General features: G+C 43.0%; 9 protein-coding genes, 1 long non-coding RNA gene and 3 other non-coding genes across 14 annotated transcripts; 5 read left to right on the top strand and 8 right to left on the bottom strand.

Annotated features, from left to right (window-relative positions):
- Positions 1–15,183: 15,183 nt before the first annotated feature.
- On the bottom strand, positions 15,184–22,520 carry p2rx7 (purinergic receptor P2X, ligand-gated ion channel, 7). The gene is made up of 13 exons (XM_070904574.1): positions 22,399–22,520; positions 21,608–21,755; positions 21,449–21,520; positions 21,210–21,282; positions 20,871–20,967; positions 19,941–20,021; positions 19,361–19,496; positions 18,637–18,773; positions 18,044–18,134; positions 17,370–17,435; positions 16,193–16,297; positions 15,928–16,035; positions 15,184–15,690 (listed from the first exon to the last, which is right to left on the bottom strand). Exons 1-13 carry the CDS (start codon positions 22,518–22,520, stop codon positions 15,184–15,186), a joined length of 1,743 nt encoding a protein of 580 aa, XP_070760675.1.
- A 1,803-nt stretch (positions 22,521–24,323) lies between these two features.
- gstt1a (glutathione S-transferase theta 1a) lies at positions 24,324–27,360 on the bottom strand. Its single transcript, XM_070903969.1, has 5 exons — positions 27,252–27,360; positions 26,430–26,517; positions 25,991–26,141; positions 25,470–25,646; positions 24,324–24,577 (listed from the first exon to the last, which is right to left on the bottom strand). The coding sequence occupies exons 1-5, from the start codon at positions 27,358–27,360 to the stop codon at positions 24,377–24,379; spliced, it is 726 nt and encodes a 241-aa protein (XP_070760070.1). The 3' UTR covers positions 24,324–24,376.
- A 901-nt stretch (positions 27,361–28,261) lies between these two features.
- Positions 28,262–33,515, bottom strand: cfap157 (cilia and flagella associated protein 157). The gene is given in 9 exon segments (XM_070903763.1): positions 28,262–28,346; positions 29,063–29,151; positions 29,153–29,245; positions 29,826–29,976; positions 30,241–30,341; positions 31,202–31,442; positions 31,580–31,715; positions 32,252–32,520; positions 33,433–33,515. Coding segments are annotated over 9 exon segments (1,248 nt in total).
- trnac-gca (transfer RNA cysteine (anticodon GCA)) lies at positions 29,994–30,065 on the top strand. The gene has a single exon. It is a non-coding gene; the product is annotated as a tRNA-Cys (tRNA).
- trnas-gcu (transfer RNA serine (anticodon GCU)) lies at positions 30,807–30,888 on the top strand. Its single transcript has one exon. It is a non-coding gene; the product is annotated as a tRNA-Ser (tRNA).
- On the top strand, positions 31,070–31,141 carry trnac-gca (transfer RNA cysteine (anticodon GCA)). Its single transcript has one exon. It is a non-coding gene; the product is annotated as a tRNA-Cys (tRNA).
- Positions 33,516–34,500: 985 nt separating the features above from the next.
- LOC139284784 (C-type lectin galactose-binding isoform-like) lies at positions 34,501–36,104 on the bottom strand. Its single transcript, XM_070905173.1, has 5 exons — positions 36,008–36,104; positions 35,776–35,921; positions 35,401–35,547; positions 35,074–35,197; positions 34,501–34,624 (listed from the first exon to the last, which is right to left on the bottom strand). The coding sequence occupies exons 1-5, from the start codon at positions 36,075–36,077 to the stop codon at positions 34,554–34,556; spliced, it is 558 nt and encodes a 185-aa protein (XP_070761274.1). The 5' UTR covers positions 36,078–36,104; the 3' UTR covers positions 34,501–34,553.
- Positions 36,105–38,681: 2,577 nt separating this feature from the next.
- LOC139283737 (taste receptor type 2 member 103-like) lies at positions 38,682–39,626 on the bottom strand. Its single transcript, XM_070903765.1, has one exon. The coding sequence runs from the start codon at positions 39,624–39,626 to the stop codon at positions 38,682–38,684; it is 945 nt and encodes a 314-aa protein (XP_070759866.1).
- Positions 39,627–41,427: 1,801 nt separating this feature from the next.
- On the top strand, positions 41,428–44,447 carry LOC139283740 (C-type isolectin Sp-CL4-like). The gene is made up of 5 exons (XM_070903769.1): positions 41,428–41,506; positions 42,628–42,773; positions 43,340–43,492; positions 43,862–43,985; positions 44,345–44,447. Exons 1-5 carry the CDS (start codon positions 41,428–41,430, stop codon positions 44,413–44,415), a joined length of 573 nt encoding a protein of 190 aa, XP_070759870.1. The 3' UTR covers positions 44,416–44,447.
- A 9,473-nt stretch (positions 44,448–53,920) lies between these two features.
- On the top strand, positions 53,921–82,988 carry LOC139284731 (stromelysin-3-like). Its single transcript, XM_070905090.1, is given in 17 exon segments — positions 53,921–54,033; positions 63,839–64,065; positions 67,013–67,156; positions 69,841–69,978; positions 70,951–71,212; positions 72,472–72,676; positions 73,868–74,128; positions 74,759–74,877; positions 74,941–74,997; positions 74,999–75,060; positions 78,691–78,799; positions 79,929–79,994; positions 80,083–80,156; positions 80,243–80,336; positions 82,133–82,328; positions 82,551–82,641; positions 82,889–82,988. Coding segments are annotated over 17 exon segments (2,310 nt in total). The 5' UTR covers positions 53,921–53,928.
- On the bottom strand, positions 65,225–68,944 carry LOC139283902 (uncharacterized). Its single transcript, XR_011597328.1, has 3 exons — positions 68,766–68,944; positions 66,994–67,165; positions 65,225–65,391 (listed from the first exon to the last, which is right to left on the bottom strand). It is a non-coding gene; the product is annotated as an uncharacterized lncRNA (long non-coding RNA).
- A 1,593-nt stretch (positions 82,989–84,581) lies between the features above and the next one.
- smarcb1a (SWI/SNF related BAF chromatin remodeling complex subunit B1a) lies at positions 84,582–90,756 on the bottom strand. Of its 2 annotated transcripts, XM_070903981.1 has the most exons (10): positions 90,659–90,756; positions 89,337–89,448; positions 88,659–88,788; positions 88,308–88,445; positions 87,830–87,957; positions 87,543–87,709; positions 87,238–87,428; positions 85,836–85,967; positions 84,961–85,042; positions 84,582–84,788 (listed from the first exon to the last, which is right to left on the bottom strand). In XM_070903981.1, the coding sequence occupies exons 1-9, from the start codon at positions 90,740–90,742 to the stop codon at positions 85,003–85,005; spliced, it is 1,122 nt and encodes a 373-aa protein (XP_070760082.1). In that variant the 5' UTR covers positions 90,743–90,756; the 3' UTR covers positions 84,582–84,788; positions 84,961–85,002. The 2 variants fall into 2 exon arrangements, with proteins under 2 accessions (XP_070760082.1, XP_070760081.1); XM_070903980.1 differs by having other exon boundaries at positions 84,582–85,042.
- Positions 90,757–97,449: 6,693 nt separating this feature from the next.
- On the bottom strand, positions 97,450–121,494 carry LOC139283996 (ral guanine nucleotide dissociation stimulator-like). Its single transcript, XM_070904132.1, has 18 exons — positions 121,306–121,494; positions 108,376–108,680; positions 107,131–107,205; positions 105,870–106,063; positions 105,376–105,500; positions 104,351–104,566; positions 104,086–104,189; positions 103,899–103,983; positions 100,426–100,503; positions 99,970–100,056; positions 99,834–99,866; positions 99,561–99,682; positions 99,252–99,347; positions 98,876–99,080; positions 98,575–98,649; positions 98,035–98,301; positions 97,783–97,897; positions 97,450–97,646 (listed from the first exon to the last, which is right to left on the bottom strand). The coding sequence occupies exons 1-18, from the start codon at positions 121,492–121,494 to the stop codon at positions 97,471–97,473; spliced, it is 2,547 nt and encodes an 848-aa protein (XP_070760233.1). The 3' UTR covers positions 97,450–97,470.
- Positions 121,495–121,896: the final 402 nt, after the last annotated feature.

Genomic DNA, 121,896 nt, shown 5'->3' on the forward strand with positions numbered 1-121,896 from the left:
ATGCTCTCCCGTCCAGTTCCACCCCGCTGCCTGCAGGTGACCTGACCCACCAGTAGGAGTCACTAATGCAGCAACAACAGTGTGATCCCTCACTGGCTTCCCACCCATGGATCTTTCTTTGTGGCAGTGTGAATTCAACCTGCTACGTGTGACTGATCATAAATTATTTCGTTCTAGTCTTTTAAAAATCATCATTCATGAAGAACTGGGTCATGTTATGTTATATTTAAACTGTTTTGTTTTTTTACAGCTTGTTTGTGTCTTTTTTATGTCTCTGTGGATGTTAATGTGAATGTCATTGACAGTTTTTCTTTGTGTATCTAATTATAGGACTGTGTTTAAAAAAAAAAGGAGGTTAACGTATGGGAGGGAATGAAGGGATTACCACATTTTGATGCTCATGTTTCAGTTGAAGGTATGTGAGGAAAGACGACATTTTCTTTCCTAATTCAGGACGTTTTATCAGTTTTACCAGAGTTCATACCTCAACCAGTAGATCGAGGACATTTGGTTATTTCATTCCTCACAGTTCTGCTTCTGTTCTCTCTGCTGTATTTCCTCTAATCCTTTTCTTCCTCACTGTTTCTGTAACTGTACGCCCCCCCCCCCATGTCTCTGCACCCCCCCCCCATCCTGTCGTCTCCGTAGACCCTCTCACCACTTCCCTCGAAGGAAGCCCCTCCCCCTCCATATGTGTTACCCAATGAGCAGCAAGCAGGTTTCCATCTCCACAGAGACTGCTCACACCCACCCACGTGCACACACACACACACACACACACACACACACACACACACACACACACACACACACACCCCCTCCCCAGCAGGCTTCCCTCACGTATGAAGTGAACCCGTGCAAATTCAATGACACAGCAACACACACACGTGTTCAGAGACACAGCAGGGATTGTTCATACCTATGTACACACACACACACACACACACACACACACACACACACACACACACACACACACACACACGATCATCACAGGAGAAATAAATGAGGTGAATCTTTTGATTAGGAGAGAAGGATTCCTGCAGCGTCCAATGAAAGGAGAGATGAAAAGATGATAAAGGTTGAAGAGAGAGGAAAAGCCGGTAAAGGTGTGACGGGGAGGACGAGACTGGAAAAAGACACTGATGTGCATTACACACACACACACACACACACACACACACACACACACAGGCAGCTCACCTGCTGCTTGTTAAAATGCAGCAGGATCAGCCAGATGCCATCTGCAGTGTGTCTGTCAAGGTGCAACAAAACCAGCACAACAAGGTCAGTGCTGCAGAGGTAAATACAAAAGAAGGGTCAGTTCACACAGACATATGTTTCTACTGGGTCCTGGCGGCAGTGTGCACTGGAAGTAGGTCCTACTGGTGAGGGTCTGTGCCCAGTCACACCCAAAAACTAACTGTATTCACACGTGCTTGTGAAACAGGTGGTGCTGGAGGCTCCGTGATGTAGTGAGCGCTTGTCCTTGAGGCGTCTTTTGTTTTTTAAATCAAATATTCGAACTGGAATGACCTGTTCAAATTCAAAATGTACAGTCGATCACTTGCCCTTCTAGCACTGGAACAAATAGGCCCTGACATACACACAGTATGTAGGTACATGTATCTTTAATGTATATAAAATACACAGTGTATTATAGAATGATCACACGATTAAATATCTTTATACAGTTTCTGGTTATGGATGGTTTGTCATATTTATTATAACCCGTACCCGAAACCCTGAAACTTGGTCAATAGACCATAAAAATACCAAAACAACAAATAAAGCACGGCGTTGTGTGAAATTATGCGTCATCACCCAACTGTGTTGTCTGCTGATTCACCACATCAAACCAAAGCATCTCCTGTGACATTTGGTTCAGAGGGAACCGGAGGGGTCACTGCGAGAACGTCTTTCCCTTCCAGGCCAGCTGTTGGTGGGAAACAGAGACGCCATTCAGACACTGTTTGTTTTTTTGTTACCATATGGTGAGCGCTGAGGTGGGTAGGAAGGCCATTAGCCGCCATGTTTACGTCTCTGTTTTTGCTTTTATTTTCCAGGTCAAGGGTCAGAGGTGCCACATCTGCCAGAGTTATGAGGCCCAACGTTGAGCCGGCTGAACAAGCAGTCAGTTGTCTGACATCTTGTAAGACGCGTTAACATGAACGCAGCCATCAGCACCTCCATCGTGTTACCAAGTCAACACAGCGCTCTGAGTAAACAGCAGACAGGCAGGCCGGTGGGGAGAGCCACCTTGTGACCCAATGTTTGGAAAGGAGAGCTTGTGATGTCGTGGTTTGAGTCCACAACAGTTACGGCGAGGCCCTGAAGCAAAGGCTGTTACAGAGCAGTCACACTGTCTGCAGCTAAAGAGCTAAAAGGGCTCCTATTGTGGGAATTCCCATTATTCTTCTGTAGCAGGAAGTTAAGTTTGAGAAAGTTAAGAGACATCAATGGCTTAAATCATCTACAGTCACAGCTGAGAATGATTCATAGGTTGAGAATCGGCTGTTTTAAGCTCATTTGTACCCAGAGTTTAGCCTCCAAGGCTTTTTGACCAACAGCAGTAAGAGAGCCTCCTGACCTTCCAGGAAATATGTATTAAATTTCTGTTATATTACCCAATAAATATAGAGAGAAAAGTCCAGAACATCTGATACAAACAGCAGAGCCACTTTCATCTGATTTCCAATAATGTTTTATGAGAACAGTGAATTAGTTCCAAAGTTACTCACGCTTCATATATTAATAAGTATATTAGCTTTCATGGACCATCCCATGTTGGGCCGACACACACAGAGACAGACAGACATCTACAAGGGGGGCCAGTCCAGCTGCAGGTCTTCGGTCTGTGGGAGGAACCCACGCAGGTAAAGGAAAACTTTATTTGCTCTCTAGTTGTTGTTTAAGTTGCTGATGATGATAACGATGCGCCGCACACTGCGAACATTTCATGTGTGTGTGTGTGTGTGTTTGACGCACATGAGAAGGTTATATAGCTGCTGTCATGACGCAGCTGTAAAGAAACTGGAACCAGGTTATTGCAGTTATTACGCAGTCCTGTGGCCCGCATGTTGAGTCGGGCGTACTTTAATATTGTTGACACTTTGAGCACACTAGCGCTGCACTAGATTCTTTGTGTTATATATATGGGCCTTTGTGTGTTGGTGCTGGTATGGTACGCTGCAAATAGAGGGACATAACTGCTAACTGAGCTAAATATGAGTATCAGATTGGACTCGGCAGATATTCAATATTAAAAGTCTTGGATTGGGGCCAAACAAGAAACACTTGATCAGGACCTCCCTGCAGTGTAAATGTGTTAAACCGTCCCGTTCTCCAATCAATATGAAGACACGGGAACATATCAATACATCTCGTCTAGTTCAAAGTCCAACGAGAGAAAGGGTTGTTATTTTACATCCCAAATTCTTTCATAATGAAAGTCATTAGTTCCACAGTCACATCCTGTACGCTGATTTACTGTAGCGCGGAGGCTAAACCAGTGACCACAACTATGTTTGAGGCGTTTTCAGAGATGATTACATTTTGAGTGCGTACTGTAAAAACCTTTAATAGTAGCATAAATCATTAGTTAATAACAGTGGTATTGTTTTCTTGAGTCTGTATAAAAGACCTCTGGAGACAGCAGCCTCTCTTTTGTTTACGTTAAGATCAGCTGTGTGTCTGAAATCATGAGGGACGGCTGTGTGAACGTCGGGAGCAGTGACGGCAAAACATACTGACTATCGGTGGATTCTGTTCTACACTGTTCACGACCCAACAGGTTCATATATAATTCATGTGCTCATACATCATTCATGTGTTCATAAATCCACTCTCGGGTATCTTTGCCCCATTTTCTGCCAGCTTTTTTCCAGAGCGACGCTGTGACCCGCGAGAGCTCCTGTCCAAATTGAATTAACCTCAGCCACATGGTTCATTAGGGGGAGGGCTGCCTGGTGCCAGGGGCAATTAGCTTTTACAGCGCGAGTCTGCACGGCCAATATCGTGTCCTCGCTGTCCACAGACGCACAAACACAGGCCGCGGACGCACAGCGCGCCATTACAGGAAGATGCAGCCTATTAGTGTCAGAGCACGTCACGCTGACAGATGACGCTGCAGCAGCAGGAGTCGGGGGGGGGGGGGGGGGGGGGCACAAGATCAGCCGCTTCACATTCATCTGTTTTACTGCATCTTTGTGTTGTCCTGGCTGAGCTTCATTTGTACGGTATTCATCAGCAAAGAAGGAACACTAAAGCTACAATAAGCAGCTGTCAAAACTACGACGTGGATCTTTTCTGAACTTTTAATCCTTTAACCTCTTCTGACCTGCTGTCCCACCAGTGACTGAGTCAGTGCGAACTCACGCTGTGGTGCCAAACTGTTTTTTATTCCAGTGGAGATCACAAAGTTTTCAACGATGCCACATATGTCAGGCTGAATTTGGGGGAAATGTGTACAAAATGATGCAACAGACATCTAGAATACGTCCACGTGATGGAACGATGCAGCACAGACGAAACATGTGGTTTTGGTTTTGAATATTTCATTCAGTGTAAAGATCACAGAGCTTTAAATGAAGAGCTGGAACAAGATGATACTGCATGTCATGACTAATGTGCCGCTGGAATCGTTTAAATAATCCTCTTGTGTTAGTCTGATAATGAGAGTATTAGCCTTTTTAACTGAACCAGTAGTGACAGACGTGTCTCTCCCGTCGACGTCGACAGTTCGATTGTTTCTCCAACCGCGCAAAACAGTCGTCAATAAACAACATCAGACTTTTATTGAATCACGGAACAAATCTGAGATGCGGCCAGAGGTCTGAAACCAGGCCGCTCTCTTCACTCTTCTTCTCTAATCCCTGCTATTGTGTCAGTATCGATTCATGTGCTTGTGTCTGTTATTTACCTGTTTGTGCAGTTGAACTGAACAAGCAGGCAAAGTCAGGCCGGTCGCTGCACAGCTCCGCACTGACCTCCGACACCGAACACATCATGAGGCAGCAGCAAACAAATCTGCTCCAGTGTTCCAGTGGAAGTCACAAGACCTTTGCTGTTAAAAATAGGAAATCAGACTAATTTCATCCTTTAAAAAGTTTTAAATTATAGTAACTAGTAATAGTATAGTAATTATAGTAACCAATCAAATGTTCACCAACCTAATTTGTTGGCCAATTAGAGCAAGAGCCAAAAACTGATGCATGCACGTACAAAGCAGCTTCACAGTGCGTCAGGACTGAGATGGAAGCAGGGAGTTCAGTTTCACACGGACTGGATTCCTTTGTAATTGAATTAATCGCTCCAGACAGCATTTCAACCATCGTGAAATTTAAGGAAGTGGTCTGTAATAGACGTGGACATTCAGCAGAACAAAGCCACGAGAGAAAGCCGGGGGGGGGGGGTGCACAGAGGGAGAGACACGAGGCAGAGATGCTGCAGGAGGTGGATGTGAAGAATCTCCTCCTCCTCTCAGTCATGACTCAGTCAAACCTTAACATACAGACATGAAGCTACTGAGTTCATTCAGTGTGACTTACACTTCTCTCTGATGTCCGTCAAACTCTCCAGAAATTGGCTTAGAAATCCGTCCGTACATCCATGTGTACGTTTTTATTTATTAGTTTGGAGTCGACAGGTCAAACAGCTGATCCCTCTGCTGAACGCAAACACCTTCAAACGGTCTGTTGGGCTTATAGAGTCAACATCTTGAATTGTTCATCACAGTCCCAACTCAATTTCTAATAAAAAGTGACCCTTGTACACTGCAAACAGGAACTGCTAAAAGCTCGTTCGGGAATACTTTTAATGGTGCCGATTTTCCAAAGTGTAAACACATACAGGCCAGAATAGCAGTACCTGCAGCTGCCATCACGACAGGCCTCGCTCTCCAGACGCCTGTCATTTATTCTGTCCTCACATTGGCCTACATGTTGGTGTTAGCATGTTTGCATCAGATTAACAAAGACATTTTTCACTTGACATTTTCACACACTAAAGTCAAATTTCACACCGAGCTGATAAAAAATTTTAAAAAAAGTAGGGCAGACAGACAACTCTTTAAAAAACTGCAGACGAGATTTAAATTACAGGAGTTTGCAGAGAAACAGGAAGTAATTGCAGCTGTAAAATTACCCACGTACGCACTCCGGACGGGATTAAAATCCAGAGAGAAATAAATCCAGTCCCAATGGGAGTTTGGAACGAAAAGCGGAACTATCCCACAGAGCGGTTTCTTTTTTCCCCCATAGTAAAAATCTGTCGTAACGTACGTCACGCGGCCCTGAAGCTACAAACGTTTTACAGCTACAGCTAGTGTTGGATACTCAGAACATGGCTTTCATCTTCAGCAACCACATCGTTCAGAGTCTGTTTTTTTTTTCCCGCTGCTGCAGTTTACATTCACAGTGGACGTATCAACACCTAGAGGTCAGAGGTCAGTGATGTGATGTGGACCAGAAGACAGAGCTGCCCTCTTCCAGCGCATCAGCTGCTGTTTCATGGGAAACAGACGGTCAAAAGCTGCTTAATGTAGCATGAAGTCCTTCAGCACACTCATCTGAAAACAGGCACACAAGACGTTATTACAAATCTAAAAAGTGCACAGCCAAGAACGTAAAGTAACAGCAGCTAATATTCCCATCATGTTTCCTACAGTTTTTTCCTGGAGCTCTTTAAAGTACATCATCTTCTTGATATAACGGCACCTGACGGGAGCATTAGCACCACCTGCTGTTTATCTCCATAAACTCCTAACGAATTACATGAAATTGCATTTTCATTTGCAGATTTTCTGAAGATTCGTGTTAAAGGTTGAGCTACATTTGGACGGACACCTGGCTTATGATGCTCACACTGTGCATTTACTTCCCCCTGATGATGTTTACAGATATATCTTGTTCGAGGAGTCAGGACAGATCCTTTCATTGCCTCCAAACTCAATCGAAAGCATTTTGCAAGGAAACTTTCACATGACACAACATGTATCCAGTTTATATGAATATAAACCTGGAAATTTGAATAAAACTGAACTATTGCTTTTAGAACATTCAGTTAGACCTGAAATGATTAATCAATATATCGTTTCAGTTATTAAAATGCCAACTTTTCTCTGTTTTTATTTAAACATTTAATATCAACTACAAGATATTAACATTTACAACATAATAATGCTTACCCTCTTGTATAATATCATATCTGAGCGTGAATCAACAAGTGTCTGGTCTCTATGACGGTTAATAATTGTCTTGTTATCCTTAATTTAAACCCTTAAAATAACGATGGGACTCTTGTATTTGAGGCCTGGTCGAACTAGAAAGTGGCAGAAAAATTCATCTTTGTGTCGTCGCAAAATATTTGGTTGTAGAAACTTGTGGCGACGTGGTGAGACTCAGAGGACTCATGGTGAACTACTAGAGCTAGTGAGCTAACTGCTAACACTGTAGCCAGCTGGACTAATGCTAGTCAGTCACACTAGCTTTCCAGGCTTCTCTTCATTTTCTGAAGAGTTATTGAAGAGGGGAAAGAAAGCTCTCATATATTTGAACCATGGACTTCTGTCTCATAAGTGTTCTTCTTTTGCGGAGCAGGAGGGTGTTGGATGGTGCAACACGGCTAAAAAGCTACGAAAGCTTCCTCCACTTTGGGCTCTCTGCTCCCTCAAAGGTCAGCTCTGTCAAGACAGACAGTAGTATGACTCTGAGGGTCAAAGTTCAGTAAAGTGGAACTTTTTCTGGCGTGACTGACCTCCTTAGCCTGTCTCTGAGATTCAGCACAGACATTTTTCTTTCGGTCTGGTATGACTGATCCATCTTTTAAGATCCTTCTCCAACACTTCCAACGCAAAGAGGACAATCCACCATTTCTTTAGTGTGTAACGGCCTCCTCTCTCATCCCAGCTGAAAACCTTCAAGCGCCCACTGGAGCTCCCACTGGAGCTCCCAGCAGAACAGCGATGATCAGACACAATCCGGTGGTCTTCACCAAACCAAACCCCCCCCCCTCCTCCTCGGCTGCTCTCAGACATGAATCATTCACTGAAGTGGAGGCAACGCACGACCTGGACAGCCCTCGTCTTCACCAACTGATCCAACTCACCAGCTCCTCTCTTCCCCCGAGACATATGGCCTGTACGGGCCAATCAGAGAACAGCATGTCATAAGAATAAAAAAACATCCGCTTCTGTTGACACAATCACATATTTCTGTCAAAACGCACACACATCTCTCTGAACCGCAGTGACCTCCATCTGAGATAAACGCTGCCTCAGAGAAATGTTTGCATAAACTCCAGAACAAGGTCAAAGGTCACAGGTTTGACTCAGTTATATGTCAGTCAACAGCCAATATATTAAAATATTCTGATGAGGTGACCTTGAACATCAAACACTGAAGAACCTTTACTTCTGTTTCTCTGCGGTCACTTAGACCCTGACATTAATATTGCCGACCCAGCAAGTGTTTGATTTCATGTGCACAATGTGAAGAAGTTCCACCAAACCCAAACAACTGAGATTAAATCACCTGCGGGAACTTTTTAAAACATTTTCATATTGTAGCAGCGGCCTGTACAAATATTCATGATTAGTCCCGGGGCTGTCTGACACTGTGGTCCCCCTTCAACAAACTCAAGACAACTGTGGCCCGCTGGGGAGGCACCTCTTGTTTAATCGATTAGCAGAAAATTAATCAACAACTTTGATAACTGATGATGTTTTTAAGCATTCTTTTAAACTAATCAAAAAGAAATAACTACTGAAATATTATTGCGGCCCTAGTTCTGTTCACTGGCACAGCGTCACAAAGCAAGGCACTGATGCTTCAGAGGTTGGGGGTTTGATTCCCTGTGAGTCATTCTGTAGGAAAGAATCTAAATTTAATCATAAATACACTGAGTTTCAACACAGGAGGCCCAGTGTGGCTGTAAGCTGCTCACCCAACCATCATAATAACTTAATAATCATAATTACATTCCATTGTTTAAACGGAGGGCTGTAGATTAGCTGCCTCCCTGTAGGTTAAACACACTTTTCCAAACAGGCATTTCGGCTAATGGCTCCCTGGAAAGATTCCCGCGTTAAAATCAGATGAACTCCACTTACAGCACGAAACACACCAAAACACACACACACACACACACAGCTGGCAGACGAGCGCTAATTTTAGCTTTTAATTAAATTCACCGCCTCTTGGATTCATCTCAGGGTTGTGATTAAGGACAATGCTGCACGTTGCTAATGGGAGCGGGAAAAAACGGTCGCTGGATTTTATTGTTCGGCTGCGCTTCACGGCTTAGCGAGCTGACGGATAGCAGATCAGAAACACCTCAGCCAGCTCTCCACACATGAGTGATTTTCTCAATTAGCACGGCTGAAGTGTGCAGCGAGGGGAGGGGGAGGCGTGTGTGTGTGTGTGTGAACGATGGCAGGCCAGTGTGCATATTGAGTGGGTCTTTTTGTGTGATTTAGCGAGCGTGCAGTAATCACGTGTGGCGGCATGTGTTCATACAGTATGCATGTATGTAAAGTGTGTTTGCATGCGAGACTCTACATGTGTTTCTAAATCTCTGCACACTGTTGGTGCTTTTTGTCAAGTGGCCAAAATTATTAGTCAAAAGCAGCCAATTTGATTCAATTTCAAAGCTTTTTCATTTCAGAGTCAACAGGATTAACCAGAGAACAATTTCATAGTTTCCACAACCTCTAATTAACACATACAGTTGATTGATTGAGGCTCAGGCTCATAAATATTCTCAGTTAGATGAGTGAAAAGATTGAGAAGCGATTATTGTTAGTGATGTGTGACTGCAGGAGAAAACAAGCAGAGAGAAGAGACGGAAACAGAAGGGGACTGTGATGATGGAAAGAAGGATACGGCCTCTTTAAACGGTGTTAATTAGCAACTAGCATCCATTCATCACTGCTGCAGCGAAAAGGGAGTCCAACAGGACAGAGGGAAGAGACGAGAGGCCGACATCCAGAAAGGAAATATACAATTAACTACTAAAGTCATTGTTAAATGAGAACGGTGTGGGAGATTAAATAGAGTTTTGAAACCTACAGACCAGACTCCTTTCACATAATGACCTTTTTTAACCAACAACCATTTTAGTCAAGTCTTGACATCAAGACAGATCATCCTCCATGGGCTCGACATCAGCATACCTTATCTTATGTAAACATCACATCAGCTGGTGTCAAATCCCAACAGATCGTGAATTCTTGAATGACTGCATCAAACCGAAGGGACACATTCATGAAAATAGATTTTGCCTTCCTAACTTGTGCTGAAAAGGCAAAACAAAAAGGCATTCTCATGGTTACGATTACATCTTCTTTAAAGTCCAAGTGGATGTATAAAAAGACTAAAAAAGAACAACTTTAATTATGTTTCATAATTAGAAATCATATCAGAGAGCATCATCAGGAGCACAAGTAGAAATACATTCAAAAATAAAGACAACAAGAAAACACACTTCCCTGCCTCAAATACTCTGTTTGATTTGAACTTGAACAACACAGGTGAGTCCACAGCAGCAACAGGTGTAACAACCACCGGCCAACAACAAGCAGCAGACACACTGTGCGTCCCAGCAACAACACCCGTCCACGTTAAAGCCCCCCCCCGCTTGTTGAAACGTACCTGTACAGGTGACGTAACGTTCCCGCGTGCCTCTTCAGCTCGTCCTTTTTTTAAAATCCTTTCAGTTTTGGAGTTTCCTCGAGTTTATTTCACGTTTTCTTTAACAGCACCGTCTCCAGCCCGCCATGATCTGACGTCACGCGTTGACCCGCCTCTGCCCTCTGGATGACCTTTGACCCTCAGCTAACTGGCTAAATTCAAACCAATCAACAAAAACAATCAGTCAATGTATTTTTAATGGTTTTTATTTGCTATATTCATTAATTTTAACCAAATACTTTAAAAACGAATTACATTCCCGCCAGCCTCAGCTGTAGCTAATGTTAGCATGCTAGCAAGAGACAAAAAGACACAAATTAGCATAAACACAATTAAAAATGTCTCAGTGGGTTCTTCAAAAGGATGTTAATAAATGTATGAGTAGATATATCTATATATATATAGACAGTATGTATATATATATATATTAACACCAAAGTTACAACGGGAAGCTAATTTTTATTTTATTGTTTTTTTACACTGATGGTCAAATAAGGGTAAAAATAATATCTAAATTAAAAAAGTGTGGATTTAGGACGCTCCACTAGACTTGTTAAAGTTTCAGTATTATCCTGAAAGGTTTGCTGGAAAATCAGTTCATTTGAAATAACAATCAGTTGTCAGTCTGCAGGGCTGTAGTGGACTACGTGCTCCGCTGGCCTCAGACTGAACTCATGTTCCAGAAACACTTCAGGGAACAAACTGCCTACTTGCCTGTTTTTACTCAATCCATTAAATCTCTGAGTAAACAAAGCTACAGAGAAGTGATGTGAGACTCCGCACTGACTTTACATCATAGTCTTCATCATGTTTTATGTCTCCATCTTTTAACTGAAATATATTTAGTCCTGATGATGTATATTGTTTCCATTCCACATTATTTGCAGCGTATGGATTTGTGAAAGGCTCCTCCAACCTCCCGTTTCACCTCGAATCAACTCTTCAGGAACAGAATAAATTGAGTGAAAATAAATTGTGGTTTTAAAGAAATCGTCTCCACTCATATTTTCTCTGAACCACTAATGCTGATTCTGATATAATGCTGTTTGTGTTCATGTGTGTCTGTCTCCAGCGTGTTGACTTTGACTGTGAGGGGGAAAATGATCATTTCTTTTCTTGGAGGACAAAGGGGGAAAATGGCCGGCATGTTGCCGTTAATCTTATCAGTAACGTCACATTTCATCAGTTATGAAACTGGGGGGGGGGATTGTGAGGACATTGTCAAAGAGTTTTAGAGTGATTTACTGAACCTACTGTAGTTTGTTCTGGTAGCTTTTAGCTGTCGGCCCAGAAACATATTCAAAGTCATGAAGAACGTCAGGCAACTGAAAAACTACCGTTCAGCTTCAAGGAATAGTTGAATAATGTCACTGATTAACAGATAAATACAGATGAATCTGAGTGAGGGGTCGACCCCTGATGATTAATAACAAAAGAAGATGTACACAAATATGCATTTATATCTTGGACTATTCTATAATCTTTGCTTTGGATCATTTGACCTCTTTGGGCCCCAAACTGCTTTTTTAAAAGAAACCATGTGAGACGTTCAGATGGGAAATGTCACTCTGCTAACAACTCATGGACATCTGAAGCGTGACGAGGAGACACAGCTACACACTGTTTTTATGGGTCAGAAGTCAAAAGGGCGGGTTGTTTTTTTTATGGGCATTTGTTTGCCTTTATTGGACAGAGTGAGACTGAAGAGGCAGACAGGAAATGGGGGGAGAGAGTAGTAGTAAATGTAGTGGAGTAAAGAGAGTACGAGTTAAAGTAAAGTACACGTCCTAAAGATCATGAGTTCCATCTGAAGCCCCACGTTAGCCTGTAAAACTGTAATCTGTGGTCGCTCATCTCCACCCACTGAAGTTTCAACTCAATCAATGAGCTTTTTTCTGCCTGAGAGAAACGCTCCTGTGACTAAAACCTCCGACCACACAGCAGCACAGACAACGTAACTGCTGTTTCACTCCTGAGGCTCACGTGTGTTTTCGTGGTAAACAAGTTCAACAACATACACTTTTACTGTCGTGTAGGTGCGCTGACGGATGTATCCATCCGTCCGTTTAATCTGTCGACTGTACCGTGTCCATCCTCCATCCATCTGCAGATCCATCCATCCATTAACCCATCGTGTATCAGATCATCCATCCACCTCCACCTCCATTAGATAATCCATCCGCAATGGCCTTCACCCCCACTTACGCTTCTCCTGCATCCGTCCACAATCCGCAGGTTAACACCGTCAGCATATAGAATTAGAAAACAAGCTCACTCTCTGATGTACGTGTAAAGAAAACATTCATTTCTTTCTTAGTATCATTTCCTGGAAACCAACCTCCGCACAGTGAAAGGTCATCACAGGCCACTTTGAAAAGACACGAAAATCAAAAAGACACATGCTCACAGATTAGCTACCGGTGGGTCCTGTTCAACCTCCAGAGACCAAAAGCAGCCGTGAGGGGGTCAGGGGATGAGTAATGGGAGGAAACAGGGATCCCTGCCGCTAAAACAAGTCGTTGGGAGCTATTTCAGGCCTGGAGTTGTTTAACAAAGAGCCCTTATTTCGTTCAAATGGACCATTCATAAAAACAATGGTCGAAGTCTGGAGCCAGAGTCGGGAAAGTGACGGGTTGAAAGTGCTCGTAAATGTCAAATAGGCCACCTGAAGAATGGCCCGGGGTGCAAACAGCTAATATTACTCCAGCTATTATTGTACTGGATCTGACAGCGGAAGTGTTGGACTGTGTAAAGGCTGACGGCGAGAGCGATTTGTTCAAGCTGATCTAGATTATTATGTGAAATATATTTATTTTATTGGCATAAATCCAAAGTGGAGCTGCAGCAAAGGCCACCAACCAGCTGCAGATTTTATCGCAGAGGTTATTGAAGTACTTTTGTACTGTACTTCATATTTCTACTTCACTACATTTCAGAAGGAAATATTCTACTTTTTACTCCACCACATTTATCAGGCTGCCACTTTGACTAAACATTTAGCTTATAAAATGTGATGCATTGATAGATTACTTCACCGTCTTAGTTGCGTGTTAGCATGCTAACATTTGCCACTTAGCACTAAACACAAAGTGCAGCTGAGGCTGATGGGAATATTATTAGTTTTGATATTTTGGTCATAAATCAAAACCGATGGACGCATTCGAATGTTGACCTGATGATGGCGCTAGACGAAACGCCAGAGGATCGTCAAGTTATTATGATTCATTCATATTCATTTCACATATTTCACATGTAGCAGAGATTAAGGTTCATGTGAGACGTCCTCCTCCTGCCTGATATGATAAATGAAGCTTCTTATCTTTGTCTGTACTGTACGTTCTTATTTTGGACCGTTAGAGGTGTTTTTTCTTTCCTCAGCCAGAGCAGCTGCTCAGTCTCTGTGAAGCTGAACTGAAGCTGAACTGAAGCTCCAACACACCACACAGTGAGGAAAGCTTTCAGAGATAGTTCGACACGTTTAGAAACAGGTTTATTCTCTTTTCTTGCCAACAGTGAAATCAGAAGATCGATCTCGTGCCTGAGCATCAAAGGAGAAGTTCAACACTTATCAATGCCACACTTATGTCTGTACAGTAAGTACGAAGCTACAGCCAGCAGGTGGTTAGCTTAGCATAAAGACTGGAAGCAGGGGGAAACAGCTAGCCTGGCTGCACCCAGCAGCGCCTCGAAAGCTCACCGATTAACACCTTGTACCTCGGTACATTTGTGGTTTCAGGGGAAGCTGCTGACATGATTTCTTTACAAACAGGTCATCCACCCGTCCAGCACGTCTGTGCAGTGTCTCTGGCTGTAGTGCAGGTTGCCAGATACGGTCAGTAAGGACAGAGTTTAGTGTTGGTCTCTGAATAGGCACAATGGTACCAAACCTGGCAACTTCGCTGTGACGGCTGTGATCCTGTCTTTGCACCAGACTTCTATTCAACAAGACATTGTTCCGGCCTCCTAAACCAGATCCAGCATGTAGCTGCAGTCAGTGAGCTTTAGAGGAGCTGTTCGAGCACCATCAGGTGTTAAAATCAGGTCTGTTTGGGGTTTGAAACAGAGTTTTTTTTCTTCAAATGTCGTCTTTCTATCCCCTGTAGGAACAAAACTCTTCATCTTTCCATGTGATACAACGGAGACGAACACATTCCTGGCAGGAGAAATCCTTTGTCCTCTGAGGATGTTAGTGATGTTCAAAATGATATTTCTGCCCTATAAAAAAGGCAAAACGCTGCATAGAGGGAGTGAAACTGAGAAAGTGCTTCATAGATATACTTTTACTGTGTGGCCAGGTGACCTGACAGATCATCTTAGAGGTTTTTCCCCTTCTGACCGAAGGCTGGCTGACAAACACGGACTTGTTTGAATTTTCAGCACGGTTGAGTAGAGTAATTGCATTGTTTTGCTTTGTAAGGCAGATTTAACATAAGATCACTTTTAGTAGGTTAGTCAGCGGCGGGGGGGGGGCTGCTCTGTACTGTGGAAACACTCCTCACAGCTCTCCGTTAGCACAAGCCTGCATGGACGCCATCCTGGCAGGTCGGAAGCCGCTGTACTGTCCATCCGGGCTCGGGTACTCCTCCCTGACTCTCCACACGCAGCAGCTGGGGACGGCGGGGTGGGTGTCGTCAGGTGGGACCCCAAACCTCCAGCTGATGTACTGTCTGTAGGCGCAGTGACGCAGGGCGGCAGTCTGGCCTCCATCAGCGGGCGGAGTCAGGGGGTCCCAGTACAGAAGGACGGCCTCCAGCAGGGGGCGACGCAACACAAGCTGCTCAAACAGAGGAGACGAGGTGATGCAGGCGCCGCCGCTCTGCCGGCAGCACAGCTCCTCCTGGGGGAGAGAGGAGGGAGTGCAGCGGTCACACTTACACCAGGCCGGACGACGGGGTTTGGGGTTCGGGTCGGGTTTATGGTCGAGGAGAGGCTGAGCTTCAGCATCCACGCCGACACCCGGCTGCAGCAGACTGAGGACGGCTCTCAGGTGTCCTGCGTCCTCCTGTAGGACAAGAATATGTCAATGACAATATGGAGGCCGTAATTTAAACGGTTTACACAAGTTCTGAAAGAGTCGATTCTCCTAAATACAAAACAACAATCATGCTTCATATCTTGTTTGGGATTAATCTCAATGATCCTGTTGATGCTTCAAACCCACAAGTTTACATTTATTTGAATGTCTCGGAACAACAGGGACGTTATTTCTCTGGATCCGTCCTCTCGGCAGCAGGTTTACCTTACGTGGCTGAACAGACGTCGGTTTGATGTCTTGTAAACTTTTCTTCTGCGATTTCTTCACCAGTCGAATGTTGTTCTCATCGACGTAGGACACACAGAGGATGCACTGTAACACAGCCACGTCAAGATAATCCAGCCGATCACAGCCCTCACAAAACGTTATTAGATTGTATTAAACAGTTTATTTTAAAAAGTTTGACAACTGGTTTACAGCTACAGAACGTACAATATGACATCGTCGGTCACATCAAACCATTCATCACCTTCTGTTTGTCTTGGACCGACTCCACTTTCCTCTCAGAGTAGTTTTGTCCGACCTCTGCGGAGTAACAGCTGGTTCCAATCAGCCAGTCGATCAACAAGGTCGTCTGGAGGAAAAGACAGAGAGTTTCACATGAGACGGTCCTCCGGGTCTTAAACCTGCGTTCCTTCTAATGACCAGCAGGGGGCGACTCCACTGGTTGTCTCACTTCTCCTCCTGAGTTTATGGTCTCAATCACTAGTTTCAAGTCTTCTTCAATACAACGTGATGTTCATCTTAAATCACGGTCCCATTCAGAGTGAAACGACAAATGATGAAGCAAGGCCTGCTTTAGGGCGGGGCTACCTTGTGATTGACAAGTCGCTACCACGGTGACCTGTCAATCAGGAAAGAGGCGTTCAGTTGCACTAAAAGACGCTGTAGAGTCGGCTGTTGTGTTCGATTTTTCTGGTAAGTACATTTACAAGCTAACTTTGTTAGCAGCTACTTTGCACAGCGTAGCCGGGTGCAGTCAGGTTGCAGGTACAGGTGGGCGGGCATAGGGTCCTCTGGTTCTCAGATCCCCAGCCCCACCCTCTCGTCCAAATATGGTCACTTCTGGTTCAAAAAAAATCCAAGATGGCGACAGCCAAAATGCCAAACTGGAGGCTTCAAAACGGTCGTCCACAAACCGATGGGGGACGTGACGGTGGCCCCGTCCACTTCTATTATACAGTATATGTGAAAAGGTCTCTGTCGGCTGTTGCTGAGACACATTTCAAAAAGGAAACCAAAGTTATAAGAGAGGAAAAAGGTCCAACTTCTTCGAGCCTGACTTCCTCCAGCCTGCTGCTCTGGAGACAGTTTGCTGTATTTTACTGATTGAAGCTGCACTTCCTCTAACAGCCACTAGATGCTGCCTCCAAGAAACCCCCATCTTTTCTGTCTAAAGAAAAGTAGTTTTGTGTCTTAACTGACAAACGGCTGCTACACGTCTTCATTTTAATATTTACACCAAACCTTTTGCCCCCTGAAGCTTCACCTCACAGACTCGACTCATTCAGCTCTTTCTAGTCATCTGTAGTGAAATTCATTCAGCCGCCATCTAAAGTCCCACTCTGGACCCTCACACTGACTGCCACTGTGTTCAGCACTAATGGAGGATGAATGCATGAATGGACACTTGTGTGGTCTCTCACCAGAGCGTAGTACGACAGCGTTGATCCGATGTAGATGATGAGCTGGATGAAGCTGAACTTTCCCGCCTGGAAAACAGATCAAACCGTCACTTGTTTGTTTTTATTTCCCATGTTCTCCTCCAGAGTCAGACACAGAATTATAGACGTATTGAGGTCATAGACAAACAGACATTTTACATCAGTAATCAGTTATTTTATTCATCAGATATGGCTAATAATAATCTCTCAACCACAGCAGAAAATAGAAGCTTAGACAGCAAAATATACTAATATATTATGTAATCTCACAAAGGCCTAATACAAATTTAAAAGCCCTGAATTTTAAGTTTAAAGATATTAAGTCTAAACAATGTTTTTTTTAGAAAACATAAAAATTGCACATTTAAAGATTTACTGCACCCAGTCGAATAATTCTGCTGTATACTGCCCACTAGTGGTGGCAACAGCAGTGATGTAGTTTTGCACTATAGTACAGCGTTACATCACAGCTGAGTGGGGTCACAAGGACAAACATCACACCTGACCCCACCCAGCTGTGATGCTGTTTCCCCTTCTTCCAAAAATCTAGTTGTTGCACTTGTGATGTAGCAGGAAAAAAAATGATTTTTTAATAAACTAAATGAATGAAAACTGAGCAGGAAACACGGAGAATCCCCAACCTGAAGAAAACCCACCTGTCCGAACACCATGACATCAAACCTGATCCCGAATGCTTTGTACAGCGTCCGCTCCTCCACTCCGTCCACCGTGTTGTACTTTGCATATCTGATCAGAAGACAGCAGATATGATAAAGAAGAAAAGCCTTTGACATGAAGCAGGTTTATTTCCCCCAGTTAGCCAGTTTTTCCTCATCCAGCCTGTTTCACTAGATGTGATCATCAGAGGCTGGTCACAGGGTTTTTACTGGTTCTAAATAATGTCAGACTGATATTCTGACCTTTTATTACACGTCACAAAGCAGCCAGTCATTGTCCTCCTCAACCACAGCGTCTACAGAACAGACTAGATCATTTTCAGGAGCTGCGAGCCAGATTTCCACTTCCTCTTGATGCTCCAAATGTTGTTTCCATGCCAACAGAAATACAATTAGATGACGTCTTAATTGTTTTCATGTGAATTCATGAACATAAAAATAATTATGAAGTTATGGCCCTCCACACTGTCAGCACAAACTGCTTTAGGAAACTCCCAAAGCTCCTATAAAAAGGTCCTGACTGACTGATCAGCACCCGAACAGGCTCAACTTGACCTTTGACCCTCGCTCACCTGAAGTTGAGGCCGGGGTAGAGCGTCCTGTTGCTCTCTTTCTCGTCCAGCCGTCTGAAGGAGTATTTGGGCAGGCAGCGCTGCATGAGCCGGTCCAGGTTGCAGTCCCACTTGATCAGGATGCCAATGACGCCCCCCTGTGGTCAACAGAGGAAACGGATCATGAAGGAGTCAGTTAGCTGAGGAAAACCCAGATAGTTGCACTAAAATCACTTAAACAAAATACTTTAATATTATATAAATAGTATTAAAACTATTCATAAATAGTTTTCACTTGTTTTAAGGAAACAATACTTAAAAAAGGACAGAAATGATTTGATGAGAAAGATTTTTACAGTAAAGAAACATCAGCTGATTAATTAAAAATGAGGAATTCTTCTTTAGGAAAGACATTTATTTCTAATATCTACTATCATACTGATAATGCTGACTTTCCACTTTCATCCACGCAAACTGAAGAAAGTTTGCAGTGGCAACACTTCCTTGTTTTGGTTGTCATGTCGGTTTCATTTCAACTTTACTTGAACTCTCGCTGAGGACAACAAATGGCTCACAAAGAGAAACCCAGAGAAAGAGAAACTGGTCTGGTCTCTCAATGTTGATTTCAGACGTTAGTAAAACGTTATCTTAACTGATTGGAGGCCAGAACTACATTAAATAAGACAAAGGTTGTGAGAAAAGTTAATTCTGCTTCGACACCAGAAACATCAGAGCGTGACTCCACCTCGACCGCCATGTCGGAGAACTTCTCTCCGGCCTCCTGCACGATGTCTCCCAGTCTGAAGATGGGACACAGCGAGTCGTTTCCCCTGTGGCAGCTGCGCAGGTAGGCGTCGTTCATCTGGGGGAGGATGTTCCTCCTGGGAAACCAGACAGACTCGAATGTTCACAGAAGGGAAGCTTTGGTGTCCCATGATGCTCTCAATGTCTCTTATTTGGTAAGAATAAAATAATCCCATCATGATGAAGTGCAAGTGTGATATGACCAAACATAATGAAACAGTAATTAAAACTTTGTTGAGATAGAACAATATGAATGAAACATCAGACGCTGCAGTATGACGAGGATGAAAAAATAAAGCAGCGGTTTGCAAATAAACAGAAATTAAAGAGGCAAAATATCTTGATGCCGGAGTGTCCTCAAACAGACGCAGCTGCATCCCTACATTAATATGGATAATAAAGTAGGTTTGGTGAATTCCCAGCGATGTGAAACTTGTTGCTGTACACACACACACACAGCTGCATGTTAGGGACGTGTTCCAAACACAATCCGTAGAGAACAAACCATCGAGCGGTCTCACCGGATGAAGTTGAACGCAGGGAACCTGATGTTGTTCTTGACGAGGACGGTGAAGTTCTCAGCTGCTGCCAGCAGAGCAGGTCTGCATCACGGGAACATCAAACTATTACACACTGAAGTCAACACAGAATAAACTCTACAGTGCCGCCAACTGAACAGCTGTGTCCCAAAACAACAGAGTTCTAGTTATGAGCATGTTTTGAATATGTACAGTGTTTACAGCGGAAAGTGACAAAACAAAGTACACTTTAAACAGCCTGTTTGCACACTGAAATAAAAAAAACTGTCCCATGATGCAATGTGCAAAAGAAATGGAGGCGCTGCTCACGGGAAAAGAAACTTAAATGAATTGTGGACGGCAGAGAAACGTCTGCAGGAACGCCTCAAAAAACAAAGAGAGTTACTGATTTTCTCAGAAACATTTAGCTGACTTTGGGTCTTTGTGAAGTTTAATTGGCAGAAACATGAAGTCAGTTTCACTGACTCCCCCCCCCGACTCAATCTATTCAGATAAGGCTCGACTCCCATTTGGATAAGCTGTTTTCATGCTAAAATGCTAACATTAACATGTGACTTTAGGGATGCAAGTATGGTAACATGCATACATTTAGCATGTTAGCATGTTAGCATGCTAACACTCACATGTAGGGATGATGTGTGACCATTAAAGATTCCCTGTGCAGTTTCTGACCTGTTGTTCAATGATTATTATCTTGTTCACACGGGGGACATAATGCACAGTCCTACCAATGGTTTCACACTGTTCAACTATTCAACAGGTGAAGGTGAAGAAGACTGCGAGCTCATAAACATGGACGTAAAGGATGCAGGATTTAAAACACTCGACCTCAAAGATACACGCAATGTGTTTTAGTGAGCAACACTAAACGTAAAGATAAACTTTTGTTTGTTTACGGCGCTGAGAGTTTACCTCGGAGGGTTCTTCTTGGTTTCGACTGGACACCACGCAGAAACCTCACAGGTTTTCTTCAACGCATCGAACTTCACACACGATCCCGTCTGAATCCCTGCAGGAGGAAAACAAACTAAACAAATAAACTCAGCCGATGAGGCGCTAACAGTTTAGCAGAGAGCTGCTGGACTGCAGGCTGAAGCTACGACTGCAACACCTGAACGATAAATTCCTCTTCTTCTCGTGGAAACAGGATTATTTCAGCCTGTCAGTCACATGTGAAGAACAGGACCCATGTTACTTCAGCACCTGGCTTCTTGTGAGCATGTTAATGTACCGAAGGAGGAGTTACTGTACCATGACTCAGCTGATCCCAGTCTCCTTTCTTACAGTCCTTATCAGTGCGACACAGTCTGCCTTTGAGGGGAACCTGGAATATAAACACTGCTGCAAAATAAGAAAGTTCTGCTAACGTCTCATCTGAATCTTTGTACCAGTAACTCAGTAACATCACTTCAACTACTTAAAATGTGATCAATAACAATAATAATAATAATAACAATATGATGATGATGATGGTGATGATGAAGCAGCACCTCTGAGCACTTTCCCTGCTTCTGATTCTTCGTCACGATGACGTTGGTCACCACAAAGAAGGAGTTTTTGTCCTAAAACAAAGAAAACAAAACATATTTGAATTCTGCTCTTTGCCAAAGACCCAGAGGACCGAGGACACTGAGGACCCAGGTCCCTACCTGTGAGGGCCCGCTGTAGTCCACCACATCCCAGACCACATCCCCGACCCCGGGCAGGTGGGTCTGAGCCACGCCCTTCACCTTGGTGGTGACTGAACTCACTACCAGGTCAAACTCCTGGTACTTCCTGTTCCACAGCAGCATGATGCTACAAAATAAAAGACATAAACTGTTTAAAGCAAAGTCCACAGATCTTACACCAAGTTGCATTATGGGAAATTTAGGATCTATTTTGTTGTTGTTTTTGTTTTGTTTTGTTTTTTTTTACAGTGGCTTGACCCATATAAGGAATGAAAAGTAACGATTGTTTTCACGATCCATTAATCTGCAGATCATTTTCTCAATTAATCAATTAATCATTTGGTCGATAAAGTGCCAGAAAATAGTGATGAGTCCATGTCGACGCCTTCAGATGAAAAACAGCAAATCCTCACTTTGGAGAAGCAGCAGAGAGAAGTTTTGGCATTTTTACCTAAAAAAAATTTGATTAATTGACTCATCGATTAATTTATTAAATTTAACAACTTAAACAACAACAAAAAAATGGATCCTACATTTCACTCTGCACATTAATAAACTGCCTAATAAAAGACTACTTAATGTATTCATGGCTGCTCTCTCTTTACACGGCAGCCGGTAGTTAAACGGTGTCAGCGGTAACGGGATTTAACGGGATTTACTGTAACTCTAACCGGACTAACGGGACTTAACGGGACTAACAGCACCGCGCGCAGCCGCTCCCCGAGCTTGCGGGGCTTGCGGGGGCTGAAACATTTGACATGTTCACTCACCAGATAAACAGCAGGATGAATCCGTTCAGACTCCACTTCAGGGAGCCGAGCCGGACGCTCTGGATCCGGACCAGCTTGTTGGTATCATACTGACACAGACCGAGGACCCCGCAGCCCGGCATGCTGGTGCTGGTCGGGGGGTTTTGGGGGTTTTAGTCTGGTTCTGTTTGCGGAGGAATCTCTGACTCATTTCTTGCCTCTTCTTCCTGTGTGGAGGGTCACATGTCCAGACTCCTGCAGCTGCTCTCACTTCCAACATCACACACACACACACACACACACACACACACGCACACACACGCGGGAAATCAACCGGTTTAATCAGTTAATCGATTTGATCTTTATTTATTCTTCATTTGGATCGATTGGTCTTCCTGAGCTCCACACAAAAACAACAACAGTGAAAAGAAACAAACAATTTAAAATCACACAGAATCAACAAATCAGAGCAGCCGACACTGTAAACAAAAACAAAAGTGTCAAATAAAAGAAAATAAAACTGAACGAATGAATAACATCTATGTGAGATTAATGATGTCTGGTTGCTATAGAGACATGAAACCACCAGTGCTGAATGTGACCTGCCCTGAAACTGACTGAAAGTCTAGATTACCTCTGAACATAACCGGATGTGTGTGTGTGTGTGTGTGTGTGTGTTAGGAGAGATGATAATGAATGCTGGAATAAAACAGTCAACAAGTACAACTGTCCTGTGAATGAAACGGACAGAAGAAGACAGAAGAAGACAGATCTCTGCATCTGTCTCTCCACATGTGGTTTCTATGTTCACGCTGCTCAAAGACACAGAAACCACCAATAAAGTTTTATTCAAAATGGCCACATCCTCAAAAATGTTGGAATATATACAGTAAAAAACAAAATCAGCTTCCCAAAACAGGACAGGACGGACAGACGTGGATACCGTGTGGACAGAAAAGACCAACTATGAAGAACAGGGATCCTGGAGGTCACCAAAGAGACCTGAGAGTCACAAGACCTCCTCTGCACCATGGAGACCTGGAAGAGAACTCAAACACACAGAGAGGAGAGAGAAGCAGACCGGAGGAGGGACTGAATCTCCTGGAGGACCGAGATCCAGATCCAAAACATCTGGAAAGACAGCCAGGAGAGAGAGAGGGAGGTCCCGGGACCAGCTTCTCCAGTGTGAGGTCACAGCTGAGGACGTCCACTAGAGGGCGACGTTGTCTGATGTCAAATTAACATACTGATGAATAAATAAATAGAAAGTTCTGGTTATCTTTCCATACTATAGGAGTTTGAGATCACATCCGGTTTGGAAACACGAGCAAAGACTCTGGTATTTTCTGACTTCCTTGGAGATAAAGACGTTCTTGTTCCCGGCAGGACAAAGTGGATCGCTGTGAGGAAAACTGTCCCGGGACAAGCTGTCCCGGGAGAACACAATGAGTCAGTCTCTGCAGCAGTCATGTGTGCAGCTGGAATGTGTCTGAGAACATTTACTCAAGTGCTTTACTTCAGTACTTTGGTGAACTCGTACTTAAATATTTCATTTAGCACATCTCAGAGGGAAATATTGCACTATTGTTCACACGCTGCTGCACTGGTGTGGCAGGCTTTAGTTGCGGATGACGCAGCACCGACTGGACCAGCGACATTAACTTTCTGCTTACAGCTATATAATAATTATGTGATTAATGAACACTTTGGGTATCTTTTTGAATGCAGGGGTGTGAATACTTCACCACCGTCCTGCTGAAGTGTCTCCTCGTCGTACGACATGAAGAGGAGTGTGATAATAAATCCATTTTTATTTCCACCAAAACAAAATTATCCATTTAAGTTGACAAATGTTTCACAATGGACGCAGTCAAACATCATTTTGATCATTTTAATATCTGTAGGGATCAGAAATGTGTATTCAGGAAGAAAAAAAAATACACAATTTGTTGTTGTAAAGAACATTTATCCACAACCGAAGATCATTGTTGAAACTTCTTCAGCTGAAAATCTTCTGAAACTTTGGTTTGAGCATCTCCAGCTCGCTGCTGTTCTGCATCTTCTGCATCAGGCTGCTCACCTTCATGAGCGACTCGTGAGCTTCGTCAAACAGCTTTTCCCCGAGCGCCTTCTTCACTCGCTCTCTCCAGCCCATCAGCTTCGGCCGGCCTTCAAACACATCCAGGCCCGTTCCGACAGGCTGCAGAACACACAGCGAACACCCTGAATACACTCGGATACACTTAAATGCAAATAAAATAGGTCTTAAATGTACCATCGTAGTCCGTCCTGAGCTCCCTCAGAGGTTTTCATTCTGGGTTTCATCATAAACGAACTGCCCTTTCTTAAACAACAATACTTTGAATTTCTAGCTTTCTTGTCCATATCTTAACTGTGAACACTGACGCTGCATCAGCTGTGTTAAAGTTATTTTGGTTAAAGGGATTCTCCGGCGTTCTGCAGACGTCAGGGGACCCACAAGAGTCAACAACAATAATACATTTTATGTATCTAGACCTTTTTCCAACAACACAAACAAGCAGAAGGTAGAACAAGAAAAAATTATCTTTAAATCAATAAAAAAGCTCATTCCACAGTCTCTGAAAGCAAAGACCCGATGTGTCTTTGTGTCCAAGTCTGGATGTTGGAGCAACGAGAAGACAGACGCGGCACTAAAAGGTTAGACGGGTAGCTAGAAGGTTAGACGGGTAGCTCGGGGTTAAAACTAATCAGAAATATTTTGTCATCAATAAGCGGCAGGTGTCCAGTGCAGGGATACCAGGATCAGTGTAATATGGTCTTGTCTCTCAGTCCCAGCTCAGAGAGAGACAGTCCAACCTTTGAAATGTGTCTCAGATGCAGGAAACAGGAGTGAACCAGAGACGGCGTGTGTTTATCTGAGCTGTCTGTCCACTGTGGACTGACAGAATGGGACGGCGATATCTGCACCGTCAGCACCTCTTATCACTTCTTCTCTGGTGTGGATCAAACTCCAAAATACGCCGGATCCTACGTTGCAACTCGAACCTCCTCCTGACCACTGAACTGAATTTCGTGTGTAAAACTGGAGGTTAGTCTACTCGTATCAATACCTGCATGATCTCAACGATGGCCACCAGATCAGCCAGAGAGATTTTGTCTCCGATGATGAACTGTTTGTTCTGCAGGAACTTCTCCTCCAGCAGGTTGAGCGACTGATTCAGATCCTCGACAGCGGCGTCCATCTTGTCCTTCGGGACCTCAGAGCCCATGATGACAGGAAACAGAGTCTGCTCAGGGAGACACACGAAGAACCGTCACACTGTGGCAGCGACGGCATGTTGTTCCCGTACGACGACACCTGATCATTCACCTCAGGATAAATTGTAATGATTGATTTTGATCAACACTCAACAAAAATATATTTACACATCTTAAGTACAGATTTAGTTTATAAACTACACATGAATGTAACAGCGATAGTGGTAGCAGGAGGAGGACGCTGTCATTTATTATATAACTGAACATTTCAGTTCTACTAAAAGGAAGAAAACAAACAAACTCATGTTTGAACTGTTGTGTACTGAAGCAGGTCTGGTGAGGATCCAGCACCGGGTCGATCTGGGACTCGTACCCTGAGCAGGAAGACCTTTGACCCGTGGGCTCTGAGGTTCATGTGCTGCCAGGACAGGTATTCATTAACGCGAGCTCGCGGCTGCAGGTCAGCGGGATACCAGTGATCTGCCGCTGAGTGTTTCTGCAGCAGGTACTTCAGGATCGCAGTGCTGCAACACAGACAGCATGAAGACGACAAGAGGAAACATAAACACACGTTTAGTGATCAGATGGACGGCTGCTGCCTGATCAGATTAACTGATTGATCAGCTCCACTGTACTGGGATGGAGGCGTGAATCTAGTCCCACTGAGGGGGCAAGTGGAAGAATATGTTTCTGTAATTTGGTTGAACCGACACTTAAAGTGATGAAGGCAGCCTTTGAAAGAGCTCGACAAAGTCTTCCTCTCAGGTTTGCTGCTGTCTAAAATATGAACGCATGATAAGCCCTCGTTGTACCTTTCTGTCAGAGTGAAGCTTCCGTCCTTCATGACAGGAACCTTCTTCACGACGCTGATTTTTCCAAACTCTTCGCTGAACTGATGCCCTGAGACGGGAACACACACACGATTATCACACGTTTAAAAGAAAATTAATCAAATATCTGATTGTGGAAACAACAAACAAAGAAAAACCCAGCCCCCCCTTTTCCATCTTATCTGCTTTGAAACGCCTCTCTTTCCTTTATTTTCTTTCCGCGGCACCTCTCTGTTATACTCGATCAGTTCAGGGACGCAGGAATGTTTTGTCTGGATGCTTTGACCTCCGACCCGCCATTTCCCACCCGCCGTTTGCTTGTAAAGTCGGTTATCTAGGAGTTAACGTAACTCTACACTTGGCCCGGCCGGATGAGGCCGTCAGCTTTCTGGGTGAAATGTGAAAATGTAAACTGATCGCCTGGAGGAGTGTAGGAATGTTAGCGCTTAGAGAGAAAGTTCACGCAGCCTGCTGGACGTTCAACTCCCAACTCCTGCAAAATGTTACAAACATGAAGAGAAACAAACGGCTAACTATGCAGATTCCTGGGGCCGGAGGTTATTCAACACGTTTAGAGTTTGCAGGACATTCAACAAACTCCACAAACATCTGGTGACTTTCTGCACAAAAACCCAAAATAAACTATCATTTTAAGGCAGAACGTGAACTAAAAGCTTTACTAAAACATGCAGAAATCAGCTTTGCATGAATTCAAAAAGTCCCATCCTTGCCCTGTGTGTGTCTGTCTGTCTGTCTGTCTGTCTGTCCATCTGTCCGCCTGTCTCTCTGGAGGCGTGCGGTTACCTGCAGCGAGGTCGACAAGCTTAAACTCAAAGGGAATCCCGACCGCTCTGGCAAACAGGAAGACGGAGCGGCAGGGCTGGGAGTGCAGGTCGAGATAGAGCTCCATCATGTCCGAGTCTGAAGGCTGCAGATGCTTCGTCTCCGCCACGTCCCCTCAGTGTTTTCAGTCCTCTCCTGCCGCGCCTGTTACCCTCGGCCTGCCAAGGACTCCGCCTCTCCTCGCTGTGAGGCTCATTGATTTATAAACGGTGGCGACACTTCAAAGTGAGCAGGCCGTCGTGGTCGAGCAGCCTGACCTTTGGCCTCAGCTTGGCCCAACATTTTGTAAACACTGCAGAGATTATCACACTTTTATCTGCTTTATCTGTGATTCAGCGTCCTCTTTGTAACGAGTTCACAGCAGCAACATGAGAGAACAGAGGGTAAAGTTTGACAAACACTCACTGATCACATGGAATAAGATTTTTAAATGCATTGAATCAACTTTCACTCCACTAATTACACAAACTATGGTTTTATATCAACTAGCAGGTGTCTACAAAACTACATTATTCATCATATTTGTCAATTTGTCTTATCAATATTAAGTACTAAACTAGTAGTTTAGAATAAAATGAAATAATTCAAAAACAATTGTGTCAACCAATCAATAGTATGTCACTCATTAAGCAAAAATACAGAATATTCTTTGTTTCCAGGGTCTCACATGTGAGACTGTTCTTCCTTTTTGGACTGTTTGCTCAGACAAGAGGACATTTGAAGACATCAGTTTGGACTCTGGAGACTTGTGATGGCCATTTTTCACTCATTTTCTAGAGTAAACTATTAATCAATCAACTGAAAACAATTAGTCAACAGAGTAATCCTAATAGTTTTAACATTACTGTAAATGTTGAGAACAGCAGTCAGAACAAGGAGCCGGACTAAAGTGACTAAAACCTTTATTTTGAAATGTGGCGGGGACGGGAAACATTCATCTGTCTTACTGTTGACTGGATCTGGTTCAGCAGTCAGTGAATCAGTGGAGGAGCTGGATCAGAGGGGTCAGACTGAGGAGCTGGATCAGAGGGGTCAGCAGAGCTGGATGTCTTCAGACTGTTTCCTGAGGGACGGACAGAGTAACAGCATGTATACAAAGAACAGATACACATATAAAACCTGGTGTCCAGTCTTCTTGTTGCCTTTTTTTCTGTATAAAGTCTAAATGATGGAAACACAACATCAGCATGCCTTGTTCATGAGGCCCACGATGAATCCTATGGGAGGAGATCAGGCAGAGGAGGAATGTTGTTTGTGGAGGATTTGAATGCAGAGAGATAATAAAAACTGATGTGAGCAGCACTGCCCCCTACTAACTAAAACCATCAACTCCAGCTCTATTCTTAAATAGGTTTTTACACTATATCCTCTCTATTTTGCCTCCGCTACATTTAACAGTTCACACATAAAGATTTTACATTTAACTTGAGATAAACTCATAAAATATCACTTTTCTTTACTTCTATCCTCCTGTTCTTTATTCTCTCTTCTCTAATCACAGAAAAGGAAAGACAAAGATGTCGAGATATATATGCTCTAAATATGTACTGTGTGTTTAAAACATTTAACTTGTTTAGAGAGGAATGTACTGTTTGAATAGTTTGATGAGACCACTGAAGAGCTGATCTGGTTCTGGTGGGACTCCTGATCCAGAGTGTGCTGCTGTGAGGAAACAGCTGCAGTGTGTTCTGAGTTGTTCAGCAGCCAGCAGTGTTCACGCCACTCGTAACAAGTCATAAATCTAACAATCCAGCAGAGAGCGATTCCAGTACCTGGCTGGTTTGGGGTCAGTGGTCTGCGGTTTCTGTCCTCGACTGCTCTTTTCAGTGGAGTCCTTGTGGGCAGAGCCTGTTCCCGGGGGGGGGGGGGGGGGGGGGGGGGGGGGGGGCAGTGCTCTCCAGGATCTCCAGCAGCCTCTGCATCTTCCACAGAGTGTCGGACCCCTTCTCTGAGTCCTGCAGATGACAGAGACCACATGGTTGAGACAGACCTCAGTGGGCGGAGCCACAGAACCAGAATTTCTCTCATGTTATTGTGATGTAACGTGCAGCAAAACTAAACAGCTAATAATGTTCATTTCAATGCAATAAATCTGTAGTCAGCGATATGTCAAATGTTGTAAGATCAATAAAGTCAGTTTACATAAACATTCACAAACAGTCAAACTGTGGTAGATGACAAACAGCTCGCAAAAAGACACATTATTTAGGTTTCTACTTTTAGATTTTCTCCCGGCAAGTCGTATTGGAGCACTACCCGTTCACCTAAGAACTCATTTTTCAGCCAATAATGCTTGAGTTTATTCCAGCAAGTGAATCATACGATGTGACCGCAGAGGTCTCTGGTTCATTCACAAAGACTTCTTCTCTGTTCATTAGTCAGAAACCGTGACACTTTACCTTCCTCAGACTTTGTGGTTATGGTCAGAATATGTTTCGGGTGAGTAAATACAGAAGATGTAGAGGGTTCATTTCCAGCCATCAGACGCTGCAGCGGGAACAAGCAGCTGTCCAGATGCTGCTGGTCAGGACTCACCTCCCGGATGTTTCTGAGAATGATGGCTGCCTCCCGCATGACGCCCTCCAGCTGCCTCCCCCTGCTCCTCTTCTTCTGCACCTCGGCCCTCAGCTGATCTGCCCTATGTGTTTTTTGTCGGCAGTCCTCTGACACGGAGGCCAGACGCCGTCTGAAAGCACAGGCAGAGGGGGTATAGCTCAGCGGTAGAGCATTTGACTGCAGATCAAGAGGTCTCCGGTTCAAGTCCGGATGCCCCCTGAGGTTTGTTTATACTGATTCACAGCCGATATCAGTGTTTCATCCCTTCAGTACTGTATGTTTGAGTTGTCTGTTTACTTGTATGAATGGAGGCAGCTGTTCTTGAAATGCACCACATGTAACGATGTGTATCTGAGCGTTAGGTGTCACCCGTAGAAACAGATGAAACGTCTACCTGAGAGCCTCCTCCTCGGCCAGCATGTGTTGGTGGGTGATGCTACAGTCCTTCATCTCCACCTGCAGCTGCTGACAAATCTTCCTCAGCTGCTCTTCTTCCTGAAGAGGAAGATGTTGAATGATTTTAGTGATTTTTTTTGGCTGCATACTACTGTCCACTATTACTATTGTAATCTTGTGTTTTGGTTAGCCGACAGATGACAGATGTTTTCTCCTCCAAATATCAGCTGATGCAATTTTGATGATGTTTTAGATTTGCCATCAGAGGATTGTCAGTTTTTCAGCCATAAGTACACATGGAAAATGATAAATAAAATGTTGTCCTTCTTCTTAGAAAATGAATAATTCCACCCATTAAACTGCGGTGGAAAACAAGAGCAAACTAATTAAAGTGATAAAAACAAAAACGATGAGTTGTGATGAAGTGTGCAGCTTCGTGTTATAAATGTCTGTACCTGCAGGTGTGTCTCTCGTCTTTTTGTGCAATTTTTTAGTCTCAACAGCTTAAAGGAAAAATGACCATGAAATTGTAACGTTATGTAATCTGAGTATCCATGTTAACAGGACGAGGTGGCCGAGTGGTTAAGGCGATGGACTGCTAATCCATTGTGCTCTGCACGCGTGGGTTCGAATCCCATCCTCGTCGGATGGATGTTTTCATTGACTTCCCTGATATTCACACAATTCTACGGATTTTTATCTTACTGCTATGACTTTTGGTGTGGCCACAAGTACCAATAACTGAATAGTTATAGTACATATTTTCTACCCAACACAGTTCCTGTCTGAAAACACAACACAGACACTGACCCCTATATCAGAGGCAGGGGGGTATAGCTCAGTGGTAGAGCATTTGACTGCAGATCAAGAGGTCTCCAGTTCAAATCTGGATGCCCCCTGAGTCTCACTTATATCGCTCCTGTCCGTCCTGTCGACAGTGTTAATAGTTATCCTCTTACCTTCTCAAAGCTCTCCTGGATGATCTTCTCGAGATCTTTCTTCAGCTCGTCCGTCTCAACGGAAAGATCCCTCTCTCTGCCTCGCAGGGCGTCTTTCTCCTCCTGCAGGACCACGGCCTCGTTCAGCAGGAAGCGGAGCTGCTCCGACCGCTCGCCGTGCTGAGCCCTCTCCGTCTGAAGAATCCTCGAGGCCTCCATCTTAACGTAACCGTCCACTGTGTTGTGCCTCTTCTCCGTTATCCTGTTGTTGGAGGACAGGGGGAGGGAAACATTTACTGTATGGTGAAGAACATTTTGAAACAGTCAAACCAAAAAAAGGAGATCAGCATGAAAGATTCCCCTGCAGATGTGATGCTAACTGTAACACTTAGACTTTACTTGTTCATCTCCAGCTCTGCCTCCTTCTTCAGGCTGTGGACGGCAGCTTCCTGCTCTTCCTTCTGACTGGCCAGCTGCTTCTTCAGAGACTCCATGTGAGACAGCAGCTGCTCCTGCTGCTCCTCCAACTTTGCCGCTGAGGTGAGGAGAGTAAACAAGGAGAGGAGAGGATGCTTCTCACAGTGTGTGGAACAGTGTTCCCACCACATCTCTCCAACGTCAGGCCTGTTTATGTAACAATTTCAAGCACACTGAACCCTTGACACCAATAACCTGAGTCCTTTAAACACTGTGAGACCAATGAGAACCACATAATCTGCAACACCAAACCTATTTGTTTATTTTATGGTGAATACACTTAAGTCTCACAATCAATTCATTGATCATTTATTGTGTTAAAGATCCAATGAGATGAAAGTTCCCCTTTCCATCTTGATATCTCGTGTCTCTGGGTTGTCTCTCGTCAAATGTGAAAACGCGCATTTTTAAAAGATATTCTTATAGCAAAATCAAAAACAGCGAAACATTTTATAATCGCTTACTTGTTGTTGTTTCTATTTCCTGAAGTGCCGTCGCTGCAATCCCACATCACACAAACTGAATCTGTTCTGATGAAACAACTAAACGCTGTGAAACAAACCTGTGTCTACTGACACACTGTGACTGTCTCACCCTGCATCTTGCCGGAGCTCAGTCTGTCCATCCGGTCCTGTAGCTCCTGTATCTGCCGGCTGTGCTGCAGGTTCAGGGCCTCTCGGTCCTGTTTGGCAGCCTGCTCCTGACTCTCCAGCCGCTCGGCCAGCTCGTCCGCCTTCTTCTCCTTTGCGACCACGGAGCGCTTCAGGTACTCAGTGATGTCTTTCTTGTCCTTCTCCAGTGCGCTGCACTGAGAGACGAGGTCCTTGTTCTGTTTCTCCAGCTCGTCACATTTAAACTGACATCTGCAGGAGGAAGAGGGACACGAGGGCTCAAGGGTTCGACTGAGAATCTACTGTGAGTCATGATGAAATTGTGAGTGAAGATTGTCCTCAGTTACAGTCAGTAGTGAAATATCGTGATCTAGGAACAATAGCTGGAGAAGAATTTCATGCAATGTTTTATTTTATAAAACAAAACTTAAATGAAGTATGATTAAATGTAAAGGCTTTGAAGCTGATCTACCACATACCATACAGTCTATGTAGGCTATATTGGAACTGAAACTGAGGTCAGTTAAATGTTAAATTTTGACCAAATGAAACACTGAAATAGTGTTTGAGGGCTGAAAGTAGAGCTGAAACAGTTATTATATAATCAACAGATTCTCAAATGAGAAAATATACTGCTTTTTTTTTATCATATATGATCATAAACTGAATATCTCTGGATTTTGCACTGATGGTTTAACAAAACTTAAATACATCTGGGAAGTTTTAATCAACATTATGATACTAGTATATTATTGCATTTACTTTAGGTTAACACTTCAGTGTTGTTTGAATGTAACATTAAAGCTAGCTAAATGCAAACTTGCATTTCAATAGTGTGGAGGTTGAGTTAGTTCCTATCAGCTTTGTATTTGCTTAATATTAGCTTACTAAATACTTTTAATTCTAACACATTTAACATGGCATCGCAGTAGCAAAGGTGTCACATTTTGTCAGTCACAGAACCAAAACTAGGCTAAGGCTAACATCACAATGTTAAAAAGGCAAATAAAATAGCATTTTTTTATTACTTATGTTATGTTGTATTTTCTAAATGGAATATATCTACATTGAACACAGTACATCATTCTGTGCTTTAAAGAGAAAAAAGAGAAAGCAGGTCTGGTTAAAGTTAGTTAACGTTAGCACGGTCACAAGTTAGCTTACCTCTCCAACTGCTCATCCAGATATTGGAGTTGTATCAAATATAAAGACGTCTCTTTGTCGCCAAAACCGATTATATCCGCCATGGTCCTCTACTTGTCTTTTCCTGTGTATTGTTTTGGCTTTATGTTGTTTATCTCCGCTTTTTAAATAATTCTTTCAGGGCATTTTTCAAAGAAAGTTGACAGAAAAATCTATGCTGAGCAGCTAGCTAACATTAGACTACGTCGTAGCTACGGAATGCTGCCTTCAGGGACTGCTCGGGAAACTGACCATCATCAAAACTACTCCAAAGAAAATATAATATATAATATAATACAAAATGATATTATATTATATATTATATATCAGAAACGAGAGAAGCAGGTCGGCAGTGTACGTTAGCACAGTCTTGCCTCTCCAACTGCTCATCCAGATATCGAATTTGTATGAAATATAATGACTTCTCTTTGTCCTCAGAACCGAGTATTTGTCTTTTTCCTGTATGACTGGCTCTATGTTGTCCTAAAGGCATGCTTGAAGTTCAGCCACCTGATTCATCTGGAGCCCCACAGCAGCTACTGTTGTTTTCCTGCACAGCAACTTTTCAAAGTTTCAAAGTGCCTCAGTTTAGAGCTGCACACGAACAAGCTGTCAGCATCTGTAACAATATGGCCCAACAAATGATGTCAAAAGAGATTTTGTTGTGTTTACAATGTGGCGGCACTTTGCGTGAACTCGCACAATAATTTGCCTCCGACACCCGAGTTGATGATGGTTGAACTTTTTGTTTAACTTTCTGCTGTGTGACCATGGCAACCACATCGAGGAGAGTGATGCAAGAGCCTGTATGTATATTATTATTCCTGCTTTATTTTGACCTCTTTGACCTGTTTGATCAGCGTGTCGTGTTTCCTCTGGTTTCTCACATGAGGAAGCTTCGTGTTTTGTATTGACGTCACGGCATCAGGACAGATGGATCTACGATGGCTACAGCGATCACACTGCTGAATACTAACAGAAATGAAACACGAACCATCTACATGTTTGCTGATGATGAACATTTATTGCAGTAAATGTAAATGTGTGCAGCAGTTACAGTGAAGCCGACTGGTCCAGCTGCAGCTCTTCATGGTCACTGTGAACTAATAGATGTTCATTGCACACATGTAGGGCCTCTTCGCATCACAGGACTCGTCGTTCCAGAGGGCCCACTCTGGAAAACAGAAACAGCCTGTGATTCAGTGTCAGTGGGGTTTAAAGGGTTAATGTGCCCCTCTGATACCGCGAGGAGGAAGTACTCACATCTTTTACTCAAGTAAAAGTACCAATAAACCAGTAAAAGTCCTGCATTGAAAATATTTCTTAAGTAAAAGTATGTATGATATAAACAGCAAAATGTACTCAAAGTAAAAGTCCTCATGATGCAGAAACATGAGCCCTGTGAGATTTATATTATTTCATATTATCTCTCATACTGCAGCTTTGGTCGATACTGGGGGGTGGTCTGCCTCGAGCGCAGCATCACTGGGTCATATTAAACATAACAGACAGAACCACTTCAGTCATGAGTAGAAATGTTAATGAGTTCACACCCCTCTGGCCTGTTTTGTGTCATCATCCTCCAGCTTATCACCTCTCCTCCTGAGCCTTGTGTTTGCTTACCCGAGTAGTTCATCTCAACGCAATCCTCTGAGAACATAAAGTAGTCTGGCTGATCAGGAGCCCATCTGGAGAAAGAAAATTTACTTCCATCGGTCCATCTGTAACCCATGCCATGAATTACATCCTAAAAAGAAAAAGAAAAACAAACTTTGTTAATTGTGCAGCCGATGGAATGATTTTTCATCCACACGGTTTGAAGAGAGATAGAAAGTGTTGTTAAACAACCCTCTGGGAAGCACATGCTTACCTCTGTGGCTCAATCGTAAATCCATTAGAAGCACAAACTGGGAATATATTTATGATTGAACAGAAACATTCACTGCTTACCATTACCACTCTGAGTCCGATCCAGTAATGAGGCTGTCCAGTGTGTTCTCTGTACATTATACACACCGCTTGATTCAGCTCCACAATGTCACGGATTGACACCAGATAACCCCTAAAATTTCCATGCCTGGCCTCTTGACAGGCTTTCTGAAATCAACAGAAATAAGAAGAATTACTTTTTCTTTTCACCACTTAATTCTGATTATCCTGAGCACTAAAATGAGACTCATTTATTTGCCATTTTCCCTTTTCATTTTAAATCTGGGTAAAACGACCCTCCATGTCGGTGCCTCGTCGCCTCAGATTATTCTTGAGAAAAGGACGTCTCATTTCATTTACTGTCTGTAATATGAAGGGTGTGTTTGTTTTTAGCACCTCTGCATCATTAAAGGACAACGGCGGCACATTGTGGTACGCCTTAGCACAGCGGTTGGGACCCATCTGCCACCACTCTTCATTATTGATCTTTATTTTACACGGTACGGGCGGATATTTCGCTTCACACGAGGCCTTAGGATTCCCTGTAAGACAGAAAGAGTGATGAAGTGTCAGTTGTGTGTTCCTGTCGTCTGTGTTGAACATCATTCTGTCACTGTTTGGTTCTTACAGGCCGCAGAGACCGAAATGACCATCAGTGCCACCAGAAGGAGGGTGGCAGTTACCACAACAGGACGCATGGCTCAGGACTCTGACTCTCACAGCACCACTGGAAAAGATACCTGATGACACAGAAGCCATTGATGATGTTTTTTAGATGTATTTTACATGTTTATATGAAAATAAACATGTAAAATTGTATTATATTATTAACTTCTTACACATAACACACCTGGCAAAGAAAAAACTTAGTTTCCTAAAACACAACTCAAGGTTTTCCTCATCATCCAACCAGAAGCCATTCTGCTTCACACCATTTTACTAAAAAGATGAAAGGTGCTTTACAAATAACTGATTGGCTCTGTCACACAGTTCGTGTCTGTCAGTGACGTGTTTCATGTTGCTGCTCTCCTGAAACACGGTCAAACAGGACTCACCTCAAGCGTGTCGGTCTCGATCCTCGTTCCTCGATCCTCAACTGGATGTCAGTCTGGTCTTTGTCACAGTTTAATAGTAAAGCTGATGCCCTGAATACATGTGATTTTACTGATCAAACACGGAGCGGCGAGAGAAAGTGCCACAAAGAGCAAATAGACACGTTGTCCTAAAGTCAACCCGGATTTACATTTTAATATAATATATATGTTTAATAAAACAAGGTACTTTGAGGATTATCACTTAGACTAACAGTGACTTTTCATCATTTAAATTACAAAGAGGTGCCGTTCAGAACAGACCAGAATCATTTCCGGCGTGTTGTTTTTCTCTTAAACGGGGGGGTGAAGCTGTTGGTCGGTCCTCAGCCCCTCTGACTGACTCTGCTGTGTCCATATCAGTGCTGTACACATGACAGCAGACTGTTCACAAAGGATTCTGGAGGCCGCAGTAAAAGTCTGAGCTCTTATCAGCAGCTGTCCGCTGGAGTTGAACCACGTGTTTCACCCTGGAAAAGAACAACTCCAGCCTTAAGACCTGGTCCCAGCAGAAACTGCCACATGATTAAAATAGGTGGTTCTAGCAGACTACTAGTGAGTAGACTACTCACAGGACTGGTTCAAGAGGCAGAACCCCCGCAAAGCAGCCGGACCGGACTCTGATCGGCTGTCTCCGGTGTTCACAGACATCTTTAACACCTAACTGGAGACATGCCTGCTTCAAAACCTCCACCTCCACCAACGGGACTTAATGATTATAGACCCGCCGCCCTGTCCTCTGTGGTAATGGAGTCACTTGAGCGCCTTGTGCTGGCCCACTTCAACGCCATCCCTGACCCACTCCTGGACCCCCTGCAGTTCGCTGCAGGACAAGCTCTCCCAGCTGAGCGTGTCTGACACCACCCGACAGGAGGCACAAGTATTTGCAGGACAGAAGTGTAATGTGGCCGCACCTTAACATGTCCACCTACAATCATCAGTAAGTGGCTGTAGGCAGGGGGGGGGGGGACCAGTGAGTTCTGATCCAATTCAGGTACTGGGAGGAGAATGTCATTCAGAATATATCACTTCCTCTCAGTCACGGCTCAAGGTTGCACTGAAAGGGGAGACCACACACGAGCTGTAGGTTTGTTTTAATCAGCTCAAAAAGAAAAAGGACATAAAGGTGAGAGTCATCAGAGAGACAGTGACTGTTGAACAGGTATTATTATGAACTCATTCTTCAAAGAATGATTCAGAGCAGCTGCTCAGCATTTACATCGCCTGTGTTTGCTGTGAAAGCACTTCAGGGTGAGGATGATACCTGTGCCAACAGAAAACTTCCTCCGAATGTCAACACATGTGATGTCAGCAAAATAACAAAAGAAAATGGCAGCTCACCCCTACAGCTCCAGTGCTATTTACAAAATGTAGAATATTGTGTTTACACGCAGCGAGAGACATTTCCGCTCTTCTGACAGTCTGTTTGCTATTTAAGAGTTGTTATTTCTGTTAACTTGTAGTCTTGCTTGTTTTAGCACTGTGCCGTGCTGGAGAAACGTTCTGGCTGAGCCCCCATTATCATTCTGGAATAGGGGGAAAAGGTTGTTTGTATTTCTTTAAACCAATCACAAGCATCTTGGGCAGCGCTGAGCCCAGGATGCAGCGACTGTGCTCCTGTAAATCCTTAACACGCAGACAGCGGAACGGGAGGAGAAGCCCGACTGAATTAGTCGGCCAATGGCAGCCTACTTCCTGTGATACATCACACCCACGCTCATGGCCGTTTCCGTGGTCACTTTTCTGTTGGTATTTGTCTGGCTGTGGCACATTCGTTACGCGGCCTACAAACCTCTGGAGACGTTGGATTCGACCCTCATCATGTTGTTATCTACCTCAGCTTGAAAGGTCCATTTTCACAGACAACTAATAGAAACAACATCTTATATGTCCTGTGTTACTGTGATTATCCATTTCTGACTTGTAATTAGTGTTTACGTCAACAACTAAGTTGTAATTATGACTAGGAGATGTATCTAACCCTTAATAAGCAGCCACAGCTAACATGACCCTCAGCAGTAATTATAATTTTGATAGCTGCTGAATTAAAACTACTTTTGGGACGTGGGTAAAGAAAGAGCGCAGGGTCTGCTTCTTCTGGGTAACTTGGTAACACTTTAATGCCTTTTAACAGCATGAAATTTCACATAATTTAAGAATAAGAACCTCACATAGTGCAATGTGAGGATGATTATATGAGAAGATACATGTTCAGTCAAACTGTGGCTGTTCTCCTGTTGTCTTCTTCCCTCTGCAGAGCAGCACTCCGAGCTTCTCCCTCAGGTTTTTGTTGGAGCCAGTGAGGAGGATCGCAGAAGACACGCAGTAAAACGACAAGCCAAGGAAGAGCATATCTGCACTCAGCCCAGAAGCAAAGATGGCATGGAAGTAGTAGAGGGAGATGGTGAGCAGCGTGGTGAGGTAAACCCAGACCAGAGCTACCGTTACCCTGCAGACCAGCAGGTACGACTCCGCAGCGTGAGAGCCGCTCTGCTTCTTCTGCATGGACAAGGTGTGTTTGCAGAGGTGGACGACCAGCCTCAGTGAAGTCGGAAGCATGATCGTGGAGGGCATCAGGGTGAGGTAGCAGATGAAGACGACCACATACACGTTGACGTTAACTGAGGCTGGAAACAGAGGCTTCCTGATGACACAAGCAGCCTTTTCTGTCGTGTTTGGAACAAGAGTTTTGCTTTGGAAATGGAGGCAGAAGAAAGGGGTGAACATGACGCAGGAGGTCAGTAAGGTCACCATCAGGGTGACGTTCAGGACGGTTGAGATGTTCTGCTTGAGTGCTCTGAATAGAATTGAGGAGAAGCTCAAAACCCTCATGCAGTACAGGACGCTTAGCCAGGCGACAGACCAGAAGCTGACGGAGCTGCTGCTGAGCCACACGAACAGGACGACGCAGAAGAAGAAAGGTAAGTCCGGCCGGCAGAGCACCCCAGCCCGGACCGAGGCCACGAGGACGAAGGTGGAGATCTGCAGCAGGACGTTGCCCAGCGAGATGAAGCAGATGATGACGGCCACGGTTTTCACACCTCCGGACCTCCACTGCTGCACCAGCATGACCCCAAGGTTGAAGACGTTGGCGAGCACTCCCAGGACCAGCAGGAGGGCAACGCCGCACAGCTTCAGATCAGCAGATCCAAACATGGTTGCAGAGGCCCAGCGGAGACGGATCCTGTTGCATTCCTCCCGGCTTTGGAGCAGAATGACACGGTCAGCGTCCTTACAGAGGAAATGAAAATACCCAGCATGCAAATCTGTTCCCCTGGAGTCACCGGTGAATGTTGCTGCATATGAAAATAGACATTAGACATCTCTCAGATCAGTCACCTCGCTGCTTTGCTCAGTTACAGAGCAGACCTTGACTATAAACTGAGCAATTACAGGTTTTCAGGCTGACCTGACTGAGTCTGAGCGTTTTGTTTTTGTTTATGTCTGCATCTTTATGTGTACATGTGTCTGTTATTGTTGTCATAGCGATGCTGCTGTTATATCATCCACACAGCAATGTTTGGGTTTTATTCCTATGTTCTGAGGTCAGGTCTTAACCAGCATTTGCATCTCATTGAGTTGAATTTACATTTTCTTTATATTGCTGATGTAATCCAGACCTGATCTGGAAACGTATTCATGATCTTTTCTCTTTTTTTTTAACTTAGTTTTTGGTGGTTTATGAATTTTGGCCCATTTAGCAGCACATTCACATATGTGCAGATAATCCCGGTCATGATTTCCCTTTTCTGATTCCATTCAACAACTTTACAGCTTACTTTTATCTTGCCATCTCCCATCAGTCCAGTCACACATCTCATAGGTGAAAGGCAACACAAAGTAATCTCCTACTTGGCTGCTGGAATAATTGAACCATTTTAAATTTGTTTCTATCTTTCCTTCCCTATTTCTTGGACGCTTAAGACCCTGCAAACCTGTTGGTCTTTTGGCCCATTTGAATTGTGACTGACCTTTCGAACTGTTGAGAACATCATGAGATTGTCTCAGTTGCGGTTCTGCAGCAGCAGCTGATTCACAGTTCAGATGTTTTGTCCACTCGCAGTTTGTCCTCTTTGATCCACTTCGGTTTCTAGAAATGCAGTTCAAATAGGAATAGTTTAACATTTTGGGAATTATGTTTATTTGCTTTGTCAATGAGAGATAGATGCTGATACCACTCTCACGTCCGTATGATAAATATGAAGCTACAGCTAGCAGTTAGCTTAGCTTAGCATAAATATTGGAAATGGGGGGAAACAGCTAGCCTGGCTCTGTCCAAAGGTAAAAACATCCACCCACCAGTTTCTCTAAAGCTCACTGATTATACCTCGTTTGTTTAATCTGTACAAAACCAAAATGTATAAATGACAAGTTGGTTGGTTATGTGCCATTTTTCACATCATTGTTGAGAAGTAATGAAGCCTTATGAAAAACAGAAGTACTTCCACTCAGCAACACCTTGGCACAGGTATCATCCTCACAAAGCAAACACAGGCGATGTAAATGCTTTTTCTTTTTGAGCTGATTAAAACAAACCTACAGCTCGTGTGTGGTCTCCCCTTTCAGTGCAACCTTGAGCCGTGACTGAGAGGAAGTGATATATTCTGAATGACATTCTCCTCCCAGTACCTGAATTGGATCAGAACTCACTGGTCCAGAGTGTCAGTAGTTTTTATTTAACCCCCCATGTTAAGGTGCGGCCACATTACACTTGTGTCCTGCAAATACTTGTGCCTCCTGTCGGGTGGTGTCAGACACGCTCAGCTGGGAGAGCTTGTCCTGCAGCGAACTGCAGGGGGTCCAGGAGTGGGTCAGGGATGGCGTTGAAGTGGGCCAGCACAAGGCGCTCAAGTGACTCCATTACCACAGAGGACAGGGCGGCGGGTCTATAATCATTAAGTCCCGTTGGTGGAGGTGGAGGTTTTGAAGCAGGCATGTCTCCAGTTAGGTGTTAAAGATGTCTGTGAACACCGGAGACAGCCGATCAGAGTCCGGTCCGGCTGCTTTGCGGGGGTTCTGCCTCTTGAACCAGTCCTGTGAGTAGTCTACTCACTAGTAGTCTGCTAGAACCACCTATTTTAATCATGTGGCAGTTTCTGCTGGGACCAGGTCTTAAGGCTGGAGTTGTTCTTTTCCAGGGTGAAACACGTGGTTCAACTCCAGCGGACAGCTGCTGATAAGAGCTCAGACTTTTACTGCGGCCTCCAGAATCCTTTGTGAACAGTCTGCTGTCATGTGTACAGCACTGATATGGACACAGCAGAGTCAGTCAGAGGGGCTGAGGACCGACCAACAGCTTCACCCCCCCGTTTAAGAGAAAAACAACACGCCGGAAATGATTCTGGTCTGTTCTGAACGGCACCTCTTTGTAATTTAAATGATGAAAAGTCACTGTTAGTCTAAGTGATAATCATCAAAGTACCTTGTTTTATTAAACATATATATTATATTAAAATGTAAATCCGGGTTGACTTTAGGACAACGTGTCTATTTGCTCTTTGTGGCACTTTCTCTCGCCGCTCCGTGTTTGATCAGTAAAATCACATGTATTCAGGGCATCAGCTTTACTATTAAACTGTGACAAAGACCAGACTGACATCCAGTTGAGGATCGAGGAACGAGGATCGAGACCGACACGCTTGAGGTGAGTCCTGTTTGACCGTGTTTCAGGAGAGCAGCAACATGAAACACGTCACTGACAGACACGAACTGTGTGACAGAGCCAATCAGTTATTTGTAAAGCACCTTTCATCTTTTTAGTAAAATGGTGTGAAGCAGAATGGCTTCTGGTTGGATGATGAGGAAAACCTTGAGTTGTGTTTTAGGAAACTAAGTTTTTTCTTTGCCAGGTGTGTTATGTGTAAGAAGTTAATAATATAATACAATTTTACATGTTTATTTTCATATAAATATGTAAAATACATCTAAAAAACATCATCAATGGCTTCTGTGTCATCAGGTATCTTTTCCAGTGGTGCTGTGAGAGTCAGAGTCCTGAGCCATGCGTCCTGTTGTGGTAACTGCCACCCTCCTTCTGGTGGCACTGATGGTCATTTCGGTCTCTGCGGCCTGTAAGAACCAAACAGTGACAGAATGATGTTCAACACAGACGACAGGAACACACAACTGACACTTCATCACTCTTTCTGTCTTACAGGGAATCCTAAACCCATGTGTGAATCAAAGTATCCGCCCGTACCGTGTAAAGTAAAGGTCAATGATGAAGAGTGGTGGCAGATGGGTCCCCACCGCTGTGCTAAGGCGTACTTCAAAGTGCCACACTTGTCCTTTGATGAGGCACAGGTGCTAAAAACAAACACACCCTTCAGATTACAGACTATTATTATTATTGGGTGCATCCCAATTCCTTTTATCACATCTACACTTCTTGCAGGTGGGAAAGTGGATTTGATGAAACTCCTTTTTAGTGAAATGAGACGTCCTTTTCTCAAGATTAATCTGAGGCGACGAGGCACCGCTATGGAGGGTCGTTTTACCCAGATTTAAAATGAAAAGGGAAAATGGCAAATAAATGATTCTCATTTTAGTGCTCAGGATAATCAGAATTAAGTGGTGAAAAGAAAAAGGAAACTAACAGAGAAGGAAAATGGATATTGAGATGGCAATTTGAAAATGACAAGTGGAATTGAAAATCCTGAAACGGAAAATATAAATGAAACATATTCAAGACAATTTGAAAGAGGAAATTGATCTTGAAGATATTTAGTTTAGAGATACAGAGATTTGAACGGCCTCCATGATCGTAGACCGGATCAATTTCTGGGTCGAGCGAGGAAATAAGGGAATTGGGATGCACCCATGGTGAAGTGTCAGTGAAGACTAATTCTTCTTGTTTCTGTTGATTTCAGAGAACCTGTGAAAGGGCCTCACATGGAAAAGGAAATTTAAGGGGTTATCTGGTTACAATCCGTAACAGTGAGGAGCTGAATCAAGCGGTGTGTATCATGTACAGAGAACACACTGGAAAACCTCATTACTGGATCGGACTCAGAGCGATACTGGTAAGCAGTGAATGTTTCTGTTCAATCGTAAATATATTCCCAGTTTGTGCTTCTGATGGATTTACGATTGAGCCACAGAGGTAAGCATGTGCTTCCCAGAGGGTTGTTTAACAACACTTTCTATCTCTCTTCAAACCGTGTGGATGGAAAAATCATTCCATCTGCTGCACAATTAAAATGATTTTAAACCAGTTTCCCAGAAATTAAATATGTCTTCTCTTAATGTGGCCAACACAACACATACAAAATATCTGTATATGAAACGTATATGAAATGTGGCAATCATAACCCAGCTGAAAAAACACACTTCATGAATGACAGCAAAGTAATCACCCTCAGGTAATCGTTTGTTTTTCTTTGTCTTTTTAGGATCTAGTTGGAGATTCGAAATATGGATGGGTCGATGGAAGTACATTTTCTTTCTCCAGATGGGCTCCTGACCAGCCAGACGACCTTATGTACGGAGAGGATTGCATTGAGATGAACTACTGGGGTAAGTAAACAAAAGGTTACCATTTAAAGGTCCCATATTATGCTCATTTCACCTCTACGTTTTTATCCTGGGATTTCACCAGAGTAGCTTTACATGATTCACAGTTCAAAAAAGTCTTTATTTATCTTCTACTGGCCTTTATGCAGCCCCTCAGTTCACCCTCTGACTGAAACAAGCCGTTTTAGACAAACTGAACAACCTCCAACAGCTTATATTTTAGAATTCTTACAGTGTGGTACTGGTATTTTTACCTGAGTAAAAGATGTGAGTACTTCCTCCTCGCGGTATCAGAGGGGCACATTACCATTAACCCTTAAAACCCCACTGACACTGAATCACAGGCTGTTTCTGTTTTCCAGAGTGGGCCCTCTGGAACGACGAGTCCTGTGACGTGAAGAGGCCCTACATGTGTGCAGTGAACCTCTATTAGATCACAGTGACCATGAAGAGCTGCAGCTGGACCAGTCGGCTTCACTGTAACTGCTGCACACATTTACATTTACTGCAATAAATGTTCATCATCAGCAAACATGTAGATGGTTCGTGTTTCATTTCTGTTAGTATTCAGCAGTGTGATCGCTGTAGCCATCGTAGAGCCATCTGTCCTGATGCCGTGACGTCAATACAAAACACGAAGCTTCCTCATGAGAAACCAGAGGAAACACGACACGCTGATCAAACAGTGTGGCACAAAAACATTAAATGGTTCTGTGACTGACTAAATGTGACTCCATTGCCACTGCCACCACGTGAAGAGTTCAATTTAAATCGACAAATTTCCCTGTTAGGTTTGGTGAGGTAACTGCCTCGAGCAACCGATGCCACGTACGGCTTCTGAAATGTCTCTGCTGATTGGTTAGAGCCAATCATGCAACATGAACATGATGTCAGACTGAATAGTACTAGAACAAAAATGAAATATGGCAGTTGAGTCTGAATCTTAGGTTACTGTCAGGTTATTAGTTACACCTGTGTTTGGTAGAAAAATCCACATTTTATAAATAGCACTGGAGCTGTGGGGGCGAGCTGCCATTTTCTTTGGTTTGTTATTTTGGAATCAAACAATACAATTTCACATTTTTGTGGAAAATAATTATTTGACTTTACTTGCAATTCATTGTTGAGATCTTGGTTTGGACCTTTAACTTTTTCGGTTGCACCAGTGCCTCCAGAGACTGGGACGTAACATCAGGACACTTACAACATAATTCTGGTTGACAGTTTAACCACGGTTATTAATTATGTGCCATATTAAACTGCAAGTAACCATGTGAAGTGATATGACACAGTAATGGAGTCCTGAGAGTCTCCGTCTTCACCTTCCATATTATTATTTTCCTCCTCATCCATTATCACTTACATAATATGCTAATATTGTTATTAAAAATCTGAATCGTTGGTCATTTAAGTTTTATTTCATTATTGTTATTATTAGCAATACTACTGCTACTATTATTATTATTATTATTATTATTATTATTGTTGTTGTTATTATTATTATTATCATATAAGTCTGATATTGAAAAAGCCTGATTGTAAATTTTCTTTGATTTTCCAAGTTCCTAAAAGGTTCTTTTTAGTTATTTTAAAGATGTGACATTTTTATTGGATGGTGATGATACACACTTTATGTTACTTTATTATTGTACATTTATTCACTGTATCTTTTATTGTGATATGTACCATGTGCACTAATAATGAACTTAATGATCGGTTGATTGACTGACTGACATCATCTCTTAGTGTGTGTGTGTGTGTGTGTGTGTGTGTGTGAGTGGGCAGTGGGCAGTGGTTGTCCATGTTGTTGCAGTTCATCCTGATCACCAACAGAGGTCATTGAAGGCCGTGGGTTCCTCATCACCTCATGTTTGAATGCGTGCGGTGGAGGTCGTACCTGCTGCTGAGCTGCAGTTTGTTTACTGTGGAGACGACTGTCAGAAACTCTCTCACCTCCACCTGGAATGCAAAAGAGGACGAGGTCATCCGGTCATTTTATCACACTGACTGACAAGCTGTGTTTTTCCACCATGTCCTGAACCCTATAATACCATGATGTTAGAAACTACAGGGGGGGGGTTGAGGTCATTTTAGAATACGTATGTTTTAGTATTCTCGTATGTAAAGTACTACCATTTATTTATGGAGGTTTAGAAGGCCACACAGGCATGCTTTGAAATCACAAGTATACACAGTACATTAAAGTATTACAGCAGGTTTTCCACCAGAATGTGTTTCTGAATGAATCTGAGGTAAAAACTGACCGTGCACACACATGGCAATGCTGATGTTTATAGCTTTAACACCTAAAACAAGTGCTAGCAAGGTTTGTGATTTTGGAAAGGTTGTGTGTTACATCATCACCTCAGTGTATCTGGCTGGACTGAATGAGTTCTCCATGTAAGCATGAAAGTTCATTCTTGATCTGTGTAATAGTAGACTGACTATACAATCCCAACTCAAGGTCCACTTACTGAGTTTCTACACATGATACACAGATACGTCCTAAAAGTGCTGTGGCTGAAATCATAAAAGCTACTGAGATGCGTGTCAACAGATCCATATCCATCTGAGCAAGACCGCATGATGTGGTTGAAAAGCTACTAAGTGGACCTTGAGTTGGGATTGTTTTGTCAAATCCTTTTTCCCTCACGTATATCTCATAGTGAAATCCAAACGTGTGGAGGGAAACCTGTTAAATGTTAAAATATTCTGCTTATACTGTAATTACGTAATTAAGTTATAACAAAGATAGAATTGCCAAAAAGTATAACAAGGCCACCACAACGCTGCAGATCCATGTACAAAAGTAACACTTAATTAAATTGTGAAAGATTTGTGGAGCAGCTGCAGGTATTTTATCTTAACGCCACAGTTAAGGCTCGCTTATCGTTCCTGAAGTAAAGATGCTTTGAAATGCAAAAGACTTCAGCCGTGCTGACAATCAGAACTCCTGCACACCCACAACATCAAACGTCTTTTAACCACAGAAACTGCAGAAAATGTATGTTTGCTGACGTAAACTCAGAACAGGGAAACTCATTATTTGACCGCAGAGGATGCTGACGCATGACACCCTTAAAGGAAAAGATTAGCAGCAGCAACACACTTCTTTGTTTTGATCTCCCTTCTTTCCACCTTCGCCGCTTTGGCCCTTTTGTTTTGGCGAGGCCTGCCAGGGGTCAGCCGGGGTCACGCCAACAAGGGTTACTGCCTTCCAACCCGCTAATAACCCCCACTGTGTCCCCCTAACCCCGTCCAGGGCCATTTTTCATAGCTCCCTGCACGGCCAGACCGAGGAGGCAGGCAGCTGGAGGCCGGTCGCTTCCATCCGCGCGTCTGGTTTGTATTAAATGGACACATGTGGTCTTTGTTTTGAGAAGTGCGGCTGACACGAACCCATAACCAGCCGTATGAAAAATGGATTTCTCAGGCAGTGGATTTAGGCTAAACTTCGTTCAGGCCCAGCGTTTCACTTTAAACAGGAGGTATCGTAATGACAGGAAGCGTATGATTTGACTTTGTTAAGGATGATGGGCAGAGTATCGCTGCGATGCGGATCGGTCGGCCTGAGAGGGACTTTGTACGCGAGTCAGTTGCCAGATATGAATCTACTGCAAAGATAACGTATGTTAGATGTTTCTGCTCAAACTTACATATCACATGTCAGAGTTTTACAGCTGGATAAGCTACTTTTATGTCAACGAACGAGGTTTACACTGCAGGCTCTCACACAATGGCTCAGTGTTTAGCTCTGGGACACATGGCGGTTGATGGACACTTTAGCTGTGGCAGCGAACAAACCTGTGACCCTTTTTTATGACCGGACAATCTGTTTAACCAGCAGACCACCCTGCAACAACAAACAGCCACCACATACTTTAAGTTGTTTCTTAAAGGATAAGGCTGGTGCTATATTTGTATAATTATTATTATTATTATTATTATTGTCAAAAAATCCCATGAAAAACACAGTGAATGTATCTACTAGTATCATCTGTGCCGTAGAGCTCCACTGTTGTCCAAAAACTATTAAAACGCATCAATTGTTCTAAAGAATGAAACTATTCATCTGTATAGTTGCAGGTATAACAGCTCATTTCCTTCCTTCAGGTTGAATTAATGTGCTGCTATTAATTCTTCTATAATACAGGACAACACTTTCCAAAAAGCAAGATAACACCTTCCAGTAACCATGAGGGGAAACGTTTTATGAAGTTTTCATATCAGTGGTGCATTGTGTTACGCTCCTTTACACTTCCTTTAAATCACCTGAAACCAACAGGAAGATGTTTCTCACCTCGCCGAGCTTCACGATGCATGATTTGCAGGAACACACACAGTTTCTTATGTTCGAAAGGTGAGACAAAGTCATTGTTTTGCAAGTCGCAAGTGAGTCTCTGGACAGGCTGCTGTCGGATGGATTTAAAGTATATCTGTTGTCAGGAAAATGAAAGAGTTGATTTAAGGCCCACTTTTGTCTTTTGGAATATTGAGTCAAGTCCAAGCGAAGTCACGAATCATTGGTGTTAAACTCAAAGTCAAGTTTCAAGTTTTGATCGTTTTGAGCTTGTCAAGTTGTCGCGCAACTTAAAAGAAAAGTTTGGCATTTTGGGAAACAGCTTTATTCCCCGTCTTGCCAAGCATTAGATGAAGAGATCGATATCACGCTCATGGCTGAATGTTAAATATGCAGCTATAAGGCCGGCTGCATCGTTAGCTTTAGAGGTAATGGTAGGAACATTTTGTTAGGCCAGCTGGTTTCCCCTGTTTCCAGTCTTTATCCTAAGCTAAGCTAACTGGCAGCTACATAGTTAGCATACGGATATGAAAGTTGGGGATGTCCCGATTACGTTTTTTTGGCCCTGATCCCAATCAGAGTCCTTTAATATTGGGTTCCTGCCAATACCGAGTCCGTTCCGATACTTAGACTTGTCTAAATGCTGATTAAATATGTACCTGGCACACTGAAATAACAGTGTAGCCTGCTAAATATGACCCACCTTATTTTTAATGAGCTACTTGATCAAAATAGCAATTCAAAACTATGATGTTGATCTAAGTTTCACTGGAATATAGAGTGAAATGCAGCACTGTAGAGCCCGGCTGAGGTGGACGGCACACAGTAAAGTTCAGTAAAGGAAGGATTGGACTTTGATCCGCTTTATTTTAGCCACTACAGAACCAATTAAAATATGCTCTGATCTGCCCCTGATGCCGGTCCTTACAATCGGCTCAGGACATCCCTAATGAATATCACTATCGAGGTTCTCACCTAACTCTCAGCCAATAAGTGTATTTCCCAAATTGTCAAACGTCTCCTCACCTTCACACCTTCTCTGCACAGTGCGAGCTGTTGGCAGCTGCAGCAGTTGGGGATTATGTACATTATTCAAGGGCACGTCCTCTGTGGTAATGCAGGAATCAGACCAGCAAACTTTAGGGCACAAGCTTACTTCTCAAATCTCTACGTCTTCAAATGACCTCGTGGGGATGTGTGTGCGAAGGTGTGCACGTGAACAGATGTAGCGAGGGTTAACCACACCAAGCCCTTGGAATGAACAGCCCCCATCACACACACATGCAAACACCAACTCAGCATTAGCTCAGAGGAATGCCACGCTGCGCACTTTTGTTGTTCCTTTTTTTATGGTTTTTGCATTTTTACCAAAAGCAAAACACCAAGCTCCATTATGATAATCTGCGCATGTGATAAGCAGACGGAAGATCCCATCCATATCAGACCAGCAGCTGCTGCGTCAGGACCAGATGGAAAACACAGAATCTTTTAATCTGAAAAGATCTTCGGCTTGACTTCACCTGGACAAAGAGACGGTAAAAACAAGGGTTGGATGTAGGCCTGGAACTAACATGCAGGTGTCAGGCTGGGATCGTTATAATGCAGATGTGGATATTTATATTATGTTGTAAATAATAAAAACATGTACATGGATATTGAGGTTCAGTATGACCAGTATGCTATCGTATGCGTGTGCAAAAGCAGAAGTTGAAATAAAACCTCACAGACACTGTTATACTGCTGTAATCCACTTAAAACCACTTTGACTTGAACCAAACTTCTACTTGAGCAGTAAAAGTCCTCTTCCTCTGTTTTCTGGTGCTGTGAGTGCAGGAATTAGCCTAAAATATCGGCCTCTTCTCGAAATATTTTGAGCATCTGTGATAAATATTTGCTTCTGTTGCGTCTTAATCACTTAGTGTAGGAATAACAAAGTCCAGCAATAAAGGACAAAGAACTTTATTTGAGCTGTGCTTTAAGCTGAATGTTGTGCATGAAAACGTTAGCATGCTAACGTTAGAATTCAGCTAACGTTACCATGTCAACATACAGTTAAAGTCAGTTAAACATGCAGATGTTCTGCAACAATAAGTTAGCATGCTAATATGCTCACACTAAGCAATATGCTCACAGTTAGCAAATGTGCTAATGTTTAGCATGTCATTTTGATACGTTAACACTCTGAAGTTTAGTGGGTAGCATTTAGCATGTTAGCATGGTACCATACAGTTAAAAAACATACCTCTATAGAGTGTAAGTGTAAGTAAAAAGTTAAAGCATTTGAAGTTTGGACGCTGGTACGTCCACTGGAATGATGTCCGGTTTGCTGTGTGAGTGCAGCATTAATCATCAAGAAACTGCAGTTAGTTTTCGGTATTTCCCTTCACCACTGTCACTCAGATTCCTATATATTTATTGGACTTGGCAGTGACTTGGACCCTGATTTAGAAGCGTATTTCTCTTCTAATTGAGAGCTGCTGTCATGTGTTGGAGCGCTGCCACCTCTCGTAAAAAGTGCTGAGGAGGAAAATGTATTGGGAACATCTGTGGGGAACATGAGATAGCTTGTTTATATAATTCATGTGATGACAATGGCCGGCGCAGCGCAGGTTACTTTACAGTTACAAGAGCGGTTTAAAGTCTGCTAACTAAAGACAACAAAGAGTTCAAATGACAGAGCTGCTGCAGATCAAGAACATTCTCCTCTCAAACACAATAAAGATAAATGGAGCGTGATCGAAACGCAGTAGATCTTTAAGTTACAAACGTTTCTCAGACGGCTGCCTGAGGCACACATTACCTCGTTGGATGAGTGAAATCTTAATGGGTGGAGACCAAGCTACATTTTTTGGAGTGTAAGTGAACCGGCAAACAGCTAGCAGCAGCTAGCAGCAGCTAGCGCCTTATACCTACAGTCACAACTATTTGAAAATGAAAGTTTGCCCTGCCAGTGTTGTATAGCGGTATAACCGGGCCCTTTAAGGAATAGTTTAGTTTGGGGAAATACATTTTTATCTTTTTGTGTGTTAAATACATAAGAATCTCTTGGTGGTTAGCCTAGCTTAGCATAACAATAAACAAGGGGAAACTGCTAGCCTGGCTAGGTCCAATGTGTCACTTACAAACACACTTTATCTGGATGGTTTAATCTGAAGACCAACAGAAGCATAAAAACAGCAGTTTGTGGCTTTAGTAGGAGTTAGGAACTACTCCTTGGCGAACAATCGGTGCAGTGATTGCGCGCAGCTTCCTGAAGTCTTATCATCACAGTGTTGAGTGAAGTTTGGTACCTTCGTCCGACCAAAACCTAAACTGTTGTTCATCAAACAGCATCACCCAACTGACTTTCCTGCACAATGGGCTGAAGGTGGGTAACTCACAAACTGACATTTTTACATTTCTGTTTGTCTATGTTTTTAACAAATGAGACACAACATGTTGTTCGTTGCTGGCTAGTAATTTGTTTTTGGACCAATGTCACAAAGATATGAGGCTGTATACTATAAAACTACTGAAAACAGCTCAAATAAGAGGCTGAAGGACAAAATCCACTGACATCCGACCAATCCAGTGTCAGCTTTAACTATAATTGGCCTCTGTACGTAATGCGTATATATAGTCTCCTGTCCAGAAATTAGTAGTGTCACTTTCTTATAAAGCCTTTCCCTTTTCTCTTTCATTACACTTGTAAGATAACAGGCCTGGTGTGGTGCAGAGCTTGCAATTCCTTGTGAGGCAATCGTTTCATTAGAGCCCTTTTTTCGTGTCCAAATAGCCTTCAGAAACCTGACAGCCATTAAACAGGAAAGCACTGCTAAATTCTTCACTGCTATTAGTGGTTGTAATTATAGAAATGATCTCAAACTGACTCACAGAGAGTTTTTCCGACACAAAGAGACGGACGAGGATCAGAAACCTCCGAGTGGGTCAGACTGTGGATGTTGTACATTTTATCTCACGGCTGTAAAAAATAAATCAACAATATTCATGTTCATCCATATTTAACGGACTAGTTTGACCTTTTCTGTGTCTTAGAGTTAGATGAGAAGATCGAAGGTTAGCCTATCTTAGCATGGCCCTGACCTCTACAGCTCACTCATCAACACGTCATATCTTGTTTGTTTAATCCGTACAAAGACAGAAATGTAATAAAGGCTATTTGTGGTTTTAGGGGGAGTTACGAAGAAGAACCTGACCAGCAACTATTTAACCATCTGCCCACTTCTGTGCAGCGTCTCAGCTGGTTGGCTAGCAACCTCACGGTAACCCCCCCCCCCAAACCACAAATAGTCTTCATCACATTTCTTTGTAAGGATTCAACAAACAAGATACAACATGTTAATTAATGAGCTCCAGGACTGTTGGTAGGTCTATTTCTGTTTGTGTATCTTCGGACAGGGCCAGGCTAGCCGTTTCCCCCTGAGCTAAGCTAATCCTCCGACTCCAGCTCTAAACTTAAACGGGGACCAACTTTGCACATCAAAGTTTGAAAATGAAAACAATCTGTTGGTGTGGAGTCAGACAGACCAGCTGACCAGACCTCTGTAGCCGGCTGGAGGCTCCAGGCTACATTATCCGTTACTAGCATAACACACCTGAAAGCTCTGTTGGTGGTTGAGTTGCATTGTGGGTAATGTAGGCGCCAGGTTTTGATAAGGAAGAGAAATGTGTGGAATAAAAAAGACAATATCTCTGTTTCTGCTGCATCGATTTTGATCTTTTTGACTGTCATAGAGGTTCAATGCTAAACTGGTGAACTTTGAACAGATGTTTGATTGATTTCAACTGTTAGCATTAAGCTTTTTTCTACAGACATCATGTGCTCTGTATTTTTATGGGACTTTGGGAGCTTCAGTTGTCTTGGGGAGGGGGTTCACTATCATCATTATCATTATTATTATTATTTATTTCCCCACTGTCTCTCCAAATACAGTGATTTCTAATTTTTCAAATACATTTAAAGAGTAAGTATATGGATTGAGAAAATTCTACTTCTTAGGCTTAAATTTAAAAGTTTTGGATATACATGGTCTTCTTTTACTTACGAGAACCAAAAAATGTAATGAAATTAAGGGGGGGGGCGAAAAGAATCACCTTCCTTTAATTCACAGGTGTGCATTGGGTGTGTTGTGCTTGACACAAACTAAATTAGTTTCTCCTCGCTAGAAGGATTTAAACTGAGTTGTATTGTGTTTTGTGGCTGGCTGGTTGTAATACTCTTATAATAATCCTATAATATTCCCATATAGCGGCTGCCTGTACATGCTGTGTCACGGTGGTTATGGTGTCATAATATTTAATGTTTTCCTCCTGAAAGTTAATATTGGGCTTCTTGGTCTTTATAAAGTCAGGTGGGAGAAACGCGCACAGCCTTCATCATCTGTTTTGAGTTGGCGGGCACGTGGCAGAGAAAGGGTTAAGAGTCACATGGTCGCGGTCGGTATTATCAGCCCCGGGCTGTGAAAAAAGAGAAAGAGTGTATGTGGAGGAAAAAAAAAACCTTTGGAGAACAAAGAAATCAGAGTCTATTTAAAGAGAAGTCGCCCCGGATTCTGCAGCCGTGTGACTCCCGGCACTGCGCACCGCACACAGCTGCGCCAAACCCAGCCTGCCTGTGCACCACCACGGCTCCCGACGGCGGCGAGGATGCGGACTTCTCTGGTCGTGTGCTGCTGCGTCTTTGCGCTGCAATGCCTCCCGAGCACGCTTTGTCTTCCAGTGCGGGGATCCAGCAGGTACAAAGTGGCGCCGGTGAGTTGGAGGACGCTTGTGTTTTTTTCCCTCTTTAACAAAGTCGAAACAAAAGTAAAAAAGAAAAGTTTCTTCTGCAGAAATGTGGACTCTTTGTGATGTTTTGGCGCAGAATGAGTCGCTTCGGTTGAACCTGTTGCATGCATGGGGATGATTTAGTCTTTTGCATTTTAAAGGAATCTGCTGTGTTGACTTTGGTTCTCCCCCACCCCCTAAACACACACACACACACACACACACACACACACACACTCATGCACAGTATTTTGCAGTTGATTATTACTTTTAGGTTCAATAAACACTTTTCTGCTTCTACAAGTGCCCCCTACCCCCTTTCACACACGCGCACGTGCACGCCCTGTCCTCGGCATCATCAGGACCGACGACACTTAATGTTGTAATTAAGAAAATGGCCATGTTACGCGCGCACAGGGGCTCACCTGTCACTGTAATCAGCCCGGAAGCTGCTCTTACTTTGAAGAAATGACTATCATCACTATTTATTTTTTGTCTGCTCAGCAGCACCGCGAGCACTCATGACTCTGCAGCCAGACCTGGCGCGTGCTCCTCTCCGTGCGTGCAGGATGACAGCAGAGTGTTTTGGTTGTGAGAGCAGCCAGGTCTGATCTCTGGGGAGGAGGGGGGGGGGGGGGAATAAAGGTTGCTGAGTTGCCCTGTCTGCAGGGCAGGAAGCAGTAATAACAGCTCTTAAAGGCATTTTGTCAACAACACCATAAAAGAGAGGGGTCCCTCCATATGGACCCGTCATGACGGCGTCCAGTCACGTGTTTAGGTGGTTTTTCTCACTTATGTTCATGTTTAGAGTCGTTTATTAGTGTCATCTTGGTCTGCTGCTGTTTGCAACATCTGACCACACGCTGCCACTCTACTTCTTCTTAATATGCTCTCGTGTTGTCATTATATTTACAGCAGCCTCCTCATGGCGCTTCCTTTGTTTATGTCCCCTCTTCTGCTGTTTTCTACGTCCTGGAGAAAACACGTAACCTTTGTTTGCACAGAGGAGGCTGCTTCAGCACGCGTGCCTTTCATAGGAATGTCCTGTTTACAGGTACTCAGAGAAATAAGTCATTTATCAAAACAAACAAGCAGCTCAGATAAGCAGTTGCAGGGAAGACGGTGGCGGTTTCAGAGAAGGGTTTAAGTGTTTAGATTGTTTCAGACTGACGGTAAATAATTGTTGTTACGTTTCTGAAGCAGCTTTACAGGAATAGAGACCACGAGCTCGGCACATCTGTCAGTCAGGGACGAACAGCCCACCTTATCAAGAGAAACGCAGCGCTGTTCTCATCTTCAGTACAGAACCTTGAAGGTGAACAATAACCTGAAAGTCTCAAAGGTCTGGTCACAGCAGGCGGTGCCACAGCAGCGTTCATGTACCTGACCTCGCATCACGGGTGGTGCCAGACGCCAGACAGCTAGCTCTGTAGCTAACAGAACGAGGCCTCGTCACTTATTCAAGAGGTCTTTTTTGTGTGTCAGTGGAGGAAGCTCATATAGAAGCAGATAACAGGCGATGATCCATTCATCGTCGACTCCACAGAGGTCAGAATGTTTGCAGGTGGTCGTTGCTGTTGTTCAAACTTTTAAGGTCAAACGTGACGAGAAACACGTGGATTTCCTTTGTACCCGCGAGCGACGCAGATGATGATTTGTACATAAATGTTGGCCTTTTTAAAAAGGGATCCGACTGCACAGTATCAGCACCGTGACGGGAACACACGACAGGTGTGTAGCGTGTCAGAGTGATGCTTCTCGACAGGTGTATCTGAATATCTGACGTTATAGACGTTAAAGATTAACGTGTAAACTTTTAATGTAAGCATTTTATTTTTTAAGATGCTGGACTTCGACCTGTTACAAAGATACAACTGTAAACATGGAAAAGAGACAGAGGAATGATGTTGGTGCTGTCAGGTGGCACCTCCCCTCTGATTACCTTTGTACACAAGTCCTGTAAAATGCCGAGCTGTGATTGGTCAGGATCCATTCTTTCGGCAGAGCAATGATTTACGACTCTGGACCCCCACACGGGCTCGCAAGATTCATTTGAGCTGTCGAGAAAAAGAAAACAGAATTCTGCAGATTTCTGCTGCACAAAGTTATGCTTATTTTTTCACTTGTAAATTACTGGATCATTTTACTCTCTGAAAATGTTTATGATGAAACCAGGAAAAAGCTCTCTTTGGACTGGTCCCAACTGGTAGACATATGCAAGTGGTGAGGAGGGGTAGATTCATTGTAAAGAGCCAAAACAGTTGTGACTAAACCGACACAGTGGCTAGAAAAACATCATCAAGACTGATCTGATATCCATCAGTTAACGTGCTTTGAGATCTCGTGCTTCCTTTGTGCTGATTCTTTAGTATCCACATGTGTTTTTGCATACCTGAAATACTTTTCCCCAGTTTAATTCTCAGTAATCAGAAGTCAGTTCTGACATGTCTTTGTCGACAGTGTGATTTACTGTTGAGTTGAAAACCAGGTCCCTACACATGAAAAATGACTCTTTTCTAGCAACACTTTATCAGAAGTATGTTGCACCTGCGATGACAGCTTGTTATGTCTGCTGGTCATTTCACTGGAAAGTCTAATCTAGTTTTGTCAATTTGCTCCCCTGTTGTTGATAAAGGAGTGAGTGATTGCACAGGCCTGGACAGGCCTCAGAGTCTGTGGCATTCAGGGCAGCGGGATCCACAAAGTGCCTGTTTTCTCTCCGGAGTGCAGAGGCGGGGCTAACAGCTAACTGTTTGGATGTTGCTTTTGTCAATAAAACCTGAGTCCCTTGGTTTTCCTTTTTGTTTTGCCCCATCACGTCGATGTCTTCGGGCGAAGCGATTGGTCAGGGAACCGTGAGAGCAAAGGTGACATCAGAGCCGGCCCGGGTTCCCATCGAGTAGATCTAGGTCACAGCTGCGAGTGGCCGATGAGACACAACAGGGGGGGATGCAGTTAAAAGGCACATGCACCCCTCCTTCATAAAGTTAATCAGATGCTTTTGTTGGTTAGCGGGAGGAGCTCTCAGCCTCGCTGAATCCTTCACTAACAAGGTAAGAGGGGCGGCATCAAACCTCGGCGTCGTGTTCGAGTATTTACGGTTCAGCTGAGTGAATGAACTCTGTCAGGACTGGCTGAGTTTGTCAGGATGGTGTTGGGACTTGAATTTATTAAAGTGCACATGACTGAGTGTCTGCATGGCAGAGAGCTCCAGTTTGCACCTTCATTCATTTCACAATGCTAATTAGTTTCTGTCAACTGGTTTGGAGCGAATAAACGAGGCTCGCTGCAAGAGTTTCATCAGAAGTTACAGGCGACACTTTACACATGGCTGTAATCCGCCCGTAAACAGAGTGGAAGAAGCAGACGCGTTTCCATATCCCATTCAGCGCTTTTTCTACAAAGGCAAATAGCACCTCAAGCGAGCGTGAAATTGTTTTTGAGCAACTGAAGAGGTTTTATTGAATTTTGTCGTTTCCATCCAGAGTTTCTAATGCGATACTTCAAAATGTGCATAAAAATAAGTTTATGGAAACTCAACTACTGATAGACTTTTTAAACACCGATGGGACTTAAACTTACTGCTTATTCATTTATTCTGTGGTTTTAAAACTCACTTGTCTCTGAAGCGGCCACCTGAGTCCAACTCCACCAAATCAAATAACGTCAAAAAACAGCAAAGATGCCAACAAAAAAGTCTTAAATAAAAGATAAAGACAGCATGATTTGCCTGGTAACTATTACTCTCCTGGGGGTGATGATGATTATTAATGAGACCACATTAATAATCATCATCATCATCATCAGTAAGTCCTCCTGCAGCCAGACGGACAGAAGATCTGCAAGTCTGAGGTCTCAGCGGAAGAGTTTGTTCTGCCAGCGAAGATAAGAGATTTAAGCAGATGCCCAGATGGTTTATATCACCTTCCACTGCCGGGTGTTTCTGACTCTCAGATGATGTATTGGATTAGGAGAGTAAGAAGGAAGATAACGAGGTATTTGTTGATGAAAAACCCCTCCTATCTGGCATTATAAATCCTCTCTCACTGTAAGCAACCCTTTGTCTCTGTTTTTTCAATGAGAGCACACCCTTCAAATTGAAACCTTATCTGTGTCTTCGTGTAAATACTCACTTATGACTTACTTCCTATCATCCGGATTCACAGGTTCAGACAGTTTCTTTTGGACAGTTAGATATCATGTTGACGAAAGCTTCTTGTTTTTATGCTACGAGGCAGAATCTCGTAAGAAGCGAAAGCAGCATCACCTGCAGCTTCTTTGAAACAGTCCATGAAAATACTTGCATTTTGCTTGAAACATAAACACCCTCAGATTCTTCTTTCTCAGCTCTCACCAGTCTCTGACGTTCAGTGAATTTCAGGAGGAATTTTTCAATCAACTTTTGTAATTTCCTTTTTGGCCCACTTTCCCTCGAAACCTTTCTTTTCTACCTCTGCTGCAGTTATAGCTTTCCTATTGCCCTCATTCGAAACACATGTTGTGTGGATGCAATTCATTCTGGTCTGTTGATGCTGACGTTAGTGTACAAATTGGTCTCTGTGCCTTTTTTTTTTTTTAATGGAATCGCCACAGAATGATTGTTGGACTTGGAATTGAAATGGAATTGTTAAAACTCTGTACTCTCCATAATAAACATGTATATTGTGCTGCAGTTAACAAGACGTTTAAAGGATAAGGCTGGCGCTACTCTGTATTTTTCTTATAGTCAACAAATCCCATGAAAAGACCAAAAATCTATACTTTCTGACTTTCCTACTCTGTGTCACTCGGCCCCAAGTCCACTGGTTCCTACTGAAGACGTAATTCTTTTCAGAAAGGCTCAGAAAATAGTACATTTGGTGGGGACTATTTTCAGTGGCGGATGAATCCACATGTGGCGCTCTAGTGAGTATCTGGGACAGCAGGACGGTGTGTGTGTGTGTGTGTGAGTCAAAATGAACTACAGTGTGTGTGTTTATGGTGATGAAGGAACATGTCAGCCATTGATGTGTTTTTAATAGTAGTTTTTAGAATAAGTAGCAGTAGCACAGTGCGAAAGTAAAGACTACAACAAGTTGGTAACAAGTCGGTCTGTTAGCAGTAAAATGTTGTAGTGTTGAAGTACAGTAGAGTGGATGCACCTAATTGCTGGTATTTAATTGAGGGTCTCTCTCCTCACATGAAGACGTAGTTTGGTTGAAAGTGGACTTGAAGTTGGACTCAAAGGTCAAACGTTTCTTGGACAAACCAACAGTGAAAATGTCCTGACTGCCCGCTGGCTCCCTGCAGGTTCTTGGTCGTGTTGGGGGTGACGGTAGTGGGCTTGTTGTTGGACTGGAGACACTCTTCAGACCCTCCGTGTACAGACATGTTTCCCTGTGCTCTCTGAATACCACTGTCAGATCCCCTTCACCGCTGCTCGCAGATCCAGTCATCACTGTAACCAGAAGCTAGATATGTCCATACTTGTAATGGACGCCCCCCTCCCACTCCACCGCCGCCACCACCATCACACATGTTCACCAGCACGAAGAAGCATCTACGACGCCTTCAGGCTCTTTGGGACGTTTACGTCTCACCACCGACTTCTTGCATTCTCGGCAGAAAGTGACAGACTAATTGTCCCGAGGGTGTTTTTTTTTTTTTTCTGAAACGTCGTCACACCGTCTCCTGACAGGACTTCCATTGTCTGCTCTGAGATTACACATGAACACGCCAGCATGGACACAAAACGTCTGTCTCAGCAGCTGAGTCACTGGTGTGGGATCACCCGCTCCAAGTTGCAAAGCAAACCTTTAGCTTTACAATTTAAAACCCTTGGAGACGCAGTGAGAAGTTATTGCCATTAATCGAGCATTTCCTCAAACATGTCCTCAAACATGGCCAGATGGGTTTCAACTGTACATACTTTACTTTGAAATGAGAATAGAGGGCTGAAATGTTCAACCCACGTCCAGGTTAGATTCTGTTCCACTTAGCTTTCGACTGTGACTTTCTATATTCTCAGATAAATGAGAATCTACTACTGTTCAGAGAGAGAAAAACCTGCAATATTTCTAATGGCCAGCAGGGGGCGACTCCACTAGTTGCAAAAGGAAGTCAGATTGTATAGAAGTCTATGAGAAAATGACCCTTTTCACACTTGATTTATGACCTCAGTAAACATTTTCCTTGTGAGTTCATGGTCTCAGTCACTAGTTTCAAGTCTTCTTCAATACAGCATAATGTTCTTTTTGTAAATTAAAATCGGCTGTTAATTTTTTCATTAAGTATATTTACAAGCTAACTTTCTTAGCAGCTGCTTTGCACGGCGTAGCCAGGAGCCAGGTGCAGTCAGGTTGCAGGTGCAGGTGGGCGGGCATAGTGTCCTCTGGTTGTCGGATCCTCAGCTCCACCCTCTCGTCCAAATATGGTCACTTCTGGCTCCAAAAGAACAAGATGTCAACGGCCAAAATGCCAAACTTGAGGCTTCAAAACAGTAGTCCACAAACCAGTGGGGGACGCCATGTTGGCTATGTCCACTTCTATTATTCAGTCTATGGTTGGGAACCAAAGATGTCAGTTTATTGATCAAAACTGATAAAAAAAAAACATACCAGATATTCGAGATGGAGCTAATGTTGCTCTTGTTTGGGTTTGACCTTGAACTTTGATGTGAAACCTGTTGGGAATCAGGCACATTTAGGGTTTTACTTGGCTGTGGGGTCAGACGGGTCAAACAATCCATTTGACACACAGGCGGGTGGGGGGGGGGGGGGGTGTTCAGTCCTTCAACTGCACATTTTGGGTTTTTTCATCTCCCTCTTTGAAATGACAGGCAGCTCCGTCTCCACCCTCCACTTAGAATTAGCTAAAGTTTTACGACCCTGAAAGCCGACACTCCCTTTACCTCACCTCACTGATTGGGATCAGGCAGCGGGCAGCTAAAGTCTAAACTGTCTCGTTTGGGGACAGAGGTCGGCTTGTGACCAGGAGATTTACAGATCAAATCCTGGTCCTCAACAAAGACCACAGAGGCCGTTGAACACAGGGCTTAGCTGTGGGCAGGACGCTGTCCTCACCAGCAAAACGACAGCATCTGTCTTTTGTTCAAACACATGAAATGAGTTTATATGGTCCTGACAACAACCAAGGCTGGAACGCCAACTGGGCAAACTGGGTAACTGCTTCAGGAACCCAGATCCTGAGGGGCCCCCAAAGCCCCAGGTCCACTGCATGTACACTGGTTATGATAACTTGATAAATTGCACATTTTAAACAAAAGTCACAGGATACACTGGATACGCTGCATGCTGGTTACACTGGGCTTAATGGGAACTTGGGGGCCAGTAGGGGTCATTGCCCAGGGGGCCACCTAACAGGTTAAACCAGCCGAGACAAGGACCTCTTGTGGCCATGTGAACAATAACTTTTGTCTGTCAGGAGCAGGTGGAGGAGCTCGGGCGGATCCATTGTTCACGTCCTGTCTCCTACCAGCAGTCAGTGTTGGTTCCTTTAAACTGGGACCACAAACTCTAAAAGGCACCTTGTGGATCCTGCAGGTCTAACAAACATGTTGCATTTCCTTCCTAATAAAACATTTGCAAATATTTTGAAACCACCATTGTTTACATCCACGTTTGATAGCTAGCACTCTTCTTCTCTCTCGACTTTGCTTATGTCTCTGCACAGTTATGTAGTTATGTTTCCCAACAGTTTCATGTGAACAGCCTTTAGATTGATATGTTTCAGACCTGCTTTACACTTTGATAAGGCTTTTGTTGTCTATCTGATGTTTTTGTTGTCGGGAGGGCAGATAACAGAGACCTCAGATCAGACAAAAGAAACAGTTTCTCTGGGGTGGGGGGGTGGGGGGGCTTTAAAAGCCACAGTTTCTTTAATTCATTCAAAACAACACTAACAAGCCATTTAAAGAAAACTGTACGACATGAGCAGAAACTTCCCCCCTAATGTGAGTAAGTGCTTTGTGCAACAAAATAAGCAGAAAAATCTCCTTTAAACAAAGTGAAGCACAGGAGGTGGAGGGTTGTGTGTGTGTGGAGTGGGGGGGGGGGGGGGGGGGGGGCTCAGGGAGGTGTGTACTGTTTGTTCTGTGATCCAGACCCATCAGTCACTGTGTTTCTGCAGTCTGGAGCACATTCCATGAATCCTGCTGGGTTTTGTTCCCCTTAACTTACAACAACGACACGGTCGGAGTCCCGCGGGGGCCGAGCGAGGCCGGCTCGTTTAAACACCGACATGAACGCGACTTCATTCAGACCAGCTTTTATTTGTTTTATTCTATGTTTTATGGATGAGTGTAGATCAGGGTTGGGCTTTTGATGGAGGATTTGTTAGATTGATTTCAGTTTAATAAGACTTACAGGTGATGTTTGGGCTCCGGCTGAAAAGCCTCTGTAACATTTAATCCATCAGACTCATTATAAACGAGTTGATGGATAGTTGTGTCCTCCCTCTTTGTGTTGGAATATTATCATATTCGTTCAATAATTTAGCCTTTTGTACAATCTACGATCAACAAATCCTGAAACATGCCATCATTTTTTTAATCCTCCGATTTTAATAAAGTGGTGCCTCAGCTGCACACGGCATGTTGTCATGCTAACAACCCAACATGTCACGTGTTAACATGCTACCTGCATTAACAAGTTCATATTTCCATGCTGTTAGGCAGAAAAACAGTGTGTCGTGAATTTAAAAGTAATATCGTTTATGTAGTATTTTTATTTTTAACACCGTGGTCAAGCAAAATGAATGAACATTGAATCTGCTGTTTTTTAGGCAGCAGAGATTACAGTTTTCTCTTTTTGTGGTTTTAACGTCGAAGCCTGGACGTCTTTTTACCTTTAAGCCGTGAATGAGTGAGTTAGTGGGAACCCGCTCCGTCCCGACTCATGGATGTTGTAATATTTGAGAAAATGACAGAAAGTCAAAGGTCAGAGTCCTGGTGGCCCTGCAATCCTTCTCTCTTATGTAAGAAAGAAGTTGTGGGAAGATTCATAGGATCTGATGAGAGAGCTAATTAGTGTCATCTCTGCACACACAATATATCGATAGCGTCTTTTCCCACAGGTTTTTCTGAGCAGCAGCGGAAAAGGAAATGCACGTAATTGCGTGATAGGAGGAGAACTCCCAAACGCTGCCTGTAAGTGAAGCACTGCGGATGATGTGGTTTGGTTTCTGAGGCGGAGGAGCGAGTCAGATGAGGAGGTGCAGATGGGACGGCTCTCCTCTGTAATTTGCTTCTGTGGAAATGAGCAGAGCCATTTCCTCTGGATCTGGTAGGGGGGCGGGGGGGGTATAAACAATAATGGGACACCCTGGGACCGACGGTCTCCTAAACTGGGGCAAACTACGTCGCTCGGTGACCTGATTATGAGTGTGTGCTGTCATTAACAAATGAATTCAGAGTGATGCTGATTCGTGTCCAGCTCTGAGATCACGTCTCTCTCGGCTCTTTCTCTTGGTTTCTTTCTTCTTCGTCCACTTCTTCTTTTTCTTCTTCTCCCTTTTCCTTTTCTAATTTCCTTCCTTCTGACTCTTCATCATTTTTTTGGTACTTGTTCCTCTTTCCTTTTCTGATTTTTATCTTTTATTTTGCTCTAAATCTTTTTAGATTTTTTCACAAACCTTGTGGTTTTAAAAAATGTCGCCTGAAACATGAATGATTTTCTTATATGTTTCATACTCGACGATTAGACGACACAGAATACCATATTTTTTAATTATTGTAATGACTCTTCCACTGAAACCAGCCTGCACTCACTCATGAACGCCGTTGTTGTTCCAGGTCTCTGAAAAGTTCCCCGACCTGAAGAAGAGGGGGAAGGTTCCTCACGGTCAGGACTTAGTGAAGGAGACGAGTTTGCTGACCAACACCTCTAACACGTGGAACCGGCCCCGCTGTGGCGTACCGGACTACCCCGCCCAGAAGGAGATGCATTATCGTGGGCGACACCGCCAGAGACGGTTCGTCCTGTACGGAGGACGTCTGGAGAAGACCGACCTCACCTACAGGTACAGATCCACGTAGCTCCAGACCCACATACTCACTTCTGAAGTCAGAATCAGAATCAGAATCAGAAATAAGGTCTCTGTTATCAGAACCGGAACAATCGAGTAGGTGACCTTTAGCGGAGACTTTTATTTATTTTATCATTTCAAGAGTGAAATGTCAAGCTCAACTTTAAAAACATGGATGAAAAATCCTAAAAGTGCTCAGAATAACTGTAAACTTCTATAATAAAACTGTTTGATTTGGTCGAAAGCTCCAGAACATGAGAGAAAGCTCTGTTTTAAGAGACAAAGCTGTAAAAAGCCGCCGTACGTTAGCTGCTGAACATAGTGGAGCATCTAGCAGCTAAAGAGACAGATATTCCACTCAGGAGGTGGAGGAGACCAAAAACAGAGACAATACTGGACTGACAGTCATCAGGTGACACAAACACGACTCCACATTGATTATAATGTTGCTCTGGAACTGCTGGATGTGGAAATTAGCAACTGTTTGCAAACAAGCAGCCAAAAAAAAAACCCCAGTTATTTCAGGTTTGAAGAATGTCTTTGTCTTTTACGAGATAGCACCTTGCTAAAGTTCATGGAGGACAAAGTGACGACTGTATTGCAGGCAGGATCAGACCGTAGACACATTGAATGATGAACTCAAGGAAAAAGCCTGTAAAATGTGTGGGCCTAGTATAGCACTTAGAAAGTGAAGTCTTGAAGTAATGATTGCTTTTCTTTCATCTGAGGCCTCGGCACCAGCGAGCGTCTGGCAGTCCTCTGCTGGCTGCTGCCTCTCTGTCTGTGTCTCCTGGGGTCCCTTTCATTGTACTCATTCTTTAACACAACTCTATATTAAGACAGAGAGAAAGACGGGGAGCCGGCGTTGTTTCAATAGCAGCACCGGCCACAGACTAATAAGATTCTGCTGGATCAGACCAATAAACCTGACGGAGTGATGTGGTTAACCAGGACCACGACAAGTCAAACTATACTTCTGTATGACCTAACAGGGCCACCGTCCTTCGAAATGACTATGAATATAGGCGTTGGAAGAGTGAAGCCACCCTAATGAGTCCTGTGTTTGCCTTTTATTTAGAATCAGCCGGCGAACAAAAACTCCACCACCGACCCGATCGACCACAGAGAACACCTTTAAAACAACCATTGGATTTATTAACATTAAGACGTAGCAAGACGCTAAATCAGCCAACACAAAAATCCCAAAAGACCAGCCGTCCCCGCACCAGAAGCCTGTCCCTTCTGGTTCTGGCACACAGGGTCCTTCTCAGGCCAGGTGCACCTCATTGAAGAGTCATGATGTAGCACACCTGGGCAGAGCTGGAGAGAAACAGGGAACCACATACAGCCGTTAACATACTCACGTAAACGCAAATGCACGATTTCATTTTTTAAAAATGAAACTATATATTTGTGAGGTGTTTTTAAAGATTAACGTCTTCAGAAGGAACCAATGGGCTGAGAGCTGAGAGCCTCAGGCAGGAAGTCAGACAGTATTCAGAGATGAATCTAGATTAATGCCTGTATTATCCTTTAATAAAACCTGGGTGTAGTAACCTATTTGAAGCTCAGCAATGTGGGTCATAAATATTTCCTCTTTAATCTACTTTAATCTCTCTTCTTCCTCATTTGGACAGAGGGTGTCGTATGCTGTAAGGCCCCTTGAGGCAGATTTGTGATAGTGGGTCGTATGAATACAATTGACTTGACCTACAGGGTATTTGCAAAAAGTGATAAGCTCAAGGATTTCAACCTGAGTGAACTTTGAACTCTGCACTGAGGAAAGTCCCTTTGTGTTAACTTAAGACACTCTGCACTCATATTTGCACCGCTGCAGTCTGTTTGCACAAGTACACTTTAAATTTATGATCAAACAGAAATGATTGATCTGTCCGTTTTTACAGAACAGAGAGTGGATACTCACTTCTCTACTCACCTGAGTTTAAATGAGCTCCACCTGCAGTTTATACTTTATGTAAACAAAAGAGACAGTGGTATTTTTATTGCAAGTGTTTCTCCAAATTAAGACCACATTTCCCCTCAAACCCTGCTGCTTCGAGTCCTTCTTGACCCTCCTTTACATGAGAAAAGACCAGAGCTGATGACGGCCAGTATAACTTCTTGACGGCCTGTTTCTTCCTGTTTTGTGCCATAAAATGACGCAGCAGATTTGATCTAAGCCAGTAGACACACCAGAGACAGCTTTCTGTAAATTATATATCTCAACTCCACTTAATTGATGCAGAAAAGAACTACTTTAACTTTATACCTTCACACTAATAAAGCCTGTAAGTGCAGGAGGACCAGCTGGTCGTTATTCAGGTAATCAGGATACTTTAATAAACAATAAACAATAAATAAACGGCTTATATCCAAAACAGCTTGAGGTTAAAGGAAGTTTAGCATTTTGGTAAATTCACCAATTTGTTTGCTTTCATTGAAAATCAACATCAGTCTGAGCGTTAAGCACAGAGTCAGGTGTTTAGCCTAGCTTAGCATAAATGGTACATGACCGTACAGACATGAGTTGTATCTTCTCACCTGACTCTCTGCCAGAAAGCCAATATATGTATTTCCAAAGCTGCTGCTTTAATATCAGGATTACCTTTGTTACCTTTCTGCAAGTTCTGACTCTCATGATCCAAAGTCTATTTAACAAGCGATTATGTTGTTACCTCACATCTATAGTATCTGTATAATTCATATAATTTATGAGGCGTTTGTGTCCCGTTGGTAAGATGAGGAGCTTTCTCTTGTTATCACACTGGGTGGTGTTTTTTTTAGAGAGCCTGAGGGCGTCAGTAACAGCACACCTCCCCGCTGACGAGACGACTGCACATATCAGATTAAAGGGAGGCCTGCCAGGCCGGTGGTCCCTCTCTGCTGCTATACATCCTGTGTGCATCATTATGTGTTTGACACCTGCGTCGGTGTCCCGCAGGATCGTCCGCTTTCCCTGGCAGATGGGCGAGGAGAAAGTTCGACGCGTCTTTCGGGAAGCGCTGAAAATCTGGAGTGACGTCACCCCGCTCACCTTCACCGAGGTCCACAGCGGGAAGGCCGACATCCGCATCGACTTCACAAGGTGGGAGGACTGAGACAAAAAGCACCTGTAGTTCAAAAGGTGCTTCATATGCAGATTAACAAAGACAGATGTTGTTGAAAGAAGAGAATACTAATATTTTTATCCGTGCTGGCAGCCTCTTGATCCAGACTGAAATATCTCAACATCTATTGAAAGGATTGTCATGAAATGTGGCTCAGACGTTCATGTTCCTCTGAGGATGAACTGTAAGAACTTTGGTGATCCTCTGACTTTGTCCAACACATTTCCATTGGCCTCATGCTCTCTGTTTAGTGCTAATGTTAACACGCTAACACGCGAAGCTATGATGGTGAACATTACACCTGAATCACCGTGAGCATGTTAGCATAATGCTGTTAGCACTCTCACAACAAATATAAAACAAGACTAAGTGGAAACACACAACCACGTCCCGACTACTGTACCCTGTCCACAATGACAAAAATGTCAACATGCTGGTGGTACTAGATACAGACAGACAGAGAGACAGACGGACAGAGAGACAGAGAGACAGACAGAGAGACTGACTGACAGACAGAGAGACATACAGAGGGACAGACAGAGGGACAGACAGAGAGACAGACAGACAGAGGGACAGACAGACAGACAGAGAGACAGACAGACAGAGGGACAGACAGAGAGACAGACAGACAGAGAGACTGACAGACAGACAGACAGAGAGACTGACAGACAGACAGACAGACTGACAGACAGACAGAGAGACTGACAGACAGAGAGACAGACAGAGGGACAGGCAGAGAGACAGACAGACAGAGGGACAGACTGACAGACAGACAGACAGAGAGACAGAGACAGACAGACAGACTGACAGAGAGACTGACAGACAGAGAGACTGACAGACAGACAGACAGACAGACAGACTGACAGAGAGACAGAGAGACAGACTGACAGAGAGACAGACAGACAGAGGGACAGACAGAGAGACAGACAGAGAGACTGACAGACAGACAGACAGACAGACTGACAGAGAGACAGAGAGACACATACAGAGACAGACAGAGAGACAGACAGACAGAAGGACAGACTGACAGACAGACAGAGAGACTGACTGACAGACAGAGAGACTGACAGACAGAGAGACTGACAGACAGACAGAGAGACTGACAGACAGACAGAGGGACAGACAGAGAGACTGACAGACAGACAGACTGACAGAGAGACAGACAGACAGACAGACAGAGGGACAGACAGACTGACAGACAGACAGACAGACTGACAGAGAGACTGACAGACAGACAGACGGACGTGTCCATCTTTAGAGCCACACAGCTACGTGGTCTAACACTGTGTAGATATTGTTGGCTAAAAGAAATTAAAACGTAAACGAGGCTGGCGCTGCCACTAACGATCACTGTCATTGTCAACAGCTGATTGTTTTCTGGATCAATAGATTCGTCATTTTGTCTATAAAATGTCAGAAAAAGTCCCGTCACAATGGAACGAATTAAAGTCATTTTTGCTTATTCAGTTATTAAAATAGTTGCAGATTAATTTTCTGTTGAGCAACTAATCAATGGATGTAAATGAACTAAATGGAACATTTGATAAAAACTTTCGGATCGTAAGTACGATGTTGTTGATTTCTCACCGCTCACTTTTCACCAGCCTCCATCCAACATGCACATCACAGCGTCCAATCAACAGCGTGTGTGTTGACAGCAGTTATGTTGTTTTGACTGTAGCAGCTCTTTATGGTTTCACGCCTTAATGAACTCCTTTGTTTTTGTGGATTTGGTGGAAGTCCCGTCTCTTCACCACGAGCGAGGACGAGCACGCCACTCAACAGACGGCACGGAGCGAAACATTTAAGATCTATTCACGAGTTCAGACCAGAAAAACATGTTTGTTACAAAGAGCTGCAGAGAGCCAGAAAGATAGAAACACGAGATAGTAGAGCAAGAAAAGACAAGCAGATTACAAACTGCAGAGTTTCATGAGGGATCTGTGTCATCCCTGAAGTGACTTCATTCTCTTTCCTGGAGGTTGGTTTGTTTATTCCTGCAGAGATTTCATGTTTTTCCCCTTTTGAATCATAGTTTTGATTCCAGCTTTGTTGTTCGTCGTGTCACAACAATGTTTGTTTACCCTGCAGCACGAATTTACCTCGGAAATGGTCTAATTATGACAAAAATAAGGATTCGTACATCGTATTACTGCGTGTTGTATTGTGATTAAGAATAAGGAAAACTGGAAATATGGTGAAAAGAGGGAAATCTTAGAAGCTGAAAAATAAAATGAGCTAGTCACAGATTAATATCAGAGTCAATTAAGTTGTAATTTATTTTATCAACTGATTAGGTTTAAAAATTATAATGTTTTCTTGATTTCTACCGACTGATGGGAGGTCAAAGTAAAAGTATTATTATATTATAATCAGTCAGATTAGGCAAATGATTACATTTTTTAAGCAAAATTGACAAAAAATCTCTGATTCCAGTTTCTAAAATATGAATATTTGCTTGTTTTCTTTACATTTCTATGATAATAAACTGAATAACTTTGGGTGGTTGGACAAAATAAACATTTCAACTCTGGTAAATTATGACGGGAAACTCTCAACTATTTGAGACTTGCTGTTGACATTGTTTTGATTTATGAAGTTGTTTTAAGCCTTCGGAGTCTTTTTTTATGTTCATCAGAGTGTTTGATTTACGGTCCTGTAGGTACTGGCACGGAGACAACCTCCCCTTCGACGGCCCGGGTGGGATTCTCGCTCACGCCTTCTTCCCCAAAACACACCGACAGGGAGACATCCACTTCGACTACGACGAGTCGTGGACGCTCGGAAACCACATGGGTGAGTGTTCGTCTGAGAGGGTGCAGACTGGCTTTATATTGCTTTTATTAGAACATGAAGACTAAAAAATAAATATAATAAAACAGACCAGGCCATCAGAGGCAATACATACCATCACACATAATAAGGATGATTTACTTTCTCTGTATATATATATGTCTGTTTTCGCCTCGACGTAAAAGTATAATCCCAAAAGGATAATATTAAATTATCTTATTTCTCATTTATCTGGTTTTACTTTTACTGTATAATTGTAGTACTGTCTCTTGTGTCCTTCGTTAAAGCACTATACCAGTAAAGTTATTATTATTAATATTAGTATTATTACTCACACACATGCAAAACAACAACTCCAGAAGTGAGTCATCTTCTTCCTCTTGGACACACCTGTTGAAATTCAAGTCCTGAGAACTAATAGAAATAAAATCTAATAAAAAGAGGTGAAGGTGTTAAATTAATGCCACTTCAAGTCCATTACAGTTTCTTAAAGTGCTCAACAGGAATTCAAATTGACAAATGTCCGTAATGCTCACAGTCACTCCTTCCTTTACTCAGAAAATGCAGGAAAGAAGGAGGAAATAAATCAAATAATAACAGGATAAAATTGAATAACTGTTAGAGTCTCAAAGACTTTAAATTTAAGAAGACATTTGTCCTGAGCTTTCAGTTCGGTCGCTATATTCATTAAATATATTAGATTATCGTCAACCTGTAAAACAAGTATTGACTTTATTCAACTGGATGTGAAAGTAATCTCACCGGTGGAGCTAGCGGTCAGCTCAGGGACGAGACACATCAGGTTTTATCAGGACATGGAAACATGTCGGCTAACTGAGAGCAGACGTGAGTCAGCGGGGAGAGGAAGCTGTGAGGAACTTCTTCATGACTCTTTTAGCTGCTGCAAGCACGTCAAAACAAACACCTACAACTATGTTCAGACACCATTTGAGCCAGGTGTGGTTTTGCATCCTCTGAGGCTCGTCTGCCTCCCCCCTGCAGGCACAGACCTTCTCCAGGTCGCTGCCCATGAGTTCGGGCACGTCCTGGGCCTGCAGCACTCCCGCGAGCCGGGAGCCATCATGTCCGCATACTACTCCTTCTCCTACCCGCTGAGGCTGAGCGAGGACGACAAGCAAGGCATCCAGTACCTGTACGGAGCTCATCCGCAAGTCCTGCCCTCGCCGCCTCCCCCACCTCCACCTCCGTCAAACCCAGAGACCAACGAGATCGTCACTAATGTGAGTGGAGCTGATGGAGCATTGAAAGAGTTAATCACAGGGTGGCTGTAGAGGCTGTGGCATAAAAATGACCAAAGTTTGTACAGACATTCATGGTGTCCAGAGGATGAAGCCTACTGATACTGATGATGACGATGATAACTTTTCATCATGGGGTTGTCAAGTACAACTGGTCAGATTTCCATGAAATGTGTCACAAACATTCAGGATGAACTGTAATGACTTTTCATCTAACACCACCATCAGGTCAACATGTCAGTGTGTCCAATGCTTTATTTTATGACCAAATACCTGAAAGACTAACTACATTACCCATCAGCCTCAGCTGCACATGATGTTTAGTGCTAATTAGCAAATGTTAGCATGCTAACATGCTAAAGTAAGATGGTAAACCTAACAAACATCAGCATCTTAGCATTGTCTTTGTGAGCACGTTAACGTTAGCATTTAGCTCAAACACCGCTGTGCATGTTATATATATATATATATATATATATCTCAACATGTTTTGACTTCCTGTCTGTGGTTCTCAGGCTCAGTAACTTACTGAAGCAGCTGGTCGTTGTAGTTTTGATCAAACGTCACTCCAACAGGAGGAAACAGTGCGTTTGTTGGGGACCATTTCTGCTGCAGATGAACCCACATTTGGTGCTCTAGTGAGAATTCGAGGCAGCAGTCAAGATAAACAACAGTGTGTGTGTTCATGGTAATGAAGGAACACATTGATGTGTTCTTAATAGTTCTTGGACAACAATGGAGCTCTATGGCACAGAGGAAGAAGATATCCACAGGGAATACTTGTTTGCAGGATCAATTCATTTTTATGAGAGTTGTTGACAAGAAGAAAAATATTGAATACCACCAGCCGTGTCCTCGTAGAGGCAGCGGGTTCTGTGGTGGTAACACACACTGAATAGAGTGAATATCTTTGAAACCGCACCACATCATACAAGAGTGTATATTTGAACCAGAGATGATAAACGGTCAAAGACAAAATCCTTTAGTCCCATAGGAGTTTCTCACAGTCGAGCGCTGGGAAAAGGTTCCACTTGGATTATTGTTTCTTGTAAAACTTGTAACTGAGAGGTTTTTTCTCGGGGCTTTAAGAAATCCCTCTCTGCTCTTTTTTTTTTTTGGGATCCTTTCAGACAATAATTGGCTCCTTAACACTTAACACATCCCACTGCAATAAAAATCCCTCTTGTTAGAAAGTCGACGTTTGCGTGTGGAACTGAAGAAGTGATCTGTCTTATTTCCAGCCCGACGCCTGCCAGACGGACTTTGATGCTGTGTCTATGATCCGAGGGGAGCTGTTCTTCTTTAAGTCGGGCTACGTTTGGCGGATCAGGGACGGGCATCTGGAGAGCGGTTACCCAGCGCTGGCGTCCCGTCACTGGAGGGGGATTCCCGACAACATCGACGCCGCCTTTGAAGACAAGTCAGGGAATATTTGGTTCTTTCAAGGTGGGCAGCGAGGACGTTTGAGCTGCAGTTATGTGGTTTATGGTTTCATGCCAGTGCAAGATCATCAAGTATCATGCACCTTTAGGCAAGTTTAAACAGGTTTAAAATGTTAATTAACACAGAGCAGTGAAATTATTGCAATGACGTCTTTCTGTGAATATTTCCACTAGATGTGGTTCAGGTAGTGTGCATTAGTGCTTGTTTCAGCTCAATTTGAGTTACATGTTCTCACTGTGAAGGCCTGAAACACTGGAAACACTGGAAACACAGGAAACACAGATGTGGTGGGCTTCTGGTTGAGTGTTGTCTCCACTGATCACTCTGAAATAAGACGAGAGAGACAAAGAAATGGGAGGAAAGTTTTGAGGTAACATCATGAAATTGTTCATTTGACGCCGCAGCAAAGAGGACGAATCATTTCTGCGCTGTTTTGACAGCGAACACATTATTTTATCACATCAGATCTGACTGAGTTTGTATTTAAAGTTATTAGAAATCCAAATAACCCAAATTGTTTTCAAACAATCTGCTGGCAGAGTGAGCTGCCTGATTGTGTGCGCTAGCTGATCTGGTCTGCTAATTACTGCTGATAATGTTTGAATAGCACACTAGCTAACAGAGCTGGTAGCAGCTAACGTTAGCATGTCAACATAAACGTCACTGGTTCAGCTTCTTAGTTGCCACAGAAGCTGCCGCGGTGGCGGTCGCTGGTGACAGAAGAAATATGTAATTTTAAAAGTTTGAACAACTTGAACCACAGCGCTGAGCTCCTCCACTTACTGCACACATTAGCAATGCAGGAAGATGATGTCCCCATTCTGGTTCCCATGTACAAAGCTTGGATTGGACAATTTTTTTTCCAAATGGGCAAACAGCTGTCTAGTAGCCCTGAACGGCTGCCCACATCTACCAAAGTCTAACCAGGCTACAGGCCAGCTACCTTGGCCTGACAATTTCCTGTTGGAAAAAAGAGCGAGAGACAGAGGAGAACAATGACAACACAAAAATCATTTTCATCTAACTCACTTGTGTCTTATTTAGAATTATTATAGCTATGAAATAAATGATCTATGTAAGCAGAGAGAGTCTGAACTGTAAATGAAAATGATGCAGTTATTATAAAGTCAAAGCTGTAGCAGGAAGTCCAGTCAGAGCCGAATGGCGTCCATTGTTCACCGTCTCTCTTGGCAGGTGAGAACTACTGGGTGTTCGATGCCGAGAGGCAGATCAGAGGGCCGGAGTCCATCAGGAGTTTGGGTCTGTCGGTGTCCGGGATCCAGGCGTCACTGCGCTGGGGCCACGACTCCAACTACAACACCTACTTCTTCAAGTCCGGCAGCTACTGGAGGTTCAGCCCCCGCGAGAACCGAGTGGAGTCCGTCTACCCGCGCAGCATGCAGGACTGGAGCGGCATCCCCAACGACGTGGACGCCGCTTTCAGGGACATCTACGGTACGGTCCAAACACCACAACCGAACACGGGAACAAAGAGTTCCTGTTAAGGGTTTAAACAGTTTTTTTCCCCTCCAACTGTATAATTGATATGTGTTTGAATCCACATGTTTGACTGCACAAATACATTCAGTGAGTCAGTCAGGAATTCACAATCTTTCAAATTAAATCTTTATTTGAACAGTAAGTAATAACTATATCTGTCAAATAAATGCAGAGGAATAAAAAGTACAATAGATAGTACTGAAGTATAAAGTAGCTAAAAATGGACATACTCAGGTAAAGTACAAGCTTCTTAAAATGAATACTTGAGTAAATGTACTTAGTTACTTTACAGACTTAAATCAAGGAAGAAGTAAAACATATTCACTGTCCTGGTCACACATCTGTACAGGCTTCAACTGAACAAACAAGTGCATTCCTGACATTATGACATTCCTGGACTCATTTTTATTGGAACAAGAGTATGAATATCAACAAGTTCCTTAAAGGGATGCAGTTTTTTACAGACGACTTACACTTTTATCACACAAACTGCACATTAAGTCACTTTGGGCCACAATGAACACACACTCCTGAGACCGACCCGTTACACACAGATTTCACATGAATGTGTTTCCTGTCTTTCAGGCTACGCTCACTTCATCCGAGGACGACAGTACTGGAAGTTCGATCCTGTTGGCATGAACTCTTTGGAGGGCTACCCTCGCTACATCGGCATGGATTTCTTCGGCTGTAGAAACGCGTGAGTCTTTTAACCGCAGAGAATCAGATTAACAGATTAACAATGAAGAGGAGTTTTTGGAACAGAGACATTTGTATGTTCATCCTGCGGATTCAAGGGGATGAGAGCATCTCCTCTGAATCTGTTTATGCTTTACTCCATTTATTGATGCTCAGATCAATTACACCTTCTTCTCAGGAAAACCAAGGTATGTTTCCTCAGACTTGGTACCTCCTGTGCAGCTATACTCATATTTATTTTGCACATTTTGTCACCATACGGCTGAGATCTGGGCCCTGTATTAATGATGTGTGATGCTGATGTGAACTGCATCGCTCTCACTTCCTGTCTTTGAGCCTGAGACTGAGATTTTCGACTGATTTTGGACAGAACCAGCACAGACTGTCTTACTCCCTGTAGTGGATGTTTTGCATTTTTGTTTTCTGTTTTTTTCATCATGGATGGACTCATGGCTGATCCTGTGAAGTGTTGAAGAGTGACATCAAACTTAAAGCTGCAGAGGGTAGATTTGTTCATCAGCTGCTGTAGGTGGCGGCTCACTTTGTTTTAATGCTGCAACTTTAAAAGCAGAAATCATTCAACATGTCGGTGAACAAAACACTCAACTACACATAGAAACAAAAGTCACATCGATTCGTAACTTTGACCAAACATGTTGGACTCGTTTTTGTGTTTGAACCTGAAGTGAATCTCTCAGGCAGCACTCGCTCTCATGCTGTGTAGTCTCCAACTTTTAACCGAATTTCAAGAAAATTGACTTAAGAAAATGCTAATAAAGGCATTCACTACTGTTAAGTGAATATTAGGAGTTGGTTGCGTCGAGGTAAACTGTTTCATCAGTCCTCCTTTAAACCATTGCGGCAATATTTAAACTTTTCTTTCCCACTTTTTTATGTTCAAATTGAAAATGCACATTAAAAACAGGTGGATGGAAACGCACTTAACTTCACACACATTTGTGCGGCTGACCATTGACAAAATGTCCTGACAGTGCTGGCGTTTGAATGACATTAATCACACACCAACATGCAACAATTTCTATTTATTTTTCATATTTGGACAAATTGAGCAAATGCATCAGATTCCAGTTAGTAAGGATTTAGGCTGATAACACGTCTGACTTTTCACATTAAATCTTTCCTCATGAAGCTTTTAGATGTTATGTTACCGACCTTTCTTCCCTGAAAGAACCTCAATTTCACACAATATGGAGCCTTGAAGAAGTCAGTCGTTCACCTGTGAAGAGAAGGAGATGACGTCACTGTAAGTCCTGTTTTGATGTCACTCTTCCAACATGACGGTATGAAGCTCGTAGTGGCTGGTGGTCTCTCACCGCCTGCAGCCTCTGTGGCAGTTAAAAGCTCCAGGGTGCCATCTAGAGTGCAGGAGAAGTGTGATGCTCCCTCGGAGAAGGTCCTCATATTTTGTGATGAAGTCATTGCTTATCTGTAACACAACACGGTGCTCTCTTCAGGTTGGTCAGCGTGACACATTCAGGGACAGCAGCTGCTGTGGGGATCAGCGGTTCTCAGCCCGGGTCAGTTAGTCACTCCCAAAAACAAACTGACGGCTTTAACTTTGACCTTGTTTCTGCTTCTCAGGCTGTTTTTTGCTGAATTACTTGATGAAGCTGCTGTTTCACAAGAATTTATCACATAAATTACCAGCTGGATGGCAGCGGTGGAAAGTAACCAAGTACCAATTTCCATTTTCTACTACTTCATGCTCCATTTTACATTAAAAAACATCAACGCTGTCCCAAATCCATACGACATACTAATTCTATGCAGTATATACTACATAGGAATCATCATCGTATTCTGTTGTTGCAGTTAGTATACAAAAAGTAAACATACCATTTTATACTAACAGGAAATGATACAGTACGTGCAACATCTATTAAAGCTGTTTCATCTCCATCCACAATTTAATGTCAGCAGCTCCATTTCCTTTGTGTGTTGCATTGTGGGAGAATAGTGTCCATCAACAACACACTCCCAATTGAACCATAGTTAATGTGCATCAGAGGTAGTGTGTAGTCTGGATTTGGGAGACAGTGGTTTCCAACCTTCTTGGCTCGTGACCTCTTATAAAAAAGCGTCTGGTCGAGGCCCCTCGTCGTGTTTCCGATGTCCGCGAGTTGTTGTCAGTTCCACCAAAGAGACATTTTAAACGCTCTAAATGTCTCACAGCAAAAGATCAGAGAGAAGTCCATAAAATGATTCCTCCCCCGTTAATCATCTCACGACCCCTCAGATTTATGCTGTGACCTTTTGGAGGGGCCCGACCCCCGGGTTGGGGACCGCTGTAAAAGTAGTTAAAGTAGTTCAAAGTAGCGACAACAGTAACATGCTGCTCTAACATTGATGCATCAGTATTAACAATCTAATAATGTCCGATATAATAATACATCAGTCACAGGAGACATTTTACTGCAGAACGAGTACTTTTACTTTTGATACTTCAAGCACACGTTGCTGATAATACTTCTGTACTTTTACTTAATTTTGAATTCAAGTCTTTAACATGTAATGAAGTACTTGGTACTTGGTACTTTTACTTAAGTAAAGGATCTGAATACTTCTTCCACCGCTGCCGGACAGTGACCGGATCTCACGGACCCTAAAGGCTCCTGTTAGGACCTCTTTGTGGGTCAGGACACCCAGGTTGAGAAGCGCTGTGTCCCCGGTTGCAGCACTTGAAATGTGAAGGCTCCGTTCAGACCGTCGTTTTCTTCAGAAGTTCGTTTTTCAGTGCCGGACGCTGACGAGTCGTTTCAGTTTTCATCATTCAGACTTTGTTGTTGTTGTTTGAATCTTTTCTACATTTCAAGTGTTAATCAGTGACTGCTTTGATATTTATACACAAACAACGTAGTAGAAGTTTGTTGTACATATATGTCTTTGATTATTGTTTTTTTTTTTTTTACTCATATGTAGCCTCTACTCTGTACATTGAAATGTATGAACTGCTATTGTTTACTTTCTAATAAAACCATAACCTTTGTACCAAACTGCTGCTTCTGGAGAGATTACAGAAAATTCACCACAGAAACTAAACTACACATATTTATACTAATAACTAATATTTAATCAAAAATGCTCAAAAATCCATTCTGCATAGAGAAATAAATGTAAAAATTTTTTATCGAAATGTCACTTTTTTGACCAACTTATCGCTCTTTGTCCTGAACTTACTTACGTTAACTTTCAAGCCAAATCTGAATAATTAACTTAATTAACTAATGAATGTCAATAGTTTTTTTAATTAAAAACAACAACACTATTGTGTACTAGACTTAAAAATCTAAATGATGTTGTGGTCTTAAAAAGCTGTTCTGCAAAATGTTTTTGATCTGATGATTTAACAAATATATAAATATAGATTATTATATATTTATGAACTTCTATGAATTTCTATGTCAAGTCTTTAAAAAAATGTAAATAAATCACAATTTTTTTATTTAAACGTACATTTTATTTTATTATTAGCAATTTTTTATTTAGCATTTTTTTTGTCGCGCAGTTATTATAATCTCATTTTTCTATGGAACTTTTTTCCTATTTTTGAATATTTTTTCATTTTATTCCACAAATGAAATCCCACTGAGATTAAAGACTTCTTCTTTGTTAAGATGAATTGAGAAGATATCGAAACTCTGGGACTACATGTGGAGAAAAGTGACTATAATGTGTTAAAAGTTTACAGTGTGTTTGTGGGATGGATGGTGTTAATTGATGAGTGAATCTGATTGGCTGGTGCACTGAGGGGGGCGGGGCCTGTGCTGTTCATTCAGTGAGTAAATCATGGCTGACAGTGAGGCAGCAGCAGCAGCGATGGCTCACAGCTTCACTCAGGAGTACTTTCAGATTCCCGTGGTGACCCGAGCGTACACGACCGCCTGCATCCTCACCACCGCTGCCGTGGTAAGAAACAACAACAACAACAACAACAACAACAACAACATGAAGAGAAGGCAAAAACTGTACTTAGATATGATAAGAAACCATTCATTTCTAACTTTTGTCTCTTAAAAACAAGTCTCATAAACTTTTTAAAAGGTTGATTGGTTTTCTGATGCTTTTAATATTTAATGTCAAATAAATTGAAGACATGAGAGTTAACTGAAAGGAAATGAAGTGTCAGAAGTGTAAAGTTGTTGATATGAGCTGAAGTTATGAGGTGAAAGCGCTGAACACAGTTGAGCTGTTAGTTGAAATATAATCACAGAGCAGTTGAGGTGAAAGCAACTGAACTGTCAGTTACAGAGTAAAAAATAACAAGCAGTTGAATTTTTAGTTGAAGTGGAAGCGATGGAAGTAGTTGTGGTGTGTGCACTTACAATGGTGTCAGTTGAGGTTTAAGAGCTGAAAATAGTTGAAATGTGAGTTATAGAGTAAAAGATTAAAGCAGTTGAAATGTCAGTTAAAGTGAAGGGTAAGCTCTGAAAGTAGCTAAACTGTCAGTTCAAGCGTAAGAGATGAAAGCATTTGAATTCATCTAAATCACATGTTGGTGAAAGCAGTTAAACTGAAAAACAAAAGCTGTTGAAATTTTAGTTGAAGTGGAAGCGCTAGAGATACACGTAGCATTGATGCATGTGAAATATTGATGTGGGTGAAAGCAGTTGAAGCGTTAGGTAAAGGATGAGTGACCAAAGCACTTTCTATTTTGTAGTTGTAAATGTTTTATAACACTCTATAATGTAGCTGTACGCAGATACGTTTATTAATGTTAAGTATTTATTAATTATACCTTCTATCAAGACATATTTTATATCATTACGACTGTGTTTTACTATGTTGTCATTCATTATGTTTGTACACCAGCCTCAACTTATGGGGGCCCACAGGAGGAGTTATAGTTGTTGATAAAACCATTAATAAACACTTAAAATGTCCACTTATAAATGTTTATATACTGCTTATTAATGCTAAATAGGGGGACTGACAGTAAAGTGTTTCCAATGCAACAAATCAAATATCCAAATAATAATTCATCTCCATTTCTTGATACGTAACTTGCTGATTAATCTCAAACTGTGTTATTCTATAGCAACTTGAGGTCATCACCCCCTTTCAGCTCTACTTTAATCCAGACCTCATCATCAGAAGATACCAGGTAACATTTATTAACTATTAAATACGTTTAAAACATGGCCGTATTGTACATTATCATATTTACAGTCTTTTCTCGCTCTGTCTCTCAGATATGGCGCCTGATAACCAGCTTCCTCTTCTTTGGTTCTCTTGGATTCAGTTTCGTGTTCAACATCATCTTTCTGTATCTTTTATCTATAAAAACACAACTATACATACGGCAGCATTAGCACTTAATATTTCTGCAGCAGAGTCCTTAGCTAAAGTAAGTTATCGATACTGTCGGATGCTGGAGGAAGGCTGTTTCCGGGGAAGGACGGCGGATTTTGTTTTCATGTTCCTGTTTGGAGGAATCGTGATGACCGTATCCTTTTAGACGCTGAGCAGAAGAACAAAGTTTAAATCCCAAAGTTCAGGTTTCATTTCCTGCTGTAAGAACCAGTGGAACCGAACGCAGTTCAGCATTCAACAAGACATCACAAAGATGAAAGAAATACGTGAAGATGAAGGAACATACAGTGTGAGGTAGTAAAGTAAGAAGGGATGTAAGTGTTTGTCTCCACCAAGATATAATGGAGGTCAATGGAATTTACATTGTGGTGCTCACAGCATGGAAAGATTTAAAACATCCAGCAGCAACTTCCAGAAACAAATGCTTTTTCTTATGAAATAGAGCTGCAAACAATAATTATATTCAGTTATGAGTTTGTCTGCCAATTATTTTTTCTCGATTGCTCAAATATTAATTTTGTCTGTAAAATAGTGAAAAATGTTCATCACAATTTGCTAAAGCCCAAAATCTGATCATCTGCTTGTTTTGTGCGACCAATGCTCCAAAACAAAAAGATATTCAGCATCGCATCTGAAACACTTCAAAGATCAATCGCTTATCAATATAGTTGCAATGATTATTTTTGTCTGTTGATTAAACTAATTAAACAAACTGAACTAATTGTTTCAGTCCGACTGTGAAAACTGTCCACAGTGACGTCTGTGGGTCACCTGCAGGATTTTACGCTTAATTTTTCAATATTGTGAGCACCAGAAACTTTTCCACTCACCTCTGTTGAACTGGAGACAGAAATGTCAGACACAGGACCAGTACCCAGTCCCCAGTCCCCAGTACAGAGCCCGAATGTCGACAAACCAAAATATCTAACTACCTGCATGCTTAGATGCCACAACAGTTGTTTTGGGTGAACTGACCCTTTAAAGGTCCCTTCTGAGCCGAGTCAGCTTTCAGGTCCGTCTGGTAAGAAGCTGGTTGATAAACATCTCATTTGGAGGCCATCGTGTGTGTTCACCTGAACGCTGAGGGCTCGTTTTTCCAGTTTCATGTTTAAATGAGGACGTCTGCTGCTAAAAGCGCGTGAAGCCAGTTACTGTACATGCAGCCGGCCTGTTTTTGATGACGCTCAGCAGTTTGTAGCCAGAAGCTCCTGTTCACATTCCAGGTTAATGATACAGTCCTGGGTCTGTTCGCCACAGACGTCCCTCTGGGCTGTTGTGAAACGGTCAACGTGCAGGTTTATGGGCTTTTTCTGGAGCCGTGTAATGTTTCATGGACAGTTTTAAATGCAGGTCTATGAGGACTAATTCTGCTGTAATATCCGGATGGTACAGTGTCGAGTGTGTTATCAGGGCAGTAACATGCGTAGCTGAAATGACTGTAGGATGGCTTTTATTGTGAAAGGGTTTAGCTTTCGGTAAACAATAACAGCAGCTGTAACAAAATGTCTGCTGATGTTAGAGAAATGTTTTCCGTTCGTGGTTTTAATACTTCAGTCTAACAAATACTCACACGTCATCGAGTGCTGAGTGATTCATGTCCAGTACTTCACAGTGTGTTGTTGTGGAACATTTCTGGAGGCAAAACAGTTTTTCTGATGATAACGGACGACATAGAGCACAAGTAAAAAAGAAAAAGAAAGATTACACAAATGGCCGGTCAGAATTATGACGTATTGGGTAAAAAGTATGGGTCATAAAACCACCAACTCAGGTTTGACTCATTTAATAAAGTTATTTATTAATAAGTTTATTTCTGCCACCAGAGCAGCTTTTGAAACACTGACCTCCATCTAAAACCGACGCTCAGGTATTGATTTTACTGTCACAATGAACCAAGTGATCAGTTGTATTTAACCTGAAGGCCCGCAGCTGTTCGGTCTGTTCGCCAACGTCTTCTTCCTGGGCCAGGCCTTCATCATCATGCTGGTCTACGTGTGGAGTAGAAGACATCCGCTCATACGCATGAACTTCTTCGGCCTCCTGAACTTCCAGGCGCCGTTCCTCCCCTGGGTGCTCATGGGATTTTCGCTGCTGCTCGGAAACTCCATCGTGGTCGACCTTCTAGGTATAAAAACATTTCACCAAAAAACCAACCACATCTGATGCAACCGGATGGTCTTCTGTTAGTGGAGGATGAGCAGATGTGTGGCTTATATGATGTAGGAGTTCAGGGAATCGTAGGAAGCATTGGACACTTTAAAGTTTATAGAAGTTTGTCAGAAAATGAAAAGGTATTCTGGGTGATCTAACAAAGTCATCCGGCTGTTCCTCCCCCCCCCCCCCTCAGGGATCAGTGTCGGTCACATGTACTACTTCCTGGAAGACGTGTTTCCAAACCAGCCGGGAGGAAGGAAGCTGCTGATGACACCAGAACTTCTGTAAGAACCAGAATTCATCTTTACCAGAGTCCAACACGTGTTTTTAACTTTTAGTCCTTTAGAGAGAAGACTAAGTCAGAAAAACAACCTCTTCTACTGGACTGACTGAGACTAGAGGGGCTAGGAGGTTCAGTTTGGTCCAGGTCTCAGTATTGATCCTGAACTGCTGAGTATCATTATTGTTGGTGGGTCAAACTGCAGATAAGTCTGTTTGTCAACATCATGAGTCCCCGTTCTCTCCTCACAGGCGGATCATGTTCGACCGGCCGGGGGACCCTGACTACCGCCCCCTCCAAGATGAGCAGCAGGGTGGAGGTCTACAGCAAGACGAGGAGCCGCACAACTAACAATCAGACCATCAGAGGATGTGGATTTGACCTGAAAGTCAACATCATGAATATGATTTTTGGAGTTTAAACGTGTATTTTAACCGCTGACCGTTCATTTGTCTTATTGAGAAAAAACAAGTCTCAGCGCTCCACTAAGAAGACTGGGCTCAGGTTTCTTTAGAAAATAAGAAATGACACCAAAACGTGGGATTATGGCTTCTGCAACGCGACAGACGCAGTTTCTTTTTCTTGGAAAGGGAAGCAGAACGAACTTAAAGGCGCCCTGTGGATGTTTTAATGAGCGAGTCTTCGTTTTGTTCGCGTCGAGCCCGAGCAGACATGACACACCGTCCTGCCAACAGGTGGCGGTAGTGTGTCAAGAAACGCAGCAATGTGCCAATAAAAGGCAGAGAGGAAGACGGCTGCCGGCAAGTAAACATGGATGTAAACACTTTAGTCAGACCTCATTACAAACAATGAGTTCTGGTGAGTAACACTGAAAACTCCACAGGGCCCCTTTAAGATCCACCGAGTAGCTTTTGTTTTGTTTTTTTTAGCTTTCATCCATTTCTCACTGTCTTTTATCACGTGACCTCAGAGGTCAGGTGATCATATGAGACGGAGGAGCAAGTTTATAGCTGCTGCAAGAACTGGAGCCAAATGTGTATTGATGGCCCAATATTCTTGACAAAATGTCCAAAACCTGGCGAAAAGATTCAGTTAACCTGTTTACAAAGCTGTTCACCTACAACAGCAACAAGCACGACCATCCGGGCCCACTCCGACTGTAGGAGTCTGTAATGTCTGACCACAGCTTCCCTCCTGCTAACACGAGCAGATAAGTGAACTTGGTATTTGTTGGTTGCTTAGGCAGCACTGAGCCGTCACTCCCGTCCCTGCTGTTGTGTCGCTGCTGCTGGTTCACAGAAGTGCCGACGGCCCGAAATCCCAACAGCCCCGTCTGCACACTCTGCACTTTCACCCGCTGCCTTTGTGGGTCAAACACTGGGGACAAAATGGAAATTGCTTAGCACAACAACACGCAAACAAGTCTCTGTGGGACCCCGACAACAAAACACGTACTTCATCATCCCTTAAAACACATCAGTCACAGCTGGGGGTTAGACTGACGCAGGTTTCAAGGCCAACAGCCTCGTGTGAAAGTGTTTAAAGGAACATTTACAGTGAGATCTACGGATGAACACTAAGGCTAAATATCTAAGTGCAATGTTGCTGACTAATATTGAAATTCAAACTGTTCTACAAACATGTTTGGCTGTCATTTACACTCGGCAGCTGGAGCTTCCTGTCTGAGACAGACGTGTGATCATCTAGATGGCGTATGTAGAAACAGCCATGCTAGCAGCTCTGACCGGCTTACTTCAGCACAGCGGTGCCTTTTAGCAAAAATAGGGAAATCGTTTTGACCTCATGGTGGCGCTAGAGGAGACAGCGCGATTCATCCTCTGGGGAACATGAATATCTGTACAAAATATACAAGATATTTGAATCTACTTCATGCAGAAGATGTTCAACACTGTGAACTCCTGCATCAGTCTGAACTCTTGTTTAAATGATGCACAATATAACCAGACGGCAACTCAAGCTCTTTCACTTTTTTTTTTTTATTTTGTAAGAATTATTAAAATGTACAAAAAGACAACAAATACAACATAACAATATATTATCTGAGACTGGCTGTGTGGTTTTTTCTCCCTCTGGTCAGGTAAAGAGAGTCAGTGGTCAAAGTGAGAGAGCAGCTTCTCCACGCTGAGGGTCGTACAGGAAACACAAGGGAGGGACGTTTTCTAACGGGGGCTTTGCCAAACAGAACAAAATATTAACATTAATGATAAAAATTAAAAATAACGCGGTGAGCGGCTGACTGAGAACCCGCCGGGCAGGAAGAGACATCCAGCACGCGATGGAGGGACATCTTTGTTGGCGATGTTGCGAACCGCGACAGCGTCAAATCAGACGAACACCGTACCTGCAGGGGGCGCTGAAGCTGCTCCGTCTACAGCTGCTCCGTCTACCACGCAGGCGCCGTGTTCGCCAGCCGCCGCATTCGCCTGAGGAGTGAGCAGAGGGAGCAGAGTCAACACAGAAAAACACAACAATGGCTGAAACACTTCAAAACTACAAGTTCCCACATCACAAAAACACTAACTTTCATCATTGATTAATCTGTTGATCATCTTTCTAAATCAATCAATTCATCATTAGTCTATAAAATGCCAGATAATTGTAATAAATGCTTCTCAAAATGTTGCGGAGGTGTAAGTGACGTCTTCAGAAGGATATAAAGGCTGCATCTGAGAAGCTGGAACCATTAATTGTTTTAATTTAATTCACGACAATTCATCAATGATCAACATTATTTGCAATTAATCTAATTCAATCAACTAATCATTTCAGCACTTCTTAAAATGACTCGTTTTGTCTGCTCAACTGTCCAAAAGCCAAAGACAGTCAGAGTGCAGTGATACACAGGAAGCAGAGAACGTTTGGTCAAAATGTTTAGTGTTCAGTTTCTGTCGATCGACCTAATTAATAATTAATAATGCTTTATATTGGAGGCCCGTAATTTCCTAATAATTTCGTGGAATGTTTACTGGAAAGAACCGTGTAATTAATTTTTAGTAGAATAGTGACCAGACCTGCAACGATTAGTCGATTAATCAATCACTGATTAATCACTTGGAGTCCTTTTTGTAAAGACAAAATGCCAAAATTCTGTCTCCAGCCTCTCAAATGTGTTTGTTTTCTGGTTTCCTTCTTCTTCACCAAATATTTGTGGGTTTTGGACAAACTTTGTTCAACGACGTCACCTTGAAGTCTGTCGAACATCCAGCCGACACTCACCTCGTGTTTCTGTCCTGATCTCTGATCTTCTTCTCCATCTCTGCGTCTGTCAGGGTCTCCAGCAGGGGGCACCACTGGTCAGCATCACCTGTGTTTCTAATGGCTATCTCCACCGTGGGCAGAGGGTTCTCGCTGCAGAACACAAGACAAGAAACACTTCAGCTCGACTTCACTGCGACCGCTGATCAGCTGAAGGTTCAGCTGTGATTCATGACACTCAGATCGGATGGAGTCACTTCTTCCCCCGGAGCTTCAAAGACGGGACACCTGACATTGTTTCTGTTACAATAACTAAATATTATGACATGTAACTTAAACATTTATCACATTTTTGACAGCATCATGAGGAAACCAAAATCCTGACTTGGCTGATATTTTAGGAAACACTGCGACTCAAAGGAAAAAATAACTGAAAGACGTGAAAACAAGCGTGAGAAGCGAAGACACCTTCGATGAATACATGAACATTCACAGAGATTCTTTACACCACTGAAGCCAACAGCAAGTTCAGCTCTGTTCAATCTTTGCAAACATCCAGTGATTCACGGTCAGGAAAATAAATAAAATATTTCTTCCTCCCCAGATGTCCAACTGTGACAGAGATCTGCTGTCTGGGTTTTGAAATATTTCATTACTTCACATCCTGAGAAACTCAAAGTGAGACAGCTGACTGTCGGCTACATTTCACCCACAGAGGAGCCATCAGAGCAGCAAACGCCAAACAAAGACCTCGACGTAACCTCGCTCAGCTTATGAAGACACGACAGGAAGGAGAGATCTGCTGGTCTACAGTCAGAAACTGAAATGGAACAACACGCTTCAAGACGCCCACAGGGGAGAGGTCAAAGGTCACAGTCATATCGCCATGGCAACAACATATACAACAACAGAGATGTAACAGGACAGAGATTTCCACACTGTTTGTTTCTGCAACTCCCAAAAGATGTTCAAATCCAGAAAATTATCCAATTCCCTTTTCAGACTTGTGTAGACGAAAACATCAGATCTATGTGGAGCGATGAGGAAGACTGTAGCCTTCCTCACATTAACACATGAAACTAACATTGTGTTTTCCACACAACGCCTAATATTCACAGTGGATGAAAACGTGCATTTATTCACATTTTCCTTTGCCAGTTTTCTGGAAATTCAGTCAAAATTTCCTCTATGTTTGGTTGCAAACTTGGCTACAGACTCTTTCAGGTAAAGAAAGCATACGTCAACCTAAACACAGACTACTGCTTGTATATTATCTTTACTGGTAAGTCTTGAAACTCTACCGTTGAGTGAGACTGGATCTGGTACCGGATACCGTCCACACAATAAAAAGGCAGCCAGGATGAAAAATGTAAGCAAACACACTTTCAATCCCACACTTTGCTCTGTGTTTGTGAGACTGTACCTGAAGGCGTACGTCCTCTGGTGCCAGCTCAGCTGACCGCGGATGCTGTAGGCGATGGTGGTGACAAACTCGCCGCCCAGGCCGAGCTCAGAGCAGAGCTTCAGGGCAAACTTCTCCGGAGAGTTCTCCCTCTCAGACATGTCCCACTCAAACTGGTCCACCAGAGAGATGTTCCCAACATGGATGTTCAACTGGAACACAAAAACATTTAGTCAACGGGGGAAAGAGACGGCTGATAAGTCACTCGTCTGCACTACAAGTTTAAAAGATACTCAGTGTGAGCTACTGGCAGTGTCGAGCGTCACCTTGATGATGACCCTCTGGTCCGCCTGGTCCTCCAGGATGCTGTCTGTCGGATAAGACTCGATCTGCTGTCGGATGGCGGAGGCGATGGCGGGGACGAAGGCCAGCGGGTTGAGGTCCAGGTCGTCGCAAAGGATCTCAGCAAACATCTCAGGCGTCATCAGCTTCTCTGGAAATTTCAAAAAGAAGATGGTGAAATTTTCCAATACGGATATTATAATTCTCTCTTCAAGGCCACGAAGCCTTTGCTTTGATACCGTAGTTTTCTGAGCCAAGAGGAAAACGTTACCGTTCATATTCCAGGTGAAAGCGTCTCTGAGCTTCTGCCCCTCGATCTCCATGTCCAGACGGATTGGAACCAGAACTTCAGACTGAGTGGCGTTCTCATGGATAACGGCTGGATCGTGGTCGTCAAAGCTGGGCAAGAAAAAACACACCGGGCACAAACTTACTGACAGCAGCTAAAGTTATACGCTGCACTCGCTGTAGGTCAATGTGCTGTAAATACTGTAACTACTGTAAATCTAAAACTCCCAAAACCCGATGAGAAAGTACTTTTTGTGAATAACGTCACGGTGCAATTCTTCCCCTTTGATAGATCACAGTTAGGCTTCACTATTAACGCAAAATGATGATGGCTCATGTGCCTGAAATCTGGATTTATCGCTCACTGTCGAGTTAACTGTTGAGTGTTTGTGATACTGGGATTAGTGAATGGGTGAACAAAAGATTTTGGACAAAGCCCCCACGTAGGTTCCTCTTCTCACCACAGTGGGAAGGTCCTCTTCTTGTCTCGGCCCAGTCGGCTGCGGTTGATGGTGGTGGAGCAGGGCACCGCATCCAGGTGGTGAGAGCTGTTGGGCAGCGTGGGAACCCACTGACTGTTCCTCTTGGCCTTCTGTTCCCTGGTGACAGACAAAGACACATGGATATGTGACAATCATACATAATGAGATGGTCATGCACTAAAGTTAATCATTTTAGGTTTCAATTGTGTCTTAATCGACAACCAGAGTCACACTGAGCTGAAGAGGAGCCTTTCAGACCTTTTTCACCAGCTGCAGACATCCTAAAGTCTACGTCTATAAACCTTCAGATCGAGACTGTAGTGGAGGTACCTGAGGTAGGCGGGGGGCTCGGTGCTGATGGAGACAGCTTTATACTTCTCATCGTTTCCTTCGAGGATCTCCTCGACCTCCGAAGCCTTCAGCAGCGTCACACTGGTGGCCAGCTGAGTGTAGCCGTGATCTGGACGACAAGAACAAATCAACACAGTAACCATGAATGTGGGACTGATCATCTCTGTGTCAAACTGTGTATCCTCATCACAACCCGAAATGAGATGTTGTCAACCTCTGAAGCTAAATAACTGCATTTAATCACCAGCGTGTAGTTTTACATGACATGCTTACATCATTTTTAGAGTTCATTAGTACATCAGCACTTATTGCATATTGATGAACAGATGATCATTACATTCTTTACACTCCATAATTCAAAAATGTGACTGGAAAACTGATTATTACTGACCATTTGAACTGTAGTTTACTGTGTAAAATTTCTTTGAAATTTGTGGAGGATATATTTCTACATAAACCGACCAACTCGTTTAACTGTTCCAGGGTGAATATTTTCAAAACAATAACTATAAATTATTATTTTTATTTTAATTGACAGCTGTTTCTTGATTTGTTCTATTCAACAACCGTAATCAGTTCCTTCATATTAGGGGAAACAGATAGTGACGAAGATCCCTCCTCCCAGCTGTAGACGTGTCAGGACTGCACTCTACTGACCGTGTGACGACTCCACTATTTTCTTGCGTTCTTCTACTGATGCCAGTTTTCTCCATAATGACGGGTATCTTTTATACAGGGAGCCTCTAAACATACGGAGGTAGTTTCCCACCTGAACACACACACACACACACACACACACACACAAACAGAGACACAAAGAGAGAATCAAGAAACATGACGGCAGATCACTTTGGCTAAACCAAGATTTTTGGTGATAATCAATAAATCATCATAAGTCATTTTTTGTGGATTCCAGTTTGGCAAACGTGAGTATTTTCTGGTTTTCTTATTCTTCTTGGAATGATAGTAAACTGAATATATTTGGTGTTTGGATTGTTGGTTGGACAAATTGCCTTCAGTGCCTTACATTTTATGTTCTTCTGGACTATTTAACTCCAGTATGATCACCTACAGATTGTACAGATTGGATCTGTGGACTGGACTTATTGTTGATTGAACTTCAGGTTAAATGGCATTGGTTGTGGTTGTAGTTGTTGGTGGTTTACTGTCCAACCCTACCACACAGCATGTAGATTTTAGGATACATGTTTTGTAGAGTTAATCAAAATTCTGTGACCCATCACATTAGAATTTCAAACCTTTTATTACTTACTTTATTTGATAGCTGTTACTAAACATGGCGCATGTGTAGGATTTAAATAAGGTCACACATTTTAACAGGTGTGATTTTTGTGTACCTATATTCAGTTTCTGCCATCACAGCTATCATTCTATGACCCTAGCTATACGTTAGAACTACATAAACTACTACGGGGCGGCTAAGAGTCTGATAACGTTAAAGTACTGTTACAGCTAACATATATATAATATAATAGCATGAGAGGGACCATAGTCACGTAACAAAATACTGGAGAATAGATAGTGTTATTTTTTCTTCTTACAATTGTATTACGGTGTATGCTAGTTTTCTAAGTTACATAAGGATGAATAAAGCAGCTTTGGTTTGTTTAGCGCAGGATAAACACCGTTAGCTAGCTAAGTGTTTAACGTTAGCTATCGTTAACTCAGACGAAGTAAACCGGATGAACCTCTGGAGAAGGACGAACGTTTCAGATTAAACTTCATTGCGTTACATCAGTATATAAATGACTATGTTTAATCCTAGCGGATATTCTCAGTTAAATTAACAATAAACCCAAAATAAATGAATGAGTCTTCGTGCGCCGTCTTCCCTCTCTGCTAGCATCGTTAGCCAGCTAGCTAGCTGCTAGCGGACCGGCTGCCAGGTTAAACGATACATCGCTGCCAAATAAGTATATCATTAAAGTAACCGTTTGTTAAGGAGATGAAATACTAACCTCCGATCCGATCATGTAAAAGTCTCCATCCTCCTCGAGCTGAAATTTGACCGGTTTTTGTCCAAACGTCTTGCTAAGCGCCATACTTCAATGAAATAACAAAGCTTTGTGCTACTGCGCAGGCGCGAATGACAATAGCGTCCTGTCGCTGAGAGATGACGTTACACTATTGTGTCAATCGACAAATTAATTAATAATCAATGATAAACATATCAATCTGACTAACAAACCTATCTATCAAAGTAAAAGTCTTTATCTATACATTTCTAATATATAACTTTGTTACTCTTTATTTAAATCAAATTATAAAATCCCCATCTATTGTAAAATAATTATGTTTAAGTTCATTTCAACAAAATTAATTTTAACTAAATCTGTTTTTAATGTATAATATAAAATTAATTTATTTCATGTGCAGTTTTTTGTCCAAAAGTATGTAATGTAATAAAGATTATAATAATTTACTCTGTTTTTTAGGACAATTTGGTTCAATTTGCCTGTAAGAGGGTTAGGGTTAGGTAAGAATCCACCTGCCAGTCAGTCTGGAATCATACAGAATCCACCTTATCCTGTATTTCTATAGGGATGTATAAATACTACAGACCAACAAAGACCAAAAGACAAGACTTTTATTATATTCTATTATGTGTGGAGATTTTATTTTAGCTTTAATATTTGTGTGCATTTATTTCACTGTGTATATTGAACATTTTGACCATCAAATTCCTTCTAGAGAAATAAAGTTTCATCTTAACTTTTAGCACTTTGCATATTACAGATATTATTACATTATAATGCTTGCAAAGTCTGATTATGATCTTTGACGATCAGTGTAGGATTATAGTATAACATCCACATTAATTACAAAAGATCCTTTATTATTTAAGCTCTCTGTGCGTATGTTAAATAGAAGATTCAGCCCAAGATTCAAATCCAGTTTCATGCGACTGTACAATTTACTTCAGTTGTTGATTCCCATCTCAGTTCCTTAATGTTTACACAAAGGAGACGATAATAAAAACAAAGGAGTCTCTTTACTTTTATAAACTTAATGTTTATTCGTATATACATGAATATATTAATCTATAACCAAGAAAGGAGAGAATGTACAATGCAAAACAAAATCTCTATATACAAATCAATAAATAAACAAAGACATAATCAAGGACAGTTTTGTATTCTACATCGGTTTTGTGTTCTTGGGAAAAGTAGGAAAAGTAAAACAAAGAAGAGACTGCAGTTAGAAAAAGTTCTGAAATCCTTTTGTTAAAATGGAAAATGGCACCCGAGCACAGTTCAGGGGAACAAAACAAAACAAAAAATTAAAATTAAAACACACACACCACGCCAGCTGGTTTCCAGTTTTTAGTATTTTTTTCTTGTAAACGCAGCCTTTTTGTTCAAACTCGCACAGAATCAGGTCAAATCACAAAAGGTACGTCATTGTCAACACGGGCTACGACGACACACAGACCAGTCCAACATCAGCACATAAAACGCTCGCCGGGTCAAATTCATTTAAAGTTCCACTCATGTGCACAATGTTTACGCTCTCAGAGAACACAAACACAGTTAAAGTCGAGACGGAGCTGCTGCAGAAACTGTGTTCGACCGGGAAAACAAGGAATGACTGGAGCAGGGAACAGACATTTTAATGAAAGGCCTGATAGTATGAAAGTTTTTATTCCAACCAAACACCAAAGAGGAGGAGGTGATGCTGCGTTCAAGGTATGTCTGGAAAAGTGAACAGCTGTTTCAGGAAATTACTTTTTCTTTTTCAAATGAACCTAATTATTTGTGAGCTGTTTTTAAAAGATTTCCCTCTTCAGTAGGAACCAGTGAAGTCAGAGATGAACGAACACATGGGAGTTGTTGACAAATCTAATCCATAATACAGACACTGCGGTGCATTGAAGGTCCTGTCGCAAACAAGTTGCTATGAAAGAATGGAGGAGGAACTCTGATATATCACTGACAGCAAATGTCTTTAAACTCTGCTCTGTCGGGTTTTCACCACAGATTTAGAGGTTTTAAAGTGGTTATCATGAAACTCGGCCAAAAAGACAGAAAAATATCTTCTGGTCTGGTGTAGAATGTTGAGCACCAGTGAGAGGAAATACAGTCATAGGATCAAAAACTCATGACACTGCGGACTCACTTTATTAAAGACGTTCTGGATCTGAAACGTCGTTAATAAAGTGAGTCTTTGTTTCCTTGATAGAAGAGTTTGGTTGGAATAAAAACCTGGTTTATGGTTAATAACTGCTGGTTTCAACGGCTGAGACGCTCCAGTTTCGAATATTTGCACATTTGGCAGCTGTTTGATCCTGAAAGACATTAAAACATGAAAAAAAAGGACGCTAAATTCATGAAAGTGTGGTTTCTATAACAGCTTCATCTGCAGCTCCTGACAAACGTCTTTGCTTCAAGTTTCTTGGACGACAGTCTAATTCTCCACAGGGAAATGGGTCCAGACAAATTATTTCAGTGTTCTCACCCCTTTTTTTTTTGTTTTCCAGAAAAATGCAACAACAGTAAACATACAAACTAGATTTTTTTTTTCACTGTGAAAAGGCAGAGGACTCATCTGTTAAAAGCAACCTTTTTCTCTCTTTCCTTGTTATTTTTGGCACAAGTAGGGTCAAGCCCGCTGCCTTCGCTGCTCGCCAACAAGATGAGCGAAGGGCGGATGTTCACTACGACACCATTAAGGGGGAGCAAGACGTTATTCTTTTAGTTCACAGTGCTCGACATGACATGGCGCCGAAGAACAGGCAGAGGGCAGAATGAAAGGGTCAAAGGTCACAGTGTTCAACAGCGAAGGATTTCACGCCACAGTGGCACGAACAACATCCACGACAGCCGGACGACGTGCCTCCTGCCACTCGTCACCATATTGCTTTCGCAGGGTTTTCTATTTTCTTTTTTTTTATGGAGGGGGGGGGGGGGGTGGGGTTCTTCATTCATTTGATCTTAATGATAATTATGAACTTCATGCAGATGAAAATAACAAAAGAAGGCAATACATGGTCGCAGTGCAATCCAGGTGAATTTAGTGTTTTGTTTGCGGTGATATGAGCAACTCAGGAAAGATCCAACCTTTGATATTCAGTCAGTACTCGTGAAGTGTTTTTGGTGAATCTACTTTCCATTGATCACTGGCTTCCTACATTTCCCAGGATGCTATGCAACAGCACTACAACAGCAAAACCAAAACCAAAAACGCAAAAGTGTAAGAAATGCTTTAAACAGTGTGATTATCTGCTCTAACATCAGCCGCAAGCTAGTTAGCATGTCTGGCTAACTAGCGTACGACCTACAGTAATAACCGAGTGTTACTTTCAGGGCCAAAGAGCAAGTCATTACACTTTAGGTTAAATCCTGTCCACGGCTAGCACATCCACTGTGTAGTATTTCCCCCACTGTGGAAGCTGGTCCTGGATGCTATCAGGAGCTTAGGCTAGCGTTAGCTGCTCTGTCCTGCTGTTTATAGGATTTGGAAAAGTTTACACTCCTGCAACCCAGTCCAATGTCACCATCAGCTAAGCAGCCAAACCAAGATATGCATTATATGAAAATCGTCCTTGTCATACTTATAATACTACGACTCTACCCTTCAATAGAAGGAAAATGCCTTTTCTTTAATTCCATGTCTTTTACAGGGATCATTAGCGCGTGAGGGTCGATCGAACCTGTTAGCTTTAGCCTCAGTCAGTAAGCATGATATGTATGTCGCGTAAGTGCATATTTAAGACACTTTTACAGGTTCTTGTTTTTAAACAAGTCAGCAAGACAAACTCATGACGCCAAAGTTAGCTTCATTAGCTAGCTGGTGCAGAGAGTTGGAAAATTGACCTCTATTTGTAGTTGTATGGAAAACAACTTCTTATGATTTCTTATTGTGTTTCCATCAGAAATAGTGTCAGACCTCCTGATATAAACCTTAGGGAGGCGTCTGAGCAGCGACACTGGACGTTTGCTATTCGTCACGTCACTAATATCAGAGGCCTGGCCAGTCTCAGTAGCTCTCCCTCTAAGATTGCGAAGGCGATGCTGTGATCCTGATGTGATCCTGATGTGATCCTGATGTGCTGTGATGAGGCCTGTCCAAGAATCTGACAAAAGGAGCAAAGACCCCGGACCTCTCTGCCTGTCCGACCGCCACCTCGAATGCAAGCAAGCCAAGTTGAGAACACCCCGAGGACGAAGGGGCAGAGGCCTCCAGCCTCCTTGATAAATCTACCCAGCCGCCGCAACCGTCCGGGAATAAAAGAGATACCGTCCCCGAAAATGGAAAGTACATCACCAAAAAACTGCTTCTCTAAAACAGTGACTAAATGTTTTAGGTTGGATTTTTCCTGTAAAGAAACAGATGGTGGGCAGCACAGAGAGGAGAGAGAAGAGTTCGTTCCTTCATGTGCAGTTTGGCAGCATCACCGCCGTTCATCGGGGCTCCTACGCACAGCCACATTCAAAACTCCACATTTCACGGCCTGATTTGAGGAGCTTTGCCGTATTTTGACAATTTTTTGGACTAGTTTGCCAGATCTGGAAATAATCAAAACACTTTGTGTCAGAGAGAGCCCAGAGAGGAAAGACTCTGCTGTCATCACCGGCACGTCAAACCGCAGAAAACGTCCTGCAGGATGAATCAGAGCGACTCTTCGGGGGCGACTGCAACACACAAGTCTGTCATGGCACATTTGGAAAGTGGTTACTAATGGATGTGAAGGATGGTCCGCCATGTTGGAAGAACTGAGCCACTAAACCAGAGTCCATCGCTTCTTCAGGGTTCAACCAAAACATCAGTTTGCTGTTACAGGAAATTTTGAATATTGTTCTTTTGTGAGATGATACAGATCCTCACTGACCAGAGAGAAACCTGTGAATCTGACAGAATATCTTCTTTTTGTTGCTAATTTTATGTAGCTGATATTTCTTTCCATAAATGTCTATTTTTAAGTGTCTTAGATCAAAGGTTTCAGAGGCTTTTTCATGGATAAATATTGAATGAATTGAGTATACTTGCAATTATTATGGTCAGATTTAGTTATATTAAGTACTCACAATAATAATAATAATCAATTTGAGGTTTCACTCTGGTGTATGGAAGCTGCAGAAATTAATCAGCAACGATTTTGGCAATCGATTAAGTCATTTTTCACATTACTTTTTGTACTTTTTCTACTTTAACAGGCCCTTTTCACTTATTCTGACATTTCATCGCCCAAACGATTAACAGAGAAAATGATAAAACTAAATATTCGTTAGTGTTCTTTATGGTAATTCAAAATTATGAGTACATAGTATTTTTCTTTAATCTGTTCTTTTCCCTTTTCCTGGCAGAAATGGGCTTCTGTACAGTCGACTGTTTGAAAGATTAAACATCATTTTCTGAAAACAGCAAACAAACGCGTCATTAAAACGTGTCACTCGGCAGGTAAGAAGAGATGTTTCGGTCGTCTTCCAACATGGCGGCCGGCGGTCAGGAAGAAGAGAAAGCAGTGAAGTGCAGCTCGAACGACATCTTCAGAAGGATAATTAGCAGCACCATATCAGAGCAGAGAGATGCAAAAACAATGTACAAAGCAAAATGAAAAAAGTGTTGATATCGTGACGAGTCTATTAACAAAATCTCATGGTCCATTTCAAAAGAATATACTGCACAGTTGGTGTTAATTGATATATACACTGTTTTTGTTGTTTTCAGCTCACTTGTTCTTCTCTCAGGAACGTTTTCTGTCCCAGTCAAGTGCGATCGAAGGACTGCCGCATCCTTCGCGGTGTAGTGGTTACCGTTCGTTAATAAAAAAAAAAAGAAAACAGTGGCATGTGATTCATGGCTGCGCCCACTGGATTTTGACACCATGTCTTCATTTCCAGACTACTTGACCTTTTGTTGGTTTTTTTTTTGTAACATGGCAGCGTTCAGAAGTTCAGATCCTTCGTTCCACGTCAGCGCCGCTGGTGTTAAAATGCTGAGACGAGTCCCAGCGTCCGAAAGCGAAACGTTCGGCGCTGCCGTCCCAGAAACACTGTCGACATCAGGAACCCCGGGGCGAGACGGTAAAGGCGGCGGTACACTCACAACAAAAGTTCCCTGAAGAAATAGAAACACATTCGAACACCCAGCTGTTACACACATCTGTGTTTAACCGCTGTGGCTTCGTATTGTTCGTTTATGTACACTCCGTGAAGGAGGGGGCGTGCATGAAGACCGGAAAGTAAAATACAGGGATGAAGGCTGCCGAGGGACTTCAAAAAATATTTTATCGAAGGTGCAAAAATCCTCTCAAGAGGCTTGAACAAAAAGAGCTGACCAAGTGATGGTGTAAACAGTTGTAAACAAAAAGTAATGGACCAGGAAATTAAATGGATCTGCTTCTCCACAAGTCAGCACAACCAGTAACGCGAAGTTCCACACCGAGCGGAGGCTGATGGAGAGTTCCACGAGTCCAGCCACCGAGCAGCTGTTTCTTTTTCCCACAAACGGGTCCTTTTTGTTGTCATGAACTTCTTTACCAGCGGGCGTTTCCCGCGACAAACTCAGCCTTTTAAAGTCCTCGGAGGGTCCTGATGATGCGACAGCTGTTACTAAGTGCTAAGGTGCTCCTCTGCTTTCTGCTAATCCACAGAAAGGCTGCTTGGTCACTTCTCTCCTCTGGCATCTCAGTCTTTGTCCAAACCACAACTCAGATACTTCAAGTCAGTTCGCCTCCAACAGACCCGAACAGAAATGTTTCTTCTGAGGAGGAGTGAGACCAGAGAGGGTTAAGGGGGTGGAGGGGAGGCAGGAAGTGGTGCATTTCTCCTCAGAAAATCCCTTTAGCGATTTTCAGTCCCTTCTGTTTCATCCGAGGCAGCGTTGAACTGGCCACGTTCTTGGCCCGCACCGGCCGGGCCAAGCCGCGCTTCTTCAGCACGAAGTCGTAGTTGGCAGTGGAGTTCATGGCGTAGAAAACGTTGGCATTGTCCGGGATCCGAAGTTCTGCAGAACGAAGACGAGAGAGGAGAAATGAAGAACGTTATGATGTATTCTTCCGCGACCGCGTACTGGATAAACTGTACGTTCAGCATCTGTGTGGTGATATGTTTGGAGACCCCACAGTGTTTTTAGTTTTTACCTTTGTCCTCTGAGATTTTCTGCATCAGCTCGTACTCCTCGGTCTTCTCCCGCTCCAGGTTGTGTTTGATCATTGCTTTCCTGATGACGGCTGGAGTCTTGTCCTGACTCGTCACCTGAATCGAGGGACAAACACAGAAGCCTTGTAACTTGCTCAGAGTCAAACTACCTGTCATCTATTCCAGGAGCTTTCACGGTGATAAAATGTAAAAATAAATGTTGTGAAACAACGACACTTTGGAGATGAACTCACCAGGATGCTCTTGTACATGTTGCCGTTCTCCACGTCCAGGCTGACCCTGATGATGCAGCAGTCGTCCACCTGCTGGTTGTACAGCGGCAGCGACAGAGTCGAGTAGTTCGACACCGCCGACACCGAGCGTTTGTGTGAGCGAGAGGCTGACAGAGGGGTGGAGCAGGAGACAGAGGACGAGGAGGCGCTGCTGGAGCCGGAGGCCGAACCGGAGCTGGATCCCGTCCCAGAGGTGTCCAGAGACGACAGAGACGTGCACTCCCAGAACTGAAGAGGAGAGCAGAGGAGGCGGTGAGGAGGAAACTCTACTGGACTGGTTTCATTATCAATCCTCTCTGGAACGTAAATGTCTGTAAAGGTTTTAATGGCAATCCATCCATCCCATAATTATATATCTGACTTTGGACCCAGAAGCACTCAGGAGCATAGACGCTATATTTACAGTTAAACATCATAAATATGTTGTAATGCTGACATCTATAAACATGCCGGATTACGTTTTCAGGATAAACGTGCGAATAAAAAAGTGAAACTTGTTACCGTTGACGTCGTATCTGCTGCTGGAGCTTCTCTCCCCAAAGCAGAGACGGTGAGTTTCACTGAAGGAGTCGACGTCTGGAGACAGAGGAGACAACAGAGGACTCACCAACAGCCACACGAGCATGTAACTGGCTGCTAGGAGGCGACGTTTAACCTGTGCGGTTAAATAAACGTCTATATGCACCAAGATGCAACCTTATTTTGCCATTGTGTATATTTTGCATTTTGTGGATTTTGGATAGAATACCTTTATACTGGTAAATGTTTGCAGTGACTTCTCTATCCCGTCTTTCTTCCTTACTTTTCTCTCATGTCCCTCCGGAGAATCGGACAGGAAGCTGGCGTTCACGTCCTCCAGGTCTGAACCACTGGAGCTGACAGAGGTGACGCTGAGGGCGTCGCCGCTGTCCCCCCCGCCTCCTTGGTACGGTCTGTAGTGCGAGTGGTCGAAGGACTTGGAATGAGAGCCGGGGGCGCTGCTGCAGCCGGCCTCCGTCAACTGCCGGCTGGACACGACGTAATAATGAGTGAGTGGTGTTTGAGCTTTTAACAGTCGTGATACCCGTGAAAGGTGATTATAAATGTATTATTACTGATTATAATGTGAGTTGTGATACACGCGGACGCAGCTGATGCATCATAAAATGTTCTGCACCTCACTTTTGATCAACACTTACTCGCTCCAGCGCTTCATGATCCCGCCGTTCTTCTTGGCCCGGAGCGTGTTGCTGGCCGACTCTGACAGAGGCTCGATCTCACAGGACAGATTGTAGCTGCAGGAACAGGAAGTCAAGACGACAACAATGTTAATCCGGACTCATCTCGTGGATACAACGGGGCGATCTTGTTATTCACAGCCGTCCCGTAAATTCAGTTCCCAGAAATCCTTACAATCCTGAAGGCAAACAATTAGACTCCTTCAGCACCACACACAGTAAGACTTGATTTTCTGCTCGCCTGGGGGGACACACATTATTGAGACTAACCTCTCTGCCTCGCTGAGTTTCTCCACGCCTGCGAACCACTCTCTGAAGTGGCTGTCCTGAGTGAAACTGTAGTTGTTGGAGGCCAACTGGAGCAGTTTGATCTGAGCGATCACCTCGAACTCCTGGAAAGCAGAGCAGGGAACCGTCAAAAACAGGGGCTTCATTGTCTGTTTGAGCTGAAAGCTGGTCTCAATAAGCCACTGTGCTTTTGTAAATCTCTTATTCTTTTAGGTTTTTCTGAACATTACAACCAAACAAGAACATTTAATTCACCTTTCTTCTCTTCTCGAAGTTGATCAGACCACCCTGAAGAAAAGAGGTGAATGAATTATTAAAAACAAATAACAACCTGCCAAGGAGGGTAAAAAACGAAACGTATCACAGTAAAAACACACGTCAGGTGTCTGACCTCAGTGTAATCCTTCATGGCAGTGTCCATCATCACCAGGTCCGTCAGGAAGGTCCCCAGGTAAGGAATCGTCCCCTGCATCACTCCCTGTTCACAGAGGGACCATCAGTGGAGGTAAACTACGATCATATTTCAGTATCATATTTTCTATGTAGAGGTATTACAAAACAAACACACTGTCTTCGGCTGATTAGCTAATATCAGAACATCTTGAACATTTGTGGATTTCCTGATTCTTCCATTCCAGTTACTTTAAATGACTGTAAAAGGGAGCATCGGCAAGCACCGTAGGAGTTTTGAAAGTATTTATAGTCTCTTTCTCCTCAGACTGGACAGACTGCAGTGACACCGCTTGCCACTAGATGGAGCTGCTGGCACAAAATTGCTGCTGCTCATTTCTGAGAGCTGAATGTGTGAGTATAACCATGTGAAGCAGAAAGATGGTTATTCCCTCACCAGGTCTCTCTGCTGCTGGTGTCTCCTCTGGGCTCGTTTGGGGTTGATTTCCAAAGTGGCGAACTTGGAGGTGCCCTCCTGCAGAGTAACAACAGACAGTGTGTCTATGTTAAATACACAAATTAATAAAGTTTAAGGTTCCTTAAATCCTGTGTAACACATATCACCTACAGGGCTTTGTCACCTGCAAGCAACCCAAACCCAAATAAGAAGAAGCAGCAGCATGTTTCAGTTTGGATCCTACATTTCCCATAATGCAACACAGTGGCACTTCTTTGTGGTCTCCAAGCCGAAGCCCAAACATCAGGGTGATTTTCTCAGACTTTTTTTTCCAAAGCTCCCCCGTAACCACAGCAGATATGATACAACCGTTTTCACTGAGCAGCACCAACTGTGACGAGCAGACTGAGCTTCATGTGTAAAACTGATGAATCCTGAACATATTCATAACTAAATCACTGTCGTTTTCCATAACACACAGGGTCAAGTGAGCAACCGCCGCAGCTGGTCTGCACGTTAGAGAGGAGGAGGCCGAGCGTTCGGGTCTCTGGGGTTATCAAGCGGGAACCTCCCTTCACGGATGTTCTGTTGAAATCAGCCTGAAATACTTCAACAGTGAATTCTGGCACACTTTTAACCTGCTGAAGTATTACAAGTCAATACATTTGGCCCGAAGAGACAATTTGACAAAATGTTAGTTTAGTTTTCAGATGTGTTGTAATGTGTCTGTAATTACAAAGCATGAACACGAATGTGACCGTATTTTCATGCTGACTATTCTTTAAAAAACGTCTGTGCTGCTGAATTTTAGAGGCATAAAAAGGGAGAAAGTGGGAGAGAATCCACGTCCTGGCGTTCCCAGTCATATTCCTCAGCGTGACGTAAGGCTCAGAGGCCTTCTGCAGCCGGCGTACCTCGAGCCGACGAGTCCAGCGAACGCAGCCTGGCCTGAGCAGATAGAGCGGGCGAGAGGCGACGCCCCGGGGTGTTCTCACCAGATCAAGGCTGTTATCTACACCTGCCAAAGGTGTCCTCCTCCCCCCGACGTCAGCGGGGGTTCCCTCAGAGGAAGTCCTCGGCGCTCGCTCAATGTTACATCAGCAAACTGCTCAGGTTTATAAATAGGTGATAACACACTCACCATCTTTATTTTGACACTCTGAAAAGATGTTGGTGTGAATGAGAATAAGGACATCCACTTGATTCCAGAGCTCAAATTTAAGTAGCGTACAAAACACCTCACTTTGTCCAATGATGAGGGTTTTTCTTTTTAAGGATAAGTATTTTTCTTATTGTCAATAATATTGTCCAAAAGACAATATCCTCACTGTGTTCCTTCATCACCATGAACAGTTTATCTTCACACACACCGTCCTGCTGCCCGTAATACTCACTAGAGCACCACATGTGGATTCATCCGCCGCTGAAAACAGTCCCCAACAGATGCACTATCTCCTCCTGTTTGCTTGATAAAAACTACAGTGAGCCTTTTTAAATATGAAACTATATATTTGCGAGATTTGTTTACATGTCGGCAAATCATCCTTTAAATTATGCCGAATCAGCTGTTAGCAGTTCCTGTATGGATGTACAGGCAACTTTCACTGGATCACTGTGAACAAAACGTAAAAACGTGGTGATTCTCAGGCAAGTTCTGGAGTTATTAAAAGCATCTTTTCTCTCGGATTTCTAAGCAGATGTTTATTTGCGATGGACATCAGAGATAATGACATCCTTGGAGAGTGTCATTTATATATCAACATTAACCTGAAAATATGTTTCATGTCCGCGTTTTCAGATTTATAACTTAGAGAAGAAGAAAGGATTTTGTACATTCTGGTAATCGGTCATGTCTGCTTAACATTACTGACTAAAAGCATCTTTTGCGACACTGATTATGACAGCAGCGGTATATGGAACATGTCGATTTCTCAGTCACGCTCCACTGTGTGTCAGCCCCCGCAAAACGCTCAGAAGGTGTCGACGCCTTAAACTCCATAACTCAGATTAATGATGACAGCGATCTGTCATCTGCACGGAGCCCACCCATGACATCATGAGTAATATATGGATCCTGTGATCCAGGAACATGGTACAGGGTGTTCTGCCCTGCAGGATGTTTCTCTGGATGTTCCTCTGCAGCTGTTACGAGACAGACACGAGGAAGTCCACCGATGAGACGGGTCACCACCAATGCGCCATACATCCTGCCACCTGCCGTTATATAACTCAGATTGACTGATCAGTTCAATCCTGAGTTCAGATCGCAGCCTGTCCTTCGCTCTCTGCTCCTGTGTTTGACTTTCACGTACAGACGGCCCTCGTCAACACCACCAACAACTTGTTATAGTCCTGAAGACTTAATAATCATACAACCCAAACCCCAAACAAGCTCTAGGTTGTGAGGTTTGTGAGGTTTCCCAACTATAACTGCATATGTGAAGTCATGTCACTGTTTTAAATGCTGCCACTGTGCCTCATTCTTTTGAATGTATTGCTTGCTCAGTACGGTAACTCAGAGATGCTGCTTCTAAGTGACTTCAATCTGAATTGGCTGGCAAACGACTCAATTAGCCTGAAAGAGATGTGTGACAATGTCAATCTGTCAGAGCCGGTTGATGAGCCGACCAGACCTTGACCCAACACTGATCGATTTGATTCTGTCCAACAGGTGGGCCAAATTACTGCTTCAGGAGTTTTTTCAGGAGCCGGACTGGAAAAGATCGAGCTCTAGGATCGTTATCAAAAGACATTTAAATGACCTTGCTGACAGTAATTTACATCACACCTCTGAAATACCAGGTGTAGAACTGACATAAACATGCACCTTTTAAACAGCTTAACTCCAGCGAGGCGTACTTCTGAAGCATATCACATTTATCACATAGAAATCATCTTTTGGAAAGCAATAAATGTAAATAAAAACAAATCCTCTATATATATATATATATATATGTATTCCTTATGTTACGTTTAATGACTGCTTCATAAATAAGACATCAGAGACTTTCCGTGCTTTCAACACACATTTTGCTGCTGCTGGGAATCTGTTAGTTAGGAAGCACTCAGGATCTGCCCTCCTCATTTCACCCTACAGGCCTTCACTTCCTCTGCTGTTCAGGAGGCACTTCAAGCTATCGATTGCAGGAAAGCAAACTGGGGAGGATAAACTAGACCCTTATCTTTTAAAGCTGTGTGCCCCATTTACTGAACAAATCCCATATCTCTTTCATCTCTCCATGTCTGCTGGAGTTCTCCCTCTAAAGTCCTGAGGTCATTTGAAGTTAATAATCAGCTCAATGATTCCTCTCAAGAAATTCTGTGTCACTGTCACTGCTGTTCCTGTGTTATAAATGATATTGTACCTGCTGTTGACAAAGAGAAATATTGTGCTGCCCTCTTCAGTCCAGTCAAAAGCATTTGACACAGTGGATCATGCTATAAATGAGTGCTGCTGAGAAGCTGTGACCCACCTTCACCAGCAGCTCCCGGCTGAGGGAGTAGTTGTTGTCGTCTGAGAAGATCTCGGACAGCTCGCGGAAAGTGCGGAAACTCTCCCTGTGAACGGACGCAGAAGTCAGCGCACGAAAAACCAGCAAACAAAGACCCCCAACAGTCCCCCTGCAGCAACATATATGGAGCCCACTGCTGGTGACCCACCGTGACACTTCCTCCCAGGTCCTCTTCAGGCGGTGGATGGCGTTGCACTGCAGGGCGGAGAGGATGGCTCGCAACGAGGAGAAGTTCTTCAGGATCCGACACTCCTGAACGCAACGGGAACAATTATCCAGTCAGAAACAGACACGACAAACTGTGCTACCACGTAAAAACGTTTTCAGTAGCCATGTTTTTCGGAACAAGAGAAAAAGGTTTATATAAAATCCCTTTAAATTGTGTCCCAGCGAAAACAGGTAAACCAGCTCACCCGAGCCACGTCGATCCACCTCTCCAGCAGCCTGGCTCTCTGGTTGGGCTTCAGCGTCGGGTTGCTCAGGCAGGTGGTGATGACACAGTTGGTGACGGAGTTGAACTGGGCCACGGTGGCTCTGATGGTGGGAGCCAGGTGCTCCTTCCCCTTCTTATCCCGCTGAGACCAGATCCCCCCCAGGCAGTGGTAGGGCACCACCTTCTTAAACAGATCCTGGATCGACAGAGAAACAGAGATGTGAAATATTAACAAAACAGCAGGAACACAGCGTTTAAATACTTTATCAATTCAGTCCATTTACTCGTCATAATGAATCCTAATCAGCGCGTGACAACAGCTGTTTGAGATGAAACAATGAAAGGAATGAGGAATGAAGGAAATGAATACAGGACTTTTGGAACCAAACTCATACAGGAAGTGTAGACATCTTAGTTTCTGTTACACTGGGACTCTTTATGGCTACGCAGGAACAAAGCTTCTTTAAACGCACCATAAGGGAGTTTTTAAAACAGCTCCAGCTGAAACTGCATCATGAAAACTGACGGATTAGCAATCTCAGATGTTCATAGGATACTGAAACCTACTAAAACCAGCGGCTGCCTGAAAGGGTGGAAATCAATCCACACATTCATTATCAGCTTTGGAACATGATCAGCAGCCATCGATGTGTGATTTGAGGTTAATGGGCTGTTTCACAACTTGATATCATCAGTTTATTGTTCCTGTAACGCCGGTGAAACGATTATTCAGTTAATAGATTAGTAAATTAGAAGTACTATTTTAATAATTGAATGATCATTTTAGTGATTGAGCTGCACATTGTGCTGTTCTTCTTAAGATATCACATTGGGCTTTTGGAAATGAAGGGCATTTCACTTTATCCTGACTAAATGATTAATCTAAAATAGAACTGGGAGTTTGAATTGATAAAAGACATAATTACCAGCTGCAGAACCTAAAAACCTGACCTACCGTTGGAAGACACTAAATCTGTTGATAAGGAAAAAGAAAAACATCCTCACCGCGTCCATGAGCGTGAACTGCTCTGCCACCATGATGGGGTCAAACGACAGGAAACTAAAAGCAGGAAGCTCGTCCTCAAAGCCGCTCTCTTCCTGCGTAGCAAAAGGGCAGCCGATATGTTCCCCTGAAGAGTTAAAAGAAAACACAGACATCGTTTTCAAAACGCCGCCTCAACCTGAGCTCAACCTGAACACAGATCCTGCACTTCGTCTGTTTCCACACATGTTGGTGTTTGTTTTCTTCTCCCCACACGATGTGAACACTTCAATCTCATGTGTGCTGATAGCGACCGTCAACGAGTCTCTGCGACACGTGAACTCACATCTACAGCTACATGAAATATGTCGTTGTACACGAGGACAAATTGTTTAATCAAAATCCCAACGTGAAAAACAATTCTCTCTTCACATTGACTACCACTTTAGTTTCTACTGGGACCCCCTTTATACTGGGGTCCCTGCCCTGCTGTCCCTCTCCTGTCCTGCCTTCATACCATCAGGATCAGGCTCACACTGCTGTCGGCGGTGGAAGTGGGCCAGCAGGTTGCGGGCCCGACGCTCCAGGTCCGAGCCGGGGAAGTGGCGGTGAAGGTAGGACAGAAGCTGGTGAAGACAGTCGTAGTTCGGAGGGGTCCAGAAGTCCTCAGAGTACTGGTCCAGCCACGCCCCCAGGATGGACGAAACAGTGCTGCAACACACACACAATCAAAGACGTTACCATATTAATTGTAAAATAAATAAAAAGCTGATTTAATGCTAAATATATTCTTTGAGTGAGGAACATTAACCTTATTAAAGAAATAGTTCAACATTTAGGGAAATTCGGTTATTTGCGTACTTTCAGAAAATGAGATGAGAAAATCTTTATCAATGTCTGTGAATGAAGAATGAAGCTGGAGTCAGGACACGTACATCTGTCCTGGTTTAAAGAGACAACAGCTAGCCTGTCCAAAGCAAAAAGGCAGCTTTGACAGTAACGTTGTCCCTTGACTTTCATGCTAACAAGACATTTCTAATCAATATTAGAAATGTTATAGACGTAATGCTAACAAGCAACAAGAAATAGAACGAATAGTAAGATATTCTAACATTTGCTGCTTTAAAAAGGTATTCAAAAATACAGTCATACCTTAGCATTAAGCCACATCTCGCTCCACTTCTTTGTCTCATAAAAATCTGCATTCATTTAAAATGAATTAAACACTAAAACAACCAAAATGTTGAACAGTTTTAACTAGTCGTGTCATTTTTAAGGACATTTGTCAACAATGTTAGTAAACAAAACAGGGTTACTGCCCATAACCCTTGATTTCAGTGAGGCATGCTAATACTGCTAACGCTAATGCTGCTAAAATGAGCGCTCCTAGCTGTAGCTGTAGGTTTATGCTAACATGGACGGCAGAGAGTATTCATGAGCTTCACTGAAGCTTTTTAACAAACTATTTAAGAGAATCATTTTCAAGGGTTTGAGGTTGCATTAACTGTGCCCTGTGGTGATGCTAACAACGCTAATGATCTGAGTAAAGCTGAAGCTACAAAGGGCAGTAAAAGTTTAAGTATTTGTTTCTGTGATTTATTGCATTTTTATCAGTTCATGAACTGTGTTTTATCAAGTCTTCAAACTCTGTTGATATGGCTTTAACCCGGGGAGGAGTGGGAGTAGTGGGAGGAGTGGGAGGAGTGGGAGGACTGGGACGAGGCTCGGCGCTGTGATTAATGTTGGCAGCTCGACACCGAAGGTCGCAGCAGACTCACTTTCTCAGCTCGGTGCAGTCGTCCTGGGAGACTCTGTGTGCTGCGGCTGCAGGGACGTTCTGGAGTTTAGCATACCTAAAAAAACAAACACGTGTTCAGTCTCGTTCAGCCAAATGAATGAAAAAGCAGCATTTAAATTCATGTCAACATGTCATACACTGAACTTGAAATAAAGAGCACGCTGTGTGCACAGTGTGTAAAAACACACCGACCTAAAAGGAGGGATACCGTAGTTTTCTTGATTTTCTGCTTTAGAAGAAAAGGCATTACTTTCTGTAAATGTTAGATATCTCATGTGGGAATGGTGCGTGTTGTGCACGGCAGAAAACATATTTTTTTCCTAACTTCGTCCTACTGTAACCATTGATCAGCTAAAAAACGATCCTCCTTGGTAGCGGGTGAACAGTGGAGTTCGCCTGACATTATTGACCAAAACATATTTTCATTTAACATGTATAATAACAGTCGTGTTACAAAATAGAAATTAAATCAAAGTTTAAATATGGTTTAAAGTGACAAGAAAGAAAACAAATTTACCCAATTCCCTTTTAATTTAATCGGATCACATCCTCGGTCATATTGTGCAGCTATTTAACAATATATGCCAAAGAAAATGACAAGAAATATATTTCTTTGCGTTCTTATATCAAAATACAATCACGTAAAACAAAATGTGATGTGTGCTTACATAAGCTTCAACTAACCAGTTTCAACCGATAATATCAAGACATCCAGCCATCAATCAATCATTTAGCGGCACAGAGCTAACATTCATTAGTTAGCCAGCTAGCTCATTTCATCTCGACTTAAAGATCGAAACATTTACAATGAAATGTATCTCCTCAAATACATTATGATATCTGAAAACAGACTTTAAAATGCTTTAAACTGTGATTCTGTTTGCAGAAAATGACATAAAATCTGACCAGAAATCAGCAGAAAAGAAGCACGAGTGAATCAAACTTGTTTGCTGCGGATAGTTCATTACAGAAGATATCAATTTCATTCATTATATGAACAGTTCTATCATTCAAGAATAAAACAAAAGCCATTAAATGTTCCCCTGTCTCTATATATTATATATTTACAGAAACAGGAAACAATGCTTAAAGACGTCACACTAAGTCTGTCGTTTATTCTTTTCTGTTTTTAATAAATGTTACTAAATTGGTTCCGTCTACGTTTAATTAAAAAATGTGGTTTCGACTTTTAGAGGGCTGAAGATGTAAAACCAGATCACTGTACCTGTGGAGCAGGAGATCCAGCACCTGCTTGGTGGTGGCGAAGGAGCGGTAGGTGCAGAGGAAGATGGTGACGTAGGTGGAGTCTTTGCCCCTGAACGCCGACACCATGTACTCCACCAGCCTCTCCAGCGTGCCGGCCTTGATGGTCCGCACCTTGCAGGTCTCGTAGAGGCTCAGGGCCGAGTCCGTCTCCACGCCCAGCCATCGCTGCCCCTTACTGGCCGACTGGTGAAGCTGCACCTTCCTCAGCGTGATGGTGAAGACGGCGTCCTCCTCAGCCTCCTCGCCGATCTCCTGCGTCGAGCTCTACAAGACAGAGGAGAAGGAAACTAAGACTCCAACTAACAACCTCATCATTAAATGTTGTGCTACAAGTTGGAACAAGCTCTTCAAATATCTGCTCAGAGCGGATTAGAGGGAGCTGAGGGCGGAGGAAAGAAAAGATGCCCCTGTTGCCATGACGAGTTAAAAATGTCCCACGTCTCATTTTGGGATGAAACCCTTTAATTATGACCATCTGTGTGACCCTCTTCTTTTTTTGGTCCGTCTCTCTCTGAGTCATACTTTGTGAATCATGTGCGTGGCCGTGCACAAACAAACAATAGCTTGTTACTAAACAGAGCTTACTGGATAACTGGCACTACAATACAAGCTGCAGCCTGTATACAGCCAACAGGGAATTAACACAAGCCGCTTGTTGCATGAATGAGAGCTCTGTCGGCTGCTGCGTGTCACCATCTCGACATGATGTTGTTGTTTGCTCCTGAACAGGAAAAACAAAAACCCCGCAAACCCACGAAGCAACAGAAACTGATCAATGGATTACGAAACTCTACTTTAACTCTGTGTCTTTAAGAGTAAAAGCAGATCTTTCCTGATCACTTTAAAAAGACAGCTCTGAACTGCAGCTGCAGCCAAAGTGAGAGATGTGATGCTTTTCTCTGTTTTGTATCATTGTGAACTGAATATATTTGGATTTGTTGGACTGTTGTTCGGACAAAACAAGACATTTTATGGATTAAAGCACTAATTGAGACAATAATTAACAACATCTGTATGAACTCAACGAGTTGTTCATGAATATGAATTTAACTAATGTTTCGGTCTGTACAAGGGCTAATGATTACTTTATTAGCCAATCGCCAGTAAATTTATCTGCAATTATTTTGATAAACAATGAATCGTGATGGGAACATAGTTCATGTGTTTTATTACTTTACATGTAAATATGTGTTCACTTTTATGATTTTATGATGTATAGATATTGATGAAATATTAGTTTTGATACTGTCAAAATGCTTCTGGTATCCTTATTAACATGAAGGCATAAAAAGATACTGAAGGTTTACTTTCTGAAATGGAGACTTCATTTGCACAAAAGACACCAGCTGTCTGTAAACAGACCGAAACCCGTCACAGCATCGACCGGTGAGGGGTCAAAGTCGTCGATACTGCCATATTGATTTTAAAGGCCTTGCTTTGTACCACACTATGATTTTTTGTACCAGTATTACTACGAAGGCATGAAAAGATCCTCAAAAGCTTGAATTTGTTCATTTTTTCCTGAGACAAATGTGTGATTGTAACTCTGAAACTGAATGTGTCTTCTTTTGATTGGAGTCTGGACCCAGTAAATAAACGTTGTGTAGTATTAAAGATAAGGCATACTCATTAAAAAAACTCACAACTATCTCTTACATTTCCAAAATACAGCGCGTCGGTAAACAGCATGATAACTGTAAAACACTGCAAACTAAAAGCCTAAAGGATTAAAGCCGCCTGCTGCCGCTGCAGAGTTACCAACGCGGCATGTGCTCCCAGCAGATGCGATCACATATCTAACCTAAATAGCAGAGTTACAGTAGCGTGAATCATTCAGTCGAGGCCTCGGCGGAGGAATGGCATGTAATCTGGCGTGCCACAGTCATCTGTCACGGCCCCTCGCAGTGCATCCTGGGAGCATGAGTCATCAGAGTCCACGTCCAAGGCTCAGTGTGACTCGCTGCTTCGCTGCCTACTTTCTTTTGGTCAGGATCTATTCGGTAACATCTCAGTCAGCGCCAAGTCCCTCTGTTGTGTCTCTGTTGCTATGGAGACGAGCTCAAAGGAGGGAAGGCTGTGACTTTGGAAAACCAGCGTAACGAGTGATACAGTGTCTTCAAACACTGCTACTGTTCTTGTATTTCAGTTTCATGTTTTGAACATGATAAAGAAGTTAAAGATATGAATTTAAATCTGAGTATTAAGACAGAAGTGAACTGGACAAAGTCAACAAAATACATCAGAATCCAAAGTTCACTTCAAGCATGTTTGAATATGTTGAACTCTTCTCCAACATGTCACGCTTTTCAAATAAGTTTCCGTGCTCGGGGTGTTATCTGAGGTTGTTCCTGGTTTCAGCGAATTACATTTGTTCTCAAAAACAGAAATCTTGTGAGAGAAAGTGTGAATTTCAGGGACTAATTGAGGTCAACTGTCGACTGACTGATAGAGAATAGTTTGGGTTTCCAGGAGATAGAAGACATACGAGTATACTGAGATACATACATACATAAACATCACATTCTGCAACAACTATATAGAAAACATGGTTGTAATGTAGTTTTTTTTGCTGTGAGTGCGTTGGAAAATGTGGTTTATCTTTTAAATGAATCTCTCGAAAATAAAGTCATAGAAACTGGTTCTAACTGGGACATCAAACCTCTGGCCACTAAAAAAGATACTGGTGAGTCATGTGACTTCCCCGTTTCAACTAAAACTAAAAAAGTAAAAGCAAACTTTTCCCACTATGATCAGAACAATGCAGAACCTGAACTTCAGTAACCCAGCAGAGACCCCTTCAGAGTGTTACAGAGGGAGGGTGTGTGTGTGACAGATGAGTGGGGAGAGAGGACACAAACCCCTGGTCTGTTGTAAATCCTGTCCTGTATAATGGCTGAGACACAGCTGCAGCTGAGGGCCTTGACAGCAGGAGAGGTGCTTATCAGCCAAACCACAGGGGCCGCGCTGCTATCACTCCAAGCCCTGAAAAATGCAGCGCTCAAGGGCAGCGCCTCGCTCCATCCGCCGAGTCAATTCCCACCATAATGCTGCTATTCATCCCTGTTCCAGCGAGCACGAGCGTTGCCATGATAACCAAACTCTCCCTACTACTTCAACACAACACTGAACGATCAATACTTTAAAAGAGGCGGCTTCAGTGTCACCTCAAAAAGGGTTGGAACAGAAAGAAAGGAGCAAATAGAAGCTGAGATCAGTCGAGGCTTTCGAATGCTAAAACATTCAAATGTCCCAAATCAGAAAGTCGAAACGAGCAGAAACACGTAAAGACACAAAGTAAAGACCCAAAGTAAACCATCAACAGAGAGTCAGGAAGCAGGTGAGTGTTTTCTCACCAGGAATCTCACATCGGACAAGAGACCACTTCAAGTCAAAAAGAGCTTTAGTTGGTAAGTTGGTCTTAAATTTGCAATTAACACTTGCAGCTGGTGATGACTCTTGTTTGTCTCCACCACTCGATTTAAATAAAATAAGATGATGAAGCCTCTCTGGGAACTTCGCTCAAATAGCCTAAAAAAATGTGAAAAGGTTTTGTGATTCAAATCAGTCTTTGAGCAGAAGTGTCGGACTCCAACAGCTGAACAGGCCCCGCCGTCCTGAACTGGATCCCAGTGCAACTACATGTACAAACAGACTGGAAGATAAGCAGCCTTGCTTCAACAAATTGGATATTTTGGCAGAAATGACTTGCATGACAGACAGAACATAACGTTGTTATATTTGCAGCTGCTTCATCGGAAAGCAACAACTCCACATTCATGGAATTCCTCGTGGTCTCTTGTCCTGAAACTTTACAGGATCCACAGCCAGATTTTACTCCCACTGGGAACCCATCATCTCCTGCAACTGTGAGACTTTCCTCTCTCCTTTCCCCCCTTTCTTTTCTTCTTCTGCATTAGTCCTCTCAATATGTCTTAAGATGAAGATGGTTGACACCAGATACAATAACTACATCCGATTCAGACCCTTACGAACAACAACACCGAGCATCTGATATCTGCTATAAAAAGGTGTAGTTCCTCACTCAGAACTGGGCCACTTGTGGCCTCCAGGCTGTAGGTCCAGTATGCCACTCATTACCTGAGGACGCCACCTCTGACATCCAAACCTCTGTCCTCTACAGTACGCCTCTAACTTTCAATGTGCTATATATATATATGTTTAGTTGAAAGCTCCCGTTAGCGGATGTCCGTCACAGTCTTAATGCCACGAAATCTCAAATGTTCAGTGTGTCCAGCGGGGAACACTGGGTGACCTACAACATTACATTTTGAATACAAGACACTAAAAACATTTAAAACAAAGGCACTGATGACTTTTATCTATAGAAACCTATTTACCTTTTGTTGTCGTGAACTATGAATCTAAACAAATCAATCCAGTCACCACATGTTCAACAACAGAGCCAAACCGGGTCACAAAGTATTCACAGTGAAAATATAAACGTTTGTTTTATCCAGATGTGTCAGGGCAACATCAGGGCAAATTAAATACTGACAACTGAGTAATCAACTACAGAAAAGTGCATCATTATTGTCTAAACAGCCTGAATATACAGTAAGATGCAGCCAGCATGGCCCATCTGGTACAGCACACAGATTAAAACAGTTAGCTTAACGCGTTAGCACGAATCAACAGTCACACCTTTTCGTCTGTCGGCAGAGGACTCGCTTTATGATGCATTAATGGGTGACAAAGGCAAAAAGAAAACGTACATGAGATGCTTTGATTCTGCAGTATCTGCTAAATGCCACAAATATAAATACATGGACAGCATACTGATATTAAATGCAATGTAAAAGTCTAAACTCGTGTAATTCAACCCTGAAATTAATATTCCGTGGAGAGTTTCTCGGCTCCTCGTGTGATTTTCTTTGGAATAAAATCAGAAAATGGGAAAACTCCAGCAGAAGGTCCGCAGTAATGTCTGGCATCCAGAGTCGGCCTCCTCCACACTCACTTATCAGATCTGCGTTCACCTACACCATCCTGACCGTGAATGACCATGAATGTACATGTGGGCTGCAGGAATGTGAGGCGAATAAAAGTGTCAGCAGAGAGTGATGAGGCGAGGAAAAGGAAATAAGTTTGCAGAGGAAAAATGGGAACGCCAAGTCACATGAGGCTCAGAGGAGAAAAGATTCTGGATGAATGGATTTACTGTCTTTGTTTCAACCATCAAATGAATTAACTGCTGTTTTTCTTCTTCTCCACACTCAATGTCAACTGTCTGAACCTGCAGACGTCTCACTCATCTCTCATCTTCTCTCACATTCAACAACAATGGATTCATCTTCCTTAAACTAACCCTGATAGAAATTCATCACCACTGGTTTTAATAACATAAATATAAAAAGTGCTGTGTCACAGAGTTTCCCACAGTGATTTAACAAAACCTTTTTGTCAAATAAGGAAAAAAAATAATTAACAAAAAACCTTCAAAAACCCAAAGTGGTTTAAAAAATGTTGAATTCTGACCACAGCGATTTCTCTCTCACAGCTGGCACTGATCTTCACTTCAGAAGCGAAGCAGTTTTCTGTCTCTGGACTGTAAATTAACCTAAGTGATGCTTCTGTCCCTGTTTCACAAGCTTCCCTCAGACATACAGGGACATGTCTGCTCAGCTTCTGGAACTGGAAACCACAGCGTCCAGTTTGAGGACCAGTGGCTCACTTCAGGGTTTCCTGTATTTACTTTACTACATCATGTAAGTAAAATGTCTGTACATACATCTGGTATTAAGGCTGCAACTAACGATTATTTTCATTATCTTTCATTTAAGGATATTAAAGGATAACAAGACTTTGGGTCTTATCTTCATTGTTTTGTCCATCATTTCTATCAGTTATGATAAAACAGTACTAAGTACAAATTAATAGCAGAGATCTGCAGCGACATCAAGTCAAGAAACACAAGCAGAGACGATCAGACAGGTTGTCACAAGTTGATCTAAATCACTTTATTTTGAGGTAAAACGAAAAGTCAACGCAGCCGAAGCTTCTCTAATAATTCCTCACAACACAAACTCTGTGTTTCTGTGTTTCTTCCCCTGTCTGACCGGTTTTTACTGGTCGCCTTGTCCCCAGATCTCACACGTGAACTTGATGATGGCTAAAACTACAAAGATAAGACCCAGGTTGTGATAAACTGCAATGATCCTTTATGGAAATGAAATGTTTAGGGGAGCGACTTACAGATGTCAACACCTCACAAACTCCCAGCCTCACCCTCAGTCTGAACAACAGGCCGGACCTTTGGCTGACCCTCTCATCGATTCAGAAGCACAACCACGATTCACATAACAAACCTCCCATCTTCATATCTGATGGTGTACAGTGTGTATACACAGCCACCTGGCACAGGGACAGACTAAAACAAACACACAGGGACAAAAGTAAATCTGAGCCAAAATCCCCTCAAGGCCAAACAGGGTGTTCGGAGGCGTCTGCCAAATGACGGCGCTCATCAACAGAAAACCCACCTGCCTCAATAGCAGTGGTCCCATATGACCCTCAGAGCCGAGCTCTAAATGTAGATCAGCGGGGAAACTCCCAGTGGGAAGAGAAAACCTGCCCCCCAAACAGTCAACACCTAAACAAAGCCAACAATGGCGCGAGTCCATTACAACCCTGTAGCACAAGCCAGTGACTTCCCCTCGCTAACAATGACCGCTGAAACCTGGTGAGATCATCTGGATGTGGGGCAAGTGACACAGAAAACGTTCAGAAAACTCTTCAGGGGTCTAAATACTGAGGCAGCGACAAACCTGAAATCCTCACTTTAAACATCATCCGCCTTTTTCAAGTTCACTGATGGAAACATTTCCAGGGAAGACTCACTGGCAGCAGCTTCCTTTTGGACTATATAAAAGTAAATATGATATAAAATTAAACAAGACTAAGAGTCTACGGCCTTGCTAGCAACTCTGTGAGGATGAGTGAGCACAGAAGCTAAAAATGCTAACATGCTCTCAATGACAATGCTAACATGCTGACTTTTAGCACGTATAATGTTTCCCAAAGTTATTGCAACTCGCTCTGAACATCTGAACATGTGCACATGGATGAAGAGGAAAGTCAGGAAACATCAGCATCCGTAGGATTCATCCTCTGAGGAACACGACTGTCAATTCATCCAACAGCCACGTCGCTAGCATGGCTACAAATAGTTCGTTATATTTGGGAAAATGTAATAAACGTTTGTTCAAAGAAAGCAGCTGAAATGTGAAAAGGGGCAAATAAAAGACAACAGCTACAAGAGAACAGCGATGAAGGACGAAGATGTCAAATAACTGGCGCCTGTGTGAGAGAAATGTTGTATTTCCACGTCTGCACAGGGTGCTGATGAGTATACTGCAGCTATCACCAGTAATGAAACAAAAGTCTGATTTAGCTGCAAATATCCATTTTCCTTCGTCTCTTTGAGCAAACATGCATAAAACCGCCACCACACGAGCAGGACTTTGCCTGCATCTGGGCTAATCTGACAGGTTCTGGATCATTTCTCTTTCCAAATTACCTCCAACACAAAGAGTCTACTTCAGCGTCTGTTTGCGCTTCTTCCAGCCGAACACTGACACGAACACGAACAGATCTTTCTGTGAAGTGAAGTTGGCACATCAGCCGAGGGCCAAAGAACAACTGATTAGATTTTGGAGAAGACCTCAATCCATGTTTCCTGCCATCAGATTATTATTTGTATTTCGCTGACTCACAGTGTCAAGAAATCAACGTAAATTCAAAGTGACGGCAACGACAGAAAGTTGGAGGACACTTGTTTTCTTAAGTGCCTTCTAGTTATTTGTACTTTTTGCTTATTTGTCTCGCAGTTTGTTATATTTTCTCTCTTTTCTTTATGTGGCACACACATAAAAACTAAAGCTAAACATTGATCTAACCCGTGGCTGAGGGCACTCGTGTCCGTGTGCTGCCTAAAACTGTGTGACAGAGCTATTGTGACAGGTATTAGTAATACACGCCAGCAGCTAAACTGGCTTTGTCAGCCATTATCAATCACCAACATGCATGTACAGAGTTTCATTAGGACAATAAACCTCTTATCTTTCATTGGAGTCTGGTGGGGATTCTGGCAGTGACCTCGTCCCAGTTTCTTTTATTTTCCCCCCTTCTTGCCTGAACTATTGTGCGCTGCTGTTCACACGTAGCAAGTGAATATGGCAGCTTCTGGACTCAACATGAGAATTAATTTGTTTTCCATCATTTCATATTATTGTAAATCACATACTAGTGGGTTTGTTTGTTTTTTGTCTGTTTGCCAGACAAAATGAGACAAAACAACATCAACTCAAGGTCCATTTACTCGCTTGTTCTGGTGCGTTCAGGGACCAGATAATCCTGCTGAATCAAATCAAATCCCTCCAGAACTTTCTCTCTTGCTCTGTCCTTCTCTCAACTATCTGAATATAGAAAGAAAATAATAAGAGGAATGTATTGTGTGTATATATATATATGATGTATATTATTATAATTATCTATCCAATATGCACTGAAAGTGACATCAAATACTGTTCAAGTCTGTACAAAGTAAGAATTACAGAAGATCTCACATCTGGTTTTAATCAGTTTCAGTTCTACAGCCGTCACAGTGAGGTTGCCAGGTTTGGTACCATCATGCCAAAACCAAAACCTGAGCTTACAGGTATCTGGCAACCAGTGCTATAGTGAGAGACGCTGCACAGAAGTACTGGGTGGATGGATCTACTGTTTGTCGAGGAATAGTTCCAGCACATAACTCCCCCTAAAATGAAATTATGTCATTCTGTACAGATTTAACTAACGAGAGTTTCTCCCTGCTTTAAGTCTTGATTCAAGGATATGCTAATCCCCTCTTGAGTCTCTGTATGTAACGCATTGTATGCAATGTAAGATTTACGGACCCTGACAGGTTCAGATTTGAGGTCCATGCCTGCTGCATATCTGAGAATCTGATTTTGTCCCGTATTTTAATTCAGTCCAGATGGGAAACGTTAAAAGGAGCTCCATGCAGCTTGTTGCTGTCCAGGCTGATTAGAGACCCTCACATTCCTGTCACAGGGAGGGAAAACAAACTCTGATTTGGGACCTTTGACAAGGAACTTCTCTATAAATACACTTTAGGTAATATGTTTTTCAAAGTTGCTTTATGTGAGTCCAGGTAATTAAACGAGACCAGGCAGCGAGTGCAGAATCAGACGATTTAAGTATTTTTCCAGGCGTCGAGGCTCCACATTCCAGCCTCTGTCTGTTTCTGTCGTTCTGTCTGACGCTGAGATCCAGCTCTCGGCTTCTCGACTCTCCTCAACATGAACCGTGGAAACAAAAGCTGCTCCGTACCGACTCGGACGGTCCGGCTCCCGTTTCTCACCGCGACGCTCGGCCAAACTTAATCAATGCTTTTTCTTAAATTAGAGCACATCACAGTTCACCTCCACTCACTCTGCAGCGTCCCAATGTGACATCTCCCTCCCCACGTGTGTCTCAGATCTGATGTCTTATAATCAACAGCAGAAAGCTCACTGAAGTCACACTTTCTCACTGCAGATCTGGATCACATGGATAAAAATACCTGCATCACAACAATGAAACTGTAAACCAGTATTCTGTCCTGTTTTTGTCATGAGATATTCTGTTTATATTTGATTGATTCTTTCTTCCATGAGGGGTAATTAGAGTTGTACTGTGTTATTATGTCATTCATCGGCTCGGCTGAGTCACTGTTAGCACTGAGGACAAACAGACCGTGACAGAAAGAAACAAAGCTGTTTTTAGATTAGTTACTGTATCTCTGCGGCTCTGATTTCACTGCCACTTCCTAATTGTACAGAGTGTCGATTCCTTCCTAAAACGGATCTGAAGACTTCCAAAAGTCGCCGTTAAGCGTGAAGGTGAACGGAGCCGCGGAGACGACAGCAGCTCTGTTGTTCTGACCCAACAGTCCTGAACTGGTCTGAACTGTCCTGGGAGTCCAGGAGCTGCAGGCCTTATCCTCGGATGTCCTCTGCTACCAAACCGATCTCTAACTGAATGAGCTGACAGTTAGGACCTCTTGAGACAGTCTCAATGAGCAGCAGTCTATTCTTTGTTTAGCAGTGTTTCATGTTGCTTTGGCCCCTAATCCTGCTGGTTTGCTGCCGGACTACAGCTCTCAGAACTCGGCCCCCGCTCTTAATTATGACTATTTTTAGCTTGAATGCACTGTTGTATACTGTTTTGGCTGGAGCTCTTTACATCTGCGCTGGTGTGGTTCGCTCCCATGAAAATACGATTACAGTGGGACTACGTGGTTACATAAAGTCAAGCATGTAAAGAGGTTGAACACAGGATATCCAAACAGCTGAGTTACACACTGTTACACACATCAGTCGCTCTCTCCCATCAGGCCAGAGTGCAAACACAATCTGGCAGGTTCAGACTTCCAGACAAACTGAACTTTAACGGTTTAGTTTAATCTAACTGCATTAGATTCGATCAGCCCCCCATAGGACGGTTGGGGGGAGCGCTGGCTATTCAACGGCAACATTTTTTCGTTGCTGCTTTCTAACATGAAAATTTATGCTCCTCAAAGCAAAGTACTGATAACACATAGTTTTGCTATCCTACTTGAGCTGAAACGATCAGTCAATTAATCGATTAGTTGATCAATCGCAGCTATTTTGTAAGTACGTAATCTTTAAAGCCAAAAGGCCCAAAGTGTTTCATGGTTCTAGCATCTCAATTTGGAGGATTTTGCTGCTTTTCTTTATCCTGTATGACGGTTAACTGATCTTCATTCTTGGGTTATGGACTGCTTATTAAATGATCAGCAGACCGATCAACGATAAAAATAGTCGTTAGTCCTAATTGGTAATCGATAACCCAGTCTGGTCATACATTAATACAGAGGAATAAGCCATTATTTCTTATTAGACTTATTTATCCGGCAAAGTCAGGTTTTAGCAGCATTTGTTGCTGATCCGGTCCGGCACTGGTTTCAGACCTTTTGTCCTGTGAAGTATGAGAGAGAACGCAGCACTAACTGGGCCAACAGAGCGTCGTCTCTCTGTCAGAAGCATACAACAGCAGTAACCTGACCTGTTAGCGAAACCTCCATTTCAAAGCCAGTCGATACCCTCAGCTATAAGATACAGAGTCTGATGCTGGTTACATGGAGGCAGGGGGATCGACAGCCCACTCCCTCCTCCACATCAGCCCCAGTGACCCTTCAGACTGTCACAGAACCACGACCTTGAATAACGTTCAGCCTCTGGACTGAGGGGAAGAAAGGCGGCGATTGTGGAGGAAACCCCTCGGCCTCTGCAGGGAGGGGGATTAAGTATTAGGTAATTGTGTTAGAGGAGAGGATTAGATTAGAGCAGAGCAGGTTAGCTGGAGACGAGAGACCACGACTACCTCTCTGAGCTCGGGACATGCAAAGGGACTGTGATATCAGGCCAGGCCTGATTGATGACAAACAGACCACAGACTCAGAAAGAGGACATGTTATTCTCCCTAAGTGGATAGACAGCAAAGACCAGACCGTCTCCATGTGGTCTCAGTCATGATGTCGTCCTCGTCCGATCCCAGGCTTCATAAAAGGCCGCTAAATATGATTACTCATCCTCCCTCCTTATCTGATCGAATGTACGGAGCGCAGTGCTGGAGAATGTTCCGCTTAAACCATAGAGAAGGACATTTTTACAGATAACAGAGAAACTGTATCTTTGGGTCACGGGTTGCAGAGGAAAGTGATGCAGTGGGAAATAAAGAAGAAGGATTATGGATATGATATGAGCTGAATTTGGTCATGAGGAAAAGCATCAGAGTTAATCTGCTGGTGTGGACTAAAATATCTAACCACTGGACGGATTCCCATGAAATGTGGTTCAGACATTCATGTTCCCCAGAGGGGATCCATAGCATTTACTTTTAGTATTGTTCATGTCGTCATTATATACCTTACTGCACGTGAACATTGTTTCCTGACATTAATGACTGCACAGACAGTCTCATGTACCAGCAGCACATACATGTTTAGCTTCTCGACCTACTTACTGTACAAACTCTGGATCCCAGAACATAGCAGGAAATACCAAAGTGTGATATGACAAACACAGCGACTGCTCTCAATATCGGTATTATCAATATTTCATTATGTTTGGTAAGCCCCGACTCAGTGACACCCACACCGGAGGGTTTCACTTCAGTATTGAATTGAATAAGTGTGCGTGCAGAGGGAGGAGGGGTGATAACCACAGGGGTGAAACCTGCAAAAAAAAAGCAAGTCATCCTGTTACAGTCCTCTCGTGCCAACGTCTAAGGAGTGACACAGTCTCGCTCTCACACTTCTAGTATTATTATGTATGTTCTACTTCACCAGCTTGTTATGTCCATTAAATGAACCTCACACAGAGTCCTATCCCATAATGTCCAGCAACTCAGCATTAGACACTGATGAGCTGTTTTGATAGCCTCCACATTGTTATAATAAGAAAAATCTAGGATTAATAAATGAAAAAATAATCATCTAGTACATGTGAACTAATTTACTGTATATTTTGGATATCTACATAAGTTTTAAGATGTTTAAATGTGCAAGAAACCGGTTGAAATCTCGTGAAACAGCTATACTTTTTATGTTCTTATTATTTCTAAAATTTGTATATTACTTGTTGATAATGGGCCTTAAATTAAACTCTTTATATATATATAACTTTGAATGTTAAACAAATCATTTCTTATTAGCTCAGGACGCGCAGGATCCGTCTGAACATCCTCCTGATCACAACACAACAAACCGCATCAGCTCACGGACCTCAGTCGTCTCTCATCCCCGCCTCTCCTTCACCCTCCTCCCGCCCCGGCCCTGCCACCACTTCCCCGGCCTCCTCCTCACCTCCATCAGCGGCAGGTCCGGGTCCAGGTGCGTGAAGCTGTGCAGGACCACCGGGCTGCGGTCCTCCACCACCTCCAGCCTCACCCCGTCCCAAATATTCCGCACCCTCCACGACGAGTCAAACATCTCGACCAGCTGTCCCGGCTTGACGCTGTGCGCCTCGGTTTGCATCCCCGGGAAATAGACCATGGATGCCCGCGGAGCCGAGAGTTCAGTCACAGCGACGGCAGCGACATTTCTCCGGTTTGTGCGAGTGTTTTTAGCCCAGCGAGTCCCCGCTGCTGTCCGAGGAGCCGCGGCTGTGTCGGATCATCGCCGCTGTCTGTTGCGTTTAGGGGAATCATGACTCACACGGGGGCTTTTCTTAACCCCGCCCCCAGGACGGCGCTGCCTTCAGGGCAATCGGAAATATCAGAGACCGCGGATGTAACGGAGGATTAACGGTCTTCAAAACACGGTTTATATTCATTCTGAGAACAATAATGTGCTTCAATCATCCCAGCAGTCACTAACTAACAATCAGCAGGTGTTCATTATACACACACACAATTATACAATGTTTATAATAATATGAATAATTACATAGTTATA

This window comes from Enoplosus armatus, chromosome 4 (genome assembly GCF_043641665.1).
Source record: "Enoplosus armatus isolate fEnoArm2 chromosome 4, fEnoArm2.hap1, whole genome shotgun sequence".
In the NCBI taxonomy this organism is placed as follows: domain Eukaryota; kingdom Metazoa; phylum Chordata; class Actinopteri; order Centrarchiformes; family Enoplosidae; genus Enoplosus; species Enoplosus armatus.

Bases quoted from the DNA above. Each gene is read 5' to 3' on its own strand.
- LOC139283740 (XM_070903769.1), top strand. From the start codon at position 41,428: ATGTCTGTGAACACCGGAGACAGCCGATCAGAGTCCGGTCCGGCTGCT. The intron at 42,774-43,339 runs GTGCTAAAAACA...TGTTGATTTCAG, and splicing joins TGTCCTTTGATGAGGCACAG to AGAACCTGTGAAAGGGCCTC. The intron at 43,493-43,861 runs GTAAGCAGTGAA...TTGTCTTTTTAG, and splicing joins TCGGACTCAGAGCGATACTG to GATCTAGTTGGAGATTCGAA.
- LOC139283737 (XM_070903765.1), bottom strand. From the start codon at position 39,626: ATGTTTGGATCTGCTGATCTGAAGCTGTGCGGCGTTGCCCTCCTGCTG.
- LOC139284784 (XM_070905173.1), bottom strand. From the start codon at position 36,077: ATGCGTCCTGTTGTGGTAACTGCCACCCTCCTTCTGGTGGCACTGATG. The intron at 35,922-36,007 runs GTAAGAACCAAA...TCTGTCTTACAG, and splicing joins CATTTCGGTCTCTGCGGCCT to GGAATCCTAAGGCCTCGTGT. The intron at 35,548-35,775 runs GTGCTAAAAACA...TGTTGATTTCAG, and splicing joins TGTCCTTTAATGATGCAGAG to AAAGCCTGTCAAGAGGCCAG.
- p2rx7 (XM_070904574.1), bottom strand. From the start codon at position 22,520: ATGCCGGGCTGCGGGGTCCTCGGTCTGTGTCAGTATGATACCAACAAG. The intron at 19,497-19,940 runs GTGAGACCGCTC...CTGGTTTCCCAG, and splicing joins CCTGCGTTCAACTTCATCCG to GAGGAACATCCTCCCCCAGA. The intron at 18,774-19,360 runs GTGGAGTCACGC...TGTTGACCACAG, and splicing joins TCTCCGACATGGCGGTCGAG to GGGGGCGTCATTGGCATCCT.
- LOC139283996 (XM_070904132.1), bottom strand. From the start codon at position 121,494: ATGGTCTATTTCCCGGGGATGCAAACCGAGGCGCACAGCGTCAAGCCG. The intron at 98,650-98,875 runs GTAAGGAAGAAA...CTCTGTCTCCAG, and splicing joins CGGAGGGACATGAGAGAAAA to ACGTCGACTCCTTCAGTGAA. The intron at 97,898-98,034 runs GTGAGTTCATCT...CCCTCGATTCAG, and splicing joins ACATGTACAAGAGCATCCTG to GTGACGAGTCAGGACAAGAC.
- smarcb1a (XM_070903981.1), bottom strand. From the start codon at position 90,742: ATGGCGCTTAGCAAGACGTTTGGACAAAAACCGGTCAAATTTCAGCTC. The intron at 89,449-90,658 runs GTTAGTATTTCA...GTGTGTGTTCAG, and splicing joins TTTACATGATCGGATCGGAG to GTGGGAAACTACCTCCGTAT. The intron at 87,710-87,829 runs GTAACGTTTTCC...TGAAATTTCCAG, and splicing joins TTTCACCTGGAATATGAACG to AGAAGCTGATGACGCCTGAG.
- gstt1a (XM_070903969.1), bottom strand. From the start codon at position 27,360: ATGATGGAGCTCTATCTCGACCTGCACTCCCAGCCCTGCCGCTCCGTC. The intron at 26,142-26,429 runs GTACAACGAGGG...TCTGTGTTGCAG, and splicing joins AGCTTCACTCTGACAGAAAG to CACTGCGATCCTGAAGTACC. The intron at 24,578-25,469 runs GTATTGATACGA...TGTGTTCTGCAG, and splicing joins CCATCGTTGAGATCATGCAG to CCTGTCGGAACGGGCCTGGA.